Here is a 144,179-nt window from a genome sequence, read left to right on the forward strand (position 1 = left end):
TATCATAGAAAACATATTTATTACTTCAATAAAGGATTGTGGAATCTCCTAATCTGAAGGGAATTTAGAACTCATTTAGTTTACAACCTAAACAGAAATGTTCCCTAAAATAGCCAACAGGCAAATAGTTCAAGGCTCAATATGAAGATACCCAGTGATGAGGATTCATCCCAAAGTTGTCCATTCTACTTTGAATCACTTCTAAGTTTTAGGAAGTTTCCCTTTACATTCAACTGAATGTGAATGTCTCTGCCACTTCTTCATTACTACTACTTTTCTGTTCTCTAAGGTCAAGCAAAATAAGTCGAATCTGACTGTTGAATCCCATTTTTGTAAGTACTTGAATTCTGCTCTAGTGCCCTACACACTATCCCCTCATCTAGACAAAGCATTTTCAACCCTTAACCTAACTTCAGTCCACAGAAGATCTTGCTTCCTACTTTGCTGTAAAACAAAGATCATCCATCACAAGTTTCCTATTCCCCCCAGCTCCTTACCTTAAAACTCTTTTTAACATCTACAATTCTCTTTCTTTATTCCTGACTCTGACTAAGAAATAATTCTTCTTTTCAAGGTCAATCCTGCCACATATGCTGTTAATATAAGAAAAAAAGCTCATATAGGATCTGGATGGGTTGCTTTTTGCTTGTTTATTTGATCTTTGTGTTCCCATCATCTAGCCAATGTCTTGCACGGAGTAAATATTTGTCAAATTGGATGAAATATTCTTCCTACTTTACAAGTTACCAATACTCAATCAATCTTATTCATTTTCAATCTTTTTCTTTATTGGCTCCTTTCCTTCCACCTACAGATATGGACAAGGTTATCCCATTCTTAAAAAAATCTTATCTTAAACTTGTCATTCCTTCAAACTACCATCCTATAATCCTTTTCTCTTTTACTGGTTAGTTCTTAGAAAGAAATATTTATACCCATTCTTCAGTTCTGACATACTTCTTGACTACTAAGAATCTTTTTTTCTAGTCAACCCCCCTCGATTTAAATGGTTTTCTCCAACAGGGATCTCAATTTCTAAATAAGTCATCCTTTTCTCAGTCTGCTTTCTACTTGACTATAGCCTTTGACATTGTCATGCAGTCCTTTTCCCTTAATACTTTCTCTTCTCTTGATGTCTGAGGCACTGCTCTGTCTTGGTTATTTTCTTAACTCAGTTTACTCTGCAGGACCATCATCTAATATCAGCCACTAAGTATAGGCATTTCTCAAGGTTCTGTTTAGGGTCTTTTTATTTCCCTCTCTGTCACTGGTAAAGTTTCATTATTGCCTCTAAATAGATGGCTCCTCAATCTATACATCTAACAAATTTCTGTTCTAAACAAAATTGTTCTTTTGCAGTTGTGTCCCACCATTCATGACCTCATTTGAAGTTTTCTTGGCAAAGATACTGAATGTTTGCCATTTCTTTCTTCAGTTCATTTTATAGATAAAGCAAACAGGGTTAAGTGACTTGGCTAAAGTTACACAACTAGTGTCTGAGCTGAATTTGAACTCAAGACTTCTTGACTCTCAGACCTGTCCTTTATCCACTGTGCCACCTAACTGCCCACTCTCTGAACAAAATACATTACTACTATCTAGATGTCCCTTTATCATTTTAAACTCCTCAAGTCTAAAATAGAACTCAGGGTCACATATATAGTCAATAAACATTTGTTAAGATTCTACTGTGTGCAGGTACTGTATTAAGTGCTGAGTTTATAAATAAAGGCATAACCATCCCTGCTTTCAAGAATTTCACAATGTAATTGGGTAGATGGCACATAAAAAGGAACTAATAAATGGAGGACAGGGGGACAAGGAAAGGGAGAAAAATTATCCTGGATGGGAAAAGAACTGAGAAGGTGAGGGCTTCCAATTTGATTTTATATTTCAGAATGATGAATTTCTGGAAACAATGAAGTCTAGAAAAACATATGGGTGGAAAATGATGAGCAGAATTCCCTTAGTGCCCTCCTCAAATAGGGAAGGATATGGAAAGAGCTTTCCAAAATCCATCCTCTATCCTCTCCAATCAAAATAGATTCATTCTTAAAGCCATTCCACAAACCTCTATTTTTGCTTAGTATACTAAGATTATGACTATGGAATCATCTTTAACTGATTTTTCTCCTTCACACAGTATAAACAATCAGTTTTCAAATCTTGTTGGTACTACTAATAATAGATGGCATGTATAAAACACTCAAATGTTCATAAAGAGATTATATGCTCTATCTTATTTGAGCCTAATAATCATCTGTAGCCACAATTTATCTTACCTCTGATCCAGTTTGTCTATGTGACTTTATGTAATATATATAATTTGCCCACACATTTCAGCAAGATGACCAATTGCCAAAGAATTGAAAATCTCCGCTGCTTGATGGAATATCCTCACCAGGGAATCCCCATCCTGATAAAATCACAGACCTCAATAAAAGATACCAACTTTGTGGAGTAAATCATAAATGCATTTTTACAGACGAAGCTCAGATGATCTTAATATATTCATTGGAACAATTTTTTAAAAAGTCTTTACTAGTGTTTTTCTATCAAATAAAATGTTATTTATTATACATTAATAAGTATATTTGTACAACTATGCCCTAAAGCAATTTTAAAGCAGTGTTATGCTATTGGTAATTACTAATGGAAATCCACCTGTTTGCTTTCCTATTTTTATCAAGAATACTCAGGCTATTCATAGAACATACTCAGAATGATTTCTAGAGATGCTGAAGTAGAAGTATTGATACTTAATGACTTCTCATTAGATTTTTCTGATGAGTCTGCTGTTGATCTTGTCCTTTCTTTTAGAATCCTTTTCTTTGAGATATATTGAAAGTTAATCTATGAATACCATTAAAACAATGCAAAATTCAAGATGGATTTCTTCACAGGCAGTTACTCTTCTAACATCACTTTCTTCCTTATTAGGACATGTCAGTTGAGTCTAAATGTATTAGTTTCATTGTCACTATAGATGAAAATACATCTTTCTAGAAATACTGAAAAACTTGTTCTATTTCACAATTGAATTGTTGTCATCCCAATTTTATTTATAAATTTATAAATAGATTGTGGCTATCTAGCATAGTTGAATCTTATGTCAAGCTTCCTATAACCTTGTTTTTCCCTCCAATTTTGCTCCTTTTGTGAGATAATACTCCCTATTTTCTTCCATTAGTTTCTTTTGTGATGTTTATAAAATGTGCTTTTATTCTAAAATTACCCTTTGCTGATAAGTTTTTACTCATTGAGAGAGTCAAAAGTATTTTAATGGAATAAGTTTTCTACTAAATCAAATTCATAAGAATACAAGCCATTCCCCAAACGACAAATCATCAAAGGATATGAACAAACAGTTTTCAGATGAAGAAATCAGAGCTAGCAATAAGCATACGAAAAAATATTGTCACTCTTGATTAAAGAAATACAAATCAAAACAATGTTGAAGTACCACCTCATACTTTTCAAATTAGTCAATATGACAATAAATTATAGTGATAAATGTTTGAGGGATGTGGCAAAATTGTGACACTAATGCATTCTTGGCAGAGTTGTGATCTGATTCAACCATTATGGACAATTTGAAACTATGACCAGAAGGCCATAAAATTCAGCATACCCTTTCTTTGATACTGTAATACCACTACTGGGTTTGTATCCCTAAGAGATAATAAAAAAGGGGAAAGGACCTAAGATTACAGGAATATTTATAGCAGCTCTTTTTTTGTGGTGGCAAAAATTGGAAATTATGGGGATGTCCATTAATTGAGGAATGGATGAGCAAATTGTGGTATATGTAGGTGATGGAATACTATTGTGCCATGTGAATTAATAGAATGATTTCAGAAAAAGCTGGAGAGATCTACATGAACTGACAGTAACAGCAATATTGTACAATGATCAACAGTGAAAAATTGGCTACTCTCAGCAATGCAATGATCTGGGAAAATTCTCAAGGACTTATGATGGGGAATGTTATCCACCTATGGAGAATGAACTATTGGAGTCAGATAGATGTGGATCAGAGCATACTATCTTTCACATCAGTATATTTATGGTTTTATTGGGGGGTTTTGGTTTTGGATGCACATGCTCTTACAACAATGACCAATGTCTAAATGTGTTTTGTATGATAATACATGTATGATACAGATGAAATTGCTTACCTTCTCCTAGTCAGGAGAAGAAAAGGAGGAAGGGAGAAGGTTTAGATCTTATAGTTTTGGAAAACATATGTTGGAAATTATAATTTCAGGTAACTGTGAAAATAAAATATCCTTGAATTAAAAGAAAAAGAATGATGATAATCATAGTATCTTTATGTCTATTTCTCATTTTTCATATATAATAGAACATGTTTAAATAAGTTGGGTTGAGGTATTGTAATTGGACATTCTATTATATTATTGAATTTATCATTTCTTCTCATTGATGTTCATTATTTCCTTTACCCTAAATAATCCCTGTATATATCTGATCTGTAAATGACTTTCACATACATGCATGTATAAATACCATCTTATAAGGTGGGGAAAATGGTTATAAAATATAGTTTGAGACCAAGAAGTGAAAGAAGTCCATGACTACTCTAGTATTCAGAATATTTATTCCTACACTTTATACCTACATATAGAAACTTTCTTCAAGAGAAGAGAGAAGGCTAGACATGGTAAATACTGACTGACAACATACACATGGATAAATATACATAATTCCTCAATACAATCGTCATTTACTCATGTTACAGGAAGGTTTGAATTTGAATCTTGTCTTGGACATGTACTAGCAGTATAATTCCGGGAAAAGTCACATAACCAGTTTTAGCTTCAGATATCTCCTCTGTAAAATGAGAGTAGTAATAGCATCTGCATTACAGAGGATCAAATGAGGTAAAATGAATAAAAAATGTTTGCAAACTTTGAAGCACTAGTTATTATTTATAACTTTATATCACCTTGATTATTATATATCACATATATCAATTATCATATATCAAAGTTCAATTCTATCTTAGGTGAGCTTAAATCTTTATGATTTTTATTATTCCCTGTCTCTTTCTTTGGCTCCTTGTCAATATTACTGAGGGACTAGGAGGGAAGCATACTGGTCATTTTAGTATTTTTAATCTGTTCCATAAGTGGTAATGTCCTCCATTTTAAAACTCAATCACCTGCCTATTGGTGATAATCAACTGAACCCAGACTGATCTTCTCACAGGAAGTGTTTTTTGTTTGTTTGTTTTCTGGGGTAATGCTGAAAATCTTTCCAGAATGGTCAGATCTCTTCGCATGTATGCTTATCCTGGCATAGCCTTTAGGGGCTCTGAGTCAAGTCAAAATGCTAATAGAATTTTGCTCATTAGAGCATGTGTTACCAGCAGTACTGAGCTTCCACTGTTAGCTAAGTATCATACTAAGCACAGAATTGAAGGGAAATTTTGGAGGGGCAGCTAACTAAAGAAGCATTTGATAAGATAAAGAGGTGTGCTGAGACCAATTCACATGGGCTTGTGAGAGGCAATTGATACATTTTCAGTGTAAGCATTTATACCTCTGAAATAAGCGTTTAACTTCTCTGAGCCTGCATATTCTCATCTATAAAATAAGGATACTAATAACACTTACCTCAGAGAATTGCTGTGGCAATGAAATGAATTAATATGTGAAGTACTTTGTAAACTTTAAAGTTCTATATAGGTGTTATCTATTTGTAATAGTGTTAATAATAATAATAATAATAATAATAATAATAATAATAATTCCTGGCCATATTTAGAGATGATTTTCTTTTCCTTTAGAAATTTTCCCCAGTCATTAGTGTATTAAACAGAACTTTAAGGAAAGTAGAAGTCAGAAGGAAAATAGACTTTTGAGGAGGGATAAAGTAAAAAAAAAAGTCAGAAGAATAAACAGGGAAAAGTAGGATGGAGGGAAATAAACAGTAATCATCTAAATGGAATTAACTCATCCATAAAACAGGGGCAAATAGCAAAACTTATTAAAAACCAGAATCTGAAAATATATTGTTGATAAGAAATATGATTGAAACAGGGAGGTACACATAGAGTAAAAATAAGGGACTGGAGTAGAATCTATTATGCTTCAGTTGAGGTTTAAAAAAAAAAGCAAGGATAGAAATCATAACCTCAAAGCAAAAGCAAAAATAATCCCTTTTAAAAGAGATAAGCAAGGAAATCAGTTTCTCTAAAAGGTATCACAGATAATGAAGAAACATTGAAATTAAACCTATATATACTAAATGGCATAGCATCCAAATCCTTAAAGGAAAAAATAATGAGTCCTAGCAGGAAATACACAGTAATCTTATATTAGTGAGGGACTCAAATTTGCCCTCTCAGAATTAGTCAAATTTGATCATAAAATAAATAAGAAATAAGATAAGGGGAGGAATAAAGTTTTAGGAAAATTAGATATGATAGATGAACTTCTGGGGAAAAAAATTGACTATGGATAGGAAAAAAATGTCTTTTCTCAATGGTAAATGGCACCTTCACAAAAACTGACCATATAATAAGGCATGAAATATTCAGTATCAAATACGGAAAAAAATAATTCATGCTTGCCATAATTTGATAAAACAAAAATTAAAATCACCCCAAGGCCATGAAAATATGTCAAAAATTAATTGGAAACAAAATAATCTAACCCTAAAGAGTTAAGGGTTTAGGTTAAATAACAAATCATTGAAACAATAAAATAATTTATTTGAAGAGAATGACAACAACGAAGCAACATTCCAAAATTTATGGAATGAAATCAACCCAAAATTCAGGGGAAATTTTGTATCTTTAAATATTTATATTCATAAAAAACAGAAAGAAAAGATCAATGAAATTGGGCATGCAACTAAAAAAATAGAAAAAAAAAGTCGTTAAAATTCCCAATTAAACACAAATTGTAAATCCTGAAAAATCAGAGGAGAGATTAATAAAATTGAAAGTTAGAAAATCATTGAACTAATAAGTAAGACAAGGGGCTAATTTCATTTTTTAAAAAAGAAGAAAAACAAATAACCAATATTAAAAATGAAAAGGTTGAATTCATCACAAAAGAAGTTGAAATTAAAGCAATTATTAGGAATTAGTTATTTTGCCTAAATATTTGCCAACAAATATGACAATCTAAGCAAAATGGATGACTATTTACAAAAAAATTAAATTGACCAGACTAACAAAAGAGGAACTAGAATAATTAAATAACCCTATCTTAGAAAAACAAATTAGATGAGCCATCAATGAACTCCCTAAGTGTTCATGGTCCCCAGGACCCGATGGATTCAAAAAATGAATTATACCAAACATTTAAAGACCAATTAACTGTAATTCTATATAAATAATTTCAAAAATAGGCAGAATCCTATCAAATTTAAAACACAAATATTGTGCCAATAGCTATTCCAAGAAAAACAAAAAGAAAACTATAAGCCAATTTGTATATTGCTACTTTACTGAATTTAATTATTTCAACTAAGAATTTTGGTTAATTCTTTAGGATTCTCTAAGTATACCATTATATAATCTGCAAAGAATGATAGGTCTTTTTTCCATCATTGCCAATTCTGATTTCAATTTTTCTTGTATTGTTGTAATAGTGACTACAGCAATATATCACAAGGATCATACAGTTTAAACAGTGGGGTTTATGCCAGGAATGCAGAGCTGACTTTATATTGGGAAAAGTATCAACACAACCATATCAATAAGAAAAACAATATATATATATATATATAGATGATCTCAATAGATAAAAAAGTTTTTTACAAAATACAACATTAATTCCTATTTTTAAAAAGCCTAGAAAATAAAGGAATAAAAGGGGCTTTCCTTAAAATGATAAGTAGTATCTATTTAAAACCATCAGTAAGCATTATCTGTAATGGTGATAAGCTAGAAGGCTCTCTAATAAGATCAGGGGTAAAGCAAACATTCCCATTATCATCTATATCATGAAATATTGTTCTAGAAAAGCTAGCTTTAGTTAGGGGGCAAGAAAATACAATAGGAGGATTCGGAATAGACAACAAATAAATAAAACTATCACTTTTTGCAGATATGATAATATGCTAAGAGAATCAACTAAAAATCTGATGGAAATATTTAATTCCAGCAAATGATGAGGATATAAAATATACAAAAATACAAATTATCACTTCAATATGACAAGAACCAAGTTCAGTAGGAAGAGATAGAAAGAGAAATTCCACTCAAAATAACTGCAGACAGCATGAAATATTTAGACTTCTTTCTGTCAAGACAAACCCAGAAATGATATGAACACAATTATAAAACATTTCACACAAATAAAGTAAGATTTAAATGATCAGAGAAATATTAAGAGTTGTTACATAGGCCAATCCAATATAATAAAAATGGCAATTCTACTTAAATTAACTTATTCAGTGCCATGCCAATAAAATTACCAAAAAAAAAAATTACAGAGCTATATAAAAAAGACTCATTTAAAAGAAAATGTAAAGGAGTGTGTTTTAGAGTACAAGATCTCAGACTATATTACCAAGTAGTAATTAACAAATTGATACTGATTAAGAAATACAGGAGTAGATCAGTGAAATGGATTGGGTGTATAATACACAGTAGTAAATGACCATAGTAATATAGTGCTTGAGAAATCCAAAGATCCAAGATTTGGGGACAATAATTCACCACTTGACAAAAATTTCTGGGAATACTTCATAGCAGTTTGGCAGAAACTGGGTATAGAAAAATAGCTCACACAATATACCAATATAAGATCAAAATGTGTACATGATTTAGACAATATCATAATCTGACCTCAGACACTTCCCAGCTGTGTGACCCTGGGCAAGTCACTTGACCCCCATTGCCTAGCCTTTACCACTCTTCTGCCTTGGAGCCAATACACAATATTGACTCCAAGACAGAAAGTAAGGGTTTAAAAAAAAATTAATGGAAACATTTATGCTTACTTTAATTGAGAAATAAAATTAAATATAAAAAGAAAAAATGAAACAACTGGCAGAAGAGAAAAAATAATTTATCTTTTGTATATGTTATTTGTTTTCTTTGGTATATAAGATTCTTTAGTTGTTCAAAAAATGAGCTTTTCTCTAAAATATATTTTATTGCAAAAGATACATTTTCTTATCAACTCCGTTGTAGTAGATTGGCAAGTGATAAAACTTTCAGTAAACAATATTTTGTCACAAAGTTGATCATACTTTAATGCAGGAAGGAGACAGCTAAGGAAGGAAAAGAAAGACAAGTTGTTGCTCTCAAATAGCCTTTAAAAAATATGAATTCTCTTGGAAAACTTACTTTTCAAAAGTAATTTTCCTCTCTCTTCTGTCATTTGTTATACTCATAAATGTCTGGGAAATAATTTAATCAAATATTGGTGAAGCATTGTATTAGGAAAGCAAGTCTAGGTAATTGTAATTGTTACTCTGTGTTCTCACAGGCAGAAGAAAAAGTGATGAATAAATAATACTCTGCTTATAATTCATTAAGTATAATTTAATGTCTTCCATTTCTACACTGAATAATGACATCCTGTGTCATCATAGAAGTGGAGAAGCCCTTCTTCCCATAATCCTTTAAAAAAAATGAAAGAAAAACATTCTTTTACTCTAATCATTCTGGAAATAAATTAGGAACTTGCCCCCAAATGACTAAAATTTCCATAACCTTTGATCCAAAGATATGATTTCTAGGCCATCAGTCTATCTCATATGTATATAAATATTCATATATTTATACATACCTGCATATGAATAGATATGCCACTATACATACATATAGGTGTAATATGCAAATATCTATAACAAATGAGTTCACATGTTAAGTGCTTTAAAAATGGAAAATGCTATATAAATGCTAGCTATTAATTATTATACACACATACACACAACACAGAGCGTGGTCCCAATTAATGTGAACAAGGCATCCCATGATATGGTTAAGCTATTTTAATTTGTACTGTGTATTTCTATTAGAGTGGAATCAATGACTATTTTGTGGATAATTATAACTTCAAATGGTGCAAATTCAATTACACATGACCACTTTATGGAATTCATTATTAGTACTAATCAGGAACTCTTTGTGCATATGTGTGTGTGTGTCTGTGCATCTGTGTGCATGCACGTTTGTGTGTGTGTGTGTGTGTGTGTGTGTGTGTGTGTGTGTGTGTATAGCAACACTTTTCATTGTAGCAAAGAACTGGAAACAAATTGGATCTTCACATATCCTGGGGAATGCTAACTAAATTGTTTATGAATCTAACAGTATATCCTTGCATTGTAAGAAACTCTGAAAAATTTAGGTTTTTCATCATTTACATTTCCTACAGATTAGCTAAGGAAGATCTGTATAAACTAATACAAAATAAAAGTAAGTGCAACCTAGAAAGCAAAAGATAGTTATAAGAAAAATGAAAGAAAGAAAATCTGAATACTGTCAAATCATAATCATGAAACTCTGCCACAAAGAAATGATATCAGAATGTTCCTCACCCCCCCCTTTTTTTTTTTTGCAAAAGTCATGGACTATGGATGTAGAAATAATGTTGGAATTGATTGATGTTTTTATTGTTGGTTAGTTTAAATGACCTACTTGTTCTTCCTTTCTTTTTTTTTATACTTCATTATACATAATGGCTGCTCTAGAGAAGGAGGAAAGTGAGGAAGACTAAGAAATACAGATGTTGTAAAACCAAAATTTATCAAAGAAATTTCAAACCTCATTCTTTTCATCTCATCAAATCCCATAAAATGAGGAACTCCCCCCACAAAATCTGCTACAAAATGCCCTCTAACCCACATTTTGTAGAATAAGTCTAATTAAACTTCTTGAGAGAACTTATTTAATATTCAATGGAATTGAATTATTTTCACCTATCTGGCTCATTTCAACTTATTAAGTTATTCAGGCCAGGTCCTGCTTCTTTTATACTTTTCATAGCACACAGCACTTGACTGGGTAAGCACTCAACTAACATATTTTGGCTGAAATATTTGTTTTGATGATTGTTGATTTGCTTAAATGAAACTATATCTGTGTACGAATGAAGTCTATCATTCTTTTCTTTAATAGATCTAAGTCTACATAGTTCATAGGGATGATTAAATTTCAAAAAATATAGTTGCTTATAGGGAAGAACAACCCTAATAAACTGAGGCAACTAGCTAAAAAACAATCAACCTACACATATCAATTAAACACCTATTATATTCCAGAAACCACTTTAGGTCATTGGGCTACAGAGACAAAAATAAAAGAGTTCTAACAAATTACGCAAATTAACCATAGAAACAGAAATGGCTTTTCTGAACTGAATTTGCTTAAAATGGTCCTCTTTCTTTTTAGTGTTTTTCACTCATGATTATGACATTTAAAAAATAATGTAGGGTTGGCATTGGCGATACATAATTTATTTTTTGTTCATGACAACAACCAATGTTTATAAGACTTGACACTGGACATTATGTTTTGTTTTTACCCCTAAAGGTTTCTCAATAACTTGGCTTGGAAAGGACCTCCATGTATTATAGAGTGAAATAAGTAGAACCAGAAAAATAATACATAAAATGACTATGATAATGTAAATAAAAAGAACATTAAGTTATTTTCAAATGCGTAGCAATTTGAACAACCAATCTTGGCTCCATGGAAGAAATGAAAAGGTAATTTGTACCTTTCAGAAGAAATGGAGGAGACTGTGTGTGCCTTGAGTTTGATATCGTCACAGCTACAGTCATTGTATCCATTGATTTTTCTTTAGTTGTTTAATAACAAAGCAGAGCTTATTTGACATGATTGTGACAGAGGCAGGAAGTATAATCAGAAGTTACTGTGTTTTAAAAGCTTAAGGCACACCTAAAACATCTAGTATCCGCATCACTAAACAAAATAGCATCTTCTTTATTAATTTTTATCTGAAAGTCCAATTTTCTGTAGTGAAAACCTTACCTTTTTAGCCTGATTAGAATCTTAACTCCTCCATTCTACTGTTCCACTAGTTTTTTCTCATCATACTCAGTGTATTGATCACTCACAGGATACTGACCAAGGAAAATAGTCACCAAGAGGGAATGGAACACAGTGCCAATCATAGCAATAATTTGGTGTCTTGAGATTGAACTTATCTGCACATGGAAGGGATCATCCATGAAGGTTAGTCAGTTTTTGTGCATCTGGGTTATGCTTAGTATGTAGGAATCTGTATAGGGTATTCAGGAAAGACTAGTACCTCTGGTATGAAAGCTTGCCAAGTCTGTTTTAAGGATTTTTTTATTCTTCAGTGTCCACCTACCTCCTATTTCTCACCTGTGGCTCCAAGAAACTATAGCATGCATAATAATCTCACCAGAGCAAAACATATCTGTAGATGGGCTAAACCAGGTTGAGGGTAACCAACAGGTCTCAAATACATTGGTAATTTAGGGAGATATTTACCTCAGACACATGAAGACTTCCCCAGTGCAAGGGATGGATGAGAACAATTTGTTTAATGGTCAAGAAGTTGTAAGAAAGTTCTGGAAACTTTAGAATTTGGTCAGACATCAAAAAAGCCAAGGTCATGTGCTTCATCCTGGGTCATCTCCAGTTTTCTTGACTATTAGCTTGCCACTGGAATTCCATGACTATGAAAGAGAGTGTGAGACTGGTGCTTTCATGTCACTCTGCCTCACTTCAATCCAAATTATACACAAATGAAAAAAACGTGACCAGTGATGTCATTTTGGTCCTCTTTGAGTACGAAGGACAATGACTAATGAAACCTGCTAATAAATGTTCATGCTGCTGTTACTGTTTAGATCAGTTATGTTTAGGTACAAATAGAGGAGCTGTTTAATTTCATTTTTCTGTAAGATAAACTTATTTTTGAACATATGTGAATTCAACTTGTTTCCATTAGTTTAAAATTTTAAATTTTATTCTTGCCTCTAAGAAAGGTATAATGGGGCTTCGATCAGTAAAGTCTTATCTTGAACCTAGGAAAATCCAACATTTGTTTCCAGTTTTGAAATTATACTACTGTATGGAAAGGAAATATGGAGTAATGAATGGAAAGCCATCCTTGGAGCCAAGAAGATTTGGACTTTAGACCTGTTGTTAGTTTATGACCAGAGAGGTCATTTAAATTGTCAGTGTCCCGGCCAGATCTTATAGTATCAGAGTTTCCGAGGTAGAAGGGATATCTTCAGCAGTCATCTAGTCTAACATACTCATTTTCCAGATGAGGAAACTAAGGTCCAAAGAAATGAAGTCACTTTTTCAAGAGCACACAAGTAATAAATAACAGAAGAAGACTAAGACTTCAATTCCTGCCAACTCTGAATTCATTGTTCTTTCCACTCCATCTTTTTTGGTGCATCAGCTAGATTGCACAATGGATAGAGCATGTGGAGTCAGAAAGACCTCATTTCAAATCTGGCTTCAGTTACTTTCCAGCTATTTAATGTTGGGCAAATCATTTAACTTCTGCCTCAGTTTTCTCATCTGTTAAATAGCTATAATAATACTACTTTCCTCTCAAGATTCTTATAAGGAACAAATGAGATAATAATAATAATAATTGTAAAGTACTTAGCATAGTGCCTGGTACATAGTAAGCATTATGTTAGATATATATTATTATATTTTAATATATTTATGTATATATATATATATGCATATAGGGCAGTTCTCCAGCCTCTGACCCCCACCTGACACCCAGCTCTCACTTGTGGCTCCCAGTAGCTGCTAGCATGTGGCAGTGGCCACACCCCGGGCAACGGCTTCGACAGGCCGGCTAAACCTTGTGAGGGTAGCCATCAGGTCATCAACCCCTGGTAAACCAGGGCTTTGCTCACCCAGCATGTGAAGACTGCTTCGGTGGAACAGGCTGAAGAAACCAATAAGAAGGTTCAAAGGCTGAGAGGGCAACGCAGCAAAGCACTGTGGAGTGCTTAGGGTGTGTTGAAACACAAAGGACAACACGGCCATCCAATGCAGCTGAGGAAGTCTCCAGGTGTAACGACTTTTTGTGCCACTGGACCCAGGCTTCCAACACTGAGAGAGTGGGACTGTCTCTGTGCATCGGCTTTTCCACTTAAATCTCCTTCACGCACAAGTATATTTGTGCACAACAGGTGGAGGTGACCACTGGCAGTTGTAGTCACGATCCTGCACGTAGGCGGCCCACGGACCAGTGGTTGCTCAGCCCTGTGGGCAGCAGGGACGTTTGGCAGCATCCTGGGCAACTGAGCAGCCCTCTCTAGGACAGCACTGCTCACCCTAATCAGGGGAGGGGACTAGAAAAGGTGTCCCAAACATTGCCTGCCCTACAAACACCCTGTCAGCACACCGCGGCTGGCGGGTCATCCCTTTATGTGGTCGAAATCAAAGAAAAAATACAAAGAAACTCCTACTAGGAGCATGGAACATCAGGACGTTACTTGACAGAGAGAATACCCCAAGACCTGAGAGAAGAACAGCTCTAATCGGTAAAGAACTGGTGCGATATAACATCGACATTGCAGCCTTAAGGGAAACACACTTACCAGAAGAGGGATCACTCAGCGAACCCACCACTGAATACACCTTCTTCTGGAAAGGTAGAGCCTCAAATGAAGACAGAATCCATGGTGTTGGCCTGGCTATCAAGACCAATTTGCTCAAACAGCTGCCAGACTTGCCTGTGGGCATCAGCGAGAGGCTCACGAAGATCCGTTTGCCTCTCAGCAAAGACTGGCATGCCACAATCATCAGCGCATATGCCCCAACACTGACCAGCACAGAGGAGACCATTGAGCAGTTCTACTCTGACCTGAGTGCCGTCCTGCACTCAGTGCCCACAAATGACAAGCTGATACTACTGGGAGACTTTAAAGCCCACCTTGGCCAGAACCATGAAAGATGGAAAGGAGTGCTTGGCAAACACGGCATGGGCAAAATAAACAACGGCCTACTGCTACTCAGCAAATGCTCAGAGTTCAAACTCACCATCACAAACACTGTGTTCAGAACGGCGAACAAATATAAAACAATGTGGATGAACCTGCGATCAAAACAGTGGCATCTCATTGACTACATCATTGTACGCCAGCAAGACATCCAGGATGTACAGATCACCAGAGCCATGAGAGGAGCTGAATGCTGGACAGACCATTGATTGGTTAGAGCAACTCTTCAAATGCGCATTGCTCCTCGCCATCCAAAACACGCCCAGACAGTTCTCACATTTTACAACGTGAGTCCTCTTACAGATCCATCTTATTTGCAAACATTCCAATCCTGCCTGGACGACAAGCTGTCTGCCAAGGGACCACTCACTGGAAGCTCAACCAAGAAATGGAACCAGTTCAGAGACACAGTGAAGGAAACATCAAAGGGAGTCCTAGGCCCCAAACAACGCAACCACCAGGACTGGTTCGACGAGAACAACACTGCTATTGAAGACCTATTGAGCAAAAAGAACAAAGTCTTTATGGAGTGGCAAAATAACCCAAACTCTGCTCCTAAAGAGGACAGATTCAAGTCTCTCCAAGCCACAGCGCAGCGTGAGATCAGGAAGATGCAAGACCGATGGTGGGGAAAAAAAGGCAGAAGAAATCCAGTGCTTTGCTGATACAAAAAACTACAAACAATTTTTCAGTGCCCTCAAGAATGTCTATGGGCCATTAAAACCCACCACCACTCCCTTGCTATCCTCTGATGGTGACACTCTCATAACAGATAAAAAAGGCATCAGCAACAGGTGGAAAGAACACTTCAGTCAGCTTCTCAACCGACTCTCTTCAGTCAACCAAAGCGCCCTTGACCAGATCCCCCAAAACCGCACCATTGAACAACTTGATGTCCCTCCTTCAATAGAGGAAGTCAAAAAAGCCATTAAACAAATGAGTGCAGGCAAGGCACCCAGTAAAGACGGGATCCCAACTGAGGTGTACAAGGCCTTAAATGGAAAGGTGCTCCAGGCATTCCACATAGTGCTGACCAGCATATGGGAAGAGGAAGACATGCCCTCAGAACTCAGAGATGCCTCCATCGTAGCCCTATACAAGAACAAAGGCTCATGAGCAGTCTGTGACAACTACAGAGGCATCTCACTACTCTCCACTGCTGGAAAGATCCTCGCCCGTGTTATACTCAACAGACTCCTGTCATCTGTCTCAGAGCAGAACCTGCCTGAATCACAATGTGGCTTCCGACCAGATCGCAGCACCATTGACATGGTCTTCACAGTGAGGCAAATGCAGAAAATATGCCTTGAGCAGAACCTGAATCTCTACATTGTCTTCATAGACCTGATGAAGGCGTTCGACTCAGTTTGAACAGTGAACAGTGAACAGTGGGTGATCCTCAGCAAGCTCGGTTGCCCAGCAAAATTCGTCAAACTGATCCAGCTCTTTCATGTTGACATGACAGGGGAAGTCCTATCTGGTGGAGAGACTTCCGATTGCTTCAACATCTCCAATGGCATGAAGCAAAGCTATGTCCTCGCTCCGGTACTATTCAACCTATCCTTCACCCAAGTATTACGACATGCTGTGATGGATCTAGACCTGGGCGTCTACATCAAATACCGGCTGGATGGCTCACTATTCGACCTTCGCTGCCTGACTGCAAAAACAAAGACAACAGAGAGACTCCTCCTGGAAGCTCTCTTCGCAGATGACTGTGCTCTCATGGCCCACCAAGAAAATCATCTCCAAACCATTGTGGACAGGTTCTCCACCGCAACAAAACTGTTTGGCCTGACTATCAGCCTCAGCAAAACAGAGGTGCTGTTCCAACCTGCACCAGGGAGGCCAACGAACCAGCCGTGCATTACAATCGACGGCATGCAGCTTTCTAACGTCAACACTTTCAAGTACCTGGGCAGCACCATCGCCAACGACAGGTCCCTAGACCACAAGATTAATGCCAGGATCCAAAAGGCCAGCCAGGCACTTGGGCGGCTGCGCTGCAAAGTCCTCCAACACAGAGGTGTAAGCACTGCGATGAAGCTCAAAGTGTACAACGCAGTGGTCCTCAGCTCGCTCCTGCATGGTTATGAGACATGGACACTGTACCGGAAGCACATGAAACAGCTGGAGCAATTCCACCAACGCTCCCTCCGGTCAATCATGAGGATCCGATGGCAGGACCGAATCACCAACCAGGAAGTCCTCGACAGAGCCAACTCCACCAGCATCGAAGTCCTGGTCCTCCAAACCCAGCTACGATGGTCTGGACACGTCATCCGCATGGACCCACAGCGAATACCAAGACAGGTATTCTATGGTGAACTGTCAGCTGGACTCAGGAAACAAGGCCGACCAAAGAAAAGATACAAGGATCAGCTAAAGTCCAACTTGAAGTGGGCTGGCATGACACCAAAGCAACTAGCACTCGCTGCCTCTGACAGAAGCACTGGCGAACCCACATTCACCATGCCGCCACCACCTTTAAAGATGAGCGACGTCGACGTCTTGCCGCTGCACGTGAACGCCGACACCAGGCCACACCCGCACCTCCCGTAACAACTGGAGTCCCAGGCCCCATGTGCCACAAACTGTGCGTCTCAGCCTTTGGACTGCAAAGCCACATGAGGGTACACCGTAGATGAAACTGCACAAAGACAATAGTCATTCTAGGTCACCAAGAGACTACCACTATATTTATTTATAACAAACCTGCATAATATAGATAAAATATAAAATGATTTTGTTACTATTATGATCTTCTCTAAGACTATAAATTATAGACTAATTAATTATTAGCACTGGTAGAAGAATTTTCACAATGAGAATGTCATTTATTGAGAACATCAAAAATCTCTGCCAAAACAAAACAAACTCCCCTCTCCTTTGTACTGAATTTGAAGTGTAGAATGGCAGGCCATTTTTATGGGTCTGGAACTGAATCTATCTGTGTTATTTAAAATGAAGCCTGGCATTTACATGCAACAGTAACAGTAAATCAGGGAACACATACTGTGATAAATTATGTATTGTTGTGAGGGTTGCCTGTTACCTTCTCCACCCCCAACTTCCCAAAAACCATGTCAAAGGTTTCAGAACACATCTGAAATATGTCTTTGTTTAAAAGTCTGGATTTCCAAAAATCTGGGTGCGCCTATAATATCTAAACACATGCAAAGTACATTCTCTGGAAGCCTGGGAAAACACAGACGAGGAATCATATATCTTTCACATGTGTGATCAGCAGGCAGATTTGACCACCAGCTCCAAATTCTGATTGGAAACGGGCCATTCTGTGATCTGGTTCAAACCCGTCATGTCAGCAAATACACTCTATGCTTCACACTAAGGGGCTTGGGAAATCACATTCCTTCCTTTTTAAGAGGATATCAGATATGGAGCTGTCATAGTGAAACAACATACTATGTATCTCCAGACCCTCTGAACCAAATCCTGATAATCAAAACATTTATTTAAGTCACCGATTACAGCACAGATATACAATGTAATAATCTACTCATTTTTCAGTTGTATGAAGAATTTTATAAAGGGAGGGAGGAAGATGATACAGATGATTACAATGGAATGAAAAAGAGAGAGAGAGAGAGGAAAGATGCCAAGATATCAAGCCTAAGCCATCTGGCTTCGAAATGGTTTTTTAAATGAATCTTTAATGTAGTGTATGTGTGTGTGTTCGCATGTATGTGTGCATGCACGTCCCCATGTATGCTCACATATGCACACAGTAATTTGAATGGGGTCTGTTTATATCCTTTACAATATAAACCTCCTTCAAAAAGGTCAAACCAGAGTGAATGAACCATTTTTAAGAAGAGCTGCATATTTTAGTTCACTGCTATTGCTTTGCATATCAAAAATTCACATAGAATCAGATAGTGTGAGGTATTGGTTTTTCCTCTTTTTTTTTCTTTAAAATGGGGTGGGGGGAGAAATATGATTCTCTCCTTGCACATGGGCTCGACTTTTGTTTTATAATGTATTCCTCTTCATTCCTAGAGTCAGACTCAGGAGGATGCTGGAAGGTTACTTGTCATATGGAACACAATTTGATAAGTGAAGGGCACATCTGCAAATGTTACTATGAATCACAAATGGTAAAATTCAGGGAAGAAATGTCGGGAAAGGAAAGCAGAGTAAGGGCAAAGGGATTATCCCAGAGATGGGAGAATAAGCATAATAGAGTTCTTAGGTAGGAGGAAAATATTGTTTTATAACAGGTCAAAGGAATAATTTATGTCACTGTGAGAGCAAAGGTGTTGGTTGACTGGCCATCACATTCCTGAGGAAACCACAATTCGGCTTCAGTTATAGACTAATGATCCTAGATAATAAATCATGAAGAAAGGAAGAAAAGAGGATCAGAAACCAGAGCTAGCTCCAGGAGGGAGAAATATGTTAGTATGCATAGAACCCAAGATAGTCAAAGGCAGAAAACCAATTGAATATGTTTTAGCTTTCCCATACAAAACTCTTAGGAAGAAGTAAACCCAATACGTTAATTCTACTAGACTATCTCCTCAAAAGAGCCAAACACTATCCCAGAATCTTGAAAGAGTTAGTGAGGAATTTGCTTCAAGGCAATTATATATACCCAGGTCCTCCATGGCAGCAAGCCCAACCCAAACAAAGCTTTCCTTTTTCAGAACTTATGCCCAACCCAGGATTTCTTGCAGGTGTTAGCCATCAGAATACAGCTGTGTCAACCGGGGACAATATTGTAAAGGTTACAAAGAGTATAAATGTCCTCTTTCAGAAGTCTCAAATGGTCACTTCTGCTTAACCCCCAAAACCCTGTCTTTCAAAGATGTTCAATTAAAAATAAATTCTCTGAGTTTTGTGGTTTCTAAAAATATGATGCTAGCTTCACAACCAAATATATCCTCCCTTCATTTTGTGAGGCAATACCACTGAATAGGCTGTGCCTACTTGAAAAACTGAGTTGTTCCATAAGTGGACCTGTTTGTGGTGAAGGCATTTTTCCATATTACTATACCAGTGGAATACATTTCTAATAAAATCTCCGTTTCCCTAAAGGAAAATGAATATTTCAAAGTCTTAAGAAGAGAGGAAGTGTGTTCCTCTTGCTTTTGAGTATCTCTGATCCCTGCTTTTGATAGCCCCATTCTCCTTTCTTACTCCTATTCATATTGCCTTCATCCCTAACAGCCATCTTTTTTGGAGCTCCTGCCAAGTGACACAGTCTTTTTGTATCTCTCCAAACCACAAATGCCCAATTTATCTTTTAAAGAAAAAAAAAAGAAACTCACAAAAACTTTCAAGAATGTAGCTGTTAATTCAATTTTGTCACATCCCTCTGATAAGTTCCCGTAGAACATTCATCCTTCCTCTCTGCAAAAACAGAGTTCATTTTATTATCATCATCATTTATTTTACTTTTCCACTAGGTTTCCTAGTGACAGCGAGGGGCCCCTTCCAGCCAATCATCTGTCCTGTTCAACAGAACATCTGTGATGCTTAAAATTCTGTGGTGGTGGCAGAGAGAACAGAAATGAAGGCATGAATATGAAAGATATTACAGAAGTAAAATCAGTAGGACTTAGTAGTGTAGAGATTAAAGGTAAAGAAAAGGTCAGTGAAGTACCTAAGGTTTTGAACTTGAGGGACTAAGAGGATAGAAAGGAATTTCCATCAATGGAGAAAGGGAAATCTAAAAACCAATATATAAAAATAATATATAATTAATAAATATGTAAATATATAATATATACATATGGAGAGAGAGATAGAGAGGCAAAAGAGAGAGAGAGAGAGAGAAAGACACACACAGAGAAAGAGACAGAAGATACAAGAACAGAGACAAATGGAGACAGAGGTATTTCTAAATAGATATACATGTATAGAGATATAGAATTTAATTTTTGGGTGGTGGGCATGATGACTTCGTTTTGTATATCTAGGCAACTAGGTGGTGCAGTGAGTGGGTAAGAATGCAGTATTCAGAGTCAGAAATACCTGGGTTAAAATTATGTCTCAGATATTAGCTGTATGACGTTTGGTAAATCACTTGCCCTCTTTCATCTTTGATTTTTGTCATCTATATTTACCTCACAAGGTTGTTATGGGGATCAATGAAATAATATGCATTAAATACTTTGTAAACCTTAAAGTGCTTTATAAATACTAGATATTTTTATGTAAATGGAATGGAAGTCAAGCCTTGGCTATAAAGAACTTGGAGCATTTCTCCATTAAGGGATAGAGATCTAGAATACAACTTTAATTTAAAAATTATTTCCAATAGACTAACAATATTGAGTGTTTTATAAAGATAAAATTCTATCCCAGTAGACATAATTCTAGCCTCCTCTGAGGAGAGCAGTACCATCAACTTCTTTGCCCTAATCTCTTGCTTCCCTTCTGTTAGGAATCAAGATCTCCATTGGAGAATGGTGGGCAGAAGAGGATCTAGAGACAGCTTTCATGCCTTGTGCATCCCACAGTTAAACACATATGAACATACATATAATACATAGCCACTTGTGGCAAATATCATGGCAATTTTCTATGTTCTCTTCAGCCAGTTGGGATCAGGGATCAGTTCCTCACCTGGGGCTATACACCAATTAATCGGCCTCCTTTCTTCAAGTTTCTCCTCAATACATTCTATTCTCCATTTAGTAAAGTGATCTTCCTAAAGAGATGATCCAATTATGTTGCCTTTCCCATTTAGTAAATTCTGGTTGTTCCCTATTGCCTCTAAGATCAACTATAAAAATCCTATGTTTTGATTTAAAGCCCTTTATTACCTTGTCCCTTTCAACTATTCCAGTCTTCTTATACCTTATTCCCTACCACATGTTCTATGATCTAGGGATATTGGACTTCTTGATATTCCTTATATGAGACACTCCATCTCTTGTCCCCATTAATCCCTCATACCTAGCATTTTCTCCCATGTCTCTGCTTTCTGATTTCATTTAGGTCCCACCTAATATCTCACTTTCTTCAATATGCCTTTCCTACTTTCCCTTTAAATATTAGCGTCTTCCTCTAAAATAATCTCCTAATTACATTTTATATATCTTCTATTTACATCGTTGTTTCTAGCAAAGTGGTAGAGTGGAAACAGTGCTACTCCTGGAGAGAGAAAGATGTGACTTCACATATGGTACAGACACTTGGAAGTTATGGGGTTCTGGGCAAATCACTTGAGTCTGTTAGCTTCCTTGTCTGTAAAAGGAGTATAATAATAGCACATACTTCCCAGGGTCATTGTGAGGATCAAATGAGACAATATATTTGTGAAGTGCTTTGCAAACTTAAAAAGTTTTATATAGATGATAGCTATTACTATTGTTTGATTTCTGTTTCCTCATTATAATGGAAGCTTCCTGAGGGTAGGGATTGTTTTTGCATTTCTTCATTTTCCCAGCACAACACAGTACTCAGTAAACATTTGATCCTTAATAAATGCTTGTTGATTTGACTTAACTTCCAGTTCTCATTCCCAGGATCCCTAGAATTTATTTGATGTATTTTGCATTGCCAAGCTGAAAAAGCTTTGAGTACAGTCGGGCAGATGTGTACCAGCTGAGAATTAGACTCCTAGAGAAATTCAAGCCTAGAAATTAGCCAATAAGTAAAGGATGTTTCCAGTTGCAGGAGCTCATGAAGACTATCAATGAATAGGTGGCAAAGTCACAGTCTGAATTTTGAAGGAATCACAAAACCCAAATTCCTTAAAATATTGAAGTATGCAATTTGTTAGGCCAATAGGCAGAATCTAAATGTCCTAACACAACAACAATCTCGTTAAAATAATGTCTTCTTAAGACATCATTAAAAACCCAAAAGACTTGAACAAATGCTGACTTTATCAAATGGCTTCTCAGTCGGCTTTCATGAGGGAGAAGCTCAGATGTTCAGTCTCAGTTATAAATAATTTATAGTAACTAAGCTAATGAAACCATCCCTAACAAGAACTTTCATTAGTATCCAGCTCACATATCCTAGGAACCCAGCTATGTTTGATATAAATATAAAATAGATACTAATGATTTTTGTTATTTTCAATGCTCTTAGCATTTGTGAACATTTTAATGTAGTGCTCAGTACCCTGCTGAGACGTCCCCATTCTGAATAGAGGAAGCCAACTCGCAGTAGTACAGTGAGATTATAGGACAGACTCATAGCAGAAGAAATTAGAGAGGGTCAGAAGGCAGAGTCTGAACAAGAAGGGAAAAGTATACTGCTGGGCCTAGAAACAAAGGAGAGCAAAGACAGAATGTTCCATGTGTAACTTGATACTCCTAGGAGCACTTTTTTTGTGTTCTTAAAGAACTGCTAACAAATCGGTGGCCAATTGACAGGCAAATTGCCGATCAAAATGTAATCTATGAATGTAATGGAAAATTATTGTTCTGTAAAAAATTGTGACTGTGAGGAATTCACAGAAACATGGGGAAACATGAATTGATGCTGAATTATGTAAGTTGAACTAGGAAAACAAAACATTCAAAAGCTATTATAATGTAAATTAAAAGACCACTAAATTGTAGTTAAAATGTAATGTTTGGGGAATCAAAAAGCATTACTAAGCACTTAGTATATGCCACACACTCTGCTAAATGTTGGGGATGGTAGTTGTTGCCCTTCATAGACAAAGGGAACAAAAATGACAATACTGGTGATGTCTTTTGATTTGTACATGCATTGATTTTAAATGAGGAAGAGTTGGGCAAAGTTGTTGGCCTCATTATCTTCCAGAGTCATGGAAGTCATAAAAGATAGAGAGTGATGGCTCAGGATGCAGTGGATGATCTTGCTTTCTTCAATGTCTAATTAAACTCTAAGTGCTTGCTCTACAGTAACTGCTTCAGCTGCCTTCACGGACATTGGGATAAATTGTTTTCAACCACTCTTTCCATCTAAGGAAATCTTAATATTCTTGTGGTATATATCCCCCTAAATCACTGGCTACTTCATATGCTAAAGCTTCTTGGAGGCACAAGTGAGGGTTGGTTGAAAGAGGAACACCAAAGGAGGAAAGCATCTCTGGAAAGGACTCAACAAGCCCCCACTCCAGAGTATTGGTCTTCTGTGCTGATGATACAAAGAAGAACAAAAATCCTTAAGGAACTTATATTCTAATGGAGGAAGCATCATGTCAAAAACTAGATACATATAAGATATATAGAGAAGGAAGAGATAATAACTAGGTACATGGAAAATATATAGAGTACACAAAAGTCATTTCATACTCATCCTTGAAGTTAGGGACTCTCTTTTCCCTCTTTCTGTATTTTCAGTGCTTAGCACAATACTATAGCATTGATTGGTTGATTGACAAAAAGGCACTAGAGGACAGAAAATAGGATTTGATATTAGTCTTGATGAAAGTCACAGAAACTAAAAGGGGAAAGAGCATTCTAGGAGTAGGGAACAGCTAGTGCAAAGGCATAGAGTCTTGATATTAAATGAAGAATTTAAAGAACAGTAAGTATATTAGTATCACTGGAATTTAGAGTTTGTGGAAGAGAAAGAAATATAAGACTGAAAGGTAGAAAGTGGTCAGGTAATGTGCAAATAGTAATTTTGCTACACCTGAACTACATTTACCCAAATTTCTATTTGCACATTTGAATTTGAACATAATTTGGAACAAGAGACTACCTCCCAGAATCCAGAAGGTGAACTTTTTGAAGAAGTCGCCACAAAGATGCTTGCAGAGACTATATGCTACACTAAAAGATCCAGAGTGATCTTGGAGATATGATGAATTTGAACTATGGGGGTTGAATACATTTATTTTGAATGTACACCTGAACTACATTTATCCAAATTTCTATTTGCACATTAGCGAAAAGCTTTAAATATATTACAAGGGTTTATCTATTACTAAATGCCTGGAGATCATAGATAGAAACAATAGGTTATTATTCTAATAATCAAAATTATCAAGACTAATCTCAGTTCATGAGAAGACATAAAGATAAATAGTTCCTGCCTTTTCAAGGAATAAATTATTCTAATTTTTAGGGCAGTCATTTTCCTTATTTTTTTCTTTCTTGCAAGTGAGGCTGATGGGCCAGGGAGAAAGAAGGTGATATATCTAGAAATGGCAGGTGTTAAAACAAAAGGAATACATTTCGAAAATTCTAAGTAAACAAGAAATAAAAATGCTTTTTTAAGGTTGTGACATTCACTGTTACAAGGCTACCAAGTATCTTCCCAATTCCAGTGTTCTGGAAATGTTCTACTGTAGCTGCTTCAGCTCTGAATGTTTAAAACTGAATAGTACCTCTAGTGTGAGGGTTTACCAAACCCTTTTCAGGGTTGCTTAACATTGGCTGTCCACTTGGCACTCAATTCTCATCTGTAGCTCTGAACTACTGCAGTATACACAGTGGCCATACTCTGGCAAACCATCTCTGTAGATGGGCTAAACCAGGTTAAGAGTAATCAATAAATGACAAACTGCATCCTAGGCCATCACCAGTAATCTTGACTTTTGTCTTACCACTAGACTTTGAGGACTTTGTGCAGCTCTGTCTTACCTAAATCTAATTTATGAGTAAATCAAGACAATACCCTGTGATCTCACTGGTTCTCTTTAAAAAAAAATGAAGGACATGCATTGCTGGTAGAGTTGTGAATTGATCCAACCATGCTGGAGGGCAATTTGGAACTATGCCCAAAGGGTGATAAAAGACTGTCTGCCCTTTGATCCAGCCATAGCACTGCTGGGTTTGTACTTCAAAGAGAGAATAAGGAAAAAGACTTGTACAAGAATATTCTTAGCTGTGCTCTTTGTGGTGGCAAAAAATTGGAAAATGGGAGGATGCCCTTCAATTGGGGAATGGCTGAACAAATTGTGGTATCTGTTGCTGATGGAATACTATTGTGCTCAAAAGAATAATAAAGTGGAGGAATTCCATGGAGACTGGAACAACCTCCAGGAAGTGATGCATAGTGAGAGGAGCAAAACCAGGAGAACATTGTACATAGAGACTGATAACACTGTGGTACAATCGAATGCATTGGACTTCTCCATTAGTGGCAATGCAGTGATCATGAACAACCCCAAGGGATCTATGAGAAAGAACACTATCCACATTCAGAGGAAAAACTGTGGGAGTTAAAACACCAAAGAAAAACAACTGCTTGATTACATGGGTCGAGGAGTATATGATTAGGGATAAAGACACTTAATGAACATCCTAGTGCAAACATCACAACATACAAATAGGTTCTGATCAAGGTCACATGTAATACCCAGTGGAACTGCGTTTCAGCTATGGGAAGGGCAGGGGGAGGAGAGGGAAGAATAGAATATGATTTTTGTAACCAAGGAATAATGTTCTAAATTGACTAAATTAAAAAAATAAACATTTTTTTAAATGAAGGACAAATAAAACAAACGCTTTTGTAATTCAACAATTCAATTAAAATAATTTACCATGGGTCTACCATGTGAAGAAAACTCTTCTAAATAATGAGATACAAAGTTTCAATGAGACCATACTGAATTCATGGAGGTTGTGACTAGTAGAAGAAAGTGGCACATGCATTGATAGCTATAAAACCAAACAATATATGTTAATAAGTGAGAAACAGAGTGTTATGTGAAATTCAAAATTAGAAGCTCATCATCTACTGAAGGGATTACAAACATCTTCCGGGATGTGGCAGGTGAGTTGGACTTTCAAAAAAGCAGAGAAATTTAGCAAATATGTCCCAGAGGAAGAAGGAGGCATTCCAGGCACTGAGGCCATGCAAGGAACAAGGGCATAGAGTCTGAAAAGGGATATTAAGGGAAAGTTTGAAGCAGAGTAGAGAGAAAGGATAGACTAGAAAGTTAGAGAGGCACCACATTTTGAAGGATCCTAAATGATTCTTACTTTTATCTGTTCGTCAATGAGAAGCCACTGAAGCTTTTGAATTATAGAGTGGCATGACTAATAGTTATGCAAAAGGGAAAATACTCTGGTTGGAAGGAAGGTGTAATAGAAGGCTCTTGTAATAACTCATGTAGGTGGTAATGAGAGCTTGCATTATTATGATGGAATTGAGAATATGGAGACAAAATAGATGCAAAAGATATCCTTCTTCCCATTTATGAAAACTGAAAGCTCAATTGAAAGTTCCAGCTTTGCCCTGATCAATGTTTTTCAGAGGTTATCTACATTAGTTTAAGCAGTTAAGTGTTCTCATCCTTCCTTCTTACAGATAATGGATTTCAATTTCTTGATAATCATAAAACCATAAATTCAGAGCTAGACTCAGAAGGCTGAGGTAAACAAGTCCTGCACCTTCATTTTACATGTGAGAAACCAAATCCCAAAGAAGCTGAGAGAATTACCCATAGTTTCAGAGCCAGCAAGTGTTAGTGCCAGAACTTGACATATCAATCTTAGGAATTCCAAGTTCAACATTTAGTTGAACACTTAAGTTCAATGTTGTTGTTTTTTTTTATGTTGTACAACACCACATTCCACATATTTGATGATTTCATACCTAAAAACTAAATCTCCTTTGTAGAAAAGTTCAAGAGATATAAAATTGGAGCTGAGTAGTTCTTCCTTCTTTCCATCATCTGTTATCATTGCCTATGTTTCCCAAGTGTCCGCTTCACTTTGATCTTCCAAAGCAGTTAAGAAAGCTCATTTTCTTCCCAAATTGATTTTTTAGGTATTTCTTCCCAAATATCAATGTCACCCTCCTTTTTTCTAATTCCTCCCCTTCAAAGGCCTTTCTATATTCTCCATTTGTTCAGGCTGAGAATGTATCAGGATTAACTCTCTGAAAATGCATTTAACTGGGGATAAAAATACCAAAACACAACAGGACAAAAATTATTTTATTAATCCAATTTAAAACCTGATAGATTAAGGCAAAGAAGAAAGTGATAAATCAAACTATTAGTCTGTTAGCATTTCATAAATATCGATTCAGATAAACAAAGAATCCATCCATATTTCAGTTTCTTATTAGATCCACTGTTCAATTTCCAGTAGCACTTTTGTTTGCTTGAAAGTCCAGTAGATCCACTATAACATTTATTATTGTCTTGAAAGAGAAGTTGTATGAATGTAAAAAAAAAAAACTACCTTGAAGCCAAGTAGTTTTCAAGTCCTGCTTCTAAACCATGTTGGCTATGTGACACTGGGCAAGTAATATAACTTCTCATTGCTCCGGGGAACTTTCTAATATACACCACCTGAAATCAGAGAGTGAGTTCCTCACCAGAAATTCCTTACTCCAATGAAATCAAAGGTCCACACTGTATCCTTACTATGTTGGAACCAGACCTGAAAAGGACTATTTTGGAAGAAAACAAGTCAGTTTGGCTCTGTTAAAGATGTTAGGGATTTTCCTTATTTCTCCTTTGGTATCCTTTGGAAGAAGAATCTAAAAGACCCCAAAATGCTTCAGAAGGGTGAATGAGTTTTTGGATTAGAATGAGAAACAATGAATTATAAATAGGTGAAATATAACCATTCCCTTCAACTTCTCCTATGGTCATTTCCAGGCCCTCTACTATCTTAGTCTCTCTCCTTTGGTTGAGTTTTAGTTTGTAAATATAGTGCCCAGAGCTGAACACAGTACTCCAGATGGAATCTGAATAGTTCAAAATATGGTGAGACTATGACCTCCCTGTTTCTGGACAGTATGTGTCTATTAATGGAGAGCAAGATCACATTAACATTCTTGGCAGCCATATCACATCGTTACCTCATAAGGAACCTGCAGTTAACTAAATTTCTAGGTCATATTCAAACAGTGTGGTATAGTGGATTGAGGTTTGGGCTTGGAATCAGGAAGACCAACATCAACTGTCCTCATAGATACTTATTGGGTAAGCAATCGTGGACAGCTCCCTTAAAGGCAGTAGTAATCTTTTGATAATTAAAGGATTATTGTGAGGCTCAATTGACATAGTACATGTAAAATACTGTGCAAGTATTAAAGTACTATACGAATGTCAGTGCTTATTTTTTTTTCATTTATCTCCTCTCCACTGTATTTGAATAATTAGAATCATAGAAACATAGAGATCATCTAGTAGAGAGGTTCTTCAGCTGGGGTCAAAGGACCCCCTAAGGAATTTGTGGGTAGATTTCAGAGAGTTTGAGAACTTAGAGAGGAAAATCATGTCTTTAATCTTACATATTTTATTTTATATATTTAAAAACATACTGAAAGGGGGCAGCTGGGTAGCTCAGTGGATTGAAAACCAGCCCTAGAGATGGGAGGTCCTAGGTTCAAATTTGACCTCAGACACTTCCCAGCTGCGTGACCCTAGGCAAGTCACTTGACCCCCATTGCCTAGCCCTTACCACTCTTCTGCCTTGGAGCCAATACACAGTACTGACTCCAAGACAGAAGGTAAGGGTTTAAAAAAAAAGACATACTGAAAAAGGGTACATAGATTTTACCAAAGAGGTACTTTATAAAAATTAATCAAAAAGTTAATAGTTCCTACCATATTCTAAGTTTCTTACTTCATAGAAAAAAGAATTTTAGTCCATAGAGTCCATAAATTATTTGCCTAAGGTACACAATGGCAGAGCTAGGACTTGAACTCACCTTCAAAAGGAGGTCTTTTTCTGTCCCTCTCTGATCATGTCTTCCTCTATGAAATTATCTTCCATTTCTTCTGTACATATCTTTTATGTATTTAGTTATTTACATGTTAGCTCCTCCATTAGAATGTTCTGGCTAGAATGTCTTGTTTTGGACTTTTGTCACTTGCATGGTGCCTGGTACATAGTAGGTGCTTGATAAATGCATGGCAAGTTGATTAACTGAACTGAGATTCATTGATTCCAAATTTGTCATTCAAGTCATATTTGGGATCATAGGGCAGCCCCTATTGACCTGTATCCCTTATTTGTGTTTTTTCTTTCCTCAAGAACACAGAGATAAGCCTAAGAGACTCCAAACCTACCTGCTTCCCAAAGTAGTTATTGGGATTAAATGCTTCCAACCTCCATCTGGTTTCCTGAACAGCTCCTGCATTTTTCTTTCATTCAATCAGTGATGCAGCTGAGATTTTGAGTTCCATTCATCCTCCTCTCAGCCCAGTGCTTCCTCCAGACCAGCTGTCTTTCTTATCAGCCACATCTGAAATGCAGTGCCAGGCCCAAATATGAAGCTTTGAAATGCCATAATGAGAACCAGGCAGGAGGGTCTGAGCCTAAGAAAGATAGCCAACTATGTTTCATTTGTGTTTCTTGTATCCGAAATGTGTGCCACGAGAGCTGACTTGGTAACATATTCATGAAGTAGAGTGGACTGTGATTTTTAACCATTCTTGGGCTAAATACCAAAAAGGGGAAGTGGGGGGAAACCTGTCCTCATATACTTCTGCTTCATCATACACTTGTCAGCTTTATGTGGCATCTTGGTGCTACAGAAAAAGCTTTTAAATCCCCCCCTTTTGATTGCTAGTTTTAGGCACCTCTCCTCCCCTTTTCCTCAGTTTAACTTTAGTTATTTATGTATGCATAACGTAACGTGGATAGTTGTGAAAAAATACCTTCTCCCTTGTAGGCGCTTAAGGTGGATATATCTTTGATGTACACTAATAAGCTCTTCCAATCTTTGCAGGCCCAGTCTGAGATATCAACTCTTTAATATGCATTTCTCTTGGAAAGCTACACAATTGATCTTGTAAAGATCTGCGTAAATCTTAGATTTATGGATGCAGTAAATTGATATACATCTTTTTTAAGGATATTTAGAGTAAAAGAAGAGCTCCAGTAATTGTGGAAACTAATTTGCTGTGTCAAAGAAATGTCACTAATTTGCACTAAGATGTTTAACATATTCCTTTTCCTCTTGCTTCAGTATTTTCAACTGAATCGAAGCGGTTTCATAAAAACTACCATGATATAAATTGCCCCCCACAAAAAATAGTGAAATGCTTATTTTGTCTTCTCCTGAATGGAAATGATGGTCATAGATTACAATACTGATCACAGTAAGCTCCAAATTCATTCAGTCGGAGCTATGACCCTGGGCAGTTATTGAATCATTTGGATGTTCTTCCTTCATTAATGAGGCGGGCACAAATACTGAAATAGGATGATCTGTGGCATTGTGCTCCATCAGGTAATTGATTATTCCTCTCCTTCATCCTTCCAGATATTGTTTTGCCATCATGTTGAAGGTCTAGAAGGAATTCAGAGCAACTTTACAGACATAACCATTGGCAGCCATCAAATTCCACAAGCTGGAAGCCATTCAGAGCCTGCCTGCTTCCTTGGCATAACGATCTGTATTTGGACGGATTGTGATGCATTTAGTGGAATGCTCCTCTTTCTCCCATGGGAGTCCCATTCATTTCATTGCACCTCACCCAGCCTTTCTGCAGATGTGCACTTCTGTCATTATGGATCCCCCCTGCACACACCTCCACCTCCTTTCCCCTCCTGTCTCCAAACCTCCACACACCAGGGCTCGAAATTGGGACAGTAACTACAACATGGAAAGCAGTCTTGCTGCCTCCTGGCTGAGTCTGCTCAATATGCTGATTCCTTCACATCATCGACACTTTCAACAACACACATACATTACTCCTGCCAGTCAAAGCAAGCTGTATGCCCTATGATCTCATTTGCATTCCTGACTTGTTCAAGCTGGTCTTCTGGAGAGGGTTCTGAGAAGTGTTTGTGTTCCTTATTTACAACAGCATTTACATTTCTTGGACTGCCTAGGCAGGCTCCCTCCCCCCTCTTCCCCCCTACCCCCCCCCCCTTATTTATTCCTCTCCCTTCCCCTCCCTCCCTCTCCTTGTTCTGGAAGCTCTTCTTGTCATTTCTACCGGCAGGTTCACAAAGGAGGAGAATCTTCATGCACTGTAAACATACTTCAGGATTTTAGCTGAGGGGGAGGACAGCCTTGCTCGCCAGATAAATGGAACTGACCAGGGACTAAAAAGCAAAGTCCTTTACAGAGAGACGGCCGGAGTTCTCAGAGCTGTGGTGCTGCAAGATCGTAGCGACAGGGCTGGCTTGCTGTCACACAAGGCTGGCTCCCGGGAACTGCTGATGGGGGCACTTTCACACTCAGCAGTGAAATGGAGCAACATTTTTTTAAAGTGTATGTTTGCTATTGGTCAAGGGTGGAAGAATGCGCCCTGCCAGGCTTAGAGACTGCTCCAAATTTATGAGGTTTGTGTTTCGCACTGACCCCAAACACATTCCAATTAGAGGTAGTTAATGCTTCACAAAACCTAACTTGTACTTTCAGTGAGAAAAAGCTTTCTTTTTTAAGGAGAGTATTTAATTAGGTCTTTTATAAAAGCACTATTTGCAGCTCTGGGATTGTGAAGCCCAAATCTGGGCCTTCATTAATTAATAATGTGTGCTGTGGATATTCCAATACGTGAAAATTGTCCCTTTGTTCAAACCCTGCTCTGAGACTGCTCTGTGGTGTGCCCACACTTGTGGAATTCCAAATCCTTAAAGCTTTGAAATAAGAGATTCATCACCTTTTCTGCCAGACCAGAGATGAGGAACTAACGACTTAGACCTATTGTGGGTTTGGGGGATGGCCATAGTCCACTCCTGTTTCATGCCACTTATTTCCACTCTCATGGCACTCATTGTAGAATCAGAAAGTCTCAGAATTTTGGAGTTAAGAGTGGCCTGAGGCCATTTAATCTAAAACATATGAAAAAGATTCCCCTCTAGTCAATGTAAGTGGTCAGCCACCTTTTGTGGTCATGTAACATTACCAGAAGATCTTCCAGCCTTTGCATGAGGACCTCAAGTAAAGCAGAAGTCATTATCTTTCTTTCTTTTTTTTTTTGACTCTTACCTTCTGTCTTAGAAACAATATTGTTTCTGTCTTGTTTCTAAGACAGAAGAGAAGTAAGGGCTACACAATGGGAGTTAAGTCACTTGCCCATATTCACACAGCTGGGAAGTGTCTGAGGTCAGATTTGAACCTAGGACTTACCATCTCTAGACCTGGTTCTCAATCTACTGAGCCACCCAACTGCCTCCAAACTCATTATCTTTCAAGGCATCTCCTTCTGCACTTTACCCAAAACTTCATCTCTTTCCACAGGCACATGAAAACCTAAGGGTCAAAATGGTCATAATTAAGAAGATCATAGATCTGACACTGCAAGTGTCCTTGGAAGACTTTTAAGAATACCCCCCTTATTTTACAGGTGAAGAAACTGAGTACCAGTGAGATTAAGTGACATGTATACAACTACACAGGCAATAGACACCACAGAAAGAATCTAAATGCAGATTCTCTTACTCCAGCGTCAACACTCTCTATTATACCATAGTGTCACCCATGCATGAATTCAAAATGGGGAATTGAGGAGAAAATTGTGTCTACTTAGTGTTAAAAGCACTGACTTGGTGATTTTTGAAAATAATCAACAAATTCATTGGCAGAAAAAACTCACTTGGATTATTGTCATAATGTAAAATCCTACATCCCACATAGTCGCATGATGTTACAAGGACCCAGGGACACAGTAAAGAGATTTTTTTCAATTATTGTTATCATTATTCCCCAGTGTAGAAACCTGAAAAAAAATAGCCCTTGCCCCCAGGAAACTAAAATCATCACTTACCAGTCGTTTTCAATATTATAGAATAAAGTTATATTGTTTTTTTTTTTCTTAAAGAAAGAAACAAAACAGAAACCCTTTTTTGAGTAAAACTCTCTCCTAATTCTATGCAAATTCCTAGTTAATTTTAAATTCCAAATAAGAGGGTTCCCCTCTCTCTGGCTCCTTGTAGTCTACCTTTTGCCCTGTGTTATTAGTGCCCTTGTGGTTCCTTTCATATTCCTTGTACTTCTCACTAAGTTCCTTTAAGTGTGCTGATGGTTAATCTTGGCTGTCTGCCTACTATTATACAATGACTTGCACTTGTTGTCCCCTATTGGTCCCAGTAGGTGTCACCAAGTAGTGTTCTATTTCATTCCTTCTGCAATTTCATGGTGTTCCCCACAGAGGGCCCCAGTTATAGAATCCTCTTGTTTGTCTATCTAGTTGTCTTTTGGTTAGCCCTAAGCCAAAAGGAAGTCCTTCAGAACTTTCAGGACATGACAAAAGACAGATTTGTCTTCCCCTTGTCTTTGCTGTAGGTTCTTCCTTCTCACTCCTTTTTTGCTATTACTCCAATCAGTCTCTGAGGACAAAGCAATTTGCCTTATACTCAAGTTCCCGATTATACTACTGTGGCAGACTTGAAGTTCAGATTCATTGACCTCCCAATATTATTGTCTTTCCCCCGTAAAGTACAGGAATAAATTTCCTTAACTCAACACAACAGCTTTTGTTCACACAGAAATCAGAAAAATAAAACAAAACAAAACAAAATCCTTATTTCCATTGTCTCCTACCTTAGATCTGTTAGGCTTGCTTCCAAAAGGCAGAGTAAGGATTAATGGGTAGAAATTACGGAGTTCAATTCAGTTTTCACTTAAGGAAAGACTTTATAATCCTTAGAGCTGTCAAAAAATGGAAAGTACTGTTTCAGAAATGCATGAGTTTTCCTTTATTAGATATCTTTGAATAGACGTACAATGATCACTTCTTATAGAGAGAATTATTCTTCATTTATGGACTAAACTAAATGACCTATGTTTGCACTCTCTTCCCAATAACAGTGATTGTGTGATATTTCAGATCACTCATGCTTTCAATTATATCTATTAGTTGATAGAGCCACCTCAGAGTATGGTAGAATTGGTGTTAGCAAGTCTCAGAACCATATAACTAGAAAGAGACACATTCCATTCAAAAGAAGAGTCACAACTTTAAAACTTGGAAGAACCTTAGAGGCCCTCTAGCTCTACCCCATCCTCATTTTGTGAGTTACCATTTGTTTTCATATTTTTAATGTATAACATAACATGATATATAACATAACACTATAATGCACATAATTTGCTATAAATATGTAATAAATTATAAGTTTATAGAAGGTAAACAAATTTTCATATTAGTTATGTCAAAAAATCTGTCATTCTTTTTTTCCCCTTTTCCTTCTACTCTTCCCTTTTCCCAGGAAGGCAGAGGTTGTACTTATATTATCATATAATACATATTTCCCTGTTCATCATGCTGTGAAATCCAACACATATTGCTTACACTAGAGACAAATTCATGAAGGAAATTAGATGTAGAATGTTTCAATCTGCATTCAAACTATCAGTTCCTTCTATGGTGGTGGATATATTTTTTGTTATGAGTCCCTTGCTGTTGGCCTTATTGATAATTGTTAAGTCACTTAAAGTTGGTCATCATACCTTATTTTTGAATTACCATGAACAAAGTATTTCTGGTTATGCTTACTTCATTTTGTGTCACTTGAGCTTGGGAGCCAAGATGGCAGCTTAGAGACAGCAACAGGTCAGACCTCCATAAACCCTTCTTCACTGATCAAAAACACAATTCTTTGAGGGAACTGAAAACCAAATCTAACAGCAGGACAGAGCTAGGGAACCCTCCTCCTGGACCCAACTCCAAAGGTACATTCCCCAAAAGCCTGAACTCTAGAACATGTGGGTTTAAGGGAAAAGAAGAAGGAAGGTCCCAGGACCCCTCCCTCATCTATAGCACTGAGCCTCCAGCAGAGGCTAGAATCTCGGGGGGAGGGGGTGTGTGGGGGGCAAGGCAATAACTTGCTGGCAAAGCTGTGCCAAGCTCAGGGTGTAGAACACAGGAGGCATAGAGTCAGCTGGAGAAGTGCAGAGCAGGCGGCCCAGTCACAACCAAGACACTCCATCTTACCCACCCACCCCTGACATTTTGGTCTCAAGGCACAGCCAGCTTTGGAGATCAACTCTGCCTTGGCTCAATATCATCAACAGGGCATATTAGAAGCCTTCAGAGGGCAGGGAAGCTCAAGCTCCAATACCCTTCCCCCACAGACTGATCTGAGAGCCTTGCTGACTGAGCACCCAGGGGAAAAAACTGCAACAAACTACAGGCAAGTACCTTGACCACAGGGCAGGAAGCCCATCTCCTTCTCAGCTTCTGCTGTCAGCCAGGGATGATCTGATAACCTGATCAATCAGCAAAACAGAAAAGAAGTCCCTTACGGACAGAATAGTCCAAATCCACAGATCCAGCACAAAATGAGAGGAGCAAGACTACAGGCAAATACAGGGGAGAAAGAAGGGGAATATTTGAGTAAACAATAGAAAAAGAAAAAAGAAATTACAATCGACAGCTTCTATCTAGGCAATGAACAAAGAGCAAATGGAACAGAAGAAGATCAAGGAACACCAAGCAAAAAACACAGAATCTTCAACAAATTGGACACAGGCTTTGGAAGAACTCAAAATACAATTCAAAAAAACATTTTATGTCACTTGATATGCCTTTCCAGGTTTTGCGTGATCATCTTGTTCATCAATTCTTATGGCACAATAGTATTCCGTTATAATCATATATCACAACTTATTCAGCCAGTATCCTATTGATGGATATCACTTCAGTTTCCAGTTCTTCACCACAAGAAGAAGTACTGAGATATAAATATATATGTAAATATATACACATATATAATAATTATATAATATATATTATATATATGTTTGTTTAGTTACTTATATGCTTATAGATTCTTTTCCCTTTCCCTTGATCACCTTACAAAATAAACCTAATGGATTTATTATTGAATCAAAAGATGTACATAGGGATTGCTCTCCAGAATGTTATCAGTTCACAGTCCCACCAAAAATGCATTGGTGTCCCTATTTTTACACATTCCCTCCAATATTTGTCATTTTGTCCTTTTATCACTTTAAACAACCTGATAGATATGAGATATTTCAGTTTCTTGATTTGCATTTCTCTAATCAATAATGAATTAGAGCATTTTTCATATAGTTAATTATAGCTTTGATGTCTGAATACAAAAACTCTCTTCAAATCTTTTGACCACTTATCAATTGGAGAATAGTCCATATTCTTATATACATTTGACAAAGTTCTCTATATTTTAAGATATAGGCCTCTATCCAAGAAACCATCTATAAAAGTTTTTAATGATGAGGGTGCTAAAGCCCAAGAAATTAAATGACTTTCCCAAGGTTTCAACAATCAAAAGAGACAAGGCCAGATTCAAACTCAGGGTCTCCCCAGGAGCCTTCTTTTAACCCCTGTCTACCACCTTACATTAAGATGAAGGGGAAATAGGGACAGTTATGTGGTTCAGTAGATTGAGAGACAGGTCTATAGATGAGTTGAAATCTGGCTTCAGACACTTCCTAGCTGTGTGACTTTGGGTAAACCACTTAACCCCCATTGCTTAGCCCTTGTCACTCTTATGCCTTGGAACCAATTCATAGTATTGATTCTAATACAGAAGGTTAAAAGTGTAAAAAAAAAAATAGAATAGAAATGTGATCAGAAAAAATAAAACAAAATGAATAGTCTGATTATCAGTTTTTATCAAGTTCCACGGGCATTATATAGACTCAAGGAAAGACAGAAAAGAGAATAAATTGTCAATGTTTCCAACCATCAGAAAAAAGAAATCCTACTTTGAAGTCCTACTGACTCAACCTCATATTAGAATGAGAGAATTCTAAAACTAAAGCAAACGGTGAAAAATATCCTAACTCCAACACTTTGGAAAGCAAATAAATATTTGAAGCATAAAAAAAGCCTGTGGCAGATCTTAACGTTTTTCAAAGATAGGGAAAAAGGAAAATCTCAGAGACAACAAAGAGTCAGACCTAATAGGATTTTACAGGTTAAAACCAATGCATTGGGCTGCACACAGGGGAAAACAGTCTGTCGATTCAAGCAGTCATACACAGCTGTGACCTTCATGCTCTACAAAACATAGTAAAGAAAGTTCATTCTGTCACAATTCCTGCTTAGTTCACCATCTTCTAATATGTCATAAAATATGTATAGGTTCTACTGGGCAAACCTCCCCCATTCCCACAAAAAAAAAAATGGCTCTGCTAGTTCACTTTTAGGTCACATTTTCCCACAGAAAACCATTTCAGTGAATTGCCACCAAGCTGCTCACCTACATTTCATTTCTTAGCATCATGATAACTGAAAGTGACAGAACTTGCGTCCCAAATGCAGACTCTTCAGCCCCTCGAATGTTCATTAACTCCTGCTTCTCCCGCTTCACGGATTGGATTCATCATAATCTAAACAGAGGAAGGTTTATGTTAAAATAAACAAAGAGGTAGAACCAAAATTAACCTGAATTCCTTTCCTTTCCATAGAGAGATAGTATGATATGGGGGAAAGCATGTTAGATTTGGAGTTTGGATATTGAGTATAGGTCCTTTACTTTGTTACTTCCTAACTATTTATCAATTTCTTCTTCTAAAAAACAGGAGCATAATTTTTAAAATTTTAATTTGTATATTTTTCTGATGACATGTCAATACCATTTTTAATAATCACTTTCTGACATTTTGTGATCCATGTTCTCTCCTCTCTGACTCTTCCTCCCTCCCTGAGATGGCAGATAAGATCATTATATTGTACTTGAGTCATCATAAAATACATATTTCCATGTTTATCATATTATGAAATAAGAAAGATATTGCTAACACTAGAGGAAAAATTATGGAAGAAATAAAGTGAACTGTATGCTTCATACGCATTCCTACTCGGTCCATTACTTCTATGCTGGTGCATATTCTTTTTCTTCGGGAGTCCCTTAGAGTTATCCTGGATCCTTGCATTTCTGATAATAGTCAAAACATTCACATTTGATCATTGTACTTTATTGCTGTTACTGTGTACAACCCTGCTCCCTTCACTTTGCATCAGTTCATATAAGTTTTCCAGGATTTTTTGTGATCATCGTTTGTCATTTCTAGTGGCATAATGATATTCCTTTTTATTCATATACCTTGTTCAACTTGTTCAACCATTCCCCAACTGATGGACATCCCTTCAATTTCTAGTTCTTTGTCACCCCAAAAAAGACCAACTTTAAATATTTTTGCATAAATAGGTCCTTTTCCCCTATCTTTATTCTCTTTGGAATGCAGACACGGGGGATTATCATTTGATCCCTAAGTTACCTTCCAGTTCCAAATCTCAATATCAGAAGTGCCACTCAATACAAACATGTGAAGAGAAGATACATTTTCTAATGAGCTCTATACTCTCCTTCTCTTCTCTACTTTCATAATCACTTAACATGTATTAAACGCTACTGTGTGTAGTACACTTATCTCAGTGTGATAATATAAAAATGACACAGAAACATTCCCTGTCCACAGGAATATGTATTCTATTTGGGGAGATCACACATATACATTTAAGTATAAAAAATATCTACAGCATAAATGCATAGTAATGGAGCAAGGCAGTAGCACTTAGGTTGATCAGGAAAAGTCTCATGGAAGAGGTAAAATGGAAAATGTGCTTTGAAGAAAGCTGGGAATTCTGAGAAGTCAAGTAGAAGGATTATGTTTTTGAGAGATTGGGGAAAGCCCTTTCATATGACATAAGATAAAGATTTAGTGCTGAAAGGAACCTTAGAGGCAATCAACTACAACCTTTTCATTTTACAGATGAGAATACTGAGGTATAATGTAATTTAAATGACTTATCTACAGTCACACCATCTAGAAAATGCAAAAGACAGGATATTAACTCAGTTGACACTGATAATACATTTTAAAATCACTGCACCATGCTGTCTTTTTAACCTTAGGGACATTGTATGATATTAAGCTTTACATTATACTAATATAATTTTACTTTAAAAAAAATTTTTTTTCTTTGAATCCAGGATTCTGGTCATAGTTATTGGTTAGAACATGACATCACCAAAACCTACTAATCCAATTTGCTTGATTTAAAAAAAAACCCTTGGAATCCAGAAGGCCTCAGTTTGCTTCTAGACTAGCAATGTGTCCCTGGACAAGTCCTCTAACTTTTTTTATGCCTTCGTTTTCTCATCTTAAAAATAAGGGTAATAAAGCACTTGTGTTGTATGGTGGGAAGGTAGATGGTGAAGTGGATAGAGTGCCAGTCCAGGAGTCAGGAAAACTCATCTTCCTGAGTTTAAATCTGCTTTCAGAACCTGGGTATCTCCCTTACCCCTGTCTACCTCAATTTTACCAACTGTAAAATGAGATGAAAAAGGAATGACAAACTATTCTAGTATCTTTGTCAAAACAATCCCAAGTGGAGTCACAATGACTAAAAACAAAACAAACCACAACACAACACAACAACAATACCCTTATAAGGTTGTAGTGAGAATCAAATAATTTACCGTATTAAAAGCACTTTGTTAACCTTAAAGCATCATATTATTGCATTTATAGGCTTCTTCTATAACTCGCCTGGACCATTTGATGGTATGTCAGTGATCACAAGGAGAAGAGCAGTAAAAATATGGATAGTTCCAAACAACCTATTGGCATGAATGAAATCATAAGACAAAAACATATCCTACTGCGAAGATTAGACAGTATCTTCTTGCTTATCTGAATATAGATTACATCCTGTTGTCACCAGGAGAAAGTGAGCTCTTCAGGGTAGTTAGCTTTGTTTTTGGTTTTGAATACTTAAATGACATAATACCTTGCACACAGTGAGCATTTACGTGTGTGTTTCATTGAACTCAGTACTTCAAAGATTCAGGTTTCAATCCACATGCGTCTTGTACTAATGAGAATCCCTACTGCACAATTTTTTTTTTCTTTGGAGGGGTATATGGGGTGCTCAGAGAGGGGTAGTATCTCTGGTATGGAGGGCTTGTCGTGCCCTCCTAGGGCAGCTCTCCAGCCTCTGACCCCCCACCTGACACCCAGCTCTCACCTGTGGCTCCCAGTAGCTGCTAGGATGCGGCAGAGGCCACACCCCAGGCAACGGCCTCGACAGGCCGGCCAAACCTTGTGAGGGTAGCCATCGGGCCGTCGACCCCTGGTGAACCAGGGCTTTGCTCACCCAGCATGTGAAGACTGCTTCGGCGGAACAGGCAGAAGAAACCAATAAGAAGGTTCAACGGCTGAGAGGGCGATGCAGCAAAGCACTGTGCAGTGCTTAGGGCGTGTTGGAGCACAAAAGACAACATGGCCATCCAATGCAGCTGAGGAAGTCTCCAGGTGTAAAGACTTTTCGTGCCACTGGACCCAGGCTTCCCACGCCAAGAGAGTGGGACTGTCTCTGTGCATCGGCTTTTCCACTTAAATCTCTTTCACGCACAAGTATCTTTGTGCACACTCATCTATCCTAACCCTGTCCACGCTCTTCAAGACCTGCGGCAATGGGGGAGTGACGACCCAACAGGTGGAGGTGACCACTGGCAGTTTTAGTCACAATCCTGCACGTAGGCAGCCCACGGACCAATGGTCGCTCGGCCATGTGGGCAGCAGGGACTTTCGGCAGCATCCTGAGCGACTGAGCAGCCCTCTCTAGGACAGCACTGCTCACCCTAATCAAGGGAGTGGACTAGAAAAGGTGTCCCAAACATTGCCTGCCCTACAAACACCCGGTCAGCACACCGCGGCTGGCAGGTCATCCCTTTAAGCGGTCGAAATCAAAGAAAAAATACAAAGAAACTCCTACTAGGAGCATGGAACATCAGGACATTACTTGACAGAGAGAATACCCCAAGACCTGAGAGAAGAACAGCTCTAATCGGTAAAGAACTGGCGCGATATAACATCGACATGGCAGCCTTAAGCGAAACACGCTTACCAGAAGAGGGATCACTCAGCGAACCCACCACTGAATACACCTTCTTCTGGAAAGGTAGAGCCTCAAATGAAGACAGAATCCACGGTGTTGGCCTGGCCATCAAGACCAGTTTGCTCAAATAGCTGCCAGACTTGCCTGTGGGCATCAGCGAGAGGCTCATGAAGATCCGTTTGCCTTTCAGCAAAGACTGGCATGCCACAATCATCAGCGCATATGCCCCGACACTGACCAGCACAGAGGAGACCATCGAGCAGTTCTACTCTGACCTGAGTGCCGTCCTGCCCTCAGTGCCCACAAATGACAAGCTGATACTACTGGGAGACTTCAACGCCCGCGTTGGCCAGGACCATGAAAGATGGAAAGGAGTGCTCAGCAAACATGGCGTGGGCAAAATGAACAACAACGGCCTACTGCTACTCAGCAAATGCTCAGAGTTCGAACTCACCATCACGAACACTGTGCTCAGAATGGCGAACAAACATAAAACAACGTGGATGAACCCGCGATCAAAACAGTGGCATCTCATTGAATACATCATTGTACGCCGGCAAGACATCCAGGATGTAAAGATCACCAGAGCCATGAGAGGAGCTGAATGCTTGACAGACCACTGATTGTTTAGAGTAACTCTTCAAATGCGCATTGCGCCTCACCATCCAAAACGCGCCCAGACAGTTTGTGCATTTTGCAACATGAGTCTTCTTAGAGATCCATCTTATTTGCAAACATTCCAGTCCTGCCTTGGCGACAAGCTGTCTGCCAAGGGACCACTCACTGGAAGCTCAACCGAGAAATGGAACCAGTTCAGAGACGCAGTGAAAGAAACATCAAAGGCAGTCCTAGGCCCCAAACAAGATGAGAACACTGCTAATGAAGATCTATTAAGCAAAAAGAACAAAGCCTTTATGGAGTGGCAAAATAACCCAAACTCTGCTCCTAAAAAGGATAGATTCAAGTCTCTCCAAGCCACAGCGCAGCGTGAGATCAGGAAGATGCAAGACCGATGGTGGGGAAAAAAAGGCAGAAGAAATCCAGCTCTTTGCTGATACAAAAAACTACAAACAATTTTTCAATGCCCTCAAGACTGTCTATGGGCCATTAAAACCCACCACCACTCCCTTGCTATCCTCTGATGGTGACACTCTCATAAAAGATAAAAAAGGCATCAGCAACAGGTGGAAAGAACACTTCAGTCAGGTTCTCAACTGACCCTCTTCAGTCGACCAAAGCACCCTTGACCAGATCCCCCAAAACCGCACCATTGAACAACTTGACATCCCTCCTTCAATAGAGGAAGTCCAAAAAAACATTAAGCAAATGAGTGCAGGCAAGGCACCCGGTAAAGACGGGATCCCAACCAAGTTGTACAAGGCCTTAAATGGAAAGGTGCTCAAGCATTCCACATAGTGCTGACCAGCATATGGGAAGAGGAAGACATGTCCCTAGAACTCAGAGATGCCTCCATCGTAGCCATATACAAGAACAAAAGCTCACGAGCAGCCTGTGACAACTACAGAGGCATCTCACTACTCTCCACTGCCGGAAAGATCCTCGCCCGTGTTATACTCAACAGACTCCTGTCATCTGTTTCAGAGCAGAAACTGCCTGAATCACAATGTGGCTTCTCACCAGATTGCAGCACCATCGACATGGTCTTCACGGTGAGGCAAATGCAGGAAAAATGCCTTGAGCAGAACCTGAGTCTCTACATTGTCTTCATAGACCTGACAAAGGTGTTTGACACAGTGAACAGAGACGCATTGTGGGTGATCATCAGCAAGCTCAGTTGCCCAGCAAAATTTGTCAGACTGATTCAGCTCTTCCATGTCGATATGACAGGGGAAGTCCTATCTGGTGGAGAGACTTCCAATCACTTCAACATCTCCAATGGCGTGAAACAAGGCTGTGTCCTCACTCTGGTACTATTCAACCTATCCTTCACCCAAGTATTACGACATGCTGTGATGGATCTAGACCTGGGTGTCTACATCAAATACCGACTGGATGGCTCACTATTTGACCTTCGCCACCTGACTGTAAAAATATAGACAACAGAGAGACTCATCCTGGAAGCTCTCTTCACAGATGACTGTGCTCTCATGGCCCACCAAGAAAATCATCTCCAAACCATTGTGGACAGGTTCTCCACTGCAACAAAACTGTTTGGCCTGACTATCAGCCTCAGCAAAACAGAGGTGCTATTCCAACCTGCACCAGGGAGGCCAACGAACCAGCTGTGCATTACAAGCGACGGCACATAGCTTTCTAACATCAACACCTTCAAGTACCTGGGCAGCACCATCGCCAACGACGGGTCCCTAGACCACGAGATTAATGCCAGGATCCAAAAGGCCAGCCAGGCACTCGGGCGGCTGCGCTGCAAAGTCCTCCAACACAGTGGTGTAAGCACTGCGACGAAGCTCAAAGTGTACAACGCAGTGGTCCTCAGCTCGCTCCTGTACGGTTGTGAGACATGGACACTGTACCAGAAGCACATGAAACAGCTGGAGCAATTCCACCAACGCTCCCTCCGGTCAAACATGAGGATCCGATGGCAGGACCAAATCACCAACCAGGAAATCCTCAACAGAGCCAACTCCACCAGCATCGAAGTCCTGGTCCTCCAAACCCAGCTACGATGGTCTGGACACGTCATCCGCATGGACCCCCAGTGAATACCAAGACAGGTATTCTATGGTGAACTGTCAGCTGGACTCAGGAAACAAGGCTGACCAAAGAAAAGATTCAAGGATCAGCTAAAGTCCAACTTGAAGTGGGCTGGCATTACACCAAAGCAACTAGAACTCGCTGCCTCTGACAGAAATAGTTGGCGAGCCCACATTCACCATGCCGCCACCACCTTTGAAGATGAGCAACGTCGACGACTTGCCGCTGCACGTGAACGCCGACACCAGGCCACAGCCGCACCTCCCGTAACAACTGGCATCCCATGGCCCATGTGCCACAAACTTTGTGCCTCAGCCTTTGGACCTCAAAGCCAGATGAGGGTACATCAATAGATGATAATGCAGAAAGACAATCGTCATTCTCGGTCACCGAGAGACTACCACTATACTACTGCACCAATTTTTTGGTAGAAGGTTTTGCAAGCTGTTTTCGCCAATAAATCCATCACTCTATGGTCAGCTTTGTGACAAGCCTCTCCAAAGTATACTAGATGGGTCCTTCAAAAATAACAACAGCACCATGCTTATATAGCATTTTACATTTTGCAAACTCCTTTGCATCTTCGTCCTGTGAGGTGAGAATATTAACTCTCTTTTATAAATGAAGAAACTGAGTCCTAGAGGAGTTATATTGCATGTCTAACTTGACTTAGTCAGAGTTACACAGCTCATTAGTGTCTGATGCAAGATTTAGACCACAACCTTCTTGATCCCTGTTCTAGGATTTTGTGTACTATATCACACATACATTCTACCACTGAGCCAACAAGTAAAGCTTTTTAAGAAAAGTACAGCTCCCATGAGCTAGCCTTCAAAAACTCAAGCTCATCGCCATACTATATTTAATGCCACAAACAAGAGGAAGAGGTATTACTTTTGAAGATTAAAATATTTGCTTTCATATAGTATATTCTATACCTTGTTTATGCTTCATACATGTATATCTTTTTTCTTCTCCATGTATATTAGAAAATCATTGAATGACTGAAATTTAGTTAGAAAGGACTTTCGATTCCTTGATGAAGTAGACAGACACTGAATGAGTGATGAAGATGGCTTGCTCTTGAGAAATGAAGTATTTGGGAAGCAATGTAACCACCTTTTGTACTGCAAAGTTAAGCATGAGAATTGATGCAGTAATACCAATGTAAAGAATTGAGTTCTGATAAAGGAAGGACCTCAACAGATGGAGAGAAGTGTGGTATTTGTACAGCAAAGATTCAGAATAATTATGTGAAAACCAAGCCTGTATCCTAACCTTAAGCCTCCATTTGTGAATTCAGCTCAATGGGTTCTTGCCACAGCTACTGCCAAGATTTGTTTCTTGATTGGCAGCTTGAAGTTAACTCTGACTAGGGGTTAAAGGTACACAGATAAAGATACAAACTGTAATTTTTCTCTGCCTGAAAAAGTTCAGTTAGATCCTTTTAAATGTTTATTTTTTCTTTTTATAGTTTCTTGATCATCAAGAGAAATGTCAAACTTGTGGAAGGAAATTCTTGCCATTTAGAGGCCAAGGAAAGTGAGAAGTGTCAGTGTCCTTTTTAATAAAGCTTAATCTCCTGAATCTGTAGCCCAATTCCTGGAGGGTTTTTTTCCTTTCCTTTTCTTTTTTCCCCCTAAGACTTAGTCTATCCTTTTTGTCCATGCAGCTTGGTGATGTAGTACCAAGAGTCAGGAAGAAGTCAGTTCAAATGTTGCCTTGGACACTTACTGATTTTGTGAGCCTGGGCAAGCAACTTAATCTCTTTGCCTCAATTTCCTCAATTATAAAATAGAAATAACACTATCTACTTTACAGAGTTATTGTGAGGATCAAATGAATTTAATATTTTAAAAAGCATTTAGCACAGTGCCTGACACAAAGGAGGATCAATCTTATTCTCTTCTCTTTTTTCCTTCTTCATTCATGACTATGTAGAAACCCCTCATTGATCTAATCCTATTGCTTATAGACACTGAAGCTTTTACCTGTGTCTGTTTTAGTTTTTGTTTAGTTTAGTGTTTTGTTTTGTTTTGTTTTCTACTTGAGACAGTTATTTCTTCCTTAAGCAACCTAATAGCTCTCTGGAGCTAACAAGATTGGTGCCAGATTAAGTAAGGATACCCAATTGGCTTAGTCCACTGAGGCTCAAAACTCCCAGACTCATGATCCATCATCCTCAGCCACCCTAGTAGCAGGGATTAGAGGTTTGAGCCACCATGCCTGCCTAGAGATTAACTTTTGCTCAACTCTGAAATAACATAGAAATATTTGAACAGTTAACTATGCTGACCTCTTTAACCTTTACAAGATAGCCCTCTTCTTAGTCATTCCTACGATTTGATGTTATCTCTAACAAGCCTCAATACTCCAGTCAGGTCATGTCATCCTTAATAAGCCCTTCCTCATTCTTCGAGCCCCCTCTATACAATTAGACCATCCACATTCCTGATCCTGTGCTTTTGCTCACGATATCTTCCTCCCTTTCCAGGATGCCTACAGCTAAATCTTATGCATTATCCATAACCTTTCTTAATGAAGTCTTTTCTGTTCCATGAAGAATTCTCTGATTATGCCAGCTTATACAGCTGTCTCTTCTGTGATTTCTTATTGCATTTATGATCTATACCACAATTTAGCATTTTTGTTTTATTGAGACTCAACATGTTATAAAGGAAGGAATAATAGGATTGTTCAGTAAGGGTCCTGTTCAAACTCTACCTTTAATATTTACTAGGTATATGACCCTGGGAAAGTCACTTATTCTGTCTGAGTCTCAGTTTTTTCGTATGTAAAAGGAGGCTAATAATGGCTGTAGTGGTTGATTCTTAGAGTTCCTATGAGGATGAAGGAAGACAATCCATACAAAGTGCTGTTTAAATATTTCAGGACTATCTAAATGTCAGCTAACATCATCATTTTATGGTATTGTTCCCTCCCTACTTCATGTTTCCTCATTTCAGATGAATGCTACTCAACAGTAGAGGTAAGGTATTATGTTCTTTATATCCTCAACAACATACAGCATGTGGTAGGTACTGAAAAATGAAATGTATTGAATTCGGAGTACGTAGAATACCATTTGAAATGCAGAAGGCATTTAATAGATGTTTGTTGGATGATGAAATGATGGATGAATGGGTTCACAGAAGCAATGAATGTGCTTCAGTCATATGTACCTGGTCACATTACCTCAAATTGAGTGAGTGGAAATCTCATAAAGCCCACTGTTATCACATCCCCTCTGACTTTTTCCCAGTTTAAATTTGCTTCAGTGCCTCCTTATTGCTTGCTGAAATTCTGACTCTTTGGTTCAGTTTGCCAGGTTGGTCACCTGTCTATTTTACCTTATTCCATACTACTCCACACCTACATCCTGTGCTCCAACAAACTTATTCCGCCATCTATATCTCCTCTATTTTCCAGCTCTTTTTTTTTTTTTTGCAGATGAACCCACTGGTTCCCTTTCCCTAAGTGTGACTCTTCCCACCTTCCCTTGCTTATTTAATTATTTTTATTAATATTAAAACCATTACCTTCTGTCTTAAAAATCAATACTGTATATTGGTTCAAAGGCATAAGAGAGGTAAGGGCTAGTTAATGGGGGCTGTAACTTGCCAAGGGTTACATAACTAGGAAGTGTCTGAGGCCAGATTTAAATTTAAGACCTCTGATCTCCAGCCCTGCCACTCAATCTGCTGAACCACTTAGTTGCACCCACTTACTAAATTCTATTTATCTTTCAAACTCCAAATTAAATGCCATCTTCTTTGAGAAGCCTTTTTCTTTTGAAGCTCATTTAGTGAATTCATTTACCATATCTCTTAAATATCCATGTCTCTAGCTTATCTTTCTTCTAGAAAAAATGAGAAGGTAAATGGTTGACCAGAAGCACAAAACTAGCAGCTGTCAGCAGCAGAATTTGAATGCAGGTTTCTCTGACATTAAAGCCTGATCCCTATTTACTATGTCATACAGTTTGCCCCCAAAATCAGGAAGAGAGAATGAACCTGTGATTTCACTGGTGTATAGAACTCTCAGTCAGGAAACTCCCTTTAGAAATAGAGCTTAGCACCTTCTTTGCAATGTGTCAGTTTTGAAAGTTTCTAGGACAAAGAGAGTTCATAGCCAATAGGTGTCAGAGGCAGGACTTACGCTCCAATATTGCTTTGAGATCAGGTCTCTATCCACTATGGAACTCAGCCTATTAAGTAAATTATTTTCAAATGTCTTCTATAATGGAAGAAATCAAAGATTTGGGTGAATTTTGTCCTGACAAGCCTTGCTTTGAATGTTTTCTGTTTCATAGTCAAAGTATACAATGGAATGATAGAAACCATACAGCATGATCAGTGAATCCAAGGCATTTGGCTAGGATTTTCACCTTACAAAATATATTGAATGCTTAAAGTTAAAACAAACATTCTTTCCCCGCTACATACAAACCACTCCCATTCCCCATATGACCAGGTACCCAAATATATTTCCAGAAAGTGTGTAGACCCAATATTTTCAGCACTTGATCTTTCCCATTGGTATTCTCATCAATATAGAGGTAAGGTCAGGCTTCTTTTTCTATCAAAGGCATATGGAAGTCCTTATTAAAAACTGCTGGGAATTTAAAAGAGTAAAAGGTATCTCTGACATGAGGAAATTAATTTGTAACCATAGATTTCACCATGGGATGTTCCTTAACTACCTGGATTCATTATTTGTTTTCAGATTCAGTAAAAACAGAGTTTTTTTCAACTCTTATGACTTAATGACATCATCATTCATATCAAGTGGCCAGAATTCTCTGAAATGTACTTATAGTCACCCTCCTCTTTAATTGACATTCTATTTTTTAAATTTTTATTTTTTTGAATATTTTATTTAATTAGTCAATTTAGAAAATTATTCCTTGGTTATAAGAATCATATTCTTTCCCTCCCTCCTCTCCCCTCACCCCTTCCTGTAGCCAATGTGCAATTCCACTGGGTTTTACATGTGTCCTTGATCAAAACCTATTTTCATGTTGTTGATGTTTGCACTAGGATGATTATTTAGAGCAGGGTCCCCAAACTATGGCCCACAGGCAACATGCAGCATGAGGCCATTTATCCAGCCCCCACCACATTTCTGGAAGGGACACCTCTTTCATTGTGGGCAGTGAGAGGAGCACAGGATGTGTTCCTGAAGTACTGTATGTGGCAGCATCTCAAAGCATGGTGTTGCTCACATTCAGTACTACTTCTGGTGACATAATCCTTTGTGTGGCACCTTTTTCTGAGAGTTTCTGAATGAGAATGAGGTGCTGCACAAAGGATTATGTGGCTACACAATGGAAGACATCAGCATGGTGAATGGTGATCTCGGGGAGGGGATTCTGCACTGTGTATACTGCTGCCCAGTATAGTGGTGGCAGTGATGGGTCTGTGCAAGTTGTGACAGGCCCATCACAGCCAGCGCTGCATCCTCCGCTATCCCAGACAGCAGTATACGGATTTGTTTATAGTTGTTTTAACACACCAGCCCTCCAATGGTCTCAGGGACAGTGAACTGGTCCCCCGTGTAAAATGTTTGTGTACCCCTGATTTAGAGTCTACATCCCCAATCATATCCCCCTCGACTCATGTGGTCAAGCAGTTGTTTTTCTTCTGTGTTTCTGCTCCACAGTTGTTTTCCTTCTGTGTTTCTGCCCCATCAGTTTTTCTTCTGAATATGGATAGTGTTCTTTCTCATAAATTCCTCTGAGTTGTGCCAGATCACTACATTGCCACTAATGAAGTAGTCCATTACATATGATTGTGCCACAGTGTATCAGTCTCAGTGTATAATGATCTCTGGGTTCTGCTCCTCTCCTGGAGGTCGTTCCAGTTCCCATGGAATTCTGCCAGTTCATTATTCCTTTGAGCACAATAGTAATCCATCACCAATATTTACCAAAATTTGTTCAACCATTTTCCAACTGAAGAGTATCCCCCTCTTTCTCCAAATTTTTGCCACCACAAAGAGCGCAGCTATCAATATTCTTGGACAAGTCTTTTTCCTTATCTCTTGGAGGTATAACCCAGCAGTGCTCTGGCTGGATCAAAAGGCAGTCTTTTAGCGCCCTTTGGACATAGTTCAAATTGCCTTCCAGAATGGTTGGATCAATTCATAACTCTACCAGCAATGTATTAATGTCCCAATTTTGCCATATCCCCTCCAGCATTCATTACTTTCCTTTGCTGTCATGTTAGCCAATCTGCTAGGTATGAGGTGATACCTCAGAGTTTTTTTGATTTGCATGTCTCTGATTATAAGAGATTTAGAACATTTTTCCATGTGTTTATTAATAGTTTTGATTTCTTTATCTGAAAATTACCTATTCATGTCCTTTGCCCATTTATCAATTGGAGAATGGCTTGACTTTTTGTACAATTGATTTAGCTCTTTATAAATTTGAGTAATTAGAACTTTTGTCATGGTTTTTTGTTATGAAGACTGTTTCCAAGGTTGCTTCCCTTCTAATTTTGGTTGCATTAGTTTTGTTTGTACAAAACCTTTTTAGATTAATGTAATCAAAATTATTATTTTACATTTTGTGATTTTTTTCTTAGCTCTTGGTTGGTCTTAAAATCTTTTCTTTCGCAAAGATCTGACATGTATACTATTCTGTGTTCACCTAATTTACTTATAGTTTCCTTCTTTATATTCAAGTCATTCACCCATTCTGAGTTTATCTTGGTGTAGGGGGTGAGATGTTGATCCAAACCTAATCTCTCCCATATTGTCTTCCAATTTTTCCAGAAGTTTTTTTTTTTTTTATCAAATAGTGGATTTTTCCCCAAAAGCTGGGATCTTTGGGCTTATCAAAAACTGTCTTGCTCAGATCACTTACCCCAAGTCTATTGCACTGATTCTCCTTTATGTCTCTTAGCCAGTACCATATTATTTTGATGACCACTGCTTTTTAGTATAGTTTGAGATCTGGTACTGTAAGACCACCTTCCTTAACATTATTTTTCTTCATTTCCCAAGATATTCTTGATCTTTTCCTTCAAAATGAACTTTGTTATGTTTTTTCCTAATTCAATAAAAATGTTTTTTGATAGTTCAATGGGTATGGTACTAAACAAGTAAATTAGTTTGGGTAGAATTGTCATTTTTATTATGTTAGCTTGTCCTACCCATGAGTAATGTTTTTCCAATTGTTTAGATCTAGTTTTAATTGTGTGGAGAGTGTTTTGTAGTTGTGTTCATATAGTTCCTGTGTTTGTCTTGGCAGACAGATTCCTAAGCATTTTATATTGTCTATGGTGATGTCAAAAAGAATTTCTATTTCCAATTCTTGCTGCTAAGATGTGTTGGAAATATATCAAAATGCTGTTGACTTATGTGGGTTTATTTTGTATTCTGCAACTTTGCTAAAGTTGTTGATTATTTCAACTAGCTTTTAAGTTGATTCTCTAGGATTCTTTAAGTAGACCATCATATCATTTGCAAAGAATGATATAGCTTGGTCTCCTCATTGCCTATTTTAATACCTTCAATTTCTTTTTCTTCTCTAATTGCTACTGCTAGTGTTTCCAGTAAAATGTTAAATGATAGAGGTGATAATGGGCATCCTTGTTTCACTCCTAATCTTATTGGGAAGGCTTCAATTTTTTCCCCATTGTAAATGTTTACTGATGGTTTTAGATATCTACTGTTTATTATTTTTAGGAAAGGCCCTTCTATTCCTATGCTTTCTAGTGTTTTCAATAGGAATGAGTGCTGTATTTTGTCAAAGGCTTTTTCTGCATCTATTGAAATAATCATGTGATTTTTGATTTTTTGCTTGTTGATATGGTCAATTATGTGGATGTTTTTCCTAATATTGAAACATTGTTGTATTCCTGGTATAAATCCCACCTGATCATAATGTATTACCTTTGTGGTCATTTGCTGGAGTCCTTTTGCTAGTATTCTAGATAAGATTATTACATCTATGTTCATTAAGGAAATTGGTCTATAGTCTCCTTTCTCTTTTTTTGACCTGCCTGGCTTTGGAATCAGTACCATATTTGTTATAAAACGAATTTGGTAGATCTCCTTCTTTGCTTATTCTGTCAGTTTTTATAATATTGGGATTAGTTGTTCTTTGAATGAAGAACTCATCTGTGAATCCATGTAGTCCTAGGGACTTTGTTTCTTAGGGAGTTCTTTGATGGCTTTTTCAATTTCTTTTTGTGATATGGGGTTATTTAGGCATTCTATTTCTTCCTCTGTTAATCTAGGTAATTTATATTTTTGTAAATATTCATCCATATCACCTACATTGCCATATTAATTGCCACATACCCTTTTCATCTTTGATACAGTCAATTTGATTTTCTTCTTTCCTTTTTGAATTATGTTGATTAGTACTTTTTCTATTTTATTCATTTTTTCAAAGCACCAGCTTCTAGTCTTATTTATTAAATCAATAGTTCCTTGACTTTCAATTTTATTGATTTCTCCTTTAATTTTTAGAATCTCTAATTTAGTTTTCATCTGAGGATTTTTAATTATTTTACTTTCTAGTTTTTCAATTTCTATTCCCAATTCATTGATTTCTGCCTTCCTAATTTGTTAATATATGAACTGAAGGATATAAATTTCCTCTTAGGCACTGCTTTGGCTGCATCCCTTAGATTTTGAGAGGATGTCTCATTATTGTCTTTTCTTCAATGAAATTATTGTTTCGATGATTTGTTCTTTAACCAATTTTGGAGAATTGTATTATTTAATTTCCAATTAATTTTTATTTGCCTTTCCAAATTATTGTTTTCATTGCATTGTGATCTGGGAAGGTTGCCTTTATTATTTCTACTCTTTTGTACTTGTTTGCAATGTTTTTATGTCCTAGTACGTGGTCAATCTTTGTGAATGTGCCATGCACTGCTGAAAAGGTGTATTCCTTTTTGTTCCGATTTATTTTTATCCATATATCTACTAATTCTAATTTTTCTAAGATTTCATTCTCTTCTCTTACCTCTTTCTTATTTACTTTTTGGTTTGATTTATCTAGATCTGAGAGAGAAAGATTCAGGTCTCCCATTAGTATAGTTTTTCTATTTATTTTATCCTTGAGCTCCACTAGTTTCTCCTTTAGAAATTTGGATGGTATGCCTGCTAGATCTGTTAGTTTGGGCTGTTCTGTTCTGTTCTGAAGGGTCTTCTTCTCTGTTCTGCTATTTGATCAGGTAGTCTGATCTTCCCCAGGTGAAAGCAGAAGCTTATAAGGAGATGGACTTCCTGCCCTGTGGTCAAGGTACTTGCCTGTAGTTTGTTATAGTTTTTTTTCCCCTTGGAGCTCAGTCTGCAAGGCTCTCATATCAGTCTGTGGGGGAGGGGTGTTAGAGCTTGAGCTTCCCTACCTTCTGAAGGCTTCTAATCTGCCCTATTGATGATATTGGGCCAGGGCAGAGTTCATCTGCAAAGCTGGCTGTGCCCTGAGGCCAAAATGTCTGGGTGTGGGGGGTTGATAAGATGTGAGTGGGATGCCTGCTCTGAGTTTTACCAGCTGATTCAATACCTCCTGTGTTCTATGCCCTGAGCCTGGCACAGCTTTGCCAGCAATGTTCTTCCTCTGGAGTAGCACCCTTGCCTTCCCAGAGATTCCGGTCCCCACTGGAGGTTCAGATCTGTTGGGGGGGCGGGAATTATCCTGGAACGTTCTTTTTTCCCCTTAAATCTGTGTTGTTCTAGAGTTCAGGCTTTTTGGGGGGCCTACCTTTTAAGTTGGGTCCAGGAGGAGGGTTCCTTAGCTCTGTCCTGTTGTTAAATTTGGTTTTCAGACCCCTGGAACCATTGTGTTTTTGACTGGTGAGGAAGGGTTTATGGAGGTTTGAATTTTTGCTTCTTCTAAGCCATCATCTTGACTCCACCTCCTCTTTAATTGACATTCTAAAGAGGCATTTGTGTCATAACAGGAATCAATGTGTCATTCCTTGTGATCAAAGGAGATTTCATAGGAAGAACAGGCTACAGTGCTGCAAAGATGCTTCCCCAACATGCTTTCTACACCTGGATATTAAGCCAGATAGAAATGCTGATGTTTAAGTGACTAAAGCCATAATAAAATTGATTATTTCTTATGATAACTATAAACTTATATTTGAAGTTGATGTTTAACCGAGTTTAGTTCTTCTTGGGATATGGTAGGTTCTGAAGTTATTCAGAAATAAAGTCTATTGGACATTCCAATGGGAGTAGGGTAGTGGTGGGTGTGAGTTTAATTTCCCAGAAGAGAAATTTATAGCAATTTCCCCTCCATGGGTTTGTACTAGCAGCAGTATGCTATAGTTGAAAGGTGGACTCAGGGTTAAATTCTCACCTTTAATAATTGATCCCTGTGTAGCTTTGGAGAAATCATGGACCTTCCCTAGGCTTCAATTTGCTCAATTAAAAAAAATGGAGATTAAACTAGATGATTTCTTAGGTCCCTTCCAAATACAGATGAATTAAGTATTCAAGTGCTTACTCTGTGGATACATTTTTTAAACACATAGTGAAAAAAAAATACTTTGAATTGGTCATTGAAAAAACAAGTGGTAGGGGGTGAAAGCCTCTTCCCTCAGACATTTTGACATAAGGAACATATTTTGATCTCCTATGATATTTGTATTCGAAATGGAATTGACACAGAATTAGCAGTTTGAATTCATGGGCACTCAAAGTGGCTCATCAAATCTAGGAAATAACAAAAAGGTCCATAGCCTTGTGGGAACAAGGTTAGACTCCCCTTTGAAGATACAATGACTCCCTTTCTGGTGGCATCAGCTTAAAGCAAAAGGAAATAATACCCTAAATCTCAAGTGGAGTTCTTCCTCTTTTAAAAATTAAAAACCCTTGCCTCCCATCTTAGAATCAATACTGTGTATCATTTCCAAGGCAGAAGAGTAGTAACTGTTAGGCAACCAGAGTTAAATGATTTGCCCTGGGTCACATAGTTAAAACTATCTGAGAACATATTTAAACCCAGGACTTCCCATCTCTTGGGTCTCAATCCAGTGAGCCACTTAGCTTTCCCCAAGTTCATCCATTTTTGAGAATGATGTTCCTTTGCAGAAAATGGACATTATTTTCAATGGAATGAATGTTTTAATTTTGAAAAAATAAACTTGAGCAGGATCTGCTGGTGGAGATAGGGAAATAGGGGGAGCATATATTCAGTGAAGAAGATGGGGAAATGGGGGAGGGGAGTATCATCAATAGGTAGAAAATGACTTTGGGTGTCTAGTCTAAGAGAATTTAATCAATGATCATAGGTAAAAGAAGTGGTCATCTTAAGTGAGCTAGCTGCAATCTAAAGCTAAATGATAGCCCTAGAACAAGGAACTAGGCCATGGTTATCAGACTGCAGTCAAAATAGGAAAGCCCCTTTTAATAATGAGTAATCACACCCTGAGGGTAAAGAAACAACATTTTTCAATATCCCAAATCTTTAACTTACCTTTCCCTCCTATCTTTTGTAATTCATAAGATTAGATTCTTGGCTTTCAGCCTTGAAATGTTTGCAAAAGGCCTGATCAGCCCTTTATTCTACCTGTGCAACCCCACCCTTCATCTATAATAAAGATCATAGAATAATAATTTTTTAAGTTAGACCTTCTTTGTAATAGTTCAACTTCCTCAAGTTAAAAATATGCTGAGCTAATAATTAATTTGACCTAAAGGTCAAATTATTACAGAGATTGTTAATGACAGAGACAAGTACTTTTTTGTATTTCCTAATCCAAGATTATTTTTCCTAGAAAACTGTGATTTGGGGGAAGAAAACAGAATCCTATTAATAATTATTTTATTCTGTTTGTAATTGTTAATGTACTCAGATTATGAGGGCTTTGCTGTCTACATTTTTTTCCCTTTGGAAAAACCAAGTGGAGGCAAAATGTCATGACAGACCAAGTGGGTTTTGCCTGTGGCCAGAGCCTGAGGATAACAGCTTTCTATCATCTCCTGGGCCTATCTTAAAATATATATTAGATTGGAAAGAATTGTTTTAAAAAGATTTGGCCTAAGTCCTACTTTTGCCATTTATAAACTGTTACCACAGGTAAGTCAATTAAATTCTCTGACCTCAATTTCTTCCTATGTAAAATTAAAATAAAAATGGCTCATATTACTTATGTCAAATAGTTGAAAACATTTTGTCAGCCATAAAGAATAACACAAACATGAACTTTTACTGCCCATAATATACTCTTAAATCAATTTTTTTGTTTAAGTACAAAAAAGTCTACTCTAGAAATGGTGGGATACAAATAATACAGAGACAGTTACAGAAGTATAAAGCAGAATGTAATTCAGCTTTGTTCTAAATTTTTATTGAGTTCCTTTGCTATAAGATGCCTCTGCCCAGCTGAGATGTAGTACAGTTCAATGAGAAAGGAGACAGGACTAGAAACCAAATTCTTCTTCTTACATTGGTGCCAACTCACACTATGGCTTTGGACATATAACTTAGGCTCCCTAGGCATCAGTTTTTATATCTGAAAAATCAGAATGTTCAATTAAATTTTAAAAAATCTATTTATGTACAAAACGGTTTACTAGATGCTCAGAATTCAGTTATCAACATTGATACAATCAAGTTCATCTGGAAGAGATCAAGAGATATCAAGGGAAATAATGAAAAAAAATGGGAATGATGGGAGTCTAGCAGTACCAAATCTTAAACTATACTATAAAGCAGTGGTTATCCACACAATATGGTACTAGCTAAGAGATATAAAGGAGGATAAAGGGAATAGACTAGGGATAAATGACCTCAGCAAGCTAGTGTTCAATAAACTCAAAGATCCCAGCTTTTAGAACAAGAACTCACTATTTTACAAAAACTGCTGGGAAAATTGGAAAACAGTATAGGAAAAATTATGTTTAGATCAATTTTAATACTCTATACCAAAATAAATTCAAAATGGGTAAATGACTGAAATATAAAGAGCAAAATTATGAATAAATTAGGTGAATAGAATAGTACATCTATCAGATCTGTGGGAAAGAAAGGAATTTAAGACCAAGCAGGAGATAGAGAACATTGCAAAATGTAAAATGAATGATGATGATTATATCAAATTAAAAAGGTTCTGTACAAACAAAACCAATGCAACCAAAATTAGAAGGAAAGCAACAAACTGGGAGACCATTTTTATAACAAAACTCTCTGATAAAGGTTTAATTTCCAAATATATAAGGAACTAAGTCAAATATACAAAAAAAAAAATCAAACCATTCCTCAATCTACAAATGGTCAAAGGACATGAATAGGTTTTGAATAATGTTACATGTATAACCCAGTGAAATTGCTTGTTAGCTCTGGGAGTGTGGAGGGAAGGGGTAGAGATCATGAATCATTTAACCATGGAAAAACATTCTAAAAAAAAACTAAAACAATTCCTTTCTTCTTCCCTCCCTCTCTCCCTACCTTCCTTCCATTTTTTTCTTTTCTTCCTTCTTTCTTTCCTCTATTTCCTTCCTTCCTTCCTTCTTTTTCTTTCTTTCCTTTCTTTATTTGAGATTGGTCTTTTTATTTTCTCTCTTTCCTTCCTTTCACAATTTTTTTTAAAATTTACTACTAATTTACAGGGCACTGTGGAGTTATAAAGTTTATTTTGTTGTAGTTTTTTCTAATGAAAGTAAAAACAATACCAAAACAATTCCTCCCTTCAAGGAATTTGTTTTTATCAGGCATGGCAGAGACAACATCTACACAGAAAATAAAATACAAAATATAGTAATTTACTGGAAGGAGGAAAGGGAACTTTCAATTTACCATATCAGTATAGGCTTCTTTAAGCAATAGTATTTGAGCTGAGATTTGAAGAAAGCAAGATATTTTTATTGGAGAGAGAGACAGAGAGACAGAGAACTTCAATATAGAGTAGGGCTATTGGTTCACAGATTCTCTTTCTCCTTTTTTTCATTTTATGGTCTACTCCTTTATAGCAAATAGTTAGAATGTAATAAAAATAAGCTTATCTTTATCTGGAGACAAAACCCATTATAAAAAGAACATCCAGCAAATAAAGTTTAAAGACAACAGGAAACTCCCAAGGTCAAATGAGGCCATTTACCAGGATTTGATTGAAGCAGCAGAGAGGGGGAATAAGTGGAAAAGCGAAAAATTCAACCAGTGGTGGTGACACTCAGGGAATCTGCCCAAATCCATCTAGACACATCACACTTAAGCAGGTAAGTGAGACAGACAAAGGTTCAATTGCTCATTATTTTATTCAGTTCAGGGTAACAGCACCATTCACTCTCAATTGACTTGCCTAGCATTGGTATGTATTCATACTTTCTTGGTCCCTCCTCTCCGTGGGACTAAAAGGCCACAAGTTTAGCCCAGTTGTTAGGTCCTTTCATTAGTTCTTCAGTACCTCCTTCTAGCTATAGAATACAAAACTTCCCATCAGCCTCTTTGCTAATGTGATGTATTGCAAGATGGCGGTGAGGTCATTCCAGACAAAGGATCACCTATGTAAAGATGCAGAAATAGGAGATGGAACATCTCATTCTGGTCTTGTTCAAGAAATACAGGTAGGTTAATATAGATGGAATATAATGCATAAGAAAGGCAATAATATGCAATTAGCCTAGGAAGACAGACCAGAACCCGATTATCTTTAAAAAATGAAACAGAAGAGTTTGTTGTGTGCTTGAAATAAGGGAGTCATTGGTGCTCCTTGAAATTAGAGTGATGTTTGTTTAAGCAATGATCTATGTTTGAGGAATATCAGTTTGGTGGTTGTATGGAGATAGATTGGAGAGGAGAAAAGTTGGAACTGGTTGGATGAGATACAACACTTTTGAAAGAATGCTATCAAGGTAATGGAAGGCTTGAAGAAGAGTGGCATTGGAGTAGAGAAAAAGGGACAGAGGAGATATATACATATGTTAACATATACACAGATAAGTAAAAAAGAGTAAAACACATATGAATAATTTCTGCTTTTCTCAATGTAGTATGTAATTTAGGGGAAAAAAAACTGCCATGTTGTTGCTCAGAGGTACATAAAGATCCTGTGACTTTCTTCAGGACCCTCAGTTAGACTTTAATCCAAGTCTTCCTAATTTGAAGTTCAGTACTTAGTTTACTACACCACACTTATTCTATAAATGCAGAATACATTGTGATATGATGTGATGTGATGAATAGTAAATAAAACTAAAAACTGCCTCTCCTGAAGTTAGGAAGATTGAATTAAAATATGATCTCAGACACTTACTGGTTTAGTGGACTTGGTCAAGTCATTTCACCTTATTTGCCTCAGTTTCTTCATCTATAAAATGAGTTGAAGAAGGAAATGGTAACTGCTCCAATATCTTTGTCAAGAAAATTGTAACTGGGGTCATCAAGAGTCATATAACACTGAACAATACCAGTCATGGAGATATCTATAATATTTCTTTCAGTTCTTTAATTCTAGGCCATCTATATTCATTTCTCACTTATTCCCTGCATAGCATCTTCTTTCTTGGTTTCCTAAAAAAAAAAAATTCTCTATCCTTCCTCTTAAGCCCAGTTTTAATCCAACCTTTATTAAACCTTACTTGACAATTCAGGACCAACTTGAACTCTCCTTTTCTTTTGTCTTCCCATGTACTTTAGTATCTGAACCATTTACTTTGCCACCTTATCAATTAGGTATTATTTTATTTTAATTTTTAAATGTCATGTGTGTACATGTGGAGGAAGGAGTGAGAGGCCAAAGAATTATAGACTAAGCCAAAGTCTAAACACTTTTCTATCTTGTACATTTTCTTTAAGAAAATAATTTATAGGTGTTATGTATGGCACATATCTAATATTAATATCATGAAAGTGAAAGTAAAAAAGATTATATTTTATTAGGTAGGAAAGGACATGTTTCTATGGGAGTTGTGTCTAAAACAACTGAGTATCACTAGACCACTGACTTGTCATGGTGAAGATCAGAATTAATAAAAAGAAAAAAGAAAGAAAAATAATGAGAAAATTATATGTTATACAATTAAAACAATCTAATCCTCAAATATTTAAACAAGTAATTAGCAAAGAAAAATGGAAAGCAGATGAGAGGAATTATGTCAAAACTGAGTATAACTTTATGCAGTTGACCATTATAAATCTATTGCTACAACCAAAAGACCAAAAGAGCTCAGAAACTCTAGTTAGTAAATATTTGACTTACTTGTCAAGTAGAGAGAGGTAGCAGCCAAAAGCAGTACTGGTTTAACATGAATTTGTTTGTAAATACTACAATGAAGAATGTTAGCCAATTATGAGAAAAATTGTCTTGGAAAGCAGCGGAGGACAAAAACAGTATAAAGAAAGCTCAGTAAAAAATCTAACTAACCAGTAATTGCAAAGGAATGTAAGGCTAAAAATGAAGGACAAAAAAAAAGTGGAAATTGAAATACTTTTTTTTAAACCGTGTGTAAACAATACTGTGTATTGGCTCCAAGGCAGAAGAGTGGTAAGAGCTAGGCAATGGGGGTCAAGTGACTTACCCAGGGTCACACAGCTGGGAAGTGTCTGAGGCAAGATTTGAACCTAGGACCTTCCATCTCTAGGCCTGGCTCTCAATCCACTGAGACACTCTGCTGCCCCCTGAAATACTTCTTTTTACTGTCAAGGACAATGGAACTACCACATTTGGACATTAGCATCATAGTTCTTGATCTACTTATAAAGGAGGTGGAAATATGTCTATAGGGGAGGAACTGGTCAATAAGGGACCCATCCTTAGGGCAGGTATAGTAATCTCTGACTGTTTCTAATCCATATGACACTCAGCAAATATGCTTCTTGGCATGTAAAATGGAGGGCCATTATTTTAATTTCAGAGCACATGGTTATCCTTTGTATATATACCCTGTGATAATGTACTATAATGGCAAAAAGCACTGGTTAACTGTTGAGCCAAAACTGCATGTGAATTCTACAATAGACCATCTATCTCTTCTCTGACAGCTTTTGTGGAAGAAGAACTACCTTAAATCTTTGGGTATGGGGAGGAGCAGAAAAACTTTTACTTCCTGTCTTTCAACCAAGGTGGCATGTGGTCATGACATTTCTGTGTTTTTTTGTGTTTTTTCTTTCTATATGTCAGGTGAATGAGAATCTTAGGATGAAGTTTCTAGATGACTGGTAAAATAAGGAACTCCATCAAAGCCATCCAAGACCTGATTGGCAACTGGAATCTCATAGCAGTAACCAAGTCAAGTAAGAATAGAGTATACCAAACCTTGACCCAGTAAGGAGGCAGTCAAGATCAAAAAGGAAGAGACTTGTCCATTGACTACAGCTTGCTCAGAAGTAAACCCTAAAAAAGGAGAAAAGAATAGCCAGGGTAAAATTGAATACCTTATAAATATATATATATATATATATATACTCATACATACATGCATGCATACATACACACTCCAATTTGGGGAGGCATGTCTTGTATCAATTACTTTGAGTCATTTTCCCTGAGGGAACAAGTGGGTATAAAGAAGTTAGATTGTATTGCAAGTTTTCTTGGGCTACTTTTCAGTCTCTACTATACTTTGTAAGCAAATATCCCTTTTCCAAAAGCTAATATATACTGGATAATTGATACTGGGGAGCTATTAACTAGTCAAATGACATAAGGATATTGAGGGTTCATGATCAATGATATTAAAAGTATAATATCTCAGAATTACCTATAGAATCCAAAGAGGAGTAGTTAGACATCCTCTGGGATCTCAATATTCTAATCCAATGCAAATTGGTAAGGCAGTCCTGGGGAGGTGACACAGTTAAAAAAAAAAGAACAAAGATTAGAAAAATCACTATATTGGACCTAAAATATATGGAAGACATCTATACTAAAGGAGACACAATTGTGAAGATGCTCAAGGATCAACATGCAAAGCATCTGAAATAGAAGACATCTCAGACATTATTTATACTAAAACAGCAGCCAACAATATCAATATCTGCTAACTAATATGCCTTTTTATAGTTAGTAGATCAGGGAAAAAGTCCTGGGCATTGGTCTTGGGGTGAAGAGAAACACTAGTACATACCATCCCTTGCTAATACAGGGGAGTAGGAGACTGTGGTCATAGTTCCAAAGAAGAAAAGAGTGCTTGGAGTTACCCAGAGACAAAAGCACAGGCTGGGAAAGTGTTAAAGACACTTATCCTTAGGCAGCTACACAAAGAACCTGAAGCTTGAATAATAATTAAAGGGTATTTGACAAATATAAATTGTGTTCACTGTTTATAATATCAAATATTAAGTCAGGAGACTATTGGTAGTTTTAATAGCTTTAGTACAGAAAAAATAGTGATAGTAAGAAAGGGAAATGTAGGAAGGAAATAAGGAATTTTCTAGCCTACAACTCTAAGTCTACTCTGAAGAAATCTAGCTCACTCCCCAACAAAGTTCCAATCTCTGGCCAGAAGAGCAGGAGAGTCTCACCCTCCAGCTTCCAAATGCCAGGTGGAAGTCTGCAAAAGTCTCTTCAACCCATGAAAATCAAGCCAAACTCCTCAATCCACCAAACCTGAAACCAAGGCAGGATTGAATGCCTAATCAAGCTGAGCTGCCACAAGATCAAACCCCCCACCAAAAAAAAAAAAAAACACAAAAAACTTCCATGGTTCCAGAAGCTTCTGCTTATACACAGTTTTCTCTACCCATTAGCACTCCTCGTCATCTCTCAGGAATCAATCACAGTCTCCCAATTTGCCTAGCACTGTTGTGTGAGTAGGGGATAGTGCTTGTGGTCTTTTAAGGTATGAACTTCCTTTTCAAGAAAAAAGTTTCTTACTAAGTGTTAAAGACTAACTAACTGTGAAAGATGGGGTATTGCAGGTTCTTGATTGAATAACTTAAAATAGACAAAGAGAGTTTTAAATTCCCTTTCCCACTTGGAACAGTGTTCCCTTCACCACAGTTAGAGTCCAGCTTTAATAGTTTGCTTCAAGCTAAAAGATCTGGAAAGTGAGAGAAAAAAAGAAAACAAAAGAAAGTCAAGATGAAAAAAAAGTTGTTTTTGTGTCAGGGAAGACCAAAACATAAACTCAGAAGACAACAAAGTCAATATTTCTGTATCCAAAGCCTTCAGAAAAATATGAATTGCTCCAGCTCTAAAGAATTGATGGAAAAGCATGAAAATTATTTTAAAAATCAAATAAGAGAGATAGAGGGAAAAATGGGGAAAGAACTGAGAATGGTACAGGAAAATCATAAAAAAGTTAATAGCTTGATAAAGGAGGCAAAAACATATTGAAGAAATTGATATCTTAAAAAAAAGAGCATAGGACAATTGGCAAAAAAGGTACAAAAATCCAAAGAAGAGAAGAATTTTTAAAAAAGCAAAATTGGTCAAATAGAAAAAGAGATAAAAAATGTTCTGATGAGAAAAAAACACTTTTAAAGACAGAATTGGACCTTCAGAAAAACAAATACAAAAATTCACTGTGGTAAAGAACTCTTTTAAAAATGGCCAAAAGGAAAAGAAGGCACAAAAGCTCACCAAAGGGAAAAATGTCTTAAAAATTTGATTAGGACAAATGGAAACTAATGACTCCATGAGATATCAAGAAACAATAAAAATCAAAAGAATGAAAAATAAAGTATGAAATATCTCAAGGGGAAAAAACAACTGACCTGGAAAATAAACCCAGGAGAGATAATCTAAGAATTATTGGGCTACCTAAAAGCTGTGATCAAAAAAAAAAAGAGTTTAAACACCATCTTTCAAGAAGTCATCAAGGAAAACTACCCTGATATTCTAGAATAAGAGTAGAAAATAGAGATTGAAAAAATGCACTGATCACCTCCTGAAAGAGATCCCAAAAGGATAATTCCCAGGAATATTATATAAAATTCCAGAATTCCCAGGTCAAGGAGTAAATATTACAAGCAGCCAAAAAGAAACAATTTAAATACTGTGGAGCCACAATCAGAATAACATGGGATTTAGAAGCTTCTACAGAAAAGGATAAGAGGCCTTTGAATATGATATTCCATAGAACAAAGGAGCTAGTATTTCAACCAAGAATCACTTTCCCAGCAAAACTGAGCTTAATTCTTTGGGGGAGGGGGGGATATGTATTCAATGAAATAGAGGACTCTCAAATATGACTGATGAAAAGACAAGAGCTGAATGGAAAATTTGGGTCTTGAAAACAGTACTCAAGAGAAGCATAAATAGGTGAACAAGAAAGAGAAATCAAATGACATTTAATAAAGTTAAACTATTTACATAATTACATGAGAAATGACTCTTGTATCTCCTAAGAACTTAATCACTATTAGGTCAGTTAGAAAAAGTATACATAGGGGGCAAGGGTGTGAGTTGAATAAAATAGGATGATAAAAAAATAAATAAAATTAAATCATGAGAAAGAGGAATGCATTGAGAGGAGGAGAAGGGAAAAATATTATCAGACATAAAGCAGGTTTTTATTTACTCTCATCAGATTTGCCTCAGTGAGGGAAGAACATATACAATCAATTGGGTTTAGAAATGTATCATACCCCAAACAAAAGCAAGATGGGAAAAGAATAAGAGAAAAAGGTTGGGGTTGATAGAAAAGAGGGCAAATTGGAGGATGAGGTCAGAAATACAACAGGGAGAAATAGGATGCAAATTAGTATATAGACATTATAATAGTGCAATTTTTTTTTACAATTCTATCTAATAAAGGTCTCATTTCTTTAATACATAGAAAAATGAGTTAAATGTATAAGAATACAAGCCATTCTTCAATTGATAAATTTTCAAAGGCTGTGAAGAGGCAGTTCTAATACAAAGTAATTAAAGTTCTTTATAATCATGCAAAAAAATCCTTTAAATCACTATTAATTAGAGAAATGCAAATTAAAACAACTCTAAGGTACCACCCCACATCTATCAGATTGGCTATTATGACAGAAAAGAAAAATGATAAGACTTGGAAGGGATGTGAGAAAATTGAGACACTAATGCACTGTTGAAGGAGTTGCTGATTAAACCATGCTGGAGAGATTTGGATCTATAACCAAAGAACTATAAAACACTACATACCCTTTGATTCAGCAATATCATTATAGTGGTACCAAGCTTGGAACTCATCATTAATTCATTGCAGAAGGTGATCTAGTACCAAAAAGGTCAAGTATCAAATGAATTTTTCCCATGAAGAATAATTCTAAATTGAATTATTCCATTCTGGATATCCAGAAAATCCAGATTTTATGAAGCATTATATACATTAATGAAGTTGTAGTTTATTAAATAAACATTAAAAATACATAAATATATATTAAAACAACAATTAGATTAAATCAAATAATTTTAAGTTAACTTTGCCTATATTGAGAGGTGTTCACAACCTAAGGGGAACCAAGTATTTGGTGAGATTAGGAGATTCATGAAAGCCAGATAAAATCTAAACAATAATAGTAGTGTTGGAGTCAGTGGAAGCAGTAGCTGGTCCCAGTGATACATCAGTGAAGCAGCCAAGCAACCTGCTTGATCTATAAGGAATTAAATTAAGGGTTTGACTAAAACATATGAGAATTTTAAGATAATACTGTGGTCATCAATTTTAAAATTAATACAGCCCAACTCAAAATGACTTTTAGCAGTTTTATTTACAAAGAAGGTGGAGAGAATGAAAGTAGAGAAATATGAAAGAGGGTAGAGCAAGAAGTCTAGCTTATCACCCTAAATGTTGCTCCAGTTCCCAGATCAACCCATGCAGGGCTCATTAACCCCTCAGCTGGAGAACTTGATAGTGAAGTAAGCAAGGGTTCAACCTGTGGCTTCCTCCAAGAAGAGGAGGCCTCTCCAGAACTAATCTCTCCAGAAGTCAGGAAAGGAGGATCAGCTTATCACTCACCAGGAGAAGATCCAAAGGGAGAAGATCCAGGAGCAGTCTTACCAGAAGCAGTCTTAGAGCCAGAGTCCCAGGTCCAAGTAAAGTCAAAGACTGAAGTCTTGAAGAAGATCGTCTAACCCAAAAATTCAGGATGAAGACCTCTTGCACAGGAAGTTCATCATCTCTTATAGTCCTTTTTTTACATCCCTTCCTGTCCCTTCTTCCATTTTACAGGGACCAATTGCAGTCTTTAAATTTGCTTATCATTGCTCAGGGGGGTAGTGTTTGGAGATTCCACCTCTTATCAAAGGATTCACAAGTTTCTGACTAATTGAGTTGAAAGGGTAGAGTTCTCTAAGTGGCTCGCAAACTCCCCCACCTAGTACCAAGTGGGGATATTCAAGCTTTGTTTGATTAATTCAAAAATAGGCAAGGGGAGAATCAATCCCATCTTCACAGCCCCATCCAGAAGTGCCTTGACATATTAGCCAATACCCCATATCTTGGAAAAAAGAAAGCCCAGCTGAGAAAGAAAAAAAAATCAATTATTCAAGCCATTCTCAAAAGTGAATTTTTAGGGACAACCTGAAAAGAGAAAAAGGTGCTCATCCACTATAGGTATGTGCATGTGTGTGTGTTCTCAAGGAGGAAGTGTGCTACCCAGTTTGGAATTTGTTTTCAACCACTGTTCTTTGTAAATTTCTTTTTGTAAAAGCAAACTGATGTCCCCAGATTGATAAATATGGAGTTGTATGACAGATAGGGACTCATGAGATGTAGTACTAGAATTTATCAGTCATTTAGAATTAACTAATGATAGAATCCTGAAGAAAGATGTATTCTTTTGCCCTTAAGGCCCCAGCTCACCTTTAAAATAGGAAATTGGAGAAGTAGCCCAAAAGCAGTTTTTATAATATATTCTATACTGTAGTTAATACTGGACTATTACTGGCTGTTCTCTGAAATGATCAACAGTCTCTTCTCTTCCACATATGCCTTTTTGCAGAGAATGCATATCTCTTATGCTTCTTTTAGAATCCTCAGCTGCCTGCAAGGATCCATTTTTTGTACAGATTTATCCATGTATATATTGTATCTCCTAATAGAATGGAAGCTCCTTGAGGTTGGGACCTTTCCATAGCTGTGCACTCAGCATCTAGCATGTTACCTGGGCACAATTTATGATTAGTAAATATTTGTTGAATTTAATAAAATACATAGAGGATGAGGAAAGCCAAACTAGGATTATATTTAATATCGTGTATAGACATAACAAAAATTTCCTTATCATCAATATTCCTTCAAATTTGGTTTGAGAGAATTAACCAAACCTGAGTTGTTTTCTATTACTGCCTCTTTGTTCCATTTAATGCCTACCCAGTTGGGTATGGCCTTAAACTTTCATTTTTCTCCAGTTTTTGTGTTTCACACAGTCCTCAGTTTGTGTAAGTATTGAGAATAGTTTTGGCTAGATGACTACATCTAATGTGGACACTGGGGCAGTAGGTAGATAGAGTGCCATGCCTAGTCAAGTAGAGTCATCTTCCTGAATTCAAATCTGGTGTCAGACACTTATTAGCTTTGTGGACCTGAGCAAGTCACTTAACCTTGTTGGCATCAGTTTCCCCATCTATAAAATAAACTGGAGAAGGAAATGGCAAACCAATCAGTATCTTTATCAAGAAGACCCCAAATAGGATCACCAAGAGTCATATATGTCTGAAGAACACCAAATAATTATATTTATTTCTATTCTTGCAGAAGGAGCTAATTATTGATTAATAGAAAGCTGAAACTGAAATGACCAAAAAAGTCACATCCACTAGGTGAGTGTAGCTGTGCCTTGTGATTTGCTTAGAAAGAACATATGTAAAGTGATCGGGGCAGGACTATTCAGTGAGCCCATAAAGTTGTTCTTCCCTCCAAAGAAAGGACAATAACTCTGACATAGTTATCATTTTATGTTTCAAGTATTTGTTAGTTGTGACATTTTTGTGTTTTAAGGGATATTTTTAAATCTGTGGTTTGAACAAATACTGGGTAATTACTTGTCATGATTGTGATCATGAGGTCCTAGAAGGGGCTGGAAGTTGTTAACACATTTTGGAGCGCCTAAACATAGATAGAAGCTTTGTTTTTGAGGTTTTTTTTCCTGTCATAAAATAAAGTAAGAGCATAATGAGCTGGAGGAAAAAAAGAAAAATATTGTCTGGTCTGGCTGCCCCCAGGAAGAATCTGACCTCCACATGACTGTAAGGCAAAAATGTTTTGGAAGGGAGTGCCTGTAGGCCACAGGTTACATAGGTTTTTTAAGCAATTGGGTCCTTTGCAGGTTCAGAGGTTTCCTAATGAAGATATTTTCTACCTGTGCTTTGATTTGCTATCTCGGCATTTGTACCTCCTTCTGTTACTGAGCTGGCTTAACTTCCCATTGACAATGCAGTTGCATTCATTCAATCTCTTCACGTTTAACTGCCAGTCAAAAGGGAATAAAAATCTATTATTGGTAAACCATCTGCTGAGAGAAAGCTTGATCCTTTTATCAGTATTTCTTCTGTTCCAAAATGATTTAGGTGGTCACTAATACTAATTGTTTCAATCATTTTGAAATTCGAGTTGTAAACTTATCTATCCTAAAGATAGAGAAGTAATTAAAAGGGACAAGAAGACATTGAGAGTATTTAAAATTTATTATGGCCTTTCCCCCCTTACTGTTATCATGGATAATAGAATGCATAATATGTTTTGTAGTTTATTTTGCCTCTCTCTTCCAACATTTGTTCAAATAAATAAAATGGATAGCTTTGTGGTAAAGGCATGCACTGGAATTTGACCTGGCTTTGGTAGCTTTTCTGTGCTCTTTGTAATTTAAAGAATAGTTGCTGGTGAGAACCCTGCCATTGATGCCAGTTAAAGCTTGTCCTGCAGAGTTCTTGATATAAATCCCAATTGATGCATAGATATCCATGTAGATTGCTATCAGGGCATTACAAGAGTGTTTTGATAGGGCAGATGCTGAAAAGAGCTATCTTCCAGGAGATGCCCCTGGAGACTAGAACAGACTGGGACCAATAGAGTCAAAGTTCTTTTGGAATCTGAGCCTCAAATGTATTTGTAAAAACTCTCCTTCATTACACCAACAGGGTATTGCTTTGATCTGTTCTGTCTCACAAACCTATGGAAATTGAAGAGTACTTAAAACTAGTTGGAGTTTTGGGGGTATGTGTCTATGTCCTCTCACAAATAACTGATACCAATTCCATTAAATTTAATAAAGTCATGACTAACCCATGGCTATCCTGTGATAATACATTGATTTTAAAGCAAGTGGTAAAGAAAGGATTTGTGCCCATCTTTGACACAATCACCCTTTTCTCCTAATTCAGACCATGCCATGGCATTGCTCCAGGTGGCACAGTGGATAGAGTATTATGCTTGCAGTCAGGAAGACTTTAGTTCAATTCCTGCCTCAGATATTGACTGTATGGGCCTTAAAAAGTCACTTAACTGCCTTCTGCCTCAGTTTCCTTATCTGTAGATTAGATTTTTATGGTCTGCAAGGTCTCTTCTAGCTCAAAATACATGATCCTTTGATCTAGGAACTGGTCAGATTATAGACAGTTTGCCAACTGCTAATCCAGTAATCTGTCAGTTAAAGGTATGTGTTTATGTGGAAATAGATTGGTCATTTGATATTATGGAAACATAACATATTAGCCTGGAAAAGAGTAAATGTTACGGAACATGATAACTGTCTTCAAGAAGCTGAAGGGTTGTCATTTGGAAGAGAAGGATTAGATCTTTGTTTGTCATCAACAAGTGAAACTCAGAGCATTGAGTAAATGTTGAAAAGAGGCCAAATCAGGCATGTTGTAAGGAAACACTTGCTTATCACTAGAGCTGTCCAGCATAGAATGCCTTGCCTCATGAGGTCATGGTTACCTCTCATTCAAGGTTTTTGAACAGATGCTGGAAAATGACTTGTTGGGGATTCGTTTGAAGAGACTGCTAGAAAAGTAAGTTTTGTTAGGAGGATCCTAAAGACATTTTATGCTCTAAGATTCTGTGATTTGATATTCTATTTGGCTCCAAGACAACTAGCTTGTCTAGAGCTAGAAAAAATGGTAAAGAATGGTCAGGATGGGCATGGATACCTGATGTATAGCCATGTTTTACAATGAGAAATTTTTCCTGAGGTCAAAATATTAGTAAATCATGGTGAAGAGTAGATCCCTTCTTTGAAAGCTATAATTCATTGGTGACCAAAGGCACAGTCAATTGGCCCATTGGTCTGTCAGTGAAATGTGTATGCATATGTGTGCATAGAGGGAAACAGATCACTTGTTTGGCATCACATAAATGCAACAACATTTGACTGATGGAATGTTCTACTCCTCAGCCAATTATGCAGCATCCTGTAGAAATCAGGAAAACACATCCCCCACACAGCCTAGGCAGTGAATGCTTCTGTTTGACAATAGTCCAGTTCTCATCTCTTTTGGAAAAAGGGTTCTTTAACCTTTTTATATACTACAGTAAGCCTATGTTTAATAAGCCTAGAGATTGCATCTTAGAAAAGAGCTTCTTTTGTAGATATGAAATAAATATATAGGATTAAAAATGAATCCAATTTAATTGAAATCACTTCTCTCTCTCTCTCCTTATCTCTATCTCTGTCTGTCTCTCCATATATATAAATAGATGCATATTTTGTTGTATAGTCATTTTGGTCATGTCCAACTCTCTGGGATTTGGGGTTTTCTTGCCAAAGATACAGGAGTGCTTTGCCATTTCCCTCTCCAGTTCATTTTACAGATAAGGGAAGTGAGGCAAGCCAGGTCAAGTAACCAGGGTCACACAGACAGTAAGTGTGTTTGGCCAGAATCGAATTCAGGAAAATAAATCTTGCCAACTCCAGGACTGGTATGCTCTAAACATTATACAACCTAGCTTACCCAAATATACATATATATTGTATAAAATATGTACATTTGTATGCAGCATAAACATATATGGACTATATAGTATACATACATATATACATATATATATATAATATTGTACATTTGTGTATTAAAGAAATCCATTGATACCATGTTAAAAATTCTGGCAAGAGAATAAGAAATGCCTAAGAATAAAGATTTCAGGGAAGATCCCAGCTATATAGGACTCCACAGAAACCTTGTAGAATATTAAACATAGAACATAAACATAAACATTATGAGATCTGTCCCTCTTTAACTGACTCACAGATCTTGGTCAGGGATCTGATATACTGTTATTTCGACTTTGTGGGTCAGGAATGGTTCAAATAATAAGTCATCTCACCGAAAGGCAGTCAGACACCCTAGCCTGGAAGATGCGTGAGATAAGGGTTGAAATTGTTGCTGTCCATTGCTTTTATTTCAGTTCCCCAATCAGGAGATCTATGACTTGCATGGATGTTTTGCTCCATGCTCAACTGAGTCGGTACATTGGCTCTTCTCTGACTATGAAGGGATTGCACTGTACATGTTTTACCATTCTCTACATAATCTGCCTAACTATAAATGGAAGTGCCAAAAGCTTAAAAGTCTTAAAAAACCTCAGGTGCAGGGGAACGGTCTGAAATCTCCTGTTAGAAGATCTGGAATAATGAATGCTATAGATCTTGATGAATGCCAGAGGAGGGAGAAGGATTCTTTGCCACATGAGAGCCTTCACTGTAGTGCTCTGAGTGGCATGCTGAATTGGAAAAAAAATTATTTCGTATCCCCACATGGGGAAAATGTCAAGATTCTACTTTTAGTTACTCGAGAAGTGGAAGCATATCTCTCCCACCTGATGTGCTGTGATATTTATAGAATTAGGAAGGTAGAGCTTCTGGGAATAACTTTCAAGGCACCAGGAATATGATTTGCATAGCTCCTTCCTGGGCCTACTATCTTTTTAGAAGGTAGTTCATTGGGGAAACAATGGAAATGTGTTTATTTATTGGATTCCTATTATTTGCCTATGACTGGGGAAAGGAGGTCAGGATAAATAAAATAATTAAAAGAAGCAGGCTGGTACCTACCTCTAGATCAGAGGTTTTAACTTGGGACCAAGGACCATAAAGATATCTTTGATAAGATTAGGAAATCTCTGAATATGAAAAAGAAAGAAATATATGTCTTTATTTCACTAACCTTTGGTTTCCTTTGTAATCCATTTTTTAATATATTTAAAAACATTCCTCAAAGAAGGGGCCCAAAGATTTTCCCAGATTGCCAAAGGGATAATTAAGAATTCCTAACTCTAGGCTGACATGACAAAGTATATTATGCTACAGACAGGTTTTAAAAAAGATGAAATCCATCCTCTAAGGAAATAATATTAATAAAGGCAGAAAATAGAAGCTTATATTCTAATAAGGTTACTTTTATATGGAATGAGATCTAACACATTCACTATATTCTTGATATGGGGGGGGGGGGGAAGAACTGTTTCAAAAGGCAGGTGAGATCATCAGCTTCATCCTAGAGCTTCCTTCCAGGAGCAGTCTTATGGACAGCTAAGTAAGGTGGTCTCTGCACTGATGGGATAAAACAGGTTGGATGCAAAAGGTCCATTCTCCCAAAATGTCTTTCCCACTGGACTGCCATCTTCTCTAAAATGACTGCTATTCATCTGTATCACTATTAAAATTGCTACCATTTATATAATGCTTTCAGGTTTATCAAGCACTTGACATATCTCACTCAATCCTCAAAACAACCCAGTGAGATAGATATTACTATTATTTCTATCTTATAGATATCCCATCTTATAAATAAGGAAACGGAGGCTGTACAAAGGAAAGCGACATTCCCAGAATCACCAAACAACTAGTAGTAAATCTGAGGCAGGATTTGAATTCAGGTCAGGTCTTCTTAACTCCAAGGTCAGCACTCTATCCATTGTGTTGCTTAACTGCCTATTGCTAGGCCATGGACAAAGTAGACAGTTTATAAAAATTTACCAAAGAAATAAAACCACTTCCAGAGCAATGCTAATTGGCTACTTCATCATAGCATCTGAATTCTCAAAAGCTGCATTGGCTAAACTTGAGTTCTGGAATGTTTTAATGAAATGGAAAACTATGCTAACAGACTGCACAATGTTTCTGACTCTAGTTCAGCAGGGTTGGCCTAGTTCAGTTGGGAGAGACTCACCACCAGAAAGTTGGGCGTTGGGCAATGAACTTGGCCACAGCAAATTTGCAACCATCTGCTAAGATTTGGAGGACTTGCCATCTCAGTTGGTGGAGAGGGCACACACAAGAGTGAAGGAAGCACAAGATGTTTGGGAGAATTGGAGCCTACATAGACATCAACCCAACCTCCGATTCCAATCCCACAATCTTTGAGCCACGTGTGGGAAGACACTCCAGGTTTTGCAGGGGACACATCTCCACTAGTCTACTGAAAGGACTGAGAAAGCGAAATTCTCAAGAATGGCTTCAAACCTTCCATTTTATTCTCTTAAAAAGGCTCATCTTTTTGTCTTAATCAATGTCAGCAGACAATCCATAAAAAGGAACAATATATAAAAGTGTCATAGATTTGGCTCTCACCATTTAATTAATTTAGCCCATTTGGGAGTAGATGACAAGGCTTTTTCTCTATAAAACTTCATTGATTCTTTTGAAATAGTGCTGATGCAACTGGAAGTCATTCACAGCAATAGCAGAGAACATTGGGTATTAGGTTGGGTTTTCTTAAATGGTGGAGACCCTAACTGGCATTTTGTCCACTCAGATTAACAAGCCTCACGTGCAATTGCCATGAACAAATCTAAGAATCATTCTCAATGGGAAATTCAAATGGCAAAAGCAAATTTGGGGAATGTTTTTCTCGTGATGCAAGAATAGTCTGCCTTATTAGTTCTTGGCCCAACAAACTCAGGGGGAAAGAAAGTCTGACACAGGGGTAAAGAATGGTACACTTTTGGGGTATAAAAGCAGAAAAAGGCATCCACGTGGCTTTTATTGAGGAATAACATGACTTGTGGTAGAGGGACTGCCTCAATGAATTGTTTATGAAAGGTTGGTCTTATGAACAAATAAAGATTTGTCTGCCTGGTATGATTTGAGGGTAGTTAGTGAGGCCTCAATTTTTGCTTCCAGGGAGTCAACATGGTGAAATTATTCTAGAGTCGGAGGCCTCTGGGTTCAAATTTCACTTCTGGCAATTATATGTGTGACCTTGGGCAAGTCACTTATCCTCTCTAATCCATAAAAGGAGGGAGTTGGACCAGATGGCCTCTGAGATTACTCTCAGCTCTAAATCTATGATGATACAATGTCTAAAATCCTAGCCTCGGTGGAATTCTTCTGTGTTAATTATCACCTTCTCTATTGATTGCTTTTTGAAAATGCAAAAGTTTTTGCAAGCCTATTTAATTCCTTTCTACTTTTGTAGGAATGAGTTTATCATAGAATCAAAGTCATAGTAGTGTAGACTTGGAAAGGATATTAGGCATCCTCTGGTTCAATTCTCTTATTTTATATGTATGTGAGAACATTGAGGCTCAGAGACATGAATCAACTTGTCGAAAGTCACACAGCTAGTGAGTAGGAAAGCTGGGGCTAAAACTCAGGCTTTATGATTCTGAGAGCACTGATCTTACAAGATTACTGTACCCAGTCAGTCTAAATTTCTTTTTCTTCCATTCAGGAGAAACTAAAAAGCCTGAGAGTACTTAGTGGTTATGATAAAGTACTTGTTGTTGTTGTTCAGTAGTCTGAGTCATGTCTGTCTCTTTATGACCCCATTTATGGTTTTCTTGGCAAAGATACTGGAGTGGTTGGCCATTTCCTTCTCCAGCTCATTTTATAGATGAGAATTTGAGGCAAACAGAGTGAAAACACTTGCCCAGAATCACATAGTAAGTATCTGAGGCCAGATTTGAACACAGGAATGGTCGTCCTGACTTTAGGCTTAACATTGTACCCACAAAGCTACCTAGCTGATAAGTACAAGTAGTACGAAAAGGAGAGAGGGGACAGAGCAAGAGAGCAGAGCAGGATCTAAGATTAAGTTTGGTGGTAAATGTTTAAAAACCAGCTGTCTGAAAAGAAATTCACAGGACACTCTTAAATTTCATCTGAATTATTAACATTTTCTCCATCACTTTCTTAAATGTAGAACTTCAACAAAATAACAAATTAAGTCCTAATTTGTAGCATTTGTTCTTTTTTTGAGGCATAAATAAAAGCTCACACTGAAAACTAAACATTTTGCTTTTCTGAGGCTACCCCTTTGTGTGACACACACATTAAGGCACACTTTTTAAGTTATGACATTTTATAAATGTTCATATTTTTAATTCCAGAAAATGCCACTCTTCTTGGCATGTAGAAATGTGTTTATAAGGTCATGGTACCTATGTATTAACATAGAGAAGAATGTGAAGTTTCTAGCCTTCTCCCACTTTTTTCTTCTCTCCACACTTTAAAAATCCAACTCTGCTGTCCTTTTTATAATTCCTCCAATATGGCACTCCATTTTCCATCTTTGTATTCTTGTACTGGCAAGCCCCCATGCCTGGAGTACTCTACCCCCCCCTCCGCCCCCCGATCTGTGCTTTCATTTTCTATGGCTTCCTTTAAAAGCCTCAGCTAAAATTTCAACATCTCCAGGCAAACTTTTTTGGTTTCACTAGCAGATGACTTTTTTAATCTGTTCTATAGGTATAGCCAGTTCTGCTTTAACAACATATATGCATTGCTAAAAAGCATCACATTATGGAAATTTACTCCATAAAAACCACAGAGCTTATGGGGAAAATGGGACAAGGCACACAATGCTCAAAAACTGAGACATAAAAAAACAGTTCACATTGCTGCCATTCTTATTCTGTTGTGTCCAGCTCTGTGTGGTCCCAAGGACATTGTTTGTGAGATTTTCTAGGCAACAATATTGGAATGGTTTGCCTTTCCCTTTTTCAATATGTCCTCATTTTATAGATAAGGAACAGAGGCAAAGAGGGGTTAAGTGACTTGCCTAATGTCACACATCTACTAAGTGGCTGAGGCTGGACTTGAACTCAGATCTTCCTGACTGAGTCCATGCTCTACCTACTGCACCACCTGTTTTATTAGGAACCTAGTAAAAATAGTAGCAAAGTCTCAAATAGGTTAAATGGTTAAGAAATATAGTCAATCCTCAACTTTTGTGGGGATAACATTCCTAGAAAATAGCCAAAAGTCAAAAATCAGAGTGTTGATACACTGAACCTATAGGAAATAGGGGGTTAGGTTTCCCATGACCACCCAAAACTGTAATCTTTGATAGAAATTGATGAAAATACACTTTTCTAATGTAATCCTTTATAACAAAACATGATGTCTGACAATATGTACTTTTCCTAATACCGTTACTATGAAATAATTCACAAAATTCAGAAAAGAGGGGAGACAACCCTAGACACAACGAGAATGTGCAGGGACTGATGTCAGAATTCTGAGGTTCAAAAAGGGAAAAGGATAACTCTGGTCATACCTAATCTCCCTTTGGGCTCCTCAGTTGAACTGATCCTCATTTTAAAAGCACATGCCCTGTCAGAACTCAGAAATTCAGCTGCCTGGGCATTAGGGAAGGTAGGACATTTGCTAGGGCAAATGAGTGCTGGAGAGAAAGTGGTGGTGATCATCTTTTCATTAACCACAAACTTAGCCACTTTTCCATATTTTTAATTCCCTCGTCAGGCACTTGAGAGCTGACTAGCACTTTCTGAAGCAGATTCATGAACATTTTTGAATATTGTTTTACTTTTTGTGAATATAAACTTGTGCATCGCCTTTTTAATTTTTTCCCTAATACACATAGCAGGGACTATACATAGTTGCCAATGTGGAAGCAAAAATTAGGTTACTAATAAAATCAATAGGAATGCTTAGTCTCATGAGTTAGATGTTTGAATGTTGAAGATAGACTACATAAATGCTACAGCAAACAGTGGTCATTTCCATGTGTCCAGCTGCTCCTTGACCTGCTTCCTCAATCCCATGGGGTTCTGGCTGACTAGAAGACAAGATGGAAAGCGGGAGAACTCAGTACACCCATCTAAACTTCAGGATGGGAAGGAAGGATATTGTGGTCATGTGGAAAAGGGATGAGGAAGGGAGCAGGGGTACAAATGGTACAGATCAATCTTCTGTCCCTACCTCCTACTGTACCAGAAGATATACAACAAATATGAAGTTTGTTTGTGGAAATGGATATCAGAAAGGAGCAAAGTTATTGAGATGTGATGGAGGGTTATCTGAAATCAGAAGGAGAGTGGTAACACCATCTGTGGATGGTCATAGCTTTTGTCAACCCTAGAAGATGAAAGCTCGGAAAAGCAAATTTTAAAAAATCACATTCTTCCTTAATAAAGCAATGGTGTTGGAACAATTTCCTGTTTTCAAAACAAGCCATACAATGGTACTTTGACACATGAGTTTAATTCATTCCATGGCCATGCTCATAACACAATTTGCTTGTGTGTCAAAATGAATTTCCCTATTTAAATGAATGGAAATGCAATTAGTCCAATCCTGCCCAAAAAACCTCATGATTTTTTTTTGTTCTATAAGCTTTTAAATATGAAAATGTACTTCATAAATATCAAATAAATATATTTGTAGATAACAAGAAAGAATGTGAGGAAATAAACTTGCTTATGAAATGTTACTTACCTTCAAGGTCAGGAGAAGATGCTGGTGGAGAAGGTTTTCATTTCATGTGCTATCACTTAACATAACTTACTCTCTACACACATAATACTACATTTGGATCCTTACACATTGTTTATGATATGTAACTTTATTACTAAACTTAATTGCTACTTGTTTACTGTACTTAATTATCATCACATTAGTCATTTAATTTGCTGTTTTGCTACGCTTTCCTCCATTTCACTTAGAGGATTTTTCAACAAAAATCTTTACATGGAAGTTTGTTTCTTCCTCCCTTTCAGAATGTTTTGAAAATGTGTGAAACAAGTGTTGTCACACAGCTCCAACACAGGGCCTGTTGCAACTTTTTCTGGGTGTGTCTTTTCAATAAAACTGTTTAATTTTTTCCCAAATCCTTAACATTTCTTTAATCTCACTTGTACTGACTACCTCATCCACCTTCACTCAAGGGATGAAACTTGTGATTCAAATATCTCCTCATGACTTAAAGCAAAAAATCTTGATAGTGACTGCTCATGGCTTAAGGTGCTCATGACTAAAGGATCTCATGTATCAAGGCATCACTGAAATAAAATGGATTGTATCTTATATGGATCTAGCTATTTTAATGCCATCTCGTCAATTAGAATGAAAGCTGTTTGAGGGCAAAAACCAATGAAGAAGCTTTGTATCCTTAGCACTTAACACAATATCTGGGAAGGAAGAGAAGAAGGGAAGATATTATTTTATATGTACTTTGCACTTAGTTATCTGTATCTATTTTATGCCCCATAGAACATAAAATCCCTGAGTGTAGGTACTGTTTTTTGTCTTTGTATATCCATAATAGCAAATTAAAAGATTTTCCTAAATTCCATTGAATAAACACTGTCAAATTAAGAGCAGATATCCACCTATAGATATAATAATATAATTTATTATTGTTGGTAGACATCAGTATATATCAATATATTGTTGGTAGACATATAAAATATATGTGAATATATGTCATAAGCATATATGTATACACTCATACACTAGATAGGTTATATTAAATTTTAGAGTATCACACTCTACCTCCTGTCCTCATTCAACTCAAGATCTTTTATTTTACACACTTTGTTTATAATTGTCTAATGCTTTAGTACTTATGTATTTCCTATATTTATGAAAAATATCATGGAAGTTATGATGCATTATTGGAATACCCCCAAAAGACTGATACATCAATTTTAGATATTAGACAACTGAGGTAAGAAGCTTAAAAGATCTATGCAAAATCATACTGTGTACCAGCAGCAATGGATTAGAACTTTCAAGTTTCTCTTTAAGCTTCTCTCTGTCTATCTAGCTCTGGACCTGCATCTATATGTCACTGTTTCTTTATCATCCACTTTTCCTCTTCTTGCCCTCTTTCTCTCTTCTCCCACATTGTGCCACAGTGTTTTCTGATCTTGATATCAATGTCTTAATTACACAACCCTGTATAATTATGCCAGAACCTTCTTGTGAATTTTCAGTGTTATTGGATTGTAGTTGGCAGAGCAAACAATTGGGATTAAAAAACTCTGTGATCCCTACTCTGAAACAGTGGGTCCTTGAGAAAGTCAATTCATCTTTATATCAGTTTTACTTACCTCTTGCTCTGGATGTTACAAGAATCAATTATTTCATGTTTGTAACATGCTCAAAAGAAGAGAGGCTCTAGATAAGTGCAAAACATCATTTTTCATATTTCAAGGATGTCTCATTATTTCATTTCACATGGCATCAAATAGACAAAAGGATGAGACATATGGCATGTCCTTAAAATTAGTTGGGGAATTGGGGTGGCAGTAACTCTACGATACCAATACTCCCTGTGAGTGTCATGGATGGAAGAGTAGGTTTTACAAATAGCTGGAACAGGTGACTACCCAGGTGGTATGATTCCAGGAGCCTTTCTCTGCTCCCCAAAGACCCCGGGTTGCTGACTAGTGCTAGAAGTTGTAGAGTTACCATTTTATAGCTTTTGTTTAAAGTTTCCTTCCTACTTGCCTCCTTCCTTCCTTCCTTTCTTCCTTCCTTTCTTCCTTCCTTCCTTTCTTCCTTCCTTCCTTTCTTCCAATTCCTTCCCTTCCCTTTCCTTTTTTTTTTTTGGAACTGGGTCTTCTTATCATGCCTAGGCTAAGGTGGCTACTGACAGGCCTGATGCTATCACTTATGCTCATAGCTTTGACCTACTTTATTCCTGAGCTGTGTCAGAAATCTGCCTCTCCAAAGGCAGCTTGCTCTGGGTGTTCATAATGTTGTTTGGTGCCAGGCTTATGTTGGACACACAATCAGGCTTTGCCCTAGGATTTCTCAAACACCTGATCTCATGCTCTCCAGTGGTCTTAGTTTCCCTAGTAGGAAAGATGTACAGGTATGTTCCACTGAAGTTGGGCAAACATCATTTCAATTAAGAGAGAACACTAACAGCTGGCATGAGGTAGTCAGGAAAAAATGTGGTACATGAGGTATCTTTTGAATGATATTAATGATTCTTCCACCTCCACTTTCCCAGCTTCCCTTTCTTTCTTCAAAATTCAGATCAAATCCCACTTTCTGTAACAGGCCTGTCCCAGTCCTGTCCCATTGCTGCTGCCTTTCTTCTGAGATTATTTCCATTGTGTTCTGTAGGCATCTTATTAATTCAATTATTTGCATGCTGTGTCCTCCACTAGAATGTGAACTTCTTGAGGCAGAGACCTTGCTTTTGTCTTTCATTGTACCTGCAGTGATTGGCACAGTCCCTGGCAAAAAGTAAGATTTTCAGAAATGCTTGTTGACTTACTAATAGGAAAGAATCAAAGTTCCTTTCGGTAACTGAGAAGATAGTGGGCTTAGCCATAGAAACAGGGAAGTTTAGAAAAGGGAGAAGTCTAGCGGCGAAGATATTTGATTGGATTGATCTGTTTTGATATGGTGAACATTTTAACTGTGAGATTTTGAATGAGTATCTGGACATTTTCGCTGGTCATGACCCATGCATAAAATTTTCTCCCTCTTCATCTCTACTATCTGGCTTTCCTCAAGTCACAACTAAAATCCAACCTACATTTTACAGGAAGTTTTCCCCATTCCTCCTAAATGCTAGTGCTTCTCCTCTGTTGATTTTATTCAATTTATTCAGTATATGTCATATTTGTATATAGTTATTTTTCGTATTCTCTTCCCCATTAGAATGTGTTTCCCTCAGAATGGTAACTGTTTCTTGCTTTTCTCCATATCCTCAGCTCTTAACACAGCACCTGGCATTTGGTAAGTATTTAATAAATACTTATGGACTTTTGATCTCCAAGTGGTCATGTCTAGTAGGATGCTGGAAATGTGGAACTGGAAGTTAACAGAGATACTAGACGAGGTTGGAGACATAGCTTTCTTTATCTAGCAATTTGAACCATTCTTAGCTAATAGTAGGCACATATGAAATGTTTATTGACTGACTGGGAGTCATCTAAATAAAGAAGATAATTTAGCTCTATGTAAATAGATGAAGGCACTAAGATATAAAGGATAAAGAGAGAAAAGAAGAGGAGGGAATGGAACAGAAGGGAAAGGAAGAGAGGGAAAGAGACTAGGAAAGGGTCTTAGAAGACACCCACACTTAAGGCCAGAGGGGAGATCATGGACAAATGAGTAAAACCTAAAGAGCAGCAAGGGAGAAAAAGAATGACAAGATTGAAAGAACAAAGAAGTCACCAAAGGAAGGAGTATCCAAAAAGAAGGGATGAGTCAATAGTACTAAGTGCTGCAAAAAGATCAAAGAGGATAAGAACTGAGAATATATTGGATTTAGAAATTTTAAAATTGCTAAATTTTAAATTTAATTTATTAAAATTTTAATAACAATTAACATATATTATAGAAATAATATTTAAAAGTTAATAATAATAAAATAAAAACTCAATAAAACATTTTAAAAATTAGTGGCAGTTGTGGGGAGAGCAGTTTCAATAAAGTGGCAGAGTTTTTCATTTAATTGTCCAAATTAGGGACTCAGTACAATAAAAGGGTAGATAAAAGAATAATAATGAGAATGGGCAGCTTATCACTTTCCTGGACTCTACAATAATTTTTAATATTCCAATAAATCCTAATGAAGGTAAAATTCACCAATTAAATAAACAAAGTATTAAGTGGAGAACAGAATTATTAGGGGATAAATGTCTCTTATTTTCTGGGCAATGAACATTAGCTATATCCATATGCAGAGTAATATTATCACCATGAGTGAATCCATGTCCTGAATAGATAAACCTCATAGTCCACTGAGAGTTAATCCATTTGTGCAGTAAAACTTCCCTGACAAGGATGACCTTACAGAGGATGAAGAGACCTTGGTCTAGAGAACTCACTTTTGGAACATTCTGTAGAATTTTTCTGTTTGATCTTTCAATCGTATATTTTCAGTTTTTCATTTCTTATGCCATCGGCACTCCCAAAGCACTGGATTTCAGGTTCACTCTAGTGCTAGTTTCTTCATTATGCTGATTCTCCCTGTCTTCTATAATTCTGGTGTGTGTGTGTGTCTGTGTCTGTGCAAATTGGCCATGACATGTGATACCTATGTATTCCAAATTACTTTGAAAGTTACCTCAACTTCAGAAATATCAATGTAATTAGTGGGATTATTGCCTTTTTTGGTAGAGCAGAAATGGAGTGTGATATGTATGATTACATTCCTATACATCACCTCCCGCACGCTCTCCCTTCTCTAGGTTTCTGTGGCATTGTCCTTTCATATTTCCTTGCTTTAGAGTCTTAACTTTCCTCAGTTTCTTTGGCTGGTTCCTAAATTGGGTCATACCCTCTAATAGCAAGTGTCTCACTCACAAGGCTCTTTCCCAGTTCTTCTCCACTTATCTTTCCAGTCTATCTACCTTTGTGATCTCATCAGCTCCCTGACTCCATTTAACCTCTCTGGGTAGATGATTCCTTCATCCAGTCCTTGTCTCTTTCCTGAGCTCTAGGCTCATATCATTTCTCTGTATATGGATATAGCTAATGCACACTCCCCTCACATAAAAAGAAAAAAAGATACTTATATATAATTATTCTGTTCTTTATTTAATATTTTGTTTGTTTAATTGGAAAATTTTCATTAGGGTTTAACAGCATATCAAAAGTTATTGTAGATCCTAGGAGAATGATGACATGTCAAAATGGATATGCCAATGGCATCTCAAACTCAACAGGTCTCAAATAGTTTCATTATCTTTACACTCCCTCTAAAACCCTACTTTACTTTTTTTAAAACCCTTACCTTCTCCCTTGGAACCAATACTATATATTGAGGGTTGGGAATGGGGGTTAAGTGACTTGCCCAGAGTCACACAGCTAGGAAGTGTCTGAGGCCAAATTTGAACCCAGGACCTCCTGTCTCTAGGCCTGGCTCTCAATCCCCTGAGCAACCCAGATACCTCTGAGAAACATTGAGGCAGTATAGATACAGGACTCTTCCTCTCCTCACCACCTATGGATATAGACTACTTCAAAAGGCCAAAAAAAAAAATTCATATAAACGAAGGGACTCTACAGTAGGGTACAGAATTGAAGGTACATGGGATTTGGGTATCTCCACACTATAAGGGGGTGAAAAAGCTTCCACCAAAACACAAGCTGATCAACCCACCCCCACCCCACCTACAGAGCGAGTCAGACCCAGTATGCACTAGAATCAGTGAGTGAGTGAGGGCACCTCTAGAGCGAGTGAGGGGCACCTCTATGTCCTTGGCAGCTGACTAAAACCACGAAAAATCCTATCCCTAAGAGCAGTTAGACCTGAAACCCCAGCAGGCTGAAGAGCACAGACCTTGGGCACCCACACTGAGAGAGCACAGAGAAGGGCAGCCAAGAGTAGAAGCTGCAGAAACTCGAGAGATGCACTCGGGCAAAAACCTAGCTCCTTAGCTCCATGCACAGAAAGCCTGCCCTCCTCACTCAGATTTCTGACTGGAAAGGAAAGGAAAAACCACCATAGTGATGGCAAACAGTGCCCAGGAACAACTTCACAACACCAAGAAAAACAACAAGAAGGCATTGAACCTAGATAATTTTTATGGAGGAAAAATCCAGACTACAGGGGAAATAGCAGAAGAGGAACTACAAATAAATGCACCAAAGCCTTCCAAAAAATGGAAATTGGCCACAAGCTCTTGAAGAAGCTAAATTGGAGCTTATCAAAAAGATGGAAGCCTTCTAACAAGAAATGTGGGAAATAGTTCAAAAAGAAAATAACAGCTTAAACGACAAGAACTCCCAACTGGAGTAAGAGCTGGAAGCCATGAAAAGCAGGATAGACCAAACCAAAAAGGAAAATCAAAAGATTATAGTGGAAAACCAGTCCTTAAAGACCAGAATTAGGCCATTGGAAGCCAATGATCTTGCAAAACAGTAAGAATTAATAAAGCAAAGTCAAAATACTGACAAAAAATGAAATAGGAGTAAACAACTGAGCAACCCAGCTGCTCCCTTTCTCTTTACCTCTAACCTCCTAGTTACTCAGTATCATACTTAAATCTTTACTCTCAATTATCCACCACATACAATCTGTTAAATATTATCAATTCTGTATTCACAAAATCTCCTGTATACAACCTCCTCAACCCATGAACAGAGCCACCATGAATTCAGGCATTCATTACCTCAGACCTGTACTACTGCAATGACCTTATAATGATGCCTCTGCTTCTGTTCCCCCAACCCAACCCCTGTAATCCAATCTTCACTCAATGGCCAAATTGATTTTCCTCAAGAGCAGGTCTGGCCATGTCAGCCCCTTCCCCTCACTCAATACACTCTAAGACCAAATCTTCCCCAGTTCCTCTACTGCTCCTAGTTAGAAACAAACCTAGCCAATCTCATGCATTCATGCATGCTTACGCCCATGCAAGTGTACTACTACTTAAGAAAAAAAAAAACAGTTAACATCTATGGGAGGAAATTTTTTTTCACTCATTAATACTTTTCTTTCAAAAGTTAATTGTCAACTTCAGAAAAAAAAACATTAGAACTTGTGAAACTGATGAGTAAGAGATGCAAACATTCTTGTAAAAAAAATTAAATATCATAAACTTTGACAGATAGTAATTATTGTAAAACCAGAAGATTTTGGTTTCCAGAGTTGATATTATTTGCTAACCATTCTAGTTCTCAAAATTATGGAGCTTGGAAGAACCTCAAAGATCATTACTTATCAGGATCACAAATAGAATTCTAGAGAAGATTCTTATAACTTAAGTAACTTACTCTTTCCTCACATCTTATTGGGCACATGCACAAAAAAAACAAAAATTATTTCCTATAATAAAAGATATTTTGTAAAATAGAGCAGGGATCACTTTCCAGGTAATACTGAGATTTGAACTCCGATTCAGAGAAGCTTTTAAGAAGGCAAAGGTAACCATATCTATTCTCAGCTTATGAGTAGATATTTGCTTGCCTAATACATTCAGAGATTTTTTTTTTTGCTCTCCAAAAACAATTATGATAATTCCATGACACTGTGCATTGAATATAGAATTTAGAATATACTCATTGCCTGCTAAGGAGAATAATTATGTAACTGAAGGAATCAATTCTTTTTTTTTTTCTTGGTGGGAAGGGAATGAGGCCATTATCATTCAACAGGCTATAGCCACTATTACCACTCTGAAAACACCAATATTAAAGCAAGGCTTAGATCATTATTCCATGAATGTTAGTTTTGTATATGCAGAAGGTAGAGATTTTAAAGAGATGATTTGAGAATCACTAAAACATTAAATGAGAAAATTCTATGATTTTTTTAGACCACTTAAAATACATGTTCTTTTTATATTCACTGTAATGAGCAAAGCCTGGTAACTCCTTTGTGTTGTTTCACTGAATTACTCTGGAAGGAAGACAAATACAGACAACATCATTACAGTGACAAGTTGCTTTTCATCATGAAAATATCAGTGATATCATTTCATTCCCTATCCTTCACTCTCCACCCACTCTCACATTCCTATTGGTCTAACCAGATCCATTTAACAACTTTTTGCTTTCCAGTAGTTATGAAAAAATAAGTGAGAGGCAATTTGGTAAAACTGATAGAGGGGTGGAATTAGAAGGCAGAAATCCTATGTTTGAGCCCTAACTCTGACTTATACAAACTATATGACCATCTACAAGTCATTTAGCCAATAAATTACTCCAGGGAATCCTTTAAGACTAAATTGCAGGCAAGTTTTCCATGTAGAGGGAATCATAAATTGAGGCCCCTAAAGGAGAAGCAATTATATATATATATACATATATATATTTATAAATATATATATATATTTATATATATTTATAATAATAATTATTATTATTAGTGATTGCAGCTGAACTAGATCTAGCTGAATTTCTTATGCTTATAGGGGCATTTTGGTTTTTCCCAGACAAACAAAAATTCCAGAGGGATCATCCATTGTATCATATGTAATCTGAATAGGAACTGAAATCCTATTCTAAGAACATCGTGTAATAGGTGAAGGTGACAAATATTAAATGACAGGAGAACAGATGGAACAAACAAGCCCCATGAATGGATATGGAATTAATTCAGAAGCTGTTCTATTATTCTATCACTCTGATTCAAAACACACCTGGGAGGATTTCCTTCCTCTGATTCACACACACACATACACACACACATTAAAAACAAAATAATCACCAACTAGGATGAGAACATATCTTTTCCCATACAATTTCACATATAACAATATATATGAAATATTAATTATATACTATATAACACGATATTTTGCATACATGTGAGATTTATGCATAGATGTGATTAGAATATGACATGCATGTACATGCATACTTGTATGTATATCTATATTATATATATGTATCACATGGAAGGGCAGTCTGATATAGTAGAGTTATAGTGAAAATAAAACTGGTTTTGTAACTAGAAAGATCAAGATTTAATTCCTATTTCTTGAATTTTTAGGGTTCTGTGATCATGGGAAAGACACTAAATTACTTAAGTGGCAACTTTGTAAGACCATAAGTTATAAATGAGTTGCCAGTCTTCAGTGACAGAATATTTCTTACATTCATGAAATCACAAGACTAGTCTCTCTCTCTCTCTCTCTCTCTCTCTATATATATATATATATATATATATAAACCTATATTATATACATACATGTATATGCAAATATATAGGGAAGAAGTGGAGAGGTTGTTTGTACATACCCACAGAAATGGAATTTAATGATGGATCAATAATAATATACAACTTTTTTCCAGACAAAGCACAAATAAAATCAAACAGATAATTTCAGTGGTAAATCTGAAGTTCTCTATTAAATGTCAGATGAATGCCACAATAATGATGTATACTTTATGACAGAAAGAGGAACTAATGTAAGCACTCCTTTTTTCTCCCTCCTCTTCCTCCTCCTTCCTCTTCTTGTTCTCATTCTTCCTCTCTGTCTGTGTCTCTCTCTGTCTCTCTGTGCCTCTGTCTATCTCTCTCTTTCTTTCTGTCTCTCTGTCTACCTCCCTTTAACCAAAATTTTTTCTTCTCTTCTCCACTATCCCCAAACCTGGACAAAAAAAATTTCTTTTGTGTTCTGCCAGGACTCCTAATCCCTTTCAATTGTACCAATCACCCATGTCTTTCAAGTTGGTTTCCCCCGTTTTATTATTTAGCTGACAAGTAAAACAAAACAAAAAGATATTTTTATTCACATAAGCAGAAGCTATAGAAAGATAAGTGATGTCAATGAGATTTGTGCTTTTAGAGCCTCCTTTCCTAATAAAATTGTGGGTTTCTATCATTTGTTTGTTATGTTATCAAATTGGCAGTGGTCAGGCTCTCTCCCCCTTATGTGGTCATGAAAAAAAAAAGCCAAGGTAGTAAAATAGCTCTGTATAGAAGCTGAAACAAAAAAAGAATACCACTGGGGAAAGGGAGATATTTCAATAAATACAAAGAACTAAGAGCCTTGGCCATTTTATTTTGCTTGGTGGGGATGAAAGGGGGAGACAATCTTCAACTTCCATGTTTAAAGAAAATGGTATCATTGTTATGCCTGGGATGACAAAATCATAAAATGCTGCTGCTTTGGCAGCAATATCATGGCTAGATCACAGAACCAAGTTCTCTTCTCATCAACTCCTCCCTCAGTGGAGCAAGAGCCAAAGTGTGAAAACAGGAAATGATCCAAGCTGGGAGGAAATCCTCTTAAGAAGAAATAGCTCATTTATAGTAATTGCATAAGGACATTTGTGCTGGGGTGATTTCTTTAAAGGTGTCATTTTAAAGCTAAGGGAGAGAATTCTTCACTTGTAAGAATTCCATGCAAAAATTCTTAAGTATTGTGTAGTGCTTTCTTAGTGTTTATAATCGAACCAAGCCAAATAGAAGGTCAAAGACAGGAAATGGATCTTGCCATGTGACTATTAAAACCCGACCTGACTGAAAATGTGGCTTTGTTCCCATGGAAGCAATGCTTAAAGGCCATAAGGATTCATTTCTAAAAGATTAATTAGTGATGAGGTAAGGCTACTAGTGTACTTTCAAGATAGGCATCCAGGGGTAAAGAGAAAGGAAATTGTTCCTTTGTCACAGGGCTGTCATAGATACAAAGACCACTGAGCTTAGATCCAGGAAAGCCTGTGTTCAAATCCTACCTCTGACATTTATTAGATGTGAGACTTAGAGGACGTCACTGTTGATTAAGTCAAGGTAGATTACATTTTCTCAAACTCAATTTTGTCATCTGTAAAATAAGGATAATAAGAGTATAATAAAATGGCAGAGATAGGCTCCTGAGACTCTAAAGCAGTGGTTCTCAACCTTTCTAATGCTGTGACCCCCCAATACAGTTCGTCATGTTGCAGTGACCCCAAACCAAAAAATTATTTTGGTGGCTACTTCAAAACTGTAATTTTGCTGCAGTTACGATTTGGAATGTAAATACCTGATATGCATTATGTATTCTCATTGCTACCAATTGAGAGGTTGAGAACCACAGCTCTAACGTCATTTCTAGTTCTAAAGTTATAATCTAATAAGTGGGGTTCTGTCTCCTCAGGTAAAATGAAGAAGACTTCCTTCTGAATACTGATTTAAATAACTCAAATCTGTGATCTCATTAATGAATGCATTCCTTCCATTGGTCTAGATGACAAACAATAAATACCTTTTAATCCTATATGATTCTTGTCTATATTTACTCCCTGATCCTCCAAAAAGTTTCTATACCATGTGCTGAATGTTCTCTGCTAGTTCATTTATATTTGATGGTTTCAGATTTCATGGATGGCACTTTTCTATTTATCAATTCTCCTTTGCTCATGCTAAATGTTAGGTCTACTTTTTTTCAAACTACATTTTCACATTGATATCCCCAGTATACTTTCTTGCATGTAGGTCATTATTGAAACTTGACACAGCCTTCTTGTGCCCACCAGGGGTCTCTTTATTTCCCATTAGTCCAAATACAATCCTCTGTCTTCTGTGGTCATAGCATAACAATATTTTCAACTATACAGAATCATTAGAAGAATATTTTATTAGAAATGTATCCTCGAACCAAATTATAACTTAGGATCTTTAAAACACTGCAAAATTTTCCAAATGCAATCTAGTTCATTCTCTTTCTTCCATTCAATTTTGAATCTCACTCACTATTCATTAGCTTTGTTCATCTTTGGTAAAAACATTGATGTAGTAATGCCAATGGACTGTCAATCCAATTATACATAATTTTGTTGTTGTTTATTTGAGTCTGACTTTTCATGACTCCATTTAGGGATTTCTTGGAAAGTCTGGAAGATAGATGCTTTTCATCCATTTGATTTTTTTTTTCAGTCTGGATTGGCAGACTGATTTTATCTGATTAATCATGAATCTTACTGAGGAAACTATAAAATTCTGGGGTACAATCAGTACAATATCCATTGTAAACAAGAGCCTCTGAGGAACCATTCCTCATATAGTGAAAGCTTCTCATAAAGGATATCCTCTAAGACATCTTTGTCTAATGAATCTGCAAGACAGTGTGGGAGTGAACTGGAATTGAATACAATGAAATCTTAAAAATTTATATTTTTAAAAAGCTCTTTCTATTTAGTTATTAAATCTGTGAAGGAATCCCACAAGTTTTCAATATATGCTCATACTTGCTGGAAGATACTCTCTAAGGTTGCATGCAGCTCTACTAAATCAATGTACACAAATAATAAGCACAGAAGTTTGGGTTGTATTCTTTGCACTTTTAGAAAGTTATCTGAAAAATCTTCCTGTTGTCTTCTTATAGTTTCATCAAGTATACTTGTTAACATAGATAGATCATTCTCATATAGAAATTTGTAAAGATAAGAAAGTTGGCATATGAATTAATAGTTCCTGGATATTTTCTCAATTGTCCTTATTTTCTTTTAATAAAATAATCTCTGATTTGCTCCATCCATTTAGTATTTTCCCTATCCTGATACATCTTGTAAAATGATCCCTCAATGCTTTCAGGATTATATTGCCTCATCCATTTCTAGGACTCTATCCCAAAAGTATCATAAAAAGGGGGGGAAAGGACCTAGCTGTATAAATATATTCATAGCTGCTCCACTTGTAATAGCAAAATACTAGAAACAGCCTATATGTGCAACAATTGGAGAATGACTGAATAAATTATGGTATATTAATGCAATGGAATATTATAGTACCATAAAAATGATAAATATGAAGCATATAAGGAAATATGGAAAGACCCATATGAGATGATGCAAAGCAAAATCAGCAGAAATGGAATTTTATGCACACTAACATTTATTCAAGGAAAGAAAAAGAAAAGAAGGAAGACAGGGAAAATAAAACTTTGAACAGGCCTGGCTAGGGACTTAGAACAAAAGCATTTTCTTTGCTTGTTCAAGGTTTGTTAATTCATTTAGTCTTGTCAATCAATCAGTCAGTCGACCAGACTTAGCACCTACTCGGCATCAGGCACTATGCTAGGATCTAGAAGATTTAACTACAAAAATTAAGTAAGTCTTACTAGCAGGTAGCATCCATGCTAATGGTGAACACACACACATATACACACATACACATGGCACATGCACATATATGCATGTTTGTGTATATGTGTGTAAGCACATATATAGCTATACATATGTATGCTTGTGTATTTATACATGTATGCACATACACACACTTAAATATTGTGTGTATATGTATACGTGTAAAATATATATCACACACCATAACTATAAATAAATACAAAGTAGATAAACACAAGATAGTTTGGAAAGAAAGACTCTAGTAGTTTGGGTAATGGGGACTAGGAAAGATTTCATGAAGAAGACGATACTTAAAATGCCTTTTAAAGGAAGAAATTGACTTCATGAAACAAAGGTGAGGAGGAAATGCACTCCAGGGTGTAGAATGGCCAGTACAAATTCATGGAGATTGGAAATAGAGTGATATTAGTAACAATCAAAAGGAATGTGGCTAGATTTCAAAACATGGAAGGAAGAATGATACGTGATAAAGACAAAAGGTTTGGAATAAGACTTTATCTTATATTATATATCTTATATCTTATATTTATATACATATATATATATATGATTTTTTGTTGGTGGTTGCTAAGTTCATAAATTTTTTGGAAAAAATATTTAAGATAATTTTGCCTCCAGAATGGATTCCCTTCACATACACCTGATCTAGTCAAGTATTTCTTTTATTTTTAATTCCTCATATAAAAAAACTAATGTTTTGGGTTTTCAATTTGGCAATTCCATTAGTCACTTAAATTACTTTTAAAAAAAAGGAAAAATTGTGGTACATATAGAAAACTGATCTGAGCTCCTTCTATTCACTTTCAGGGACACATGTACTTAGCTGGCCTTTTGTATGAAATATCAATCAATTGATTCCTGTAAGAAGCATGGGGAAAGGGAGTGCATCCAAAAGGCTTGGCTACTGAATCAGGAAGAGTTAGCAACCAACTCAGAAGGTATTTAATTGAGAGAATATCCATTTTTACTTTCTTCTGCCTCTTTTGAATATGTGTCTTGGTTTCCAAACTTCTCCATCTTGGACTTCCAAAGTCTTCTTCCCCTTGTCCACTCTGAAAGCAAAGGCTACAATGCCTGTCAGAAGCACACACACTCATCTAAGTGAGTGTGAGCAACTAGATCTCATATCTCTGGCAGCATCTTTTGCTCATGATTCTTTCTCTGAACACAGGTGACTGAAAAGCAATCTTGGGATGTGGACTTTTTTAGTCCAGTGGCAGTTTCAGGAATTTAGGAGTTCTAGGGTTACTTAATCAGACTTGACTAGAATCTACAATAATTTTCTGCAATGATATATTACTTAAAGAAAAGTACTACTGATAGGATGTAATATAGCTGCATCATGTTTAGTATCTTCAAACTCTCTTTTGCTTTCCCTTCCCCCTAAAAAAATATTCGGGACATATAGTTATGAGACTTTTGACCTCTGGTTTCTCAAACCTGATCCATATTTTCTAATATACTTTCCTCCATCCTTCTCTCTGCCCACTTTTGCACTGAAATCAATGACTTTGAAAGTATATATTGATTTGGTTTGGAACATCATTACATATACAACATAATGTGGGAGTCACATAAAAAACCCCTCTGAGGAATGGTCTCAAATCTCTACTTAGTTTTTTTGTTTGTTTGTTTTGTTTTTGTTTTTTACTACAGAGAGAAACTAAAGATAGGATTTCATTATGGGAATTTCCAAGTGATGTTAGCTAAGAAGGAATTAAAACATCAATATGAAATTACTTCCTCTAAAATACAGAAAACTAGAAGGTTCTTTAAACTCTATCCTAACATTGCTAAATAAAACTGATCCTTTTCTTTCCCAGAAAAATGGGCTTTTAGAAATGAAATCATATTTTTACTATGGATTCAAATGCCATGATTACAACTTAATAATGATCATGAAAACTAAAGATGTTCTTAAGAAACAATGCTAATGTTTAAGAACATCATAATATAAATACTAACTTTTCATAATTGTTTATGAAAGTGAAATTATGAAGGCACAGTAGCCCTCTAAAATGTCACTAAAGAAATTTGGTGAAGTAGAAAGGTAATTGTATAATAAGTATCTAGGTTTAAATCCCTGTCATCATTTCTGTAACCTTGGGCAACTTCCTTAGCTGTATCTCAGGTTCTTCATATAAAAAATGAGGGGCCCTGATATAAAATAAGATCATTTTCATCTTTAAATTTATGATGACACTAAAAGGCTAGACATGTATCCCAAACATCTTAAGACTGTCTTATAACAATCAATTATGGAGCTATCATATTGAATTTTATCTAAACACTTAATCTTTCATCCACAATACCTTTTAGGGTAATAATTTTACTATTTGTTACATTTGTATTACAAGGGAGGATTCACTAGTTTGGAGAAAAAGGAGAGATACTAAGTAATAAAAGTGATGTAAAAATAAAAATTGTCAATGAAATCTTTAAAAAATAATTCTAGTTTTATTCAGAATTGGGTTTGCAAGCATTGAATAGCTTTCTTTTTATTAACAAGGTCCTTTTTTGAGGGCTTCCATGAAAGATTTCTTCCCTTCCAAAATCAGGAAATGGTCATAGCCAAACATGGAGAGAGTAGAAGTGATAAACTTCAAATCATTCTTCTCTAAAGTATGATATTTTATCAGTAGCAGCAGCGGATTTCAAAGAATAATGACATGCTTGTTGGCCCCTACAACCTAGCTTTTCAGCATGATCAAATCATTGATCACTTCTTTATAATAGGACAAACAATCCCAGAGGGTATATGTTCTTGTCAGAAATGATAACCAATGGAGGCATTTTTTCATCAGTTTACCATCCTTGATCTGATCAGTATAGCCAAGTTATAAATCTCGTTGACCTCAGGCCAGTAGTGTTAGCATAGACCACATTGAATATGACATAGGTGGAATGTCAGGCTCCAATACAGACCACTTTGAGTGGGCTTTGATGGGTTTTATGGGGAAGTTTTTGACTGGACAGCATTTATATCTTTGAAGTTATTACCTTCTGTCATCCAAATAATATCAGTCATCTTGTCCCACTCAAATAAAATGGAGTCAGACACCTACTGCTTTAGATTTTTCTCAGTTTAGTTTATAAATCTCCATCAAATTAGTTTTCCATGTAAAAAATAGGCACACAGAGTTTGGGCAAGGAATTGGATTATCTGGTATTATTTCTTCATATTATTTTAATATTTTTCAAGCTTTTTTGCCATCATCATTCTGCCATTCCTTGTAGTACTTGGTGAAGTCTTCCTTTGGATTCATTCCAAGTCTTGGAGAATCATTTCTTATGCTCATCACTGACAGGCTTGGCAATGATACTTTGGAATATGTGAAGCTCTTAGGGGTTTTGAATACAGCCACAGGCCTAAATGATTACCATGTGCTTCTCTATAGTGGTGACCATTTCAAGTACTTCCTTCCCATTCACTTTGGAGCCAGGACTGTCTGCCAAATGATGTGCAGCCCAAGAGGGTTGTGAGGTGGATTGTCTTTGTAGGTTCACCACTGTGGAAGTTCTTTATCTTCCCTTGGGGTCTGCAATTTCACTTTCAAAGCAGGAAGGCCAGAAACCTATGCCTTGTTGTAGAGAATATCCAGCGGAAGGTTCATATTTTTTTTCAAGTACTTTATTTTATCCATCTTGAAATTGCCTGCTTTAAGGATTGAAGGAAGCCACCCTGCTACTCATATTTCAGAATTTGGATGACTGTTCTATGTTCACCCTGATTCTACTATTGATGTTTTTGTAAACATATGTCCCTTAGCCTTCATCTTCCCAGAAAAATCTAATTTGGGACAGATTTCACAGTCTTGCCTCCTTCACTCCTTTGATAGCTTTGTTTGATTACTTTTACTTTCCATACTCTTTCCATCTTCATTCTATCTCTCTTAAATAGCAACAATCACAAATGGGTTCAGACTCAACATAGTTCCATTCAAAGGTAAGAGAGTTTTCTGGTTTTTTAGATGGTATTTTAGAATCTAAGGGCCAACCAATGAAAAGGCAGATAATTATGTCTGAAACTCAAAGGGGGTTCAGAGATTATTTTAATTAATAATCATGTCTTTGATTATGAAAGAGCATTGGGATATTCTCTTGACAGTTGTGGTCATTGTTTGACATGGTGGTAGGAAATCTGGTGCCTAGATATGGAATATGGAGTGAACAAACTTATGGGAGGAAAAAAAACTTTACCAGAATATGAAGAATATGGGTTTTAGCATGAGGCAGAGGCTGGAGATGTTCTGAGCCTTGATGATATGTGCAACTCTAATGTCTAGTGTGTTCCCATAAATGTATTTGGGAAATAATTGAGAGAACTCTAATATACATCCTAACTGAATAGCACTGTTCTGAGATTCCTTTTGCCACTCTCCTCTAGGAGACTGAGCTTCCCCCCCCCACCCCAAGAGATTCACATTTTAATAGGGTTCCAAATTTGAAGTCCATTGAGCACTAGGGACCCTTATTCAGATGTGTCAACTGTATGTCCTAGGATCTAAGTTCCTTCAAAGATCAGCAGAAGCACTGCTATCTAGGTGGACTTTTCCTGATTCCTCCCCAATGTTAGTGTTCTCATCATTTTGCAATTATTTTGTCTATACTTGGTATTTATTTACTTCAATATATATTATGACCCCACCCTTCCCATTGACCCCCCCCCAAATCCTGGCAGGATCTAAATTCCCCAAAGGAGGGTTGTTTCATTTTTCGTCTTTGTATCCCCAGTGCCTAATGCTGTGCCCTGAATAAGGCACATAATTAATTAATGTTTGTTGAATTAGACCAAATGTGGTTTGTCAATCAATCACATACTAAAAGAACAATATTATCTAGTGTAGGACAACTATTTTTTAATGTTAAAAATATAATTTAAGTCAAGATCCCTTAACTTGATGTCAATAAATTTGTTTAAAAAAAAAGATGTTGGTAACTATATTTAAATAGAATTTGTTTTCTTTGAAACCACGTGTATTTTTTAATACATTAAAAATGTTATTTTGGACAGGGATCTGTTAGCTTTCCCAGAATGCCAAAGCAATCCATGACATACATAAAAAAAGAGTAATAAGAATCCCCAATTTAAAAGTTTAGGAACTGCTGTCCCAGGTTAAAGATAAGGGACTTCTAAAATGGGATTCCACATAATAAAAAACAGGCTATATAAAAAGGTTTCCCCAAACCAAGCTCTCAAAATCACACCATGTAGGTATTATTAAACTCTTCTCCAACTTTGAAAAATATTAGTCCCATCTGGGCATCCATCTCAGGAGTCTAACATATAGTACAAGTCCAGACTGAAAGAGCCTTACCTATAAGGTTTTCTATGTATCCCCAACTTTGTAAGTTATAAATTCATGTTAGTGGTCCACTGGAATTTGTCCATTATTTCCTAATTGATCCAACAAAATGTTTATCAAACCCTGAGAGCCCATTCAGAATGTAATGTCTTTTTTTTTTTTAACAAGGCTATAAGCATTGCTATCTTTTCATCTTGTCTTTCTCATTATCAACTTTCAAAGAAGTGAGAAATACAAAGTAGCAGACAAAATAAAGGCCACAGTAGAAAAGGAGAATTAAAGGAGATTGATTCCCTGGCATACTAGTTGGACAAGGGCAATTTTTCAGAAAGTTAAGATCTTTCAGTCAAGACAAGTAGTAAGGAAAGCAATATCAGGTAAAAGGTCTAAATTATTTAAAAATTTTTAATTTATTTTACCTATGATTTTACTTGTACAGGGAACTCCCAGGGAGGAATTTTCTCTACCAAACCAGCTCTATATTTCCTCAGTAACTACATAAATTTGCCTAGAATAATGAGGAACTGTATAACTTGCTCAAGGCCATATATGTGAGCAGTGGAACATTCTTAGGGGGGGGGGTCAGTTTTTAATTCATTTTGCTTCACTTCCTTTAAATATTTTTGTGATATATGATAAATATATATAATACATAAACACACACACACACACACATATATACACACACACACACACACACACACACACACACTCACACTCAACTTAGCCCTTGGATCTGCAGTTGGGTTCCATAAAGGACATTTACTAAAATTAGGTTCTGTATAATGGGTTCTCCTATAACACCAACTCCTAAAGTATGAGTCCAACTGGTGTGTGCCTCGCATTTAAAATCAATCCCTAGACAAAATTAGCTATTCATTAAGATATTTACTGGGCTGCTAGGTGGCAGAGTGGATAGAGTGCTGGACCTGGTGTCAGGAAGACTGATCTTCCTGATTTCAAATTTGGTTTCTGACCTTTATCAGCTGTGTGACTCTGGCCAAGTCACTTGACTCTGGTTGCCTCAATTCTTCTGTGAAAATGGTTTGGAGAATAAAATGGCAAACCACTCCAGTATTGTTGCCAAGAAAACTCAAATAGGTCATGAAGAATCAGATATACCTGAAAACCTACTGAACAACTCAAAGATATTTGTTAAGATGTCAAAGTATAAATAATAGCTACAAAACATTTCCCCTCTAATCTCTCACTAATACAGATGGTATTTCTGGGAAAAAGCAGGCATAAATATAGAATATAATGATCTTGAAGCACACAGATAAGGAGCATATTTGCCGAAGAAAATTCAGAACATGAGGAATGAAGAGCTTCTATGTCCTTGTTTACTTCTTATAGTCTTCATACATTTCATGAATGGGTATAGTATTTCCTCTAGGTAAGTCACTCTGCTGGGCTTCCAGGGTCTCATAGCTTCCACTTACTATTGATTGCAAAGGTACTTCTTACTTTTTAGTCTGCAGAAAGCTCTTTTCTTTGCCAATGGTACAGTTTCTGGTCTCCTCTCAAGTGATTTCTCTGTCCATAATTATTTGGAGTGTCTATCTTACTCCATTTAAAATTAATATTTAAGCATATTTTTAACTTTCATATAGTTACTAATCTCTCAAACTAATAAATAAAGTGTCTCTTATTAGTTGAGTAATTCTGATTCAAAGTGCCATGTCCAAATAAGGGGAAAGAGAAAGAAATATTTTCCTTCCACCAAAAAAATTCCCTCTCAGTGGCCAAGGACTTCCTCTATTTCTGAATTATGGTCTCAATTCTAAAGATTTCACAAGTGAGTCTTTTAATGGTTTTTAGAGGCATGGCTGATTTTCTGCTTAGCCAACTGTGTTCTCCTTTATGATTCACTCAAGGGATTTGTTCATAATATAGTAATTTTAACACCTTATTCCCACATTAAAATCTCATCATCTGTGGTTAAATCCTGTGACTACACCAACAAAGTTTAGAGGAGGCAGGAAATCCTATTCCCTTCCATATATAATATATAGAAGAATATGTGCTATCATACAAATGGACTTTAAAGAGAAGATAGTCACTCTTAAGGGAAAAGTCAACATACTACAAGGGGTGCAAAAAGAAGTGAAGTCATGAAGTCTATACCCATTCTTATTTTTAAGAAGTTTTTTAAATTTAGCTTGGCATAGAGAGATTTTCCACTGAAAAGCGGTACATGTGTTGAGCAAGTAGGCAATGCTGGAAGGTAGAGTAAGTTGGAAAAGAATTATTTTGAAATGGATAACTGGGTGAAAGGTGAAAAATCTGGAAATGTATTTGTAGAAACAGAAGGTAGAAAAATGAAGGTATATGTGTAGGAAGCAAAAGATTTGTTCCTACATATAATATCATCAACAGTCTAGCTCCTGGGGACCAGTGTTTTCAGGCTGTATCCATACAATTATTCCAAAATGAGTCAAGTCAGGGAATTTACCAAACAATCAGTCAATTCATTTTTTTTTTAAAAAGTTCAAATCTGTTATCTGTCATAGTAAAGATCACAAAAAGAAGACAAGTTGTCCAGCCAAATATTTTGTGATTCAATTATTTTGAAGTTTTGTAGATACAGACTCAACAAATGTTGAAATAGATTATGGAGGGTAAATTGATGAAAAATAATTTTAGTAAAAATTTTAGTTACTTTTGAAATTTTAGTTACTTTTGACATTTTAGTTACTAATTATGCTTGAGTATCTAAAATCTATTTGTAATAGAATTAGACATCAAAAATAGAAATGTGCAATTTAAATGGAATTTTACAGTTACTTATTCTAAAAATTTTGAGTTTTAGTCAAGGGTATGCCAGTAAATGTTTAACAGCCAGCTCTCTGGGGGTGGGGGTGGGAATGCATGCATGGAATAATTTGAAATTTAATCTGCATCTTGGCATTTTCTTCATCACATTCCTAAATCCAAACAATCAACAAGATAATAAATCAAGCTCTGATTTGAGACATTTGCTGAATTCTGAGGTGTAAACGCTCACATAGACAATTTCACAATCCTTTGGGTTCCTGTAGGTTCCATCTGTGAATACTGGATTTAGCTATCTCCTAATTGTAACAATGAAGATGCTTAGCTCTTCCTTTATTGTGAAGATTAAAATGTAATCTCCTGATTGTAACAATGAAGGTACTTAGCTCTTTCTTTATTGGGAACATTGAATTGTAATCCACAATCTATTTTTAGATTTTAATCTACGAAAAGGTGGTATCAGTATTTTAAGTAGATCTATGATTTTAACTACAAAAAGGTGATAAGTAACTACAAAAGGTGAACTAACCAAAAAAGGTGTTAAGAAACCCAAAAAGATATAATCTAACCAAAGAAGATGTGAATTAAAGAGTGGGCAGTACTGGAGAGGTGTGTCTGCTGTGATTGGTACATGTAAAATTTAGGGGAGGTGACACAAGAGAAAATGATCTTTAAAAAGAGCACCAGAGGCCAGAAGAAGAGATATTCAATTCAGATATATTCTATTCAAGGAAATCGAAGAGCTCTCTGACTTGGAGGAGAGCCTGGAAGACAGACACTTGAGGAGCGACCAGAAGACAGACACCCAGACTTCTTTCCATTTAGATGGTCACCTTTGGTGAGTGAAAGGCTGACTTAGTGACCCTGCCTTTCTTGGAGGTATAAACCTTTGAGAAAGGCCCATCGTCTTGAGACTCTTTTTCCTGATTAGGGCTTTAGTATTTCTATCTGGCTCAGAGGAAGCTGGACTTTCCTCACTTTCTCTCATTCCTTGATATCTTCCCTCTATTGTAAATAAACTACCATAAATTTCATTTACTTTAGTAATTTATTTTTGGGATTTAGAAATTAAATCCCTGGCAACCACCTATATAAATATTCAGAGTCCAACCACAATTTAATTTAACAATCACAACCCTATTTAGAGCTCTCTCATTTGTTTCTAGTCCTATTTCCTATATCTCTTTATGTATTCCAGGTTTCAGTCAAGCTTTTCCTGGATCTTTCTTTTTCATCAGTGCATTCACAGAGGCCTCTTATGTCCAGAATATGTTCTATCCAAATCCCACTTGTTAAAATCCTCTATTTCTTAAATACCCAGCTAGGGAGCCCTCTCCTCTATAAAGCTTTCCCTTCTACTCTTTGCTGAAAATGATTCCTCTCTTCATTATTTCTTATAACACTATGAAAAAAATAGTAATTGTGTCTCTTTTATTGCATTTCTCTATATTATCCTTGTTTGTGTGGCTATTTAATGCTTTTCTGTAGTTTTAGATTATAAATTCCATAGGGCAGGAACTGTATAATTTTTAGTATTTGTAGTCCTGGACTTAGTATTATGCATTGTATATTTTTTCTCTTTTTTGGATATATAAAAGTTTAGGAAAATATATTTACAAAGCTAGAAGAATAGAAAAAAACATAGCTTAATAATATATAAAGTTGATTCCTGTTTCACCAATTTACAACAGGATTATGCAGAGAAAACTCCTTTAGATGCAATGACTTTGGGATTTATTGCAACACTTTTGGTTATGTTGTGGGTCTTATAAACTCCAATGAGCCTATTTGCAATCTCATATGTGTTATTTAGAAGTGAAATTATCATACTGGGCATTTTTGTTTGTTCATGGATATAAAAATGTCACAATGGACACATTTTTCAAATCAAGGTCTACATGGATATAATACATGAAGTAAAGGAATGTAGACTTATAGTGGGAAGGGAAAACCAGAGCCTGGGAATTGAGTGTCATTTTTTATTTACAATGCTTTTTTTTTTAGAGAGGAAGGGGAGATATATGTGATTTCATGGGAAGAGAGAATTAGAGATGAAGAAACTAATCTATCCAATGTATACCAGAAACTATTCTAAAATTTATAATTTTAGAGCAAGTGTTATTAACCTTTGGGGAGGTCATAGATTTCTTTGGCAATTGGATGAAGTCTACAAACACCTCATAACACATTTTGAAATATATAAAGTAAAATATATGGACAGATAAGTGGTGTGATGAATAGAGCACTGAGACTGGAATTAGGAGGTCCTGAGTTCAAATCTAACCTCAGACACTAGCTATGTTACCCTGAATAAATCACTTAACCCTCTTTCCTTTAGTTTTCTCATGTATAGATGGAAAGGAGAAAGAAAATGGCAAAACACTCCAATATTTTTGCCAAGAAAACCCCAAATAAAGTCACAAAAAGTCAGATGTAACTGAAAAACAAAAAAAATGCATTGGATTATATAGGACACCAATGGATTGAAATGTAATTTTATATATATATTTTTTCACATTATTTTATTCATTTTTATGAATATTATTCCATGGTTATGTGATTTATTAAAATATATATTTTTTAAAAATCAAAATTTCATGGCCCAAAGGCAAAGAAGTCCTATCTTAAGGGAATTACATAGATGCATTGAGATGTTTTTAGTTGCCTCTGGACACTAAGTCAGAATATTTCAGAAGCAAGATTTGAATTTAGGTCTTCCTGATTAGGAGACAAACTCTCTATCCACTACCCTCCATGTATTTTTAAAAACATAACCAATATATAATATATGGTGTCTCAAAAATCTTAGTGCTGCTTTAAGCTTTAATTGTTTAAAATACACAAAGAAATTTGGCTTACAAGGTATATTTCTTGTTTGTAAGATATTTTGCTCAGATCTCCTTGGTGCCAACTCCAGTACACAACATATTATGCCATGATACCTCACATGAATCTATAATTTAGACTAGGAATGTGCCAGAAAGATAATCTTATCAGTGATCCTACTTTATATTTTTTGGAAATTTTCTCTATTTATACTGTAAAAAATTAATTTCCAGGCAACCCATTGGTGCAATCACTTCCCAAAAGCATACATATCAACTGACAAAAATATGTATATATAAATTATGATTTTCAATTTATCAGTTCTTTCTCTGGAGGTAGACACAAATTATTCTTCTAATGTTAATTGTTCAGCTATATAGAATATCCTCCTGGTTCTACTTGTTTCACTCTTCATTATTTCATGTAGTCTTTCCAAGTTTTATTTTTAATTAAGATGGTCCTCATTTCTTACTGCACAGTAGTATTCCATTACATCCATATACCACAACTTTTTCAGCCATCCCCAATCAATGGATATGCTCTCAATTTTGAGTTCCTTGCCACCACAAAGAGAGCTGTGAGATATTTTGGTACATATAGGTCCTTTTCCTTTTTCCCTGATCTCTTTGGGAAACAAACCCAACAGTGCTATAGCTGTGTGTAAGGGTATTCAGAGTTTTATAATTCTCCTGGCATAATTTCAAATTGCTCTCCAAAATGGTTTGATCTTACAGTTCTACCAGTCAGACCGCATTTTTTTTTTCAATATCCACTCCAACATTTGTCATTTTGCCTTTTTTTACATTTCAGCCAAACTGATAGGTATGCAATGATACCTTAGAATTTTGATTTGTATTTCTCTAATAAATGAGGATTTGGAGCATTTATTTTCATATTTCTGCATATGGCTTGGTTTTCTTCATCCCCAAATTGTCTTTTCATATCTTTTGCCCACCTATCAATTGAGGTATGGCTCTTCTTTTTATAAATTTGATGAAGTTCTCTACACATTTCCATATTCTATAAACCTGAGGCCCAGAAAGGTTAAATAACTTTCTGCTGAGCGCACAAGTAGTAAGTGACTGAGCTAAAATTCAAACCTGGGTCCTCTGATTCCCAATTCAACCCTCTTTCTATTCTTCCATGTTGTTTTGCCTCTTCAATAAAAAGGTCTAATATGCCACAGTACCAAAAACAGTGCTAGGCTCAGAGTAGGCACTCTAGGACTATTCAATTAATTGAATTTTGGGGAAAAAATTTCTGCAAAGAGAAGAAAAAAATTTTTCCTCATATCCTCCTAGATCCCATCTTCTAAAATGCTGCCTTCTATAAGAAACTTTTATGATGCAGCTTGGTGGCTCAGTGGATTGAGAGCCAGGTCAAGAGATAAAAGGTTCTGAGTTCAAATCTGACCTTGGATTACTTCCTAGTTGTGTGATTCAGGAAAGGACACCTAAGTTCCATTGCCTATCCCTTACCACTCTTCTGCCTTGTAACCAATACACAGTGATGATTCTAAGATGGAAGGTGTTTTAAAATACATATTATTTGTGTATTAAATATGTTCTAATTATATAATATAGAAAATATAAAATAAATTTTAAATAAATATATCAAATACTATGTATATATATATGTATATATAAAGAAGCCTTTTTTATTACTAATGTCTTTTCTTTGTTGATTATTTCCAATTCATCCTGTATAGAGCTTTTTTTGGAACTTATTTGTTTATACATTGTCTCCCCATTAGACTGTGTGCTCCTTGATGGCAGGAACTATCTTTTACTTTTCTTTGTCTCACCAGTGCTTAGCAGACTATTTAGAATATTATTAAATTTTACTAAATGTTTATTGATTGACTGAGAAATTGTGTACTGCTAAATTTTTTTAAGTCTGATTACTCTCAGAGTAGCTAGTTGAAAGCATAAAGGAAAGGCAAGCAGAAAGGAATTCGGTGGTGCTATTTTTTACTTTGAATCAAGATTGTGCCTCTTTATAAAAGCAGATCTCTAGCAGGAAAACTTCTTGCCATTGATGATCAGAAAACACATTTCACTAGCTGATTTGTGCCTGCTCCACACTCTTCCATATCCACAAGTTGCTGCTCTCAGTGCAGGCATTTTAGAGACCCTTTGAACTTTCGAACCGTTCTTGGCAGTGTGGAGAATGAGATGAATTTAAACCTTGCAGTGCAATCTCTTAGGCAGGAGCTGTGTCTTATTGTGGTTGATTCACTGATGAAATATGCTGCTGAAATTTCAATGAATAATTTGCCAGAATAGTTCTGAGTCTAGGAAAATACCTTCTCTGTTCTAGGGAAATTGCTGTATTATTGGACTGTAAGGCAAATACGATGGACAATTATGAACGAAGTGAACTCTTTTTAAGTGATCGTTTTATTTGAGGTTCCCTAAATTCTCTTTTCTATCAGTCTCTCTCTCTTTGCCTTAGGAATAGCAATGCTTCTAGCCTGGTGCCTATAGCCATCACCCTGGGAAGCCATCAATATGGAGATGAAACCTAAGCTGGCAACTGTCCTATAGATGCCTCAGTCACAGTAATTGAAGATGCTGAAAAGCATGTTCTTGTGAACAAAGTCTGTGGCCTCATCAAATGACTCAAAATTAAAAAGTGGCATGATTTTTGTCAGTGGAAATTATATTAAATAAGAGGCATTGCCATCTGCATTGATGCTGCACTCTAAGGCCCATCTTTTTATATGAACTATAACTGGTACCATGTGTTATCTCCTCTGTCATAATATTAATTCCTTAAGGGCAGAAAGTGTCTTATTTTTTAACTATATCCTCAGCATTTAGCTCTTTCCATATAGTGAGAAATTAATATATACATATATGTATATATATACATATAAATATTTGTTCCCTCGTTTCCTCTTTCTTTTTTCTCCCATACACTTCATCCCTATTATCAAAAGTTCCAAAAGGATTAATGAATTGTAACTAAAACAATTAGAAAACTTTTTTCTCCCACAAACAGAATTTATACATCCAATGAATGTTTCCCCCTTCAAAGAAGTCAGCTTGAGAAGCCACACATTTATTTTAGTGGAACTGCTATGGTTCAAATATTTCTGGAACTACTCTATCATAATTTTCCTCTGAGTCCATCATTCATTTCTCCAAATCTCTTGACTGGTGACAAGCATTTGTTCTTTGAAGGTAGTTTTGGAATTTTTGTAACAGCAAAGACATCATTCAGAGTGCCCAGTCTTTTGAATAAGGTTGTTGATCCTCCCGGGTGATTTCATCCCTTATTTTATGATAAAGTATGACTCTAAAGGAAGGAAGGACCTTTTTTTTTTAAATAGTGCTCATAAACTAAAGTGAATTTTCCCTTCCCCTCTTCTGTTCCGACTGTCCAGGATGCTTTGGACCCTTTTCTCCTCCTATATTCATGCTACTGCTTTTCTTTTGCGAAACAGTATTTCATACTCATATAATCACAGGTTTAGCCCCCCAAAGTCCCAGCACTTTCATTAATATTCAACTCACCTTTTTCATATAACGTCTATCTTAATTGTTCTGGGTTTTGGTCATCTTATCCTCCACTGAATTATTTTAATATTAATTTACCCCTGATTTGATATTTAGCAGATACTGTAGACCTTTTTTTGGACTTGACTTACAATTTCATGTCTGTAAGGATCTCCCACTGACAAAACTCCCTCTATCAATGCATATTGGTGCCTGCTTTTTGATTTTTAATTCTAGCGAGTTGTCAATGACTTTGAATGGGCCCCTTGTCTAGGGTCATACATCCTGTACAATTATTTGTCAGAGACGGGGCATGATCACAGCTTTACCTAACTCCTGGCTTGAGATTGGCTTTCTATCTACTCTATACCACACTGTTTCTTAACATATAAACTACCTTCTTTTATCTAACTTTATATCAGGGATTCATAACCTTCTGGTGTATGTGTATATGTGGCACCTTTGGAATCCCATGCATTTTATGAGGCGCCTATAGGTTTTTTATCAGACTGCTTCATATTCCATTTCATAGAACTAGTCCTAAAGTAGGGATTTTTAACTATGTGTGCATTAGTGAGTGTATATGTATATGTATAGCAGAGACACACACAGAGACACACACACAGAGACAATCCAATTATGTTGAAATCCAATTATCGATTTTTAAAAATTTCATGTTTCCGCAGTTAAGAAATCTTGCTATATATTCTTGTGCAATATTTTCTCTTAAGCTAGACTGTAAACCCTTTAGGATTGGAAACTGTTTTTTGGTCACCATATTTTTTTAAACTCTTACGTTCTGTCTTAGAATTAATACTAATTATCGATTCCAAGGCAGAAGAGAGGTAGGAACTAGGCAATTAAGTTTATGACTCTCCTATGGTCACACAACTAGGAAATGTTTGAGGCTATATTTGAACCCAGGACTTTCAATTTCCAAGCCAGCCTCTCTAAGCATTGAGCCATCTAGCTGCCTTCAGAACACCATCAATTTCTAGTACAAGATATAATGTCCTAAACATAGTCAATTCTCAATAAGTATTTGTGGATGATGAAGATAATGAGTAATGCATAAATCTAAAATTATTTAAGTAGAGAAAAGCTAGGACTAATAATAGCTGATATTCTCATAGTGTTTTAATGTTTTACAAAATCTCTATATTATCTCAACTGAGTCTTCCATGACATCTTGTGAGGTAGGTACTTATCCTCATTTTGCAAATGAAGAAGCTGTGTTAGAAAGGTGCCATAACTAATCAGAGTTAAGAGAGAGATCTGATCTCAGGTAAGCCTGACTCCAGGACCAGGATTCTGTTGCTGTCATGATACAGAAGTTTCCTGATTCCAAGCCAGTGTTTTTGTTTTTTAATTTCTATTTTTATTTTATGTTGCACCTCCCTGCTTCTTATCTGTAATTCAGGACCCCTCGTTTTGGGAAATGAATGAATGGTTCCATTGCAGAGGATAGATTTCACCTATTTATAGCTACTCTCCATATCTGTATTTCAAAATGACAGAAAAATAATACAAAGCAAAAACCAGATGTAAGCACAGCTCTCACCATTGAGTTTGCAATTATACATTGCACCTCGGGAGAGAAATGAACTAAAGAACATTTTGGAGCTCATTTTAATTCAATCTCAACTACTTACATGAAGTTGTTTTCTTCCCTTAAAGGATACATGGGCCAAACGATCGCTCACACATCCAGCACTGTAAAATGTCACTGAAGCAGAATTTCGCAAGTGGCTGCTGTCTGCAGGGAAGCAGCTGGCAGATCATGCTGTCACCAAGCCAGAACAGAGTCTGAAGCAAAGGGCTCATGCATTCAGCAAGGAACGTAGTCAGAGCTTCTCAGTGTGATATCCAGAAAGCAGCTTGCATAGGACATCAGACTAGGGCCAGGCTAGACATGAACCTCTCACATCATTATTGACAATGAAATGGTCAATATTGGTAGAGTTTGTATGTGTCTGTCTATGTACACACACACACACACATAACATGTAAACAAATATGTGGGAAAATACTCTAATGATGAGATAACTAACCTTAGAGGCAAGGAGACCCAGACTAAAGTTCTAATCACGTCCCCTACTACTTTGATAATCTTGGATAGTTTGTTGGGTTTTTTTTAATCTGGGCTACATAGCCTCTAAGATTCTTTGTAGCATAAAATGTGTGATTCTGCTTGTGACATATACTGACTATGTGACCTTGGACAAGTCACTTAGCTCCTGAGCATCCCCTAGCAACTCTCCAGGTAGATCATTCATAAGACGAATGCCAATGTGTATTTAGGGCAGGCTGAGCCATCTCATTAAGAGTTTGATATAGTCTCTGGTCTGAGCAAAAAAAAAAATTCATATATATACTTATAGTAACATATATAGAGTTACATAGTTTTATACAGTTATATAGTTATACATAGTTATATAGCTCTCATCATAGTTATATAGTTACATATAATATTTATATACAGTTATACAGTTACATATATATACTTATAAATCTTACACACATGTGCACATTTACTCATAGATACACACATGTATATATGTGAACTTGTTTTATTTTTAAGCATGGAATATGAAAATAATATGTCACATTATAGAGCCCTTTAAGGTTCAAAAGTGTTTTCCTTAAAGCAGTCCTTAGAGTTGCTGTTCAGTTGTTTCAAACATGCCCAACTTTTTGTGACACCATTTGTAGTTTTTTTGGCAAAGAATCTAGAGTGGTTTACCATTTCAGGTCATTTTACAAGTGGGGAAACTGAGGCAAACAGGGTTTAAGTACCTTACCCAGGGTCCCATGCTATGAAGTGTCTGTGATTGGATTTGAACTGGTGTCTTCTTGACTCTAGGTCTGTCAGTCTACCCACTGAGCCACACATCTTTCCAAAAGGAAGCCCAAAATTACAGTTCTGTGATTTGGAGTTAGTCAGTGTAAATAATATATCCCCATTTTATAAATCAGATAATTGAGACTAATAGAAATAAAGCAATGTTCTCAATATCAAACAGATAGTAAATGATGGAATCAAGACCCAAATCTAGATATTCTGGTGATGAACTCAGGGCTGCTTTTTCCTTGTATCATGATGCATATGCAGAAGCTGCATTCAATCTTTCAGGATAGTCTCTAATACCAAGACTGTGGAGGAAAGAGCATTCTATTGAAAGTTAACAGATCTGAGTTCAAAACTTAACTCTAATATTTATTCCTGCCCTTGTAACCTTGGATAAATTACTTGACATCTCTGAACCATAATTTGCCTGTCTGTTAAATGAATAGATAGAACAGAAGGTTTCTCAAGCCCCTTCCAGCTACAAATCAATGATTGTGTATTCCAATTATATCCAAAGTCCCTTCCAGTTTTCAATTCTATAATCAATAATACTGTCTTTTTCTTTTAGATTAATGCTATGATGACCACACTGGAATTTTCCCTTCCAAAGCAGCTTCTTTTATACCCAAAGCAATAGTACAATGTGAATTGCCATTGTCATTTATTACCGATGACATTTTTATGAATTCTGAATGTGTGTTTTCATTGGTAGAAGGAACTCCTAATGAGAAAATTCCTGCTACAAAGCAGAGTCTTAAAGTTCCATGGGCCAAAGAGACAAAGTCAAGTACTTACCCAGGGTGACTCTCAAAAACAAGACATGAACTCAGGTTCTCTGGATTCTGAGACCAACTCTCTATGCAGTCCACCCACACTGCTTCTCAATATATGGCACAATTTTAGATACTTGTCAGTCCTATATATTAGTTATCTCTAGTAATTACCTTTATTGGTTATTGTCTTTTTATCATCCAGAAAAAAATGGGAATGAAAAAGGTGAAGAGATACTTTCGAGGATATTTCTAGCCATTAGATCTCTATCATCACAGTCACTGGTACAACTTCCTTTCCACAAGTTCTATTTGATATTTCATAACTTAAAGCAACATGGAGGAGGTCCAAAAAGGACCCACCTTATAGTGTTACATTTTGAAGCATAGCAAACACCCACTATCATTGGCTGTTAGATTTACCAACATTGTGCCTTGAGTGCTCTATAGAATTGATTCAACTGCCTTTTTCCTTTTAGATTTTTTATAGCTATTATCTATACTTCCTATTCTTATATGTAAGTCCTGACATTCATCATACTATGGGGCAAACCCAGTAATATGACAGTTATATTGACAATAAAAACTAGAAATCATTAGATTGCCAGGTATGCCTTTTGTTCCCAGAATGGGAAATTTGTGACTTCTAGATGGGAGCAAAGGGGAAGGTCAGGACAATGAAGGCAAGGTTGATTTAAGGCACTCTGTGGCACACCATAATTAGGACCTTGGCTGATGTTGGCATTATCTGATTATCTGACACAATGTGTCTGGGCCTAGACCAACTTTAAAAATCATTGGTAGGTACACACACACACACACACACACACACACACACATCAACTTCTGAGTTGTCTTAGATAAGCCTGACAGATTGAAAAACTCCTTTGAAGGCAATAATGGAAACTTCTGAAAGACAGAACTGAAATATTTTAGTCCTGCTTCTTCCTTAGCAGCTCACATTTCAGGCAGTAATTAGAGCTCACCTTCTGCTACAAGTTACTAATATTATGATATTTTAATTTATGGAATTTCTAAACTTATTTTACTTTGTTCACCCAACCCCAACCTTCACAGATAGCTGCTTTCCAGAATCACTGAGGTAGATGCCTCAAAAGCAGAGAGTGCTGTTGTTTCTTGGCTGAATCTGTCTCTCCAACCAAATTCAATTTATTTTGATTTGATGGGCTTTACTCAGTGCCTACAAAGCGTGTGGTGCTAGAGATCCAAGGACAAAAATGAAACTGCAGCTTAGCATTTTTGTCTTTGTGTGACCATGGTGTATGGTTCCTGAACCATTGAAGGTACTGCATAAAAGACTTGTTGATTGGTTGATTGTCCCCAGATAGCCTACATTACATCACAAGTGATGCTTATTGACATCTCACTGAAGGAGGCAGTGTAGTATGATGGAAAGAACCCAGATCTCCACTCAGAGGGGTTAGGCTCACATTCCACCTCTGATACTTTCTATTTGCATGATCTTAGGTGAGTCAGCTTCCTGGTGTCTCAGTATTTTTCTCTGTAAAATGAAGTTGAACTAGGTGATCTTTGAGATCCTTTTCAGCTCTAGTTCTATGAACCTATAACTAAACCAAGAATACACAGCAATAGCAATAATGTATAATGATCAACTCTGAATGGCTTAACTATTATAAGCAAGGTAAAGATCAAGGATAATACCAAGAGACTCATGACAGAAAAGGCTGTCCACTGTCATAGAAGGAACTGATGGAATCTGGATGCAGTTCAAAGCATACCATTCTTCACTTTATTTTCTCCATGAATTTTTCTTTAGGGTAAGAGATGTCTTCTTTCACAACATGACAGATATGGAAATATGTATTTTATTACAATATATGTATGACCTAGATCATATTACCTGCTACCAGGGGAAGCAGAAGGGATTGTATTTAGGATAAAACCCACGGGACACAAAATGTCAGAAAGCAACTATAAACTGTATCAACATGAAATCTGAAAAAAAATTTAATTAAAAATAACTAAACTGAGAAAACAAGGACAAAAACATAGATCTTAGGGCAAAGAAAGCTTACTTCTCAGATAAGTAGCTGGTCTTTCCTTTTCTTCCTCATGTTCTTGTTTCTGCAGCTTTCCTCAAATACCATAAATGGGAAATAATCCCACAGTGATGGTATGTGCTATACTTTTGTTTTGATAAGCAGGATTAAGAAAAGAAAGTAGCATAAATAGTATTAATGTGGAATTTCTTTTGATTCTGATAAAATAACTAACTACATTTCCCATTTAGGAAGAGCTGAAGGATAGATTACTTATGTACAAAAATTGTTTAAAGAAGCATTTTTGTTACAAGGAAAAAGATTACTCATTCGCCCTAAATTATTTTGAGTAAGATCACCCAAGAGTAAATCAGTATATATTATTGTGAAGAAATACATGAACTATAGAGTTGTTAAGAGATGCAGGATGGGGAGGTAGTATACATGCATGGGTCCTTAACCCTACCCTGTCCAAAGTCCCTTCTAAACTCTGTTCTCTGGTCTGTGTTCAGTACTGTCAGAATCTTTCTAAAAAGTTGCAGCATCTCCCCTTTTTAATAGGCCCTTAGTTCTAATACAAAGGAACCATAGCTGGATTAACCAATTAATCCCTAACTGGTCAAAATCTCCCAATTAAATCAATTCATCTCCAACTGATGAAATTTAAGCATATTTTCACACTGAAATTGAAGAATCAAAGGATATATCCTTGATGTCCCTCAATCTCTTTCAGGGAGTTAGCAATGGATGTGTCCAGACAAAATCAGACTCAACAGGTTCAACTACCTACAAATGCATCAAGAGAATCTTAAAATAAATACAGCTACACACACACACACACACACACACACACACACACACACACACACACACACACACAAGCACAAATGACATACCCAGGGCCTGAAACAGACCCCTATGAAAACAGCAACCAATATGAAGACAGATGTTTCTAGGTAACTAGGTGGCTCAGATGGTAGGTCTTAAAACTATAAAGAACAAATTTGAATCCTGCTTTTACTAGTTTGGTGACTATAGAAAAATTACAGAGATTGTCTTAGCATAGGCATCTACATTGGTAAATGAGATTAATAATAGCACCTGCCTCACAAGGTTATTGTGAGGATCAAATGAAATGAGAATATATTGTAAAGCACTTTGTTAACCCCACAGGTGTACATAAAGGCTAACTATGATGAAGACTACAATGAAATGAGCTGACACAGTGACTTATTCTTGCATTCCAGAAGTCAGATTGTATGTATCCCATCAGAATTTTGTGGTCTGTGTCAATTCCACTGTGACCCAAGTTCCGCGGGCAGCTGTCCAACTTGCTATCAGCCCTGGAAGGTCCAAAGTGATCCTGGATCATTCCCATTCCCAAAGATTTAAGGAAACCTGGGCCAGGTCTGGTATCTGCACCCCAAAGTCTCAACTTTTGTTATTCAGCAGATCTAGAAAGGCTTCATGGATCCTGAAGTAAATCATTTTTATGAGTCTTCTGAATTGCAATATGGAAACTGGGAGTAAAATATAAGTATTGACTGGATTTTTCTGCAATTCTCAGGGTTAAGTCGGAACCTTGTATCACAAGTCTTTATATACCTTTCATCAAATTCAATTTTATTTTATTTTCAGCTCTGAGTTCTTTCTCTCCCCATCTACCCTTTCTTTCCCCCAACTATACACACACACACACACACACACACACACACACAGAGAGAGAGAGAGAGAGAGAGAGAGAGAGAGAGAGAAACCATTTTAATGTGTATAGTCAAGTAAAACAAATTCCTATATTCACCATATATCACAAAATAATTTTAAGAAATGCCTTGGTCTGCACTGAGTCCACCACTTCTCTCTCTGAAGGTGGATAACAAGTTTCATCATGAGTCCTCTGAAATGCTTATCCCCACCTTCATGCTCCCAATGCCAATCTTCTTGATCCAGCCTGATAGCATGTTGTAAACCAAAGAATTGGGCTGGATCAGCCAATCAAATTCAGCTCAAATGCCTGGGTTTACCAGTAATACTTATTTGCCCCATAGCTTCCCATATGTAGCATATCTCTCTTTCTCAGCTGCCACATCAAGTACACATGCAAGGATGCCATTATCTCAGACAAGGGACCACAAACTCATCTGTAGTTATTTTCATCCATGTTAGAAACATCCCAATTCCTTAAGTTCCTCTGTCAGTTCTTGAGAAAGTCGACTATCTGAATCTTTCCCTGCTAATGCTAAGGAAAACCAAGAGTTCAAACCAACCTGAGTTCAACTCAACAATTTAGCATTTATTAAATGCCTAATCCAGCAACATGTAACCAATTCCCAGGACATTTTCCTTCCTTTTCTCAAAACATTGGTCTTTCTTTCTAAGCAAACCTTCTAATTTTTATTTAATGACTTCAACTTACATGTTGGTATCTCCTTCAGTATTCTTTCTTCTTGGTTTCTAAGTAGATTGGCATTTGTTAGGTGCCAGCATTGTGCAAAGCAGAGGAGATACAGAGATTGAAAATACCCCTGCCCCAAAGGAACATAAATTTTGATCCACAAGGTATCCTTTCCACCACAGATAGCAACTCTTCCACTTCTTTGATGACACATTCATGAGCTGCTGTGACCAAAATATTCTAATCCACTGGAGGCCAGTATTCTGGTGTTGAGCCTTTCAAAACTCAGCTGGGTTGATCTAAGTATGACAGACACACAAACTCTTGCTGGGAAGGGCTTGAACCCTTCCCTGCTTGACTAAAATCTGAAAAAACCTTTAAGAATATGAGGTCACTTCTGTCATAAGGAGGCCATCTGTAGAAAAGAGGCATGACATTATTATAATTTTAACATGGATTTTAATAAAAAAATTAAAGTGGAACCATCATAGGGATGAGGAATTTGTTCCTGCACTGAATAAAGTCTTAAGAACTATCTCTTTTTTTGCATTCTAAATAGCCTTCATTGCTATAGAAACGAGACACTTCTAAGATAAAATACCCTTAAGACTGGTGAGCTAGTCATGAAAAGGAAAAAGGAAACCCCAGGGGATTGTCTTTATTTCTAGAATTGACATCAGAGTTCTGCAAGCATTGACCAGCATGGTAAAGGTGGCATTTGAGACAACTTTGATGCTATCGTTAAGACCTAGGCAAAATTGCACAGTAGCTAAGCTTTGCCTTTGATGTCTCTTTCCCCAGGAGAACCTCTTTCCTCATTGCTTCTAAGGAAGGCCCTCCTATATCTCCTTCTTGTCCTAAACTGGCTTAATCCCTATTACTCTGTTAATTGATAATTAAGGAATTATTTGATAATTTAAAGTTGAATTTCTCTCAAAATCATATGGGTTTTAAAAGGCATTTCTCTAAGACAAGCTGACATTAAAGAGCCATGAGACCCCATATTTACAACTAGAAGGAACCACAAAATCCTTCTAGCCCAATTATCTTCTTTTAAAGATGAAGAAACCTAGACCCATAACTGTTAAGCAGCAAGTGTATTAGAGGTAGGATTTGAACCCAGGACTTCTGGCTCTAAAGTCTCTGTAGCATTGTTCTTCCAAAATAAGAAAGTTTTCCAGGGATCCCAATGTGGGCATACTTTTCTCATATGGCTGAATTTTACCCAGGTTTCAGTCTATCTTAAATATAAACAAATCTTCCAAAGGGCTATGCAGTCATGACCAGTCTAACTATCTACCAAAGCCAGGTCCTGTTTTTCTCTCATTAAAACTACCTGCTATATATGGTTTTTATGTGCCTAGGACAACATAACCCAATCTAGTTGTGCCAGCTCTGTTACTTTCTCTAGCTGAAATTCTGAGAAACAAGTTAGTGATTGCTAGGCCCATGGTATTGCTGGACATGGTGCTGACAAGATTCCCCTCCATTAATCCTTTCTCTCCTTCTCCTTCAAGAAAGTGACAGTCTTCTGAAGGTGCTTCCTATGAAAATCTCTTCCAATGAAGGGCACAGAGACAGCTTTAATTCTGATGTCTGCTCCTCTACCACATCTCTTTCAGCCATTCTTGCCTCTCAACGTCACTTCAACACGACAAATTGATCCCTTTGTTATTGTTTGAATCTCGGAGGACAGACCAATTTGAAGTATTAAATACTGAACATTAGGTTAGTCTTACAACCTCATTGTTGTCCTGTTTTTATATCACCAGATGAATTTCTAACAGAAGAACCTAAATGCAGGAAATGTGTGTGAAAGAGTCCCAGATATGGTCTCTGGTTCTCAGCTACAGAGTTCTTGTTATCTATCTATCACCCTGTTGTCTGCTCTGTTACTATAATTGCCTTAATGTTTGCTGAGTGTTGTGAATTCCTGCAGATTTTGTCCCTGGGTCATGAAATCTGACATTTGTTAAGTCCTTGGCACATCAGCCAGACACATTAAAGAGTGAGTTACCAAATATGTCATAGATCACTTTTTCTTGGAAGATTCGGCCATTGATAGGAATTGAATCCAATCCTGATTCAAGTGTGTGGTATGGCAAGATGAGTACTACCTAATATCCTGGTATGGATATCCTATTGGGCCACTGGCCTGTGGATGGTAGGCTACAGTAAGCCATAGCTAGACCTCTAATCTATTTCAAAAGCCTTTACAGAACTTGGCTATAAACTATGTTCTGTTGTCCAAGACAATCTGTACAGGAAGCCCATGGAAGAAAATGACCTTTAGAAAATACCATACTGTCTGTGGGGTGAACAGTAGCTTGGAACATGGGACCAAGTAGCACATTCTTGCGAAATGATCTATTGTATGCAGGAATGATGAAACAGGCCTGCAAACTTTGTTGTTGGGGAGGAGGAATCTAGTGTATTGCATAAGTTCAAAAATTCTGAGCCATTAGGGATAAAGCCAAACTGGTCACTGCACTAAGTCTAGCACTAATATGACAAAACCCAAGGAGCCAGGGGATTGGGGGTATGGCACCAAATTAAATAAAGTAGGCACAATGGTCCAGCTAAGACATGGGGCAAGTTTAAGCTTTCATTGCAATTAGCATTGGGGCAGAACTCATGAGAGACCAGTGCATTTCCAATATGGACAAGAAGGGGGAAGGAAGGAAGGGAGGGAGGGAGGGAGGGAGAGAGGAAGGAAGGAAGGAAGGAAGGAAGGAAGGAAGGAAGGAAGGAAGGAAGGAAGGAAGGAAGGAAGGAAGGAAGGAAGGAAGGAAGGAAGGAAGGAAGGAAGGAAGGAAGGAAGGAAGGAAGGAAGGAAGGAAGGAAGGAAGGAAGGAAGGAAGGAAGGAAGGGAGGGAGGGAGGGAGGGAGGGAGGGAGGGAGGGAGGAAGGGAGGAAGGGAGGAAGGGAGGAAGGAAGGGAGGGAGGGAGGGAGGAAGGAAGGAAGGAAGGAAGGAAGGAAGGAAGGAAGGAAGGAAGGAAGGAAGGAAGGAAGGAAGGAAGGAAGGAAGGAAGGAAGGAAGGAAGGAAGGAAGGAAGGAAGGAAGGAAGGAAGAGAGGGAGGGAGGGAGGGAGGGAGGGAGGGAGGGAGGGAGGGAGGGAGGGAGGGAGGGAGAAAGGAAGGGAAAAAAAGGAAAATAGAGAGGGAAAGAAATAAGGGAATAATAAAAGGCCATGCAGCTTGTGGCATTCCACTATGAAAGTAAGGAACTAATTATAAAATTCCCATAATATCATAGTATCATATATACCAGTAGTATCATCCTTCTGCTAGGGTCTCATCAAGGTGATTCTCCATTCTCTGCTAGAATGTCTCTTTATGACCTAACACAACTCACTAAATTAGACACAAACATCATTATTCCCAGCCCAGTCCAGACACCAAAATACCTATGGATTAGTTTTTAGGATCTTATCTCCCTCAAAAGTTTGGTTAACAGAGTGACATAATATACTATGACCCACTCCTGGATGAATCACAGTTAGGACTTTCCAACTTCCTTGTCACCGAAGCAAACAGTGTTTTGCAATGGAGGAAATAATGGTTTTAGTCAGTGCAATTAAATTCAAATCCTAACTCTATTATTTTGCTATCTCTGACCTTGATCAAATCATCTAATATCTCTGAACCTCAGTTTCCTTCTCCATAAAATGAGGAGGTTGGACTAAGTAGAGTTTATGGTCCTTCAAGTTCCAGTTAAAATCTCACAGGAAGCCTTTCACCAACCCCTGTAATTCTAATGTCTTCCTCTTTTTATTGTTTTTAATTCATCTTGTACATAGGATGTTAGTACCAAGTGGTTGAAATATTGTCTCCCCAACTGGAGTATGAACTCTGAGAAAGCAGAGATGATCTTTTGTCTTTCCTCATGTCTCCAGTGATTAGTCCATTACCTGCCATTTCATAGGCACTTATTAAATTTTGTGGATTAACTTTCACTAAACATGGACTTTTTTCAGTCTTCTTCCTCAAATTTTAAACCTTATGATGGTACATCAGCCACTAATCTCTTATTAAGCGTACAGAAATCACTTGGAGAGAAGTACAAAGATGGAACCTTACCTCTGAAATAGACTTTAATTCCTTTGATCCTAGTGGTAGTCTCTCGGTGTCCAAGGATGACGATTGTCTTTGTGCATTATCATCTATTGATGTACCCTCATGTGGCTTCGGAGTCCCAAGGCTGAGGCACACAGTTTGTGGCACATGGGGCCTGGGACGCCAGTTGTTATGGGAGGTGCGGTTGTGGCCTGGTGTCTGCGTTCACGCGCAGCGGCAAGATGTCGACATCGTTCATCTTCAAAGGTGGCAGCGGCATGGTTAATTCCTTTGATCCATTAAGGTCATAATTGGATATTTAACTCTCTCAACATTGTGCCACTATTACCCTAGTGGTAAATTCTCAATCCTAATTAATCTTTATTAAAATAAACTAACTGAAAAAATATACAACTTTGAAGTGTGGATTCATGGACTCTGCTGGGTCCTTCCTTTCTGATATAATTTGATTCAGAGCTATTTTTAAAATTTTCCACAAAAATTGAATATCACAGATTTAAATGTTATAGAAAATGTACTAGCCTAAAAACTCTCCTTGACATTAGGAGGCATCCTCTTGACCAAAACATCCCTTGTGCCATATCTATTTTCTCCACAATTGTGGGATCATCAGTTTTGAGTGTACTAAAGTAAATTGTCTTTAAATGTTTATCATCCCTAAGAAATGTTAACAAGACCTAAACTTGTGCTAATTGAGTCAGTGTGTCTGTGGGTCTTATATATCTGTTGGATCCATTCATAAACCTTTTAACCCCATCATAAATCCCAGGAATTTAATCCACATTTGGTGTCAGATATACTCCTAGGTCTTCTAACATAAACCATCAGTTAATCATTTAACCTATCAATCAACATGTATTTATTAAACTCCAATAATATGCCAGGCAAAATGCTAGTCACTAGGATACAAATGCAATAATGACATGCTCCCTTAAGGAATATTCCCAGAAGTAATACATTTTACTTAATCACGGCAAAGCAATTATGTAAATATTTATCAAATCTGTTTCGTTTGTTTTTTGTTTTTTGTTTTTTCCTGAAGGAATCAAGAAGAGCTGCCAAAATTTAATTAATCACTTGTTGGAGGGTCATAGTTCAATTAGCCAACTGGGAGGACTGTTTCATTTTTTGTCTTTTTTATTAAGCATGGAACACAGAGCCTTATAAATAGTATGCTCTTGATGATGATTGTCAAGAAAAATAGATAACCAAATAATCGTAATGGATGAAAGAATGAATTAATGAAATAGTATTTACTAAGTGCTTACCATGTACAAAATTCTGAGGATGCAAATAGAAAAGCAACACAAAAAAAAAAGGAATTCACATTTGAATAAGGGTAGACTACACAGAAAGGAGGTTTCACTAGCAAGTCATATGGAAAGACTTCATAATCCTTTGGGTATAGTAGGAAAGCAGATGGTGATGCATCTTCTTTAGCCTCATTTCCAAATTAAATTAATATCATTTTCTTATGTTGAACTATTTGACTGTGCCAAGGACATTGGTGGCAAGAATTTCTCTTTTCCAGGTCTTCAGTTGCTGTGGCTAATGTCTGAACTCTGGCCAAAAGGCTATTTTCCACTCACCCACTGTTCTGACTCTGAGGACAATATATGTTCACAGAAAGCCAACTTGGTTTAAGTCTAAGTTTCCTAAATTCTGGCCAAAATAGCTAGGATCAACAAAATGGAGGCACAGTTATAGAAGGTGATCTCATTCAAGCCTTGTTAATCAACTGAAGGGGATTAATGCATCGCTCTTCCTGGGAACAACAAAAAAATAGACCTAATCATTTAGATTAATTGAATCATCATTCAGACAAGGAGACAGACAGACAGACAGACAGACAGAAACAGGGAGAATAGTTCACAGGGTTTTGAAAATATTTTACCAATTCTAAAGTATTACATAAATATGAATGGATTTTGATGTTTAACCTTAAAAGGGCCAAGTTTCTCATTGAATGCATATGTTTGTCTCTGTGATGTATGTGAGTAGGGGAAGGATGCACCAAGTATAGAAATATAAACATAATCATGATTCAATGCCACTGGTCAGCCTACTCCTGTTTGAAGATTTAAGTCCCTGTATTTATTATGAATCCTTTTCTTAACTCATTAAGGAGATGTTTTAGCCCAAGTAAAAATGTTTTAGGGCCTCCTGGACTTGACTAGACAGTTTATTGCTTTTGAAAATTATTACAAACTGAGTTTCATTCAATTTGGGAGCTATATCACCCAAGGACAAAGAACCAAAATACCACTGAGACTAGAGTAAGGCCAACAACTTCCAAAGTTGTCTTGTTGGAGTTTGTGATCCTCTATCTGCAGTGTTAGGGAGAATTAGAAGAGATCCGAGAGGCCATATAGTCTAGGTGTGTCATTATATATAATGCACAAGGATGCTAAATGGTTTGCCCAAAACAACACAGTTTAAAAATGTCCAACGGGATTTTAACCCAGGTTTTCCTGATTCCAGGCTCAGCACTATGTCCACTACATTAACACTGTCCCTTATTATTTCCTCTCTTAGTGGACTGTCTTCTACTTTAAGTATCCTATTAAGGCTTTAAAAATATAATTTTTTAAACAGAACCTGGGGATTTAATTCATTGTGAAGAACCTCTATCAAATACCTGCTTTGTGCAAGGCACTATACTATATACTTCCAATACAAAACCCAAAATTGTTATCCTTGAGAAGCTTCTATTCCACTGTGAGGAGGTAGGATATAATACAGGGATAAGAAAGGAAGTGCTTACAGACATGGGGGTCCATCTCTGTAAAAGCCCAGATGTGGAGATGGAAGGCCATGCTAGTGGGCTATCATGACTAAAATTAAGAGTGTGTGTGATGAGCAAATGAAATACTATAGTGAAATAAGTTACACTAGGAAGATAATACAAGAATGAAAAGATCAGTTAGTCATGTGTGTGCAAATGCCAGGTTGACAATTTGGTGTTTTATCTTAAAGGCAAGAGGAAGTCATTTAAAGTTTTTGAGTGAATAATGTCACAATCAGATGTCAGATCTGTGATTTAGAAACAGTCACCATGTTCAGAATAGATTGGAGACAGGGAAGAGATTAGAAATAGAATGAAGAATAGATAGGTTGCTGAAATAATCCAGGGAATAAGTGATGAGGTCCTCACAGAGAGCAGAGATTGTATGTGAGTAGAAAGAAGATGATGAATGCAAGAAGAATTTTTACTTTAGATATAAAATTACTCAATGCTTTAGATTCAACTGTTTGATTATTTCTTTTTGCCCCTGGTGGGGCTCCAAAAAAAATTTATTCCCAAAGGTAATCATAGAAATATTGCCTCTGCCTCACAAACTTGCACTTTGCTTCTCATTTGGCCTTTAAAGAAATTCCTACTTAGTTTCAGTCCCCAAGGTCATTGTTGAAATTAGTAGAAATAGCTTTAAGTGGGCAACTTTTGTCTACATTCCCCAAACCAGCAGTATTATAACAATCCCAATATACGTATAACACAACATGGGAGACCATAGTACTCCATTTGTCACCAATTCCACTGGTTCAGTTCTTCCCTGTTTTCTTATCTCCCTAAAGTATCCAGCTGTGCAGAAAGCTTGATTGTTTTTGGCAAGATCTAAAAGAACCAAATGTCCCACTAGTCTATCCTTTGATATCTTTATACTCAATCGCCTCTAAACATCCCCATCAATAATTGCCATTCCAAACTCAATTTGCTTATAATTAGTACAACTTCTTTGAATAGCTTAGAAGTCGCTGACGTTATAACATTTCTAATCTTATAATCATTGCATCCTATTACTAATCAATGTACTCAATAACCACAAAAATTCACTCTCAAAGCATCTGTAATCACCCAAGAAGGAACATCCTTCTTTCAACAAGTGGACTTCTCCCTCCCCCCTCCCCATTAAAAATAACTTCCCTAATTTTTCTGTCTCAAAATACACCCAAGTATAATCTTTCTTGGAAATGCAAAGCTGTCTTACATGATATTTCACACAGGTCATGCAGCCCTTTAATGATCAAGAATGGTAGCTCCAGAGCCACAAATACACCAGTCTTGTTGAGATTTTGAAATTATAGTCACTGCCTGCATTACTTAGGGCTGGTCATGTTATCTACTAATAATCTATCCTAGGTCCTGATGTGAGACTGTAGAAGCAATGGTATCCATTGGTATCATACTGTTGATGCCATTTGGCAATAGATAAAAATGAGGAAATTTCAGAATCTGTGGGCTGGTGTTTATCATAGGCTAGTTTAGTTTTCAAAGACTGGAAAGTAAGAAAATCAGGTAAAATTGAAGAGTCGAATGTTGCTAAATAATTTTCTGTGTATGTGTGAGTATTGATATTTTCCTGTATTGCAAGGAATCTTTCTGCCCCAGAAACCTTGTACATTTGATGTGCTATAAACTACACAATCAGAAAGGGAGGGCAGTTAAGCTATTGAAGCTGAAAGGCAATTATTATCAATAGTTTTAACAAGGGCATCATCCTCTTTCTTGCTATTGGATTGGTTATGTAGAAATAATGCATAAAAATGAAAAAAGCCAGATTCTGTGGACTGGTGTTTATTATGGGTTAGCACATTCTTCAAAGAAAGGAAAGCAAGAGAGCCAGGTAAAATCCAGGAGTCTAATGTAATGTAGCTAAATGATTCTCTTTCTGTGTGTGTGTGTGTGTGTGTGTGTGTGTGTGTATGTGTGTGTGTGTTTGAGTTGATATTTTTCTGTTTTAAATGAGTCTTCAGAAACTTTGTGTATTCACTGTGCTATAAGCTACCTAAGGTTTGGGATTCATAGCTCATTAAAGAACTGAGTGAGATGACTTTTTAACATAAGACCATTGACAGCTTCTTCTTTGACAATGCTACCTTCAGACTTTTTCTATATGTACTATTTAAAGCATACCTAAATTAGGGGTCATGAGATGCTGAAGTTATGCTTTTATGAACCAAATATTCATCTGATATATTGTTTTCCTTAATGTCCTCTTTCTTCAAAATTCTGATTTTAGTTTTTTTAAAAGAGCACATAGAACAGAAGCTTCTATAATTTTTATCAAGGGTTTATCCTTTTCCCAAAGTTTTGAGATAACCAATTTGGGGTATTGTTGTGAGGGACAGAAGAAGTGTTGACAACGATTTATGTGTGTAGGAAGAAGGACAAATACAAGATGAGCTGCAGTCACTAAAGTCTCTGATTAGGACCAGAGCTAGGGAAAGAGAGGCTTGAGGGTATTGACCAGTTTGGAAATTTGCCATGTAAAATTTCAAAAACTACTACTAGACCTCAATATACTTTTGGGGAAAGAGCACAGTACAGAAAAAGGATCTAATAGTTTACAGGATTCTTAGAAGCCTCTTAATTCTGCTTCATTCCTCATAATTCATGAGGACATCAGGTTTTTTTCAAGGGCAATGCTAATGGTCATCACTGAAAATATTGATGGACTTTTGAGAATTACGCATAATATTCTTACTTGGTTGAAGCTTGTATGTAAATATCCCTCTTTCTCCAAGAGATCAAACAATGGGTCACAGGATGAGATAAACCATTAGAAGCCAACTTTGGAGGGATATTAATTGACAGTTTTGTAAAACTAGAGCTCTTCATAAGATACTGAAGATCTGATTGTTGACACTGATAGTCATCTGTTAACCAGGAAAGCTCTTTGCCTTTATGAACCCAAGAATCTTAGATCACAGCAAAACACTCATCCTCATAGCCTCAGGCTTACATGAAGTCATAGGAAAAATGGCAGTTTGGTTGAGATGAGAGCCAAAGTCAGCCACAAAAGCCCAATCCATTACTCAGAAATGCTTGAGGATTTTAACAGATACCAAAAAAGGAAAAGCTATAATCTAGACTCCACCTTTGCTACAAGTAATATAGAAAGTTATTTTATTCTTTTGGTTTTTTTTAACCAGAAAAGGATGGAGGTACTTACTTTCTAAGCAGAACTCAGACCTTTAACCATAAGTGTTATATTATCCTTGCTACTATCATTCTAAGGCACAATTGGTTTGATTTTTAGAAAATAGATTAAAGAATTTCATCAGAAGAAGAAAACTCTTTGATTTTCATGAAAATATTTTTCATGAACACAATCTACTGTCCCTTCCTAAGGTACATATGTTTCCATATATCAGGGATTAAATCCATAAATATTATTGTACATAATCATCATTTATAACTATTTCTATGTGATAATTCATTTTGAGTATGTACAATAATAGTACAAAAAAAAAAGTGCATGTCTTCTCTTCCCCTTACCTTCCTTCCTCCTCTGAAGCCCTGTCAGTGTGGAGTAGAGACTACCCCTCCTCCTTTACCATATCTGATCATAACAGTTGGAATGGGATGTCAGAAACTTCCAGGCACAACTAACAAGGAGATGGAGAAGGGAAATGTCCTGGATTTCCCCTGTGGTAAATGGGAGGGTAAGGGAAATACCAGGTGTCCCCTGAAGGAGTGCGAGGAAGAGGGGAATTTTGACAGCTTTTACAGGAGATTGAGTCCTTGGCTAGGATAGCTGTTTATATATAGAAAACATTCATGAGTCAGAGACTGTCTGGACAAATTTAATCACACCTGAGAAGCAAAAAAAATCTACTCAAGTAAAGTCCAGAATTGAAGATGTGAAGTGAGAACTGTGGTAATTTTATCATACATTTGGTTCAAGACAAGAACATTTTAGCAGAGAAAACAGTTGTGGAAATTGGTCTTTCAAAGGTGTTTTAAAGATACTTTGCTGAATAATTGCCTACAGCTGTTAGAATTTCATCTTGATCCTGTCTGCTTGGAAATGGGTTTTATTAGGCATGACATGTAGTGGCATTTCTACAACATGGTACTTTGTCCCACTCCTGAGATGTAACAAGTTTCAACAAATAAAAATCCAAATCAAACTCTGATTTCCATTTCCAATATTTTTGTCATCCTTAGCTTATATTTCACTGAAATTAATTGCTAAGAAATCTCAGATGAAATGGAAAGATTTCTATTAGTATCCATCTAGCATGAATGGCTCAGGCTTTCCTTCTAGAAATCATTATCAGAGATATTTCATAATTTGCTTTTATCTAATTATAAAGATGCATTCTTATTCCCCAGGTTCCATTAACTTCCTCCTTTCCTTCTTTGAAGACTCCAATATAGACATCTTATTTCTCACCTGACTATGCTATTTTGGGACTTGTCTGACTGACTTCTCTACCATGGCTTCAAGTCAACTTCTTATTCTTCACCCTTCCAATCCCCTCTCTAACTTTTCAACTTCCTTTTATGCATTGTTTTCACTCATTGGATTGTAAGCTCCTTAAAGTTATGAATGTGATTTTTATCCCTAAATTTATGTTCCCAGCACTTATCATGCTGCTTAGCACATAATTTGTTGACTGAAAACATATACAGTGGTGGTACCTTGACACACAAGTTTAATTCGTTCCATGGTCAAGCCTATAACTCAATTTGCTGGTGTGTCAAATAGAATTTCCTCATTTAAATTAATGGAAATGCAATTAATCCATTCTACCCCCCCCCAATTTTTTTGTTTTATATGTTTTTAAATACAAAAATGTACTTTATAAACAAATATATTTATAAATAATAAGAAAGCATTAATTGCTTAAGAAATGTTATTTACTTTCAAGGTCAGGCAAAGATGCTGGTGGAAAAGGTTTTCATTTCATGCACTATCACTTAACATAACTTACTCTGTACACAAGATAATGTGTGAAACAAGTGTTGTCACAAAGCTCCAATGCAGGACCTGTTGCAACTTTTTCCATGTTTGTTTTTTCAACAAACTGTTTAATTTTCCCCCAAATCTTCAATATTTCCTTAATCTCACTTGTACTGATTACCTCATCCACCTCAGGCTCCTCCCCACTAATTTCCTGCAAAACTTTGGTATGCTGCTGCTGCTATAACTCCTTTAATCCCTCTGTCATCAGTTCCTCGTTATCCTTCTTAAAAAGGGCCAGATAAACACTGAACTAAACAAGACAGCCTCCTCTAACTTGTGAAACAACATTCAGCAGGCTAGCTAGAGGAAGATGGTAGAAGCTGGTGATTCAAATATCTGCTTGTGACTTGAAGCAAAAAATCCCAATAGTAACTGCTGGTATCTCAAATTCAGTGACTTAAGGTGCTTGTGTATCAAGATACCACTGTATAAGGTGTATAAAGGAGTCCTGTATAAGGACTCCCCACTCCCTAACACAATATGTGGCATATAGTAGGTAGGTAGTTAATCCTCTGATTGGATTATTGTGTAATTGAAGGAAATATCTGTGTATAGTAGAATAACTAATCTTGGGTTCTTTAGAGACTGAGAAATGTCCTTGGCAAGAAAAGAACAAAGATAAATTTCATGAGATGCCCTGAATTCCAATAATTTCTGTGAGAAATAAAGAACCATGAAATTGCCATTTTAGTGAATTCAAGTTTTCTGCTCCACTGCAGAGTATTAGTTATGAGGCTCATAAACAGATCAATCAATCATCATATACTTAGTGTCCACTCGGTACACTTCTGAAGACCAGTGATACTGGTAGAAGCAGTTTTGAACCACTCCCTGAGTGCACATTGAGGACAACTGGTGGGCAGAGACTTCAATGGTAGAATAAGACTCATGATTTTTTTTAATTGACTCTTTGAGGGGATGTGGCAAAATTGGAACATTAATGCATTGCTGATGGAGTTGTGGATTGATCCAAACATTCTGTAGGGCAATTTGGAACTATGCCCAAAGGGAGCTAAAAGACTGTGTGCCCTTTGATCCAGCCATAGCACTGCTGGTTTTGTACCCCAAAGGTATAATAAGGAAAAAGACATGTACAAGAATATTCATAGCTGAGCTCTTTGTGGTGGCAAAAAATTGGAAAATGAAGGGATGCCCTTCAATTGGGGAATGACTGAACATATTGTGGTATATGTTGGTGATGGAATACTATTATGCTGAAAGGAATAATAAAGTGGAGAAATTCCATGTAAACTGGAACAACCTCCAGGAAGTGATGTAGAGTGAGAGGAGCCCCCAGGAGAACATTGTACATAGAGACTGATAACACTGTGGTACAATTGATTGTAATAAACTTCTCTATTAGCAATGGAATGATTCAGGACAATTATGAGGGATCTATGAGAAAGAACACTATCCACATTAAGAGGAAGAACTGTGGGAGTAGAAATACAGAAGAAAAACAACTGCTTGATTACATGGGTCAAGGGGGATATGATTGGGGATGCAGACTCTAAATGATCGCCTTAGTGCAAAGATCAACAACATGGTAATAGGTTTTGATCAAGGACACATGTCAGTTATGGGAGGGTGGAAGGAGAATGGAGGGAAGGAACATGATTCTTGTAACCAGGAGAAAATGTTCTAAATTGACTAATTAAATAAAATTTTAAAAATAAAAATTTAAAAAAATTGTCTTTGATATCTCATCCTTTTCTTATCTATACTAGAAGAGATTTGATCCTTCCCAAGCTAAGAATTTTGGTTTCTTCAATGAGCTTGTGTTTCCTCAGCACTCAAATACTTTGTTGACTTTAAATTTGAGTTAATTTTCAAATCTTTAGAAAATTTTATGGTCCCATCAATGTATATGTTCCCTTCAAAAGCCAATCACAGTTCATACATGTACAGCAGTTTTATGCAATTCTTGTCTATGTCATCCCATAAATCCACCCCAGGTAGTTCACCCAAAGCATTGAAAGCACAGTTCATTTTTTTTTTTATTTAGCAAGGCACTACCAGAGAACAAAAAGTTGAAGTAGTTAAATTTTCCCTCCCTTCTAGCTTCTGGCTAGTATTTTTGTTTATCACATATTTCTTTGATTACATTGTTTTTTCCTGTTTTGTGCTATTTGTTACAGCTTACCCATACTTACCATGTGCCTCTTCATTGCCCTCTAAGTGAAACTCAAATTCTTCATTGTCTGTTAATGATTTACAACCATACAACACTCCTATAATGGATTAAGTGTTGAACCTGATGTTAGGAAGATCTGTGTTTAATACCAGACAGTTACTAGCCAGATAACTCTTGGAAAATCATTTAACTTATCTGTGCCTCAGTTTCTTTAACTGTAAAAAGAGAGATTTGGCTTCAATGGTGTCTACATTCCCTTCCAGATCTAAGGAGAAAAAAAAACCCTTCAAAATAAACTTTATGGCATCAAACTAAGCAAACGGTTGGAAAAAATAACTACTGTAGTCAATCTATCAATTGTTTTACCTGCAGGATCTTAGACAAAATAGTTTTAGTTGATTTTCCCCTTCTTTTAAAAATTATATTTACTGATTCAACCTATTGTTTCAGGGAAATTTAGTCATAGACTTGGACACAGACAACAGATTAAATTTAAACCCTTCTATGCTACAGGATTATAATTGTGATTTCATCATTCTGCTATGAGAAGCCACATTTGGTGGTAATTGATGTACTAACTTTATGAATAGTCTTTTTATACTAACATATCCATTTGAAAACTTTAATATACTGATAGGCACCATCAAACACTTGGTAGTTGGTTAGGGAAAGACTGCAAGCCATGACTTTTTTAGAGAACTACACAGGATGGAGCTATTTCTTTTGTAGAGAAAATAGAAAGTTCAAACAGGAAAAAATCAGAGCTGGAAGGGACCTGAAAGGTTATTGGATCCAATGCTTTCATTTTAACAGACAAGGAAATTGAAGCCCAGAGAAGCCAAATGACTGACATGAGGTCAGGGTTATCCACCTAGAGCTGGGACCAAAATTCAGTTTTCTGATTTTCATATACTCTTTTTTCTTTTTCTTTTTCTTTTTTTTAAACCCTTACCTTCTGTCTTGGAGTCAATACTGTGTATTGGCTCCAAGGCAGAAGAGTGGTAAGGGCTAGGCAATGGGGGTCAAGTGACTTGCCCAGGGTCACACAGCTAGGAAGTGGCTGAGGCCAGATTTGAACCTAGGACCTCCCATCTCTAGGCCTGGTTCTCAATCCACTGAGCTACCCAGCTGCCCCCATATAGTCTTTTTTCTACACTTTTCCCTAGCCCTCTTCTGACTCCTAATCTAGACTTTCTCACATTTTTCCATACTGCTTTTCCATGTCATCTTATATTTTCTTTAAGATCTAATTCAGATTAAATTTGCAAAATGTCAAAATCTTCATCCTACTTATTGTGGGAAGAAATGTTTCAGTTCAGTTGTGGGTGGAGTGGGGATGGAAAGGAGAGACACCAGGCCAGTAGGGGTAAGGAGATGAGTGTATCTTTGTGTGAAGTAAACCAAATGACTACTTGATTTCACTGTATCTTCTCTCTTTCACCCTATCATTTAGGCATCTTCAGGGTTCAACCTTACCTAATATGAAGGAAACAACTGGGAAATCTAAAGAAGAGGATGAGGGAAGGTTGTTCAGTTGTCAGGGAAGCAAACAGAATAGATGTGAGAAGAAAAAATGAAGAAACAGAAAAATATCTAACATAATATGTGGGTGGACCCCCACTTCCATAAGATCTGATTTTGAAAACTCTAACCTTAAAACACACACACACATACATATGAATGTAGCATATGTGTGTGTGGTTATTTGCTTTATTGAGAGAGAATTCTTTTTTATTGTAACCTCTACCCTAGTGAATTTGAAATGGAGCTCAATGTATAAATTAAGGCATGTCTATACTGCCAACTCTTTCTTGTAGTCCAAACCACAAACCAAGAAGAACATAAAATACATTGATCCTATTGCCTGGATCTTCCATTGATTCATCCTATGACATTGGAGAATGTGCTTAGTTAAGTCATTTGTTCTTTTGTTAGTCTGCCTAGAAAGCAGGATTACCATAGCTATCTGTCTGAAAGCAGTTTCATGGTTTGATGACTATATAAAATCTTTGGAGGAAAAAAAGTATTATTTGTTATATGCTAAGAAATACAGGTTATGGTAGGAGGGAATATAAACAGTATAGGCAACAGAACTGGGAAGTAGATATTCACCAACTTATAGAACAATTTTGTTGAAAACTCAGATGCCTTAAAGGGTTCATAATCAAATGCAGATTCCTTTAGTTGATAGAATCACAATCTGTATCCATCCTATCTTGAAAAGATAGAATTGAAATTGAAAAAGAAGAATTGAAATTCTTCTCATTATTCTTCTTCAAGTGATTACAGAATAGACAAATTGGGTTTACTGACTCTTCATACATAGCATTCCCTTTTCTTGCCTTTGTGCCTTTATACTGGGTTTCCTCTATGGCTGGAAAGCATTCCCTTCTCACTTTCACTTTTAAGAATCCCTAATTTCCTTCAAGAATTTTCAATTTTGAGTCCAAATCCAGTATTCTTTTTACCATACCATCCTGCTACTTCAAAGGATCCATTAAACATGTTGAAGATCTTCCACTGATTCTTTCAATGTGTTGGGAATAGTTACCACTATAATACTTGGGCTAACTATTTTAACATATAAATAATTTATCTTTTCATACATGTTTTTGATTATGTACTTTATGCCATTTTTCAAGTATGAATCATTGTTGGTATTACTGTGTTGTCATATATCAATATCTACAAATTCTTTTATTGATTTTGGAATAACTTTTAATTTTTATTTTTCTAAGGTAGTGGTATTCCACAATTTGGAACTATACAAGAGAATAAGGAGAATATTTTCTTTTTTTCATTCACTGATTCTCTAATGTGTATGCAATCCCTCTTTGTGTTGTCAAAGATAACCTAATATAGGCTCTTAATTAATTTTAGGGCTATTCACTTCACAAGTCCTGATTGATTTCATATTGTGAGAGAGAGAGACATACAGACAGAGAGAGAGAGAGAGAGAGAGAGAGAGAGAGAGAGAGAGAGAGGTACATATACATGTTTATAGAAGTGCATGAGTATATACATACACATATGTGTGTATATGTGTGTATAGTATTTATTCAGCTACAATAAAAATAACATATTTATATATTTATATGTCAATAAAAGCCACTATTAAAATATAGATAGCAAATAAAGTTAAACAGAGAAAAAATAGACCAAGAGAAAATTTTTGTAGCTCTTCAGGCAATAATATGGCACTCATCATTTGTAATTGGCTTGCCCCTAACAATTATCTGCAAGCCTAGCTACATCTCTCATTAGAGCAAAAAAATTCCTGGGGTTCCTCTATCCTGAGTCTTAGTGGGAAGTTTCTGCTTCCTGTGATTTTATTTACACTATTTCCAACTGGGAAAACTAAATTTCCAATCAGTTCCATTGCCTATATGTGACTGAATTTGAAAATTAATAATTATTCATAAACCCATTCAAATGCAGAGAAGTCACCCAAAAAGTTGCTTAAGTGTATAAATTTTAACCAAGAAGGATCATGGTGTAGTAGTCAAGAAAATCTGAGTTCAATCTCAATCTCTAAACTAGCTTTATGGTCCTGTTCAAGATTCTTATCATCTCAGTATTTCCAAACAATTTCGCATGAGTATCAAATGAAGAACAGTTGACAATCTGCATTGATAGAAAGGGCTTTTTTCACATGGGAGATTTTTTATACCAGTGAAATGACAAGAGAGAGTAAAATAAATAAAATATTTAATAAATTAGAAGCAAAATTGTTCCATTATATTTACCTTTTTTTCTTTCTATGCATTCCCTTCTATACATTGATAATGTCCTGAAGTCTTTCTATGTCATTTTTTTTATTTATAACATTGTGATCCTCATGTATAATTGCTTGCTTGCTTTCAATTATTTGACTATATCATTCATATATCTTCTCAGTTTCCTCTGTATCTTCCCAAATTTCTCTAAATCTTTAAAGTGGTCACTTTTAAGGCTCAATAACATTCCATTACATTTGTCTTCTGTTTTTCTCATTCATTTCCTATTCAATGGGCATTTACTTTATTTCTGATTCTATACTACCACAAAAGGCCCTGATATAAATATATTTTCAACATATGTATGTCTTCTGACTTTCTCTTAGAAAGCATATGTCTAGTAGTGATTTGTTGGGTGAAAGGATAAGAACAGTTTATGAATTTGGAGAATATAACTCCAAATTCTTTTCCAAAGTGACTAGACTAATTCATAGTTTTACCAATTGTACCTAATTGTATCGCCCAGTCTTTAGCAACCCTACATTTGCTATTTTCAAATTTTGTAATCATAGCCAAACTAATTAGTATATAGTGAAAACTCAAAATTATATTTTAACTTTCAGAACATGTACTATCCTACATTATTAGGGATTTGCATCAGCCTTTCAAATGGTTCCATATCATCTTTTTTTAAAGCTTTCTATTTTGTATCTTTTAACATCTTATCCATTGGGGAATGACTCTTGTTTATAGATATACATATCAATTCCATAAATAGCTTGACCAACAAGCCTTTATCCTAGAAAAGAGCTACAAAAATTTGTTCCCATTTAACTTGCTCTTGTTTTTCCAGCTACATCACTTTTATTGTTGAAAAACTTTTTAGTTTTATGTATTCAGAAGTCCACATTTTTTTCTTCTGGCTTTGTATGATCCTAGGCAGCTAATTTAATGTTTTGGTGTAGCAGATAACTCTCTAACACATTTCCCTTTTCATTTACTTCCTCTACCATAGGTGTAAAAGATACCATTTAAAATTTTTGTCTTTTAATATTTATTATTATTATTAATATTTAGATCATTTTGCCACAAGATGTTCATCTTGACTACTTTGTTTCTGCCAAGCTGCTATATAGTTTCACCATTAGATTCTTTTGACTAATGAGTTTTTTTAATAGATTGTATAAAGAGAATCATCCTTAGGGTTATCAACCTTCTTGTTATTGTGTTTAATTGCAAAATCAATTTATTTTTGAGTTACCATGAACCTCATTGAGAAAGCCCTATAATGTTCTGGATACAGTTCAAATCAAAATACTATTTCATCTGGAAACAAGAAAATTTACCAGTGTGACAGAGAATCTCTCTTCTCATTGGACTTTATTCAAGACATTAACCATGGTAATTGACTGTCCACTAAAGATGTTTGTCAGCATTGGGGTCTAAATCTGACAAGGTCAAATTTAATATGGATAAAAGTAAAATCTCATACCTGAGCTCAAAAAATCAATATAATTGCTAGATTGCTAGAAAAATTTCTGAGGAAAACATATGAGATTTTAATGAACTACATACAAGATGGATCAATTAGCATTCATTAACCATCTACTATCTGCTAGTCATTATACTCTATGAATCATCAATGTAAACACAGAAGAACAAAGCAGCTTTAAAAAGTCTCCTAGACCTAAAGAGAAGCACAATAAAGAGAACTAGAGGCTAGAATACTACTATATTTTGTCATGGTAAAGACATTTGCAGTATCATGTTCAATTCTGGACACCACAATTTATACTCTTAGGACACTAAATATCATCTCACAGAAGGATCATTTGAAGGAATCAGTGATGTTTATCCAGAGGAAGAAAATAGTTAGGAGTACATGATAGTCATCTTCAAGTACTTAAAGGCTATTGTGTTGAAGATGGATTACATGTATTTTGTTAGGCCCTGGGGATAGAATTATGATTTACAGAGAAATCTGGGTTAGAAGGAAAAACTTCTTAACATTTAGATCTGTACAGACTGCCTTAGAAAGTGATGGGTTCTTCATGCAAGGGTCAGTTGTTCAAGTAGAAAATAGATGACCCTTTGCGGGGGTGTTGAAATAGATGACCTCAGATTCCTGAAAATTCTGAGATTGAATGATTCTTTGAATAATAATTTAAAAGTCATATCTTTCATGGCTTCTAAGATTTATCTTTTTGTGGGTAGTTTGATACCATATCTTGCAGTTTCATTGAGGGGTAACTATCAGTTCACAAAATTTTCTAGACATGCTCAGAGCTTATTTCCATTTAGCCAAGTCATTTTGCCCATTAACATTGAAAGGTCTTTTCCTTCTTTTCCTCCCTCCTTTATCCCCTCTTTTTTCCATTAAATTCAGGGTTTTCTTCCCTCTCTCTTTCCTTCCTATCTTCATTAATTCCTTTCCTCCTACCTGCCTCTTCTTCTTTCTTTTCTTTTTTCTAGATAGCCTCACCCAGGCTGTGATGATGTGTTCAGAAGCTTTAACCAGGTGTTTCTGACCAGATCCAATTCTACATTCTTTATGCTGTCTGATGACAACCCACTCTCAGGCACTCACCATATTAGTGCTGACCTTAGTGCATACACTCAATAGCCTTTATCCCTATGTGGGAGTTTGCTGGTAAATGCTTAACAACCAGCTCTCTGAGAAAGAAAATGTGCCCATGACAGGCTTTTTGGTTTAATCTTAATTATTAAAAATTTCTCCATCACTTTTTTTAAGTCTAGAGAATGAACAAAATCATAATTAAATCTAATTTGTATCATTTTCTATTTTCTGAAGCATAAATGTTCAAACTTAAAATTTAACAATTGACTCCAGATTTTGTAAGAGTTGGCTCTATCACAATGCTGGCTCTATTGGAACTTGGAATCTCCAGTGATCTACCCAAATTAATCTTCCCCAAAAACAGGAATCATGGACATGTTCCACCATACCCAGTCTATTTTATACCTCTCTGAGGGATATTCCCTTTTATGGGAATGCCTATTGAGATCGCAATAGTAGATTCTTTTGAATTATTTACCAAGTAAAGATTCACCATGCAGAGTATCCTGCCACCCTCCTCATTCGCTCACAGTGTCTAGATTTTATGTTGTGAATTCAAAACATTATATATACCAAATTGCTAATGAAGTATCCTGCCTATATATGAACTCACTTTGGTCTTTGTGAATTTTTCTATCATTTCTCATTCCTCTTCTTTAAATCAGGTATACTCATATGGAAATATGACTATCCTTGTATTATACTTATAGGAAAAATCATAAAACATAGATGTTAATTCTCCTAAACAAATACAACTATGATAGAAATGTCAATGACCTTGGAGTCAAGGAAATATGGGTTCAAGTTTTACCTCTAACTCATGTTAACTGTGTGATGATGGCTCAGTCAATTAGCTTTTCAATTCCTCAAGCCATTCCCTAACATGTTATAAATGAGCTGTCATTCTGCATAGGTGCAGAAAGTTTCCACAGATGGAGTTCCCTATGTAAGTGACTTCACAGATTGAAGTTAAACAAAATCCTCATAAAAGGACTATATTATTCAGCGTATAAGAAGCTAAATTCAATGCTTGGATCTATCTGTTATCACTGAGCTTTTTCTCTTCTTCCCAAGAGTGTGGCAGTTTGCTTTCAATTATCTACATTAATGGATGACAAAGGAGAATAAATACAAAATGGCAGATAATCAAAAAATCATATATTTGGCTATGAAACATGATTTCATACTTCCAGTTGAAAATTTGTATATGATGAAAGGGAAAAACATAACAATGGAATTCAGAAGAGCAGGTTCTAGGTTCACTTGACTATATTGCTTCTGCCAATTGACAGATTGTGAGAACATAAAGCCTCCCCAAACACCTGCCCCAGCCACTGAGCATCAGACCTGATATTAAGCCCCTCTACCCCCAAAGACCAGGCCTCCCAACACCCCTGAGAAACATCCAAAGAAGTTAATCTAAGTAGCTCACCTTCCCCAGAGACAACCAATGAGATTGATCCAAATTGCATTGTTCCCTATACCTCCTTCTTCTCCAAACCTATAAGACCCTATATCTCCCCCCACTCAAAAGAGACTTTATAGCTGTCTGTTGGCATTGGGCTCCCCATTGTAGCTTCTCTCCTCCATTCCCTCACCCCAAGGGGACTGCCTTGCCAACTCTACTGGCATCAGGTTTCCCCTTGCTGCCTCCTTCCTCCCCTTGGGACCCTTTCACTCATCTTCTTGGCATTGAGCCCCTTTGCTGCTTCAATTAAACCTTGCTATACCCTACTGTGGTCTCATTTGTCTCTTCAGTCAAACTGTCACCAGACAGATGACACCAATAATGATCCTGGGCAAGGCAAATTTCAGTTTTCATTGGTGAATAGAATTCTGGACCTGGAGTTTGAAAGTCCTACCTCTGTCAGTTAACTAGCCTTATGGTCATCAGTAAGTCTATTGCTTTGTCAGAACTTCAGTTTTTTAACATCTCCAACAAGGATATAAATAACTGTGGTCCCTGAATAATGTAGGTAAATATTTTTTCTAGCTTTAAAACATGAGGAAAACGCCACTTATTATTTCAAATTTCCTCATCTGCAAAAGGAGGCTAGATCAGAGAGAGACTCTGGTCCCTCCTATCTCTCAGATTCCACATTACCCTATAAGCATAACCTCCAGAAAATTATAATACCTTTAATTTCCACCAGTGTAAGCTATACTTTCTGCCTCACATGATTGTTATGAGAATGGTTCTCTGAAAACAACATATTATAGCAATGTTGCTATTAAATTCTTAAACAGAATGATACAATTCCAATGACTAATTGAATACTTCTCAACTTGCCTCTTCTCTTGACAGTGGTTAAATCATTATTTTCTCTGGAGAAATAAAGATAAACTTCTATTTTGCCCCTCTTCTAAGCATACTCCTTGGGCTGCTATACTAGGCAGTAGCAAAGGGGTAGTAGCATTTGACAAAAGGGACACAAGCATTCCTCCAGCTTTCTGATCACTTATAAGCATACCTCATGCCCTTTGCTAAAAAGATACCAGTCATATAATGCCTTCCTTGGAAAGCAAAGGGATTCTGCCAAGTTGTATGACTAATTTGCCTTTGGTGGGCCAGTGGGATATTAGTGTGAAATGCTCCTTGGTATTATTAAAGCATTGCATTTGAATCGACCCGATACCCTTCTTTGTACATGATTAGAATGTTTACCAAAGAAACACATTATCGACTAAACCAATTAATGACACTTTTAATAGAATTTGTTATCAAACCTGGTCATGTGCCACTCGTAAATTATACTTTGCTTCAGATGTCAAAAAGTTAAATATTCACATGTCCCTCAGCTCACAATACATCAGAGGCCCATTCTGTAATTGTTTTCTATTAGAGAAATGAAACATTCAGCCTTCATGCCAAGCAATACCTAACCCACAGCAAGCACAAAGAATAACTGCTACAAACTTCAATCCACTAACCTGATAAGATCTGCCTTTGAGCAATGCATGATTAAATGGACATATTTGGAAACACAGGATGCTTCTGTTTCATTTGGAAAATAGGATTATTATGGTGATAGAAATATAATAAATCTAAGCTACACAGCCAACAAGGGCATCTAGGAGTAAACATGACAAAATGTTGATATACCTACAAGACAGCGTGGGTAAGAAAAGATCTCTTTTTAAAATTCTCCTTTTTATCCCTAAACAATTCAAGTCCTGATACACCCTCTGCCTCACACAAAATGCAACTACAAAGAGCCATTTAAAAATTTAAATTTTTATAAAATAAATAAATAAAAATAAATAATGAAATAAAATAAAAAATAAAAATTTAAAAATGATTCTTATTTCCTCTTGTAATAGCAGTTAAAAGGTAATAATAATTGTATGTATATACAAATAAAATGGAAAGAGGGCTGACTCTAAAGTCAGAACTGAGTTCAAATTTAACTTCTGATGCTTATAATTTATATGGCTCTCTCTAGCCTCAGGTTCCTCATGTATAAAATTAATGATGGGACCCAATGGCTTCTGAGATCCCTTTCAACTCCCAATCAATGATCCTTTGAATTTAAAAATAGCTAAAAAATACTTACATTTATATAGCCCTCACTATGCACCAGTACTGTGCTAAGTGTTTTATATTATTATCTCATTTGATTTTAATCTTCACAATAACCCTGGGGAGTAGGTAGTCTTACGACTGGTTGAGAACTTAATAATAGTTAAAATTTTTGTAATAGTTTAAATTTTTATAATTTTATCCTCATAACAATCCTAGGAAATAGGGATGCTATTAGTAACCTAAATTTACAGATGAGGAAACTAAGGAACACAGTTGAAATTATTTACCCAAGTTTATATAACTAGTGAGGCCAGGATTTAAACTCAAGTCTCTCTAACTCCAGGTCAGGCAATCTATGCATTGTGCCATCTCATTGCCACACTTATGACTTTAAAAGAGAGAAGGAAGAACATCTAATCCATGTTACATGAAACTGATTATCAAGTCATGATTGGAATAGTAGGAGATATATTATTTATTAATTCCTTGAACTCACCTGGACAAATCCCTCACTGACAGTGATATTGATACCATATTATCTCCCTACATCCCTAGGGGAAGAACTAGGTGAAAATAGGAAGAAGTTGGAAGGAGGTAGAGTTGTCTAAATGTCGAATAGGCTAATGAGTTCATCCTTACTTGAGGTCTTTATACAGATACTAGAATACTACTTGCTTAGGTTATTGTGGAGGGAAATCTCTGTAAAAGTACAATTTGGACAATAAGACCATTCAGGTGTCTTTGAAATTGGAAATGCTTTGCTTCAGTAACTGGAAATCTAGATCCCTTTAAATAACAGCTTTAATTCTATGGCTGATTGATTTCTGGGACTCTCTGCCTTGAACTGTTTTGTCAAGGCAGTATTAACAATAATATTTGGATAGCACTTACCCTTCTGAAAATATGTTCACATCTCTTCTCTTGTTTCAGTTAATCAGGGTTCAGCATTATTTAAGATTGTGTCAAAAGGCATAGATATATAAAAGGGAAGAGGAGTGTCCCACCTTCAAGGAGCTTATATTCTAGTTGAGGAAACACTAAGACTTATGAAATTAGTGAAAGACTAATATAATTTAAGGTTATATATAATTAAGTACTGATTATATATAATATTTAATTCAATAAATCTTTATTAAATACTTACTATGTGAAAAATATGGAAGTAGGCATTGGAGTAGGTACAAAATTTAGATAAGACAGACCTTGTCTTCATGAAGCTTAACACTCTAATAGGCTGCTATGGCATATATGCAAATTAGTTTGATATTAAATAACGTGAGTTCATAAAAGAAATGGCTTAAATAATCAAAGGGTAGAAAGATCGTTACTAGCTTAGGATGAGAACAGGATGCCTCTAAAAATGTTTCTTGGAGGAATGGACATTTGGATTGGTCTATAAAGTATGCTGAACAGGTAAGAGAAAGAAAAAAAGGGGCTTCAGACCCAGCTGGATTTTCATAAGGGAGAAAACTATGATTTTGGATAAATAACTAACTAAGCTGATGAAACATAATCATACCAGAGAAATTACTAGAAATGTTTTACTTCCTTTGTGGTGAAATTTCTTTTTTTTTCTCTTCCAAAAGATAAAGATAACTAACCACAAATGGTAATGAAAATTGGGGATATATGAAGAATAAGCAAGATTCAAGAGGGAAAAGTGACTAAAATTAAATAATAAGAAATGACAGGGATTTGGGTGAAAGATCAAAAGAAGAAAATGAAAAGGATACCTAAGAAAATAAATAGAGAAAAGAAGAGATATTCATCTGAAGCTAAGCTAATTAATCTAATAAAGTGAAGGCTAGGCAAGGCTAAGCAATGGAAAAGAGAAAGTGCTCAGATGGAGATAAGTTCCAAATTGGCTAGATTTTCCAGATTTCCCCTGAATATTTGTCAACTTTTAGTCCTAGCTGGAGAAACATAATCATACAGTCAAGAAAGATAGTGGGGAAACAGAAGGAAGGTAACAAAAGAAAGAGGAGAAATAGAAATCTGTAAATAAAAAAAAGATTATGACTTAATATGGAGCCACATTACTACATTTTGAAAATATATCTATTTATAGGTGAATTTAGCCCAGGGGAGCAGGGAGATTAGGACTTTTCTTGGAACACTTCCTAAAATGTGCCTTGAGCCTCTTGAAAAGAGGAAACAAAAGAAGACTGATTTTAATAGAATATTTATTTATTCAGGCTCTGGTAAGTGTGGTGTCTCCTTAGGCATCATGTCAAAACTGTGTTTCTTATTTCATTCATGAGCATCTCTCTGAATCAGAGGCACTACAATATCAAACTCTTCACCGAAGAAGAATGATCACATCCTGGAAATTTCTTGGCCAGGACACAAAGGAATGAGTTCATATCTTTGCCTAGTACACTAAAAACTTCCTTTTACCTCTAGCAGAATGAGCAGACATCCTTTACATAGCTTCTCCTTGCACAATATTGCAATTGTAATGTATTACAGCTTACTCTTACCCACTGGGGCCTTTCCACTGCCCTTTTTGTAACCTTCAGCTTTAATTTTATAAAGACCTGTTTCCTGAGACTCTCAGCTATACAGTATCACTGGAATTCAATTTAATTTAATTCAACAAACATTTATAAAGTATCTGGGCTGTGTGCAAAACACTCTCCTAGGGGCTGGAGATTGAATGGCAAAAAGCAAAACAGTCCCTGCCCTAGAGGAGTTTACATTCTACTGAAAGGGAAGACTGTGGTTTAAATGCTGGACCTTTTTAGGATGATGAGACCATTAAAGAAAAAGTATTGCATAGAATGCTGTCAATAGAGACGTATGACTGGAAGAGAAAATGGGACAGATGACCAAGCTCCAACAGTATCCATGTAACATCAAGAAAGGGAGATAAAAGCTTTCAAATCACATGGGATCAAACTCTTTTCCCCACCCACTGTGGAAGATTTGTAGGAAGACAGAAGACATGAATAAGACTCAGAGATGATGATAAGGCATGGAAAGGTTATGATTAATACTAGTGGAAAGACATCATAAATCTGTCAAAGAATGAGCAGAAAGAGTGTTGGCCCTGAATGAATCAGATGAGCTAGTCAAGAACTTCAAAGAATTCCTTAGAATTTTAGAAGGTAGGATGGAGGTTGGGACTGAAGTTGTGATTTCATTAACATAGAGAACTCCCAGATAAAGAAACTTCCTCTATCAGGGCAGATTGGTACCCTCTTGTCTTCACTGATAAAAGTATTTAAATGACTTGCCCAGGGTCACACAACTTCTTTGTATCAGGTATTGAACCAGAATCCAGGTCTGTTTGACTGAGACCAGATCTCTATTTGCTATACTATATTGGCTTGCCATTGAAAATAATAATACTGGCACTTATAAACACTTGTGATTGACAGCTACTATCCTCTCCAGCAATAGGCAATAGTTAAAAAAGCCTTTGTCTTATCTGGTGAATAATCAGGACTTCTTCAATAAATTTTCCAGAAGGCTCTACCCCTAGAGCTTCAGAAAGTTCTTTGTATAATGATAACAGTAATAAGTTTAATCAATTTCTTATACGAGTTTCTACAGTATATCTCTTCCCATATTCTTAGAGGAGAAACAAAGAATGAATGCCTTTCCAGGATGGCTTATATTAAGTTTATGGTGTGATGTAGGATAGAAAGGATTGCTCTCAGAACCAAGAATACCAATGTTCAAGTTCCATGAGTGTCCCATACTGACTGATGCTAGGTTTGTCATGTAATCTCTCATTCTCTACTCTAGGCAATGCTAGACTATAAAATGTTGTTTAGTCTTCTCAGTCATATCTGACTCTTCATGACCCTATTTGGAGTTTTCTTTAGAGAGATACTGGATTGTTTTGCCATTGCCTTCTCCAGTTCATTTTATAGATGAGGCAAACAAGGTAAGTGATTTTGCCCAGGGTCACATAGCTAGTAATTGTCTGAGGCCACATTTGAACTCAGGAAGATGAGTCTTCATGATTCCACTACCAGTGTTCTAACCACTGTGCCACCTAGATGCCCCTGAGACTATAAAACGCAGAGCACCTATTAATATGAGGTGCTTTGTTAGACTCAGCTTCTTTACTGGAAGTTCCTTACATCAGTGAAGTAATGGGCTGTTGCCCCCAACTCTTCCCCAAACTTTCTGCCACATTTAACACGGGCTTCATCCAATCAAAGTAAACACTTTTAAGAAATATTTCTTGAATGAATTCTCTCCTTCAAATAGCTGACTTGGTAAAGAAAATGTTGCTCTGTTTAGCAACCTAGTAAAGATATAAGAGAAAGAAAGGCAAATTCATTTTGGTGTAATATTTTTGTTTGCATTTTTGTTTCATTAGACCTTGGCCCAGTGAATGAAAAGCCCGGTTCAATCCCACATTTGTGTTATATTTAGGTAGTTGCCTCTGAATGTAAAGAATAAATAAAATATGTTACTTAAATTGAAGACAACCAAACCAACTAAAAGCTTTTTTGGGAAGCATAGCAGTTGGCACGTCTTCAATATCTCCTTTTAAGTCACGAGGGCTCATTTAATTTTCAGAGTGTTGTGGTAGAGAAAAGCATGAGAGACAAACAGAAGATTAATAAAAGTTAGAATAAAAGGACATAAAATAGAAAATGCAAAGTCAGAGCCCATGGCTTGCCAATATGAATAGAATTAGAGTAAAAATTTGGATGGGTTAGAGGCCAAAGATAAAAGCACAATAAATTCCCAGAAAACTAGATTACCAGGAGCACCATTGGAAATTAAAAAGCTACATAAATCACAATTATAGGATAAATGGTATTTGGATGACTTTTTTTAACTGATTAAATTTAATTTTTGTTTCTTCTAAAGGAAGATCTTGCTAAAAATAGAAAAAAGGGAAATCTCTAATAATAGCTTAAGAGAAATATTTTAATCACAAAAATATTAAACCCCAAACCTTTTATTTTCCTAGTATCTTTTCCTATGTGAATTTAGTTCATTCGTTACCATGACAACGGGTTATTCGACAATTCCTCTTACTCAGACAGTTTTTCACCAAGCATAGTTTGAGACTGAACAGTAAAATGGGTTTTCCATTTGATTTAGCTTCCATACTTTTTTTCTATTTTAGGGATTCCTGTTTCAATCCACTGCAGGTTAACAAAGGCACAAAGATAGGGCACATCACAGTTGTGGTGTGATCAATGTAAAATGAGATGACATTCTTGATGTGAAAATCACCTTCTGAATCATTTGCTGAGGGCATACTGAGCAGATGACAAGACACTACATTGGTAGAGTTAACAAAGAGTAAGCTGTGTCTACTTCACTTTGTACCTGCATTGTTGTTAATGATCCTCAGTGTGAAGTAGGGTGGTCTCCATTCAGATAGGTACCACCCAAGTTAGTGTCCTCATATCTTCTCTTTTGGTCTGCTAAAATAGCCAGTAAATTGGTCCTCTTATTTTTGGCATTTCCCCTCTCTGACTCCCCTACCCCACACTGGCTGAAATAACCTTCTGAAGGCACAAGTTGACCATGTTGTCCCTGTCATGCTTAGAAAACTTCCGTTGCTCTCTGGAGCTTTTAGAATAAAATACAAACTCTTTAGGCTGTCATGTAAGGCCTTTATCAAACTGAATGCCACTTATTTAAAGTTATATTATTCCTCCTATTGATGAATTCCATATTTCAATTCAATCCAATTGGATTATTTGAACATCTTTGACCCTCAACTTTCTACACTCAACAACTAAAATCCATCTCCTTATCTAAACCCCTTAAAATCATTTTCATTCAAGGCTCAATGGAAGAACCATTTCCTTTACAAAACTTTTCCATACTTTTCTTCTTCCTCCTTAATTTTCTGTATATTATACTTAATCTCTGTATCTATTATAGCTCCTAAGTCATAAGAACTGATGTTTATATAGTGATTCCAGGGTTTACCATTATTATATCATTTGGTCCTCAAAACAACCTTGGTAGGTACAAGCTATCATTACCAGGAATAAACAGATTAATAAAAGCAAAGGTAGATTGTCCAGGCTCACATAAAGAAGATTGTGAAGGCAGATTTAAACTCTCATCTTTCTGACTCCAGGTTTAGTGCTCTAGTCACTGTACCACCTAATTGTCCCATAGTAAACTAGAATATCCTAGATGTAAAGGGCTATTAATTTTCTTTTTGTTTTTATCTCATCCATCCCTAATTAGTCATATTTATATATGACTATAAATATATTTATGTATATAAATATATTTATATATGACTATAAATATATGACATAAATAAAGTCATATTTAGTAGGCACTAAATAAATGCTATTAAATGAAATTAGTCTGAGAATAAGGTGATGGGAGTAAGTGTTTGTGTATCAGAAAAAGGAAAGTTTTGAATGATCTACAATTCAACACACCCTCACACTTCAAATTTATTTTTCCTCTGAATCAGAGATGTGGTTTACTAGAGGAGAAGTGTGGGGCATGTTGGAAAACTACTGGAAGATTCCACAGAATTTAATACAGAAATTTAGGATTTCTCTGCCCAATGGGGTTATTTTTCAAAGGTGTCAAAATATGTTAGAAATGTAGCAGTTTGAGTTCTCATGAATCATAATAGTGATTATAAGATGGAGGTAGCTGAAAACCACTCATTTCATAAGATTTTCTTTTCCAAAGACCCTGAAAATTATAAATGAAATATTTATCAACATCAATATCAGAAAACATAGTACCACACAAGAAATGTTAGGAGAAACATGTGCATTTCTTACCCTCCATTTTTTCCAAGTACTGTATTTTGAAGATCATAGTGTAGTATGGAATTTTTAGCAGGGCAAGCTAGCAGCATGGGATGCTTCAAAACCAAGATTGCACAGAGTTTGCAAGGGCTGGGTCAACATTCTAAGGCACTGAGAGGCAGTTGGGAACTAACTGACATCGCCTCTCTGGAAGCAGGCAGAGAAGGTGTGAAGGTGTCTCTCTCTGAAGAAAAACAACTTTGGAGCTGCCAGGGAATTGGATCATCTTTAAGGAGTGGTTGTGTGAGAGATTACCCCACACTGGTGAACAGTGTATGTGTACTAATCCTCAATCCCCTCCTAAAATCCTGTGGGGACTTTCATCTTGAGA

General features: G+C 36.6%; 2 long non-coding RNA genes across 4 annotated transcripts; one reads left to right on the top strand and one right to left on the bottom strand.

Annotated features, from left to right (window-relative positions):
* Window positions 1-58,503: 58,503 nt before the first annotated feature.
* LOC103102781 (uncharacterized) lies at window positions 58,504-107,072 on the bottom strand. 2 transcript variants are annotated; one of them, XR_008912386.1, is made up of 5 exons: window positions 106,917-107,072; window positions 61,967-62,045; window positions 61,522-61,599; window positions 59,521-59,574; window positions 58,504-58,768 (listed from the first exon to the last, which is right to left on the bottom strand). It is a non-coding gene; the product is annotated as an uncharacterized LOC103102781 (long non-coding RNA). The 2 variants fall into 2 exon arrangements; XR_473286.3 differs by lacking the exon at window positions 59,521-59,574 and having other exon boundaries at window positions 106,917-107,054.
* Window positions 88,168-115,326, top strand: LOC103102555 (uncharacterized). Of its 2 annotated transcripts, XR_473280.2 has the most exons (5): window positions 88,168-88,332; window positions 91,665-91,795; window positions 99,670-99,776; window positions 112,077-112,160; window positions 114,816-115,326. It is a non-coding gene; the product is annotated as an uncharacterized LOC103102555 (long non-coding RNA). The 2 variants fall into 2 exon arrangements; XR_001625125.2 differs by lacking the exon at window positions 99,670-99,776.
* Window positions 115,327-144,179: the final 28,853 nt, after the last annotated feature.

Source organism: Monodelphis domestica, chromosome 5 (genome assembly GCF_027887165.1).
Source record: "Monodelphis domestica isolate mMonDom1 chromosome 5, mMonDom1.pri, whole genome shotgun sequence".
Classification (NCBI taxonomy): Eukaryota; Metazoa; Chordata; class Mammalia; order Didelphimorphia; family Didelphidae; genus Monodelphis; species Monodelphis domestica.